The sequence below is a fragment of the Chaetodon trifascialis genome, chromosome 21 (genome assembly GCF_039877785.1).
Source record: "Chaetodon trifascialis isolate fChaTrf1 chromosome 21, fChaTrf1.hap1, whole genome shotgun sequence".
NCBI lineage: Eukaryota > Metazoa > Chordata > Actinopteri > Chaetodontiformes > Chaetodontidae > Chaetodon > Chaetodon trifascialis.
The window spans coordinates 6,193,099-6,330,153 of record NC_092076.1 but is presented as its reverse complement, the minus strand read 5'-3'; the positions used below and the strand labels follow the sequence as shown (position 1 = coordinate 6,330,153).

At 43.4% G+C, this 137,055-nt stretch overlaps 10 protein-coding genes and 1 non-coding gene across 16 annotated transcripts; 7 read left to right on the top strand and 4 right to left on the bottom strand.

The window, feature by feature from the left end:
- The first annotated feature begins 5,299 nt into the window (after window positions 1-5,299).
- fshr (follicle stimulating hormone receptor) lies at window positions 5,300-16,908 on the top strand. Its single transcript, XM_070989949.1, has 14 exons — window positions 5,300-5,505; window positions 7,573-7,644; window positions 8,606-8,680; window positions 8,932-9,006; window positions 9,099-9,173; window positions 10,372-10,446; window positions 10,853-10,933; window positions 12,241-12,309; window positions 12,406-12,480; window positions 13,080-13,265; window positions 13,862-14,082; window positions 14,746-14,927; window positions 15,056-15,247; window positions 16,372-16,908. The coding sequence occupies exons 1-14, from the start codon at window positions 5,300-5,302 to the stop codon at window positions 16,906-16,908; spliced, it is 2,121 nt and encodes a 706-aa protein (XP_070846050.1).
- Window positions 16,909-22,097: 5,189 nt separating this feature from the next.
- Window positions 22,098-34,401, top strand: fbxo11b (F-box protein 11b). Of its 3 annotated transcripts, none has more exons than XM_070990116.1 (22): window positions 22,098-22,421; window positions 23,644-23,807; window positions 24,018-24,078; window positions 24,320-24,464; window positions 24,566-24,695; window positions 26,062-26,145; window positions 26,322-26,454; window positions 26,610-26,716; window positions 27,095-27,206; window positions 28,915-29,021; window positions 29,119-29,256; window positions 29,346-29,563; window positions 29,787-29,967; window positions 30,336-30,458; window positions 30,751-30,836; window positions 30,976-31,052; window positions 31,127-31,270; window positions 31,416-31,526; window positions 31,620-31,727; window positions 31,837-31,945; window positions 32,706-32,804; window positions 32,924-34,401. In XM_070990116.1, exons 1-22 carry the CDS (start codon window positions 22,334-22,336, stop codon window positions 33,051-33,053), a joined length of 2,655 nt encoding a protein of 884 aa, XP_070846217.1. In that variant the 5' UTR covers window positions 22,098-22,333; the 3' UTR covers window positions 33,054-34,401. The 3 variants fall into 3 exon arrangements, with proteins under 3 accessions (XP_070846217.1, XP_070846216.1, XP_070846215.1); XM_070990115.1 differs by having other exon boundaries at window positions 24,018-24,099; window positions 24,323-24,464; XM_070990114.1 differs by having other exon boundaries at window positions 24,018-24,099.
- On the bottom strand, window positions 34,286-44,992 carry msh2 (mutS homolog 2 (E. coli)). Of its 2 annotated transcripts, XM_070990113.1 has the most exons (16): window positions 44,731-44,992; window positions 44,337-44,485; window positions 43,384-43,668; window positions 42,897-43,043; window positions 41,895-42,044; window positions 41,013-41,146; window positions 40,512-40,711; window positions 38,378-38,487; window positions 38,152-38,275; window positions 37,208-37,358; window positions 37,027-37,124; window positions 36,681-36,926; window positions 36,261-36,465; window positions 35,936-36,183; window positions 35,426-35,601; window positions 34,286-35,331 (listed from the first exon to the last, which is right to left on the bottom strand). In XM_070990113.1, exons 1-16 carry the CDS (start codon window positions 44,936-44,938, stop codon window positions 35,155-35,157), a joined length of 2,808 nt encoding a protein of 935 aa, XP_070846214.1. In that variant the 5' UTR covers window positions 44,939-44,992; the 3' UTR covers window positions 34,286-35,154. The 2 variants fall into 2 exon arrangements, with proteins under 2 accessions (XP_070846214.1, XP_070846213.1); XM_070990112.1 differs by having other exon boundaries at window positions 38,152-38,487; window positions 44,731-44,972.
- Window positions 44,993-47,734: 2,742 nt separating this feature from the next.
- On the top strand, window positions 47,735-51,142 carry gch2 (GTP cyclohydrolase 2). Its single transcript, XM_070990739.1, has 6 exons — window positions 47,735-48,086; window positions 48,663-48,772; window positions 49,009-49,064; window positions 49,605-49,636; window positions 49,762-49,846; window positions 50,677-51,142. The coding sequence occupies exons 1-6, from the start codon at window positions 47,795-47,797 to the stop codon at window positions 50,804-50,806; spliced, it is 705 nt and encodes a 234-aa protein (XP_070846840.1). The 5' UTR covers window positions 47,735-47,794; the 3' UTR covers window positions 50,807-51,142.
- A 1,484-nt stretch (window positions 51,143-52,626) lies between these two features.
- Window positions 52,627-55,573, bottom strand: cript (cysteine-rich PDZ-binding protein). The gene is made up of 5 exons (XM_070990718.1): window positions 55,443-55,573; window positions 55,198-55,263; window positions 54,973-55,027; window positions 54,612-54,715; window positions 52,627-53,118 (listed from the first exon to the last, which is right to left on the bottom strand). The coding sequence occupies exons 1-5, from the start codon at window positions 55,456-55,458 to the stop codon at window positions 53,054-53,056; spliced, it is 306 nt and encodes a 101-aa protein (XP_070846819.1). The 5' UTR covers window positions 55,459-55,573; the 3' UTR covers window positions 52,627-53,053.
- A 643-nt stretch (window positions 55,574-56,216) lies between these two features.
- On the top strand, window positions 56,217-59,698 carry pigf (phosphatidylinositol glycan anchor biosynthesis, class F). Its single transcript, XM_070990702.1, has 5 exons — window positions 56,217-56,588; window positions 57,282-57,373; window positions 57,783-57,899; window positions 58,033-58,141; window positions 59,372-59,698. The coding sequence occupies exons 1-5, from the start codon at window positions 56,361-56,363 to the stop codon at window positions 59,483-59,485; spliced, it is 660 nt and encodes a 219-aa protein (XP_070846803.1). The 5' UTR covers window positions 56,217-56,360; the 3' UTR covers window positions 59,486-59,698.
- A 7,680-nt stretch (window positions 59,699-67,378) lies between these two features.
- Window positions 67,379-73,499, bottom strand: cox7a2l (cytochrome c oxidase subunit 7A2 like). Its single transcript, XM_070990528.1, has 3 exons — window positions 73,347-73,499; window positions 69,088-69,222; window positions 67,379-67,748 (listed from the first exon to the last, which is right to left on the bottom strand). The coding sequence occupies exons 1-3, from the start codon at window positions 73,416-73,418 to the stop codon at window positions 67,608-67,610; spliced, it is 348 nt and encodes a 115-aa protein (XP_070846629.1). The 5' UTR covers window positions 73,419-73,499; the 3' UTR covers window positions 67,379-67,607.
- Window positions 73,500-75,217: 1,718 nt separating this feature from the next.
- kcng3 (potassium voltage-gated channel, subfamily G, member 3) lies at window positions 75,218-80,316 on the bottom strand. The gene is made up of 2 exons (XM_070990204.1): window positions 79,483-80,316; window positions 75,218-77,993 (listed from the first exon to the last, which is right to left on the bottom strand). Exons 1-2 carry the CDS (start codon window positions 80,106-80,108, stop codon window positions 77,348-77,350), a joined length of 1,272 nt encoding a protein of 423 aa, XP_070846305.1. The 5' UTR covers window positions 80,109-80,316; the 3' UTR covers window positions 75,218-77,347.
- A 577-nt stretch (window positions 80,317-80,893) lies between these two features.
- Window positions 80,894-106,169, top strand: mta3 (metastasis associated 1 family, member 3). Of its 2 annotated transcripts, none has more exons than XM_070990202.1 (19): window positions 80,894-81,185; window positions 83,215-83,282; window positions 84,422-84,515; window positions 87,649-87,775; window positions 87,909-87,972; window positions 88,567-88,684; window positions 89,286-89,388; window positions 90,124-90,223; window positions 90,758-90,946; window positions 92,154-92,228; window positions 93,673-93,731; window positions 93,885-94,003; window positions 94,585-94,742; window positions 96,085-96,307; window positions 98,123-98,215; window positions 98,376-98,537; window positions 99,100-99,131; window positions 99,230-99,348; window positions 104,526-106,169. In XM_070990202.1, exons 1-19 carry the CDS (start codon window positions 81,158-81,160, stop codon window positions 104,695-104,697), a joined length of 2,103 nt encoding a protein of 700 aa, XP_070846303.1. In that variant the 5' UTR covers window positions 80,894-81,157; the 3' UTR covers window positions 104,698-106,169. The 2 variants fall into 2 exon arrangements, with proteins under 2 accessions (XP_070846303.1, XP_070846304.1); XM_070990203.1 differs by having other exon boundaries at window positions 81,031-81,185; window positions 99,230-99,358.
- A 2,092-nt stretch (window positions 106,170-108,261) lies between these two features.
- On the top strand, window positions 108,262-108,355 carry trnai-uau (transfer RNA isoleucine (anticodon UAU)). The gene is made up of 2 exons: window positions 108,262-108,299; window positions 108,320-108,355. It is a non-coding gene; the product is annotated as a tRNA-Ile (tRNA).
- Window positions 108,356-113,245: 4,890 nt separating this feature from the next.
- On the top strand, window positions 113,246-136,549 carry ppm1bb (protein phosphatase, Mg2+/Mn2+ dependent, 1Bb). Of its 2 annotated transcripts, none has more exons than XM_070990237.1 (6): window positions 113,246-113,628; window positions 123,102-123,941; window positions 126,000-126,117; window positions 126,676-126,787; window positions 128,438-128,495; window positions 135,097-136,549. In XM_070990237.1, exons 2-6 carry the CDS (start codon window positions 123,114-123,116, stop codon window positions 135,124-135,126), a joined length of 1,146 nt encoding a protein of 381 aa, XP_070846338.1. In that variant the 5' UTR covers window positions 113,246-113,628; window positions 123,102-123,113; the 3' UTR covers window positions 135,127-136,549. The 2 variants fall into 2 exon arrangements, with proteins under 2 accessions (XP_070846338.1, XP_070846337.1); XM_070990236.1 differs by lacking the exon at window positions 135,097-136,549 and adding an exon at window positions 130,933-132,744.
- Window positions 136,550-137,055: the final 506 nt, after the last annotated feature.

The following is a 137,055-nucleotide window of genomic DNA, read 5'->3' as shown; positions in this document are numbered from 1 at the left end:
GCCTAGTTGATTAATCAACAGAAAAAGTTTGAGGATTGTCTTTAAGTAAGCGAACATGGGGATATTTCCTGGTTTTGTTTGTTTTCTGTGACAGTAAAGTGAATAAAGAGCTGTTCCACCAGCTTCTGTAACTAAAGACAGTCGGTCACTCAGCATTTAACTACACATTTCTGAAAAAAATTAAGCATCTGTCTGGACTTTGCTTTCCATATTCTAAGACAAATCAGCATCCAGCTGTGAAAAGAAATTGAAACCTTAAAGTTAAATGAGTTAAAGTACTTTGTGGCCCTGGGAAAAACACCATGAAAATTAACATTCACTGCTTGTATGTACCATAGATTGGATATAATGTATATTGTATAATAAAAACTAGAGGTTGTAACATAAATATAATTCCATATTTTTGTGCTGTCTTGGGTTTTATTGTAGTTTCAATTAGTTTAATCTGTCATTAGTTGCAGCCCTAGCTGGATATTTAACGGACAATCATGAGAGTGGTATCAATCTTCCCATCTAACTCTGAGTGCATTTCCCGAGATAGTCCTTTAACTATCTGCCTCTAACAAGCTGCACATTTCAGATTCCCCCACATTCATCTTATTCCCTTTCACCTCTTACTTATCAAAGTGAGGAATGCAGCACCTTTTCTTCCAAGTCCCGTTCCGTCTAACTGGGACAGTAAACACACATAAACACCCCCTCGCACACACCGAACAGGGCTTTGAAGTATGACTCAGTGCAGTGAACAGTACAACTCTCTGCAGAGTTGCTGTTTGCCGGATGAAAGATCCCTGAGACTGCAGAGTGGAGCTTGCATCCTCAGGTGAGAAGAGCTACAAGGACCCACTGTTTCAATAAACACCAAATCTAAATGTCTTGTTCTCTTGCTGTTTCTCTTTTCTTTTACTTGTCCTTTTTTTTTTTTGTCTTTCGCTGAACAGTCTGAACAAAAGGCTTGTGTTAGGCTGCAGCCATCTGCCGCTTTGCTGTCCTTGACCACAGCCAGCTAGCACAGAGATAAAGCTACAGCCCTGCTATATTTATGGGGTAAGCAAGAAACAACTCCAGTACTCACTGGTGGCTAAATAGTTACCTTGTGTTATAACATACACGTCTAACATGTACATTTAGAGAAAGCAAACTCACACCAGCAGCCATGTGAGGCTGTACTCTTCATCAGGCACCAGAAAATAAAACCCGGATGGAAGAAAACTGGAGGGAGATTTACTATTCTTAGATCCTTATTACTGGTGGAATGAAAAATGTGAAGCTTGGCCGGGGGGTGACACCAGATGAAAGGCCACGTTAACTAAATCAAAAGAGTTCATCATCGAGTGGTCATTTTAGGACGTCTCATAAATCAGGATTTTGAGCTGAATTTTCATGTTAGCGTGGCAGCGCCATCACACTTTAATCGACAGGATCTTAATGCGCTGGCGTGCATCTTTGAGCATTTTAGCATGCAAAATTATTAAGGTATCTAATGGCCATTGATAAATAAATTTAGCATGTTAACACGTTAGCATCTTTAAAGGGGAAGTGTGCCAAAGTTTGTTCACAGGTCTTTGGGAGTACGAATGCAAATGTGCTCTCAGAAATCTGACAAATTGACTCAAATTATGTCACGACAAGTTTGAAAATGAAAACAATTTGGGCTGTGAAGTCACTATGACACTGTGCTCACACCATATTGATACATGGATCACTTTATGCTACTGCCATAGTTATACTATACTTGGTGCTGTACATGGGGCCTACATACTGCTGCACTGGTTCCATCTGTTTCCTTACCTGGTTAGTTTCACTGCTAATAGTTTCTTGGCTGACTACTGCTTCACTGTAATTGTCGTGCATGCTGTGTGACAATAAAGAACTTGACTTGACTAGAAAGAAGGGAGCTTTCCTCTGTAGTCCACTCTTCATCTCTGCTTGAGATGAGTGGCTCGAGGCTGCATTAGCTGCTGCTAACATATACAGATGGATATTCTAATAACATTAACAATGGCTGTGGTCCATGAAAGTGCCCCACAAAGCCATCTCAATGATTGAAAATGCACAGTAGGATTGCCCTGGAACTTGACCACTGAAATGGAATGGATCCATCGTTAATGATATTTGCTACACCTGTGTTGGACAAGTCAAAGTATCTGCTGTGGAAACAGCATATTGACTTTTTCATTTTGGGCTTTTATTAGCTTGTTGAGCACAGAAGAGAGTGTCTAGTTGCATTCTCCAGAGTTAAAAACTTGTCAATATTTTCATGCACACCTCCCCTGCACAGGTGCACAACAATCAGCGAGAATGCAAGAATTTAATCTGCAAATTCATATCAGGTATCAGCACACACACACAAACACACACACACACACACACACACACAGAAATGCCATGGATCATCCTCTTCCTCAGCCCTGCATTTCCACTCCTTTGTGCACCTGCATTTGTCAGACTGTCTATTCTTCCCCTCTGTCTCTTTCTTGCCTTGTGTATAAGCAAAACTGTGGGAGAGAGAGAGAGAGAGAGAGTGTGGGTGGGTGGGTGTGTGTGGGTGGGTGTGTGGGTGTCTGTGTGTCTGTGTGTGTGTGGTCATGTCAGGAGCTCAAGGCTGCGTTTTTCTTGCTGCCTGCAATAAATCATAAAGAGCTGTTCCTCTACATGAACTTCCCACAGTGCAACACACACACAACAGTGTATCAATACCAGGGACAATGATACATGTGAAGAGGAGAAGCTGAAGATGCAAAAAGGAAAAAAAAATGTCCAAAAAAACATTGTTACATAAGTGTGTGTGTGTGTGTGTGTGTGTGTGTGTGTGTGTGTGTGTGTGTGTGTGTGTGTGTGTGTGTGTGTGTGTGTGTGTGTGTGCGTGTGTGCACAGGCGCGTGCATGTGAATGCAGAAGGAGCGTCCTTGCAAGCTGTCTGTCCTGCTGACATGTGGGGAGTGGAGTAGAAGGGAATATTATGTCCATCGCTATCAAACTGTGCTCATCTTTCAACACAAATATGAGAAGGAGACAAAACAGACTTAAGCCTGTTCTGCATAATGGTTTTTTTTATTAGTTTGACAAATTCAGTTTGAAGCTAAGAACAAGACAATCAGCCAGAAATAAATAACTGCCCGCTGTCTGTACTATTTACTCGGAAACTGTAAATAATGCAGACTCATGCAATGAAAAAACAAACAAACAGGCTCATATTAAAACTGAAATGAAACTTAGAAGCTATGAACCCTTGAAATATACCGTTGAATATGTTGATTATTTTCCTTTATCACCAATCAATGTGTTTTTTATTTAACTTTGAATAGTTGATTTCATTGTTCAATGCCGTCATTTTCCCAGTTTTTGGTCTTGGCATAAATTAGAACCATTTATCTGTAACAGTGGAGCAATTGTGTGGCTAGCTAGCGTAACTGTAGCACCAACCATTTCAGCTGGCTACCTCGCTAGCTAACTTTGCTCATAAAATAACACCAGCCAGTACAGGTACTGTTAATCGCATCATGTATATACATCCATCCATCCATCCATTATCTATACCGCCTATCCCTTTCGGGGTTGCGGGGGGCTGGAGCCTATCCCAGCTACAATGGGCGAGAGGCGGGGTACACCTTGAACCCGTCGCCAGCCGATTGCAGGGCCACATTCAAGGACAAACAAACATTCACACCTACGGACAATTTAGAGTCATCAATTAACCTAATGAGCATGTTTTTGGTCTGTGGGAGGAAGCCGGAGTACCCAGAGAGAACCCACGCATGCACGGGAAGAACATGCAAACTTCACACAGAAAGGCCCCGCCTGGCCTGGGGATCGAACCGGCAACCTTCTTGCTGTGAGGCACGCGCACTACCTGCTGCGCCACCGTGCAGCATCATGTATATACATAATACACATAATCACCCATATACTGCAGTACACATTACTGTAGGACAAACGCTCATATAACAGTAAAGTATTTCAGTTTGCAAGCTAAAGCTAACAAAGTTTGCTAGCTAACACCACCTGGTGGTTCACAGACACCACAGAAGGATCCCAACAGAAATATTTCTTGGGTTTTAATGTGTTATTTTTAATATTTTCTGGATGTAGTATGTGATTTAATGTCTCTTTACAGTGTCAAATAAACCAAAGTATCAAACTTCTAAGCAGTGACAGCGAGCTAGCTAACATTACTTAGAAGCTAGAACACAGCGTTAGCTTGTTAGCATTGCCAATTTGCCTAATAACTTTTTACTACAGTCTGTTAATTTATTAGTCAAATAATACAAATTCAGTTAACAAAAATGCTCTTGCCCAGCAGTAGGGGTAAACATGAATCTAGCCTGATTTTGAGGCTGGGACAACGAAAGAGAGGAAAAGTCCGATGAGCTGTGGCAGCAGTACCCGTCTGTTGACATTTCCTTTAGGGAGGAAGACCCATTCAAAAAAAGATCATCAGCCCGGTGAATAGTTGCATTATCCTCAGCCCTAACTGTGGAAATATGCTTATCATTACTAATTCCACATCAAACTGGAATTATTGATTGACAGTTGCCTCACCCGCCTCCCCAGTGGGGTCATGGATGAAAAAATTGTGTAGTCTGATCAAGACTGATTTCACTCTTGAATAATATATGTTAGGCATATAGATTTTTAACTTTATTTGCTATTCAACTTTCCAGCTTTTCCCTCATGACACTCGGCCATTTACGTGACAAACGAGGCGAGGTCTTGTGATGGATTGTTACAGTGAATGATTTTTCAAATCAGTTTTGAATAAGACATAAATACAGTCCACAAAGAGAGTCATGTTCAGATTGCATTCACATTTCATCCAGTATCATAGGCTTCAGTGATTTGGGATTTCTTGCTTGTGTGATTTGATCTGAAAGCAAGATTTTAAGGATCAAAGTGGAATTAAAAGTGGAACCAGATTTTTGAAGGAGAAACACACACACACACACACACACACACACACACACACTCGCACACACAAGCCAGAGACCTCCTACATCCACATACACCCATAAAGCTTTTCACACGCCCCCGTTATTCACCACTGCATGGCAGAAAGCACCAAAGCACATTTCTTCTCTCATCGACCTGGTGGTGAACCCAGAGAGGATAGACGGACAAAAACATTCAAATCCAGTGTGGAGTGCGGGCTCTGTTGGAAGGCCTGCATGCATGTAAACACAGACAGGAAAACAGAGACAAGATAAGTGTGAGAAGAGGCAAAAGAAGAAGAGAAACAAGGACATTTTAAAAGTGGAAATATCTAAAATACAACAATCTGGACCGTGGGCAGACCGCAGTGATGATGGTGGTGATTCTGATCATGTTAATGATTGTGATCATAAAGACGGCAGCAGCCTCGGTGCCTGGCTCTGAGATGGACATTAAACCTGGATCTGAGGCCAGCTCGCCCAATCAAACCATGTCCTTCTGCTACCTGCCCCTCTGCTACCTGCCCTTCTGGGTCACACATATTCCTTCCAACATCTCCACCGACACCCAATACCTGTGAGTACACACATACACGGCAATGCACACAAATATCTGCAAAGTTGCTGCAGTTTTTGTAGATGTTTGCATTTTGCTTGCTGATCAGCTGCACAGTTGTTTCACATCTCAGAGAAATCGTTTGGGAAGTCTAAGAATGCTAATAGGCTTCTGCAAGTCATTTGTGGTATCACAGTCAATGATAATGCTGCTTTGCTCTTAATTCATTCCTCTTCTACTTTTTGCAACTGCACAGAAAACCAGAGGATAAGCTCTTATGTAGCCTGTGAAATCCTGCTCAACCAATGCACGATGTTCGTCTCCTGTCTTCCTTTTCTATTATTATTATTTTATATATGTATTTATTTCAGTTCATTTGGGACATTAAAGGGCTTCACCATAAATTTAATATTGCAGCTCTATAAAATTAAGGGGCTTGCAAGAAACAGATTTTTGAAAAGAGTGACAAAATCGAAGGAGCAAGGTCCAGGATATCCCAACGTTTAGTTTGCACTATAGGTCAATGGTGGGGCGGCTGTGGCTCAGGTGTTAGAGCGGTCGTCTGCTAATCAGACGGTTGGTGGTTCGATTCCTGGCCTCAGCAGTCCACATTGCAAAGTATCCTTAGGCAAGATAGTGAACCCCAAAACTGCCCTGATCCAGCCCCATTGGTGTGTGAATTCATATGTATGTCGCCTTGGATAGAAGTGTTTGCCAAATGACTAATTGCAATTGTAGTCTCAAAAAAACATGGAAACCCACATTTCCCATAATGCATCGCCTCTTGACTGAATTTTGCAATGAACTTGCCAATTCTGGTTTTATTAAACATTCGTTTACTCAGGGAATGTATGCAAACAATGTTTGCTCATCTTCAGTGTCTCCCAATATAACTGCAGCTACCTACAGCCACCAAGTAGCCACAGGTTAAAGATGAAGAAGAAAAACGAACAAAAGTATTTTTTGCATTCAGCATTTCTCACAACACATTCTGCAAATGTGCTGAATGCATTTTCTTCCTTCATAAAACATTAACCTTTTTCTTATCCTTTAAAATATGCATTGTTTGCATCCATTTTTACAGGCTTGCAGTCTTCTTCCTCATTGCATTTGTGCATTATTGCCACCAACTAATGACCAAAACTGGCAGCTAGACAGTGTAATGTGGGGTAAATGCTAAAAGTTAGCATAACAGTAGCACAAACAGATGACTGTGGCAGTGTCGGGGAACTGACTCAGCGATGTCAGTTACACAGCTAGCTAAAGTTTGCCACCATTAGCTGAAATTAGCCACTCCAATTATACCAGCCATTCTTTATGCTAAGCTAAGTTGCAGGCTATAGCTTCACACAGGGCATACAAACATGTGTATCAAGCGACGCTGCAAGTGGTTTGGGTGTTTTTGACAGTGATACTGAGCTGGATGAGGCAAGAGGAGGCTAGTGCCACACGGAGTAAACACTGGCTTGTTGTTTTGGCCGTTGAAACGTTTTGAAGGAATCTCAAGGCCACACAGCGAGGAGGGGTGGGATGGTGGCAGTGGGGGTCAGCATTAAAGATTAGCATCACCTCAAGCATTTGTACAAACATGCACTTCGACATCCATGGCAACAGAGTGCAGATATACATCATCTTACTCACAAAGCATGCAAGCAAATGCAGTCGACACACACAGTGACAAGGGCGTACTCTATGGCAACAGTAGCAACTATTCCCAAGAGACGTACTGTGAGCTCCCAGGTGGCGATGTGTGTGTTCTCATCTGTTCCGCTCTGTTCGAAGGTCAAGGCTTAAGGGCAGTGGAGGTATGCAAGTATGCAGCGATGAATGAACATTTCAGATGCCATCTACAATGACCAGATGCAAAATCTGGACGTTCAGTGCACAAAACAGTTTGCTTCTTGCACAAAAACAAAATCCCTAACATGTGTCAATAGGCTAACTGGTCATGGCCTCACTGACCCTGCTGAACCCAGCACACAACAAAATCAGGCACTAATGATTTCTAAAGATTTCTCAACAGTAATTCTGTTATCAGTGTATCGCTGAGAGCTGATGAGATGTGAGCGGCTGCTTCTGTATCAACAGGATAGTTAACGAGACGCAGATCCGAACGATTCCCCAGGGCGCCCTCGACAGCCTGCAGCACCTCAGGAAAATGTAAGTGAATGTGTCTGTTGTTCTTGTTTGTACTCTGACGTGGAACATAATGAACTGAAGAGGTCAAAACACTTAAAATGCGAATGGATCATCCAAACAGAGAAGTGCGGAGGAGGGTGAAGAGTCTATGTTCAGACCTCATGGTCAAATTTCTCTTTAGATTTGGTGTTATTAAGGGAATTTGATGGTAATACAGTCTCATGTTTAGTTGAATTTAATAAAGCTGGAGTGTTAGAATTCTCCCCTACATTCATACAGTTTAAATTACATATAAAATCCTCCAAACTGATGGAAACAAGAGAGCTCAAAAGTATTGAATTATACTTGTGCTACAGGCTTGTATTTGTCTCTTATTGTGGGCTTTTGTGCATAGCAGCAACCCTGCAATAGATTAGATTTTTGTTTGCTCAAATTAAATTAGTCTTCACAGTAATTTGTAATTGGAAGTTTGGAATAATCTATCTTTATATAATATATATATATGTGTTTGTGTTTGTGTGTGTGTGTGTGTGTGTGTGTGTGTGTGTGTGTGTGTGTGTGTATTATAATTTATTAATAAAAATTGATTTTTCTGTGTTCCAAATGTCTTATTGAATGCTCCAGGAAGGAGAAGGAATTCTTTGCATACTTAGATCCAAAAAAAAAAAAAAAAAAAGTTAAAATTCAAGTCAAACTGCAAAATGTCCCTGCAGATAAAGGACATTGAAAAAGATATCAGGAAGCATGTTTTGACATCTTGATTGTTTTTGTATTGATCCTCATTTTACTTTTTGTGTTATGATGCATCTGTGGAGCTTCCTATAGTCCTTCCTTTAATTTGAAATCCTTATGTTGAACCTACTGTAAGTGTTCAGAACCTTCCTTTCTCTACATGTTGATGTTTTTGGCCTTCTTGCGCACAGATCTTCCCAAAATTGCTGTTTTACGATTAACAAGTGCTTCCCCACTACCCCAACCTTAGCACCATAAGGGAGAACGACATGCTGGAGAGTATTGATGCCTTTGCCTTCGCCAGGCACCCGCGGCTCACCAGCATGTGAGTATACAGCTGCCTAAAAAGCAGCGCTCATGACGTATTTCTACCCAACATGCCCATGTGTTTAGTCTTTGTTTTGGAACAAGAAGGGCTGCAAACTCTGAGAAAGCTCATCACCCAAACAGTTGTAGAGTAAGCTTTGCAGGCAGGTGGAGACAAAATATGTGAAAGAATAAGTGTGAATGAAATCTAACAGCTGAATTTTTCAATACATGTCATACTCTTCATTTATTCATTTGTGTTTCCCTCAGCGTCATCACTGAAAATGTTGCATTAGAGAGCATAGGAGCTTTTGCTTTCTCTGACCTCCCTGAACTCGTCGAGATGTGAGTATAACTGGCTATAGATGGCAGTGGTGAATCCCTGTGATTGTAAGTCAGTTGTATCAGTGAGTACATGATGTCTGTGTTTCTTTCAGAATCATAACAAATTCCAAAAACCTGAGACACATCCATCCGGATGCGTTCAAGAACATTGTGAAACTGCAGTATCTGTGAGTACTGCAGTGGGGAAGAAGGCTTTCCTCTGCAATTTGTGCTTTTCAAACTGATTGTCAGTCCAAAATAGGTCATGGGTGACAGGCCTACTTCTGACAGGGCCCCACACGACCAAAGACATCATTTTTTAATTAGCACGGATCCCCTGGAAGATAAATCAAGTGTCACATGAAAAAAGCTAACCATCATTTCAGCCTAGTTAAATGAATTTACTGCAAAATAACTCGAAAAGTCTCTGACTGTTTATAAAGAAAGTATATCACCAAAATGCCTTACTGACATTATCAGAACTTTTACTGTTATGTTTGTCTCCATGTGTGAGAACTGGGACACATACACAGAAGAGTTTATGGCAAAAAATTATTACTATTTAACTATTCAACTTGTAATCCAGGGCACCTCAACACAAGACCATTGTGTTTTGAATTAGATCCCTAATATTTCTGATTTCGATGATGTTTTAGGACACACTGATAAGAAAATCCTGTTAATTAGGAACAAATGTTTCAGTTTTGTTCCAAAATACGGTTTCATATGCAAAATATTGCTTTTTTTAAAAAATATATGTTCAGCTTCAAGCCATGCTAGCCATGCTAGTGTGGCCCTATGGATTGACAAGGTCCGTTGGTCTTTGGTCCAAAAACCAATAAAAACAAAAAATAAAGACATTCCCATCAGCCTTAGCTCTTCTTTGCGTTGTTCTTATATTAGCATGCTAACAGGCTAAACTGAGATGCTGAAAAGGAGGATGTTAGCACGCTGATGTTAGCATTTAGCTCAAACCAAAGCGCCACTGTGCCTGTAAGTGCAACCTCACAGAGCTGCTAGCGTTGCTGTAGACTCTTACTCTTGTTTTGAAATGATCACATTTCCAAATTGAATACCTGTTCTGTCTCAGCTCTGAATAATCAGTGTTTTACAGTGAAATGTTTTAGAGATACTGAACGTTGAACTTGTTACGTGTTTTTGCCCAGTCGTTTGGAACACGGAGCTCCTGAAGTGATTTATCTTTCAGCCACATGAGCTTCTCTCTGAATTTTCTTGGAAGCTCTTCCCTTGTTAATTTTTATCTCAGTCAACACGGATGAATGCTACATTGTCTGATTTTATCACTGTGACTCAGTCGTAGTGTCTGCTTTTCAGAGGTCACCTTGTGAAAGTAGTAACATTTGTTGCTTAATCTGCACATCACAGGACCGTCTCCAACACCGAGCTGAGAATTTTCCCAGACTTCACCAAGATCCAATCCACGGCCCAAGACTTTCTGCTGTAGGTCTCCACACAGTGCACAATATACTACAAATGTACGCTGAAACACACACCCACACACCACGATTCCCACATGCATCTGAGCATACAGGCTATTGTATGCACACACAAGAAGAAATCACACCATTAAACAAATAACGCTGCAGTTAAAACCTACGCACTGAGTGGTCCTTGCAGAACAGAGTACCTGGAATACAAACCACCTCGTCTCCAGCCTTTAAAGATCCATCCTCAAACTGCTCTCCCTTCTCATATTTATCAGCTTCAAAGGGGCTAATAGATTTGAAGGGGGTTGCAGCATGCATTCCTAATATTCTGCACCTCCATTCTTCTACTTGAAAGTCTACTTAAACTATTGACTTCTATTTGTTGTTTATCCTGTGTTTTTAATCTGCGTGCTGCCTAGTGACCTGGAAGAAAACAGCCACATAGAGAGAGTCCCCGCCAATGCTTTCAGAGGCCTCTGCACTCAAACTATCGGCAAGATGTAAGAGACTCATCACTTTTTTAGAAACATGCGCTCCACCCTCACACGGCTCCGAGTGGGCATTACATGTGCAATGATGAATGTTCCCTGAAATGCTCCCTGCCCTCTTTACTGAGTTCTGTCTTCTCCCACTTCTCTCCTTTCTGCATTTCTAACACACTTACTGCTTCACATCACCTCTTTATTTTTTACCATTGTTCCCATTTTAAGCAGTAGATCCTGCTGAAAATCCCCTTTCAGGTCTATACCATATGTAGGTCGACTGAATCGGGCTCAGCAATTCAGAGAGACATATTTTTATTTTGCTCATGAATGGATTTTGCCATTAATTCTTTTTCTTAAGCAAAAAAATCTGAAATTAAAAGAAATATTTTCAAATCTCTTATGATACTAAGATTACTGTAAATGTAACTGCAGCTCATATGACTAGTACTACTACTACTCCAATGTAAAGTTGACTGATCAACAATAATGGAAAGCAATCATTTGCACAAGTACAATTTGGATGTATCTGTACATTTTTTACTTTAATTCTTCTTTAATTGTACTCCACTGTATTTGAAAGAGAAATATACTGCATGTATACTGCATTTTTCTGATAGGTGACTACTTTAAAAATGAGTATTTCACATACAAACCATGTCATTAGCTTATTAAATATGATGCAGTTTTGTAGATTAAACCAACGAGCAGAACATAAAGTAGCTAAAACATAAGTAAAAATAACCCAATATTCTAACATATAGAATAACAAAACACTGACGTGTGGTTCTCCTGCATAATAATTTACCTTTAAAGATAACGTGCATTTGACGGCAAACACTTTTTTTTTTTTAATTTATTAAATTTTCCAAAATTTGTGTTAAATATGTAAATGACTACTTTCCAATTGCATTATTGCAAGATTTACTCAAAGCAAAAGTTACATATTTCAGAAAATTTGCTCATTCTAACTGTCAGGAAGCAGCGTAATTCCCAAAATGTCAAACTGTTCCTTTAAGTATCATTTTAATTGCAGGAAGTGTACTTATAAATAAGTACCTTTAAACTGTGTCACTACTCGAATGGAAATATGTCAGCCTACAGCTTCCCGAGGTCCAAAGCTGTCCAGCTAAAAAGCAGAAAAGGAAGAAAGAGGAGAAGAAGTTTTACATAACAATAAATACAGTTTAATTCATGTGTTTATACAGAGAAAGAAAGAACTGCACACACTAAAATTAGCTTTGATAGTTCAGATAAGTTTACTGTTGGGACTGTTCTGTGTTGCAGCCACATGACTGTAATTTGGCTTCCCTTTCTAATGACAGACGGCTCACCAGAAATGGCATCAAGGAGGTGGCAAGTGACGCCTTCAACGGCACAAAGATGCGCAGATTGTGAGTCACAGGCGGAGACACAATTGCAAACAGGAGATTTACCAGAAAAAATGAAAAGCTCACATATTTAATTCTCTTTTTCGTCCTCTCTCTCAGATTCCTAAGAGGCAACCAACAGCTTACTCACATCAATCCCAACGCCTTTGTGGGTTCCAGTGAGTTGGTGGTACTGTAAGCATGACATCCAACAGTAACTCATGCCTACATGATTCACCCTGCTCATCATCGCTTATTAAACTCAGGATGTAGGAGAGAGAAACAAGAAACAATGCGGCATGTGTGGGGAGGCTCAAAAAAAAAAAAAATGCTTGAAACTTGCCAAAATTAAGGTAAAAATAAACCGAAAGCAGGTGAAGTCATTAACACAAGAGAGATTTTTTTTTTTAACCTGTGTATTCCCCAAAGAAAGAGACACCTACAGTAATTCTATTGAAGCAGCAATCAGAGTGTTTTTCTTTTTCTTTTGGGCTATCATTGCTGTAATGTCTCTCCATTTCCTGGTAATCACTTGGCATTCAAACAGTGGCTCTCCCTGTGAAATTTCTGTTCAGGAAATTTGAGTTTTATTCAAGCAACACTGGAGTTTTTGCTGACTTGAAATTCTTCTCTTAATCCACAGGGTTTTTCCACAGAAAAATAAAAAACTGATCACTGGTTTAACGCCCATTACATAAAGCAAACAAAGAAGACATCTGTTAGAAATAGCATGAATTCTGGCATTAAAGTGACTCCTCTGTTAAATACCAAATAGTTTGTGTTTCTTTGGGCAGGGACGTTTCCCACACAGCCGTCAGCTCCCTGCCGGACTTCATCCTTGGTGGTCTCCAGAAGCTGATCGCAGAGTCCGCCTTCCATCTGAAGGAGCTTCCTCCCCTGCAGCTCTTCACCAAACTCCACCAGGCCAACCTGACATACTCGTCACACTGCTGCGCCTTCCAAAACATCAAACGGAACAGGTGTGTGTGCGCCATCATCAAAAGCTGAGCACTTTATCATCAAAGGGACAGATCGAAATTTTGTGAAAGATGCGCTTTCCTGCTGGGAGTTATACTACCACTGTCAGCTCTGTGTGCTAAATATGTAGAGACAGCTAGCTTAGCTTAGCATAAAGACAAGAAACAGGGGGAAACGGCTAGCCTGGCTCTGTCTGGCACTCACTATTTGTGACATTGTAGCTTGTTTGTTTTAAGTCTAAAGACAATCATTTGAAATTTGCTGACTTCCTTTTTCACTACCTGAAGTATCACCTGGTGTGTCGCCACTGACAGTCGACCAATAAAATGCACCGTGAATAAAATTACAGATTTCTCTGAGTTTCAACAGTCTTGGAAACATTTGAATGATGCGAGAAAACAACTCAGCAAAAAACACAGGCCGTTTTTAGACATTCTAATGCAAAAATGTGACATATTGTGCATTTCATTGACAAGTACACCACTTAAGAGGAATATAAATTATAGCAATGTTGTATTTTTACTATTAATATTTCAGTATGACTCCATTACTGTTTCATTAGTATGTATAAACTAACACTGTAGTTACTGTGTGCTAGATCGGGCTGGAACTCCCTGTGCTCCCACCCCAAGGCTCAGGATATCCATCACTTCTACAAGGACCACTGTTCCAACTCCACCTCCTTCACCTGCAGCCCGACCCCAGATGACTTTAACCCCTGTGAGGACATCATGTCCCCCGTCCCCCTGCGGGTCCTCATCTGGATCATCTCCATCCTCGCGCTGCTGGGGAACGCAGCCGTACTTCTGGTCCTGTTAGGTATGAAACAGCGTTTTTTGGCATTTAAACTGACCCATTCTGTGAGTACTTTGTATTCTTTTTGAGAATATATTTTGGGTTTTTGTTTGTGTTTTGCCTGTGCGCACGTTAGAAGTTAAGGTACTGCTTTCAGAGCTGGAAAGAGACAAACTACAACTAAAAACACTTAGTCAACTGTTTTACTTGATTAAAAAATTTCAGTACTTGCACTTTATTTCAGTATTTCCATTTTGTGAGACTTTAAACTTGTCTTCCACCACATTTAAGAAGCAAATGTACTCTTTGCTCCTTCTAATTACAGAGCTTTGTAGATAAAAAGTTTACTGATTCTAAATGAGATTAAGAAATAATTGAACTTCCTTCTTTTATTATTTCTTTCCTTCCCTCATCCTGTCCTACTTTCTCTCAACATTTGTTTCCTTCTGTTTTACTTTCTACTTTCCTTCCTCATGTTTATTCTTTCTTTCATCCACTTTACAGTTCTTTGCATTTGTCTTTATGTGCTCATTTCTTTCCTTATTTACTTCCATTTCTTTCCCAAAACTGGAATCAGAAAGTTTTCACATACCGACAAAACTAAGCTCTTTTGCGACAGAATATCAACATGAGGACCTTTTATTGTTTTCGGGTACCAAGACTTTCTGTTTTCTTTCTTTTTTTCAGGCAGCCGCTCCAAACTGACTGTCCCCCGTTTCCTCATGTGCCACCTGGCCTTTTCTGACCTCTGCATGGGCATCTACCTGGTAGTCATAGCAACTGTAGACATGCTCACTCATGGCCGGTACTACAATCACGCCTTGGACTGGCAGCTGGGCCTGGGCTGCAGGGCTGCGGGCTTCTTCACGGTGCGTGTGCATGCATGGAGTCCTCTGCAACATACAGAACATACGACAGCTGCACATAAATAACAGCACTCATAAATGTTCATGTTTGAATTGAAATGTATTGTAATAAATGTGTGTGTAAATTACAGGTGTTTGCCAGTGAGCTGTCAGTGTTCACGTTAACAGCGATCGCCATGGAGCGCTGGCACACCATCACACACGCTCTGCGGCTCGACCGTAAAATTCGCCTGAGACACGCGTGTATTGTCATGACAGCAGGGTGGATCTTCTCCTTCCTCGCCGCTTTGCTGCCCACAGTCGGGGTCAGCAGTTACGGCAAGGTGGGCGCCTCATTCTCATTCAGGTCCCCTGTGCTCTCAGTTTGGGGGAGCATTTTATTGTCTGCTCCCTTCACAATTTGCGTGGGTTCAGGCAGCTGTGGCTGCAAGATGGTGCATGAACTCAAACTCCACAACTGAAGCTTCCAAAATATGCAAAGATTCTGCAAAAGAACAATGGAAAGTTGTATACATGTCTGAGAGGATATTCAACCAATGGGGCTGCAAACAAGGATAATTTTCATTAGTGATTAATCTGCCAATTATTTTCTCAATTAGTTTGCTAATTGTTTGTGAGCAAAATATGGTCATAACAATTTTCTGCTTCATCAAATGTCTTCTTTTGTTGGACCGACAGACCAGAACTCAAAGATATTCAAGGAAAAGCAGCAAATTCCCACAATGGAGAACCTGGAACCATTAGACGTTTGTCATTTTGCTTGAAAAATTGCTTTTTCAATGAATAGATTATCAACATAGTTGGCAATTATTCCTGTCAGTAGACTAGTCAATTAATCAACTTACTCGTTTTGATTCAGCAAAAATTATTCAAACCCCCAACTGTAATGTATTTCTGAAACGATAATTCACAGATACGCTGGCTTTCTTTCTCTTCAGAAAGGCAGCTTGTGCTCCAAAACCAGTAACCGTTCTAAAGTTCCTACTCAAAGGTCCATTTTCCAGCTATCCTTATATGCTATTCTGCTAGGCATAGACAACTGGGAAAACAGCATGTGTAGCTTATATAATAGCTTCACTGGTCTTTTGTGTTCTGATTTCTTGTGGCCTTTATTTGACAGTGCGACAGTATCCTATTGAGAGACAGCAAACACACTTTTACTTTTGGAATCAAATATTGGTGATTACATGAAATTCATTTTTTATTTGCCGACCTTAAGCTGGTGGCTTAGTTTCTTTGTTTATCCAAATATAAAGCTACTTTCACATAGAGTAGGTGTCTGTTTTTGTAGCCTACTGGTCCATTATGAGCCTTTTCAGAGGCTTTAACTGGTGCAGAACTCTGCAGACTACCTTTTTTCGTCCAGGTAATGATGTGGAAATTCAGCACATTCAAGGCCGGTGAACGCTGTGTGATTTTTAAATGTCTGCATCTATTTGCGGTGCAGGTGAGTATCTGCCTGCCCATGGACGTGGAGTCTCTGGAGTCTCAGGTCTATGTGGTGTCTCTTCTCCTCCTCAACATCCTGGCCTTCTTCTGTGTGTGCGTCTGTTACCTCAGCATCTACCTGACAATCCGCAACCCAGCGTCAGCGCCGGCCCACGCCGACACCCGCGTGGCCAAACGCATGGCCGTCCTCATCTTCACCGACTTCGTCTGCATGGCTCCCATCTCCTTCTTTGCTGTCTCGGCCGCCCTCAAGCTCCCTCTTATCACTGTCTCAGACGCCAAACTGCTGCTGGTCCTCTTCTACCCAATCAACTCCTGCTCCAACCCCTTCCTGTACGCCTTCTTCACCCGTACCTTCAGACGGGATTTCTTTCTCCTTGCAGCTCGCTTCGGCCTGTTTAAGACCTGGGCGCAGATTTACCGGACAGAGAGTTCCTCCTGTCAGCAGCCGGCATGGATCTCTCCAAAGAGCAGCCTGGTGACGCTGTACTCCTTGGCCAATACATCAAGTCTAGATGGGCAACAAGAGTGCTGACTATCATTCAAACACAGATACAGACTTTTTGCTGCCCCATTTCTCTCACCAAATGAGTACAATTAAAAACACCTCTTATAATACAGCTTTGCTTAAAGGAGCAATATGTAAGAAATTTAATAGAAAACATTCAAAAAACGAGTGAAATTATCAACAAAATGTGTAGAAGTAACAGTCTGACGTTACGTCAAAGACGTCTATGTATTGTGTTGCAGCTACTGAAGTTAGCATGCTAACCAGCTAGCACCGGCTTGCACCTGAGCGAACTAGCTAATTAAGAGATTAAGATCAAGATTAAGGTTTCACTTAATTAATGCACACACATGCTACAGGGAGGAGACTGCACACACACCATGCTTTGTAAAATTATTTTCTCCGCATTTAACCCATCCTGGTAAGTCTTCCTCCGCGGCAGACCAGGAGCGGTGGGCTGCCAGCCAACGGTCGTGCCCGGGGATCAGTTCCTCTTTGGTCAGGTGGTGATCTTCTTGCATGTTTTTAGTGGGGTTTTTTTTATGGAGGATACCCCAGGTGAGCACAGGGGGAACATGTTGATGTGTTGTAGAGATACTGAACAGGCTGCTAAATCCTCGAAATGATGCTCCAACTCATCATTCTTATGCTCTGAATGCAAGCAAAGTTTGTTGGTTTTCATATATCTCCGACATGTTGCCATTATCTTTGGACATCAGCTGCTGACTCATCGGGCCTGATCTCAGACCTGCAATCCATGTGACCCATGTTTAAACTCTGCTGCACAGTATGCACAATGTGTATAGAAAACCAAGTAAAGACAGCTGCAGAACAAGTGCAGATACTTTGACCAAATCTAGGTCAAATAGCTGCCCCAGAAAATTCTTTGTGTTAGATTTAACTTGATTTGAATGCCAGATGGGTGGAGTTTACTGTATCACAACAACTGAGTTCAGAAGAAGAACTGATTTTTACTTTTGTGCATCGTGTTACATAATAAATGCCATCCATCTGTCCTCCCGAGATAATGAAACGAGCTGAAGCACTTTGAAACGGTTTAATAAAGATGTGACACTCGGCATGTCAGCACACACACATCGAGAACTCAACATTCACTTAACGTTCAACATTGTGATTGAATGATAATCATTAAGAGGCACCGCAGGGAGCTGCTGATTAATAATCTTCTCATACACTCTGTCTGCTGTAGCTCTCCATGCCTCCACATCCCTGTTGCCCTTCAATCTGCACACCTTTTTTAAAAAATGAAGGATGTGTAATTATCTTTGTATTATAATAATGTTTATTCTTTATTCAGATTCCTGGGGTCCACACAAAAACATCAACTCTAAAAAAGGCAACCACTTAAAATCACACAGTACCAACAGCACATGAAATAAGAAATAGCAGTAACCTGATGGCAACAGAAACAACAAACACTTCTTGTCTTTAATTTGATCCGTGGATTTCCAGATGACAACATGATGATTTCTGTAAATGAAAGAATTAAGTGCCACTTTTTATGTATCTATATCAGTGTGTTTTATCCAAAATATATCTTTGTGGTGATTTTCTTTCTCATATGATTTATAAAAGAGCTTATTACATCCTCTCTGTTTGCATAGACTTTGTATGGTGAATGAGTGAATGAGGCGTAGTGTTACGACTCTGGGCTGTATGAACATTTTCTCTGTATTTGTGTTCGATGTCTCTGTTCTTTAATCGCCTCTGTACATGAGACGTGGACGTCTCTCTCTCTGCTGCGAGTGTGTGATGGGCTGCAGGTGAGCTTTGGCTGATTGACTGAGTGAGTGTGCAGGTTGTTCCAGGGAGCCGACTGCTTCCAGCCTCCACGGAGGCTGCAGTTTAAAAGGTCGGCTTCCCCCACTTTCTGTGTGTAATGTAACAGATCTGCTAATTGATGTAACAGCCCATGATTGGTAGGGGTGGGTATCATTTTTGTTTGTTTCTCCTGTTTATGGATTAGGAGTTAGGTGAGTGATTTGTCTTTTTTGTTTTTTTTATTTGAGTAAGTTTAGGTTGCTCGACTTTAGTTCCCTTATGTTTGTCGTTTTGCTGTTGGCCCACACTGAAGCTAAAAGACTTAAATAAACCTTTAAAGGGCTTCAAAGTCTTTGTTGCTGGTGGTTTGTTTGGAAGCTGGGAAGAAGGGAGTCCCATTTTTCACTTTGCGCCAGAGTTTCCCCGAATGTGGGTCCTAACAGTTGTAACAAAAGGTAAAAACTCACATCAACACACACACAAAATTTTATCTCGTCTGTCCTTCAGAGCCTCCAAAGCTTTCAAGGACAAAGTGACCCTTCCAACCTCTGCTCTGTGTGCCGGGGAGGGCGGGTGGATCTGGGAGGGGGGACTGCACAGCTGCTCTTTCTGATTATTACAGGAGGAGGATGGAAGAAGAAAGCAACCCAGGGTTTCAAGGCTGCAGCTGCAAGAAGGAATCCAAGTCCATCTCATTGATATGGACACACTGCCTCCTGCATGCCAACGTTGAACATGTGCGTGCATTTATATTCTTTAACCACCAGGTGATGCTGCTGGTGCAGGATTTATTGTGATCTCTGCTGTGTTATGGAGGGTCTCAACAGCAATGGTTACTCAAGAACTGTGTGAAATAAGTATAAATCTGAGGTACTTCACTGGAGTATTTCAATTTTATGCAACTTAATACTTCTACTACACTGCATCTCAGAGGTAAATATTGTACTATTGTACTTTAGTTACTTTTCAGATCACATTTTTCATGCCTGTCCTGTGCAGGGAAAACCATGTATCTCCAAATTTGGTGATTTTGAACACCTTTGTGGGTGTTTTATAGAATATGATGAACTGCTGTGGATTAAACTACCCAACAGTATGAAAAGTAGGTAAAGTAACAGTAATATAAAAGTGATATTAATCCAAAAAACATCATATATTATTGTAAAAACACTGACAGAGATGATTTTTCTACATGATGAGTACATACGTTTACTTAAGTGAGGTTTTGAATGCAGGACTTTTGCTTGTAGTTGAGGGTATTAGTACATCTACTGGAGTAAAGGGTCTAAATATTTCTTCCAAAACTGCTCAGCAGACACTGTAACTTTTACTGCAGTTCAGCTTGAGGGAAAATGAATTTAGATATAAAATGTGGAAGTTCAATTTGATCAGAACAATAACAATAAAATGTGCTATTCTCTGTCTTCATAGCTTGTGGCATTCTGGGGCAAAACAGACATCAAACCATCGTTATGTCAAAAAAAAAAATAGATTGAACGCATAGTTGCATGCAAGACTACATCATTGTCTGCAACAAGGAATAATGTTATTTCAAGGAAAGGGCTGGCTTCAAGGTTAAACTGATGCAGTACTGATACAATAGCACATGTAGTGCTGATGATCTTTAAAGTCTCTATACAGAGCAGCACTGTGGAATAATGAGACATATTGGGGGGCTACAGCAAAAATAAAAGCCATTAATATACAGATTTGTTCCCAAGTTGTGCTGTTGTTGTCTAAATTGTATAATAATATAATATATTAAACCCAACAAAATTGCAGAACTTGTCAGATTAATCCGTTGTTGCAGCTCTTATCTTTGTATAGTGTACAGTTGGTGGCACAACCTCACAGTCTCAAGCACTGAAAGCAGAGTTGTTTTGCTCCTTTTTCAGAAAAAGCACACAAAGTAATAACATTCAGGGCATCTTGTTGACCTTAATTTGTTGCATGTCACACCTGTGTCACTCCCTATTTCCCCTCTCCATTAAAAAAAAAAAAAAAAAAAACTAGATCACATTAAAAAAAAGTAATAACATCCAACCAGCAGTGTTAAAACTGGCAGAACTGATTTGAGAACAGCCCTGCCTGAGGACGACTGTGTTGATATGGGTTGCAAAAGTCACACTGTTCATCAGACATTCAACTGTTTCTCCTGTATTTTTCCCTCACATATACACTGTCTGTTTACCTTGATCTTTTTCCCCAATCACTAAAAATGCAATCACTGCTTCTGCTGACTGCTGAAAGGTGTGGTGAGAGCTCTTACATGCAGATCTTTTCCAGATGCAATTTAACGAGAGAAAAGACAAAACTCAAACTCCAGATAACAACCTCAGTGTGCTGCTGTGTCTTTAAGTGCTTTGTGATCACAGCCTAATCGTTTGCAGCCAAACAATGCCCTCTGGTGGTCCAATTACATAAAATGATACTAATTGACCAGACGTGTTTGTCAAAGTGATACTCCACCCAAATCTGTAATTTAAGACTCAGAAGCTCACCTCCTGTAATCATGGGAAACAAAAGATTGTAGTTCAGTTTCAGCTTAGAGTCATGTGAGTTAAAATGCTTTCCAATGGTACTGCATATGGTTAGTTAGTTAATTATAATTGATTAATACATTGGTGAATTCTAAATGTTTAATTCTAAATTGATTCATTCAATTTGGCATTTAAAAACCCAATATAAAAAGGACAAAGAGACCATTACATTTCACAGTTAATTATTCTGTGTTTGAAATATTAAGTAATAGTGTAATTATTAAATTGAACCCGAGAATTAACTTTAAAAAGGCTTTTGAATTTGTTGTCCCAACACATCTGCCCCCACACCCCCGGTTCATGTGTCTGCTGTTTTTAGATTCACATTTACAGTTCACTTAAAGATTTTAAAGACTCAAAACGTTTCTTATTATAAACATTTCCTGCAACATAATCCCACACTATGCCACTAATTTGCTCAGTAAGGTCTAACACTTATATTTTCATTAAGATAATATCAATCATAAATAAAATAATGCATGACTAATTTCAATTAGAGCATCGACAATTATACAAATTCAAGGTTGTGCTCTTTGTTGATTATTAAATGGTATTGCTTGTTGAAATGCGTTTAACCTTAAAGACTATCCCTTGTCAATGTGGAACACTACAAAATGCACTAACATGTTCCCTTATGTACCTGTGACAATAGGGACTAAGGCTGCAAAATGTACATAATTTGGTGACTGTGGAGTCCATTGGTGCGCCCATGCATTGATCAAATCGCCGCTTGACCGATCCCGAACCCCAACAGAAAGGTTTGTCAAGCCGTCTGATACAAGGTTCCCAATTGGCCGCCGCAGGAGGAGACTCTAAAACGCAATATGTGATTGGTCGAACGGACACTCTGCTCTTTTTTTCTCGCGATTGTTTCCCGTGTGAGTTAATGGCTCCTCCTGCTACAGACTGAGACGGAGCTGGCACCGAGAAGCGATACGGGGGGAGCTGTAACACCACGGAGGAAAAAAAAAAAAACAGCGATTACACCCCAAATACCAGCGGGTTTTTGATCGCAGTTGTTTGGGTGTATCTGGGAAAAAGGCTGTCCGGGTGGTAGCTTGGGTCGAGGGCTAAATTTAGAAGCGGGCGGTCGAGGATAGCAGTCTATTTTTCAACAACCAACTCCCCAGATGAACTCCGTCAGAGCCACCAACAGGAGACCCAGGCGAGTGTCGAGGCCGCGCCCGGTGCAGCCCGAACGGAACAACGGGGATAGAGGTAAGTTAGGCCGCGGTCAGCTCATGATTTAAGACGGCGCCATGCCAGGCCTGAAGAGCCTCAACATAACCCTCGTTTTTTGCTAGCGGCCTGTTCTCCCCACCTCGGGGCGGCTAGTTCAGCAGGAAAACCCGAGGCTTCTTGCTCTGTGGCTTAGGCCAGGCCGCGCTTTGTTTGGCTTGAGTGATTGGGGCTAGCTAATACCGCTAGCTAGCTTACCAGGTTATGTGGATGTTGGGGGTTGTCTTCGCCTAACGTAATGCGTATGTAGCTAAACGGTCAACATTAATAGCTCTTATTCGGGTAACCTCAGCTGGAGGCAAAAGGATCGACTTCACCCCCTCTAACCACAATCTGCGTGTCTGTTCGGCCGTTGCATTCCCAGCTGTCACTACCGATTCTGAGGGTGTAAATCTGCGGTGTCTTTGGACTGCCATTTTTGGGGTGTAACGTTAACAAAAACATTAGCAGCGAATGGGGGCAATGCTAGCTAGCTGCCCCAGCTTCAAGAGGCCACACAGATCAGCTGTGATAGATGATACGGTGTGATTTGGATGAATTCACCGTGTCCATTTTCTGCGCTTGTGACTGTAGTTTAAAAGCTAACGCAGCGAGCAGATTGAACCCATGTCCTCTTCCTTGTTCGCGGCGCTTGCTAGCCGCGGCTCGATTTGTTTACACCGCGGATTTGCAAGCTACGCAGTTCAGTTTTAGCTATTAGCCACACGTTTGATTGACTTCATCTGCGGCCCTTCCTTTGACAGCGCCGCGAAAGATGAGTCTGATTCTGCTCATGGAGAACCTAGACAGAAATACACACTGCTCGATATCTGTAGGGACTGCCTAGACATGAAAGACTGGTAATGTGGCTGCAGGAGGTGCATCTGCCATTATCAATCACTAACCTTTGTCTGCCTTACCAACTATCACCCTGTCTGTTAGCCTGCGCAGTGTGAATGCTGCATGTGAGCTGAATGAATACCATTGTGTCATTAATGGTAAAGAGTGTCAGTGGTTTTAAGTGTGTGCTCTAAATGCTGAAGAAATTAAAGTTGTGCAATTGAGCAAATGAGAGATGATTGGGCTCTTCAAAGAAATAGCCTTTTTTTTTTGTTTTCTATTTCCTCTTTAATTGCCTTGCCTTCAGCTGCAGCTTTGTGCTTTGACGTGCCTGTTCAGAAAATTGTGTATGTATAGGAAATCTGTTTGCCTCTCTGTCCAGATGAGGAGGCTCCTGCAGCAGCTGCAGCAGAGATGGCTATTGAGGAGTCCGGCCCAGGAGCTCAGAACAGTCCCTACCAGCTTCGGCGCAAGACCCTGCTTCCCAAGAGAACCGCTGCTGCCTCTGCCACCGCCTCTGCCTGCCCCAGCAAGGGCCCAATGGAGGTTAGACCGAAGCATTTTTTTGTGTATTGACTGCAGTGTGCATGTCTACAGGCGTGAGTGTATGAATGTTTGCGAATGAGAGGGAATTGGTGATTGATCGTGTCCTCCTCTGAAGGAACAATGATTTTGTGACCGCAGTAAATTTTGCAGTTGATTACTTAGAGCTCAAATCTTGGCATGAAGTTGATATCCTGTTTCCCCTCTTTTCAGGGAGCTTCCACTTCATCAACAGAGGCCTTTGGCCATCGAGCCAAGCGGGCACGAGTGTCCGGTAAGAGCCACGACCTGCCAGGTGTGTGTTAAATCTCCGCAACTGGGGCAAGGAGAGTGTTAGGTTTTTGTTGTTGTTGTATTTCCTTTGAATCTTTATTGATTTTTCTGTGTGTGCTGGCAAATCTTATTATTTTACAATCCATTAAGTAGCATGACTCCATAGTTTGTGTTTGGGGCGAAATATGTGTTGCCGAAAGCTTACATTGTCAGTGTTTGTGTTTATATTTGTGTGTTTTTAGCAGCCCCAGCAGAGCAATATCTGCAGCAGAAGCTTCCAGATGAGGTTGTTTTGAAGATCTTCTCCTACCTACTGGAACAGGACCTCTGTCAGGCAGCTTGTGTTTGCAAAAGATTCAGCCAGCTTGCCAACGACCCCATCCTATGGTCAGTGCTGCTAAGGAGATGGAAACTTGCCTGTTCCTTTGTTGAACTGCATTAAAATTCAGACAACTGAAATTTGTTTTATGTGATATTTAATATTCTAGGAAGCGCCTATACATGGAGGTGTTTGAGTACACACGTCCCATGATGCACCCTGAGCCAGGCAGGTTCTACCAAGTCAGCCCCGAGGAGCATGAACACCCAAACCCCTGGAAGGAGAGCTTTCAACAGCTGGTAAGTCTGCCCTCTTAGTGTTCTGTTTGTTGCTTTATCGTAACCTCGGAAGTGCTTAAAACTTGGTGCAGTTCTCCAAAGTCATATATCGCTTAGCAATAAAATCCATGCAACTCATTAAAGCTAAAAGACTTAACACACACACACAGTCAATAGCAAAGCAAAGTCTGTATACTTATTTTTGAAATGTCACAATATGCACTGGGAAAGAGGGAAGCTGAGTCGTCATTTGAGTGCATAACATGGTCAAGTACCTGGGAAAATGTGCTTGGTTAAGCAACGGCAAGCAGATAAATGAAAAACAAGTGTTGACGACTTGAAGTGCTTTTACTTCAACACTTCGTTAACCTCGTGTCCTTATTTTCTGGAAACACCAACAAGCAACAAGCCGCTCCATCAGATTTTCTCAAGAGCTGTTCCTTAGCCTGCTCTCCTGCTTTGATTTTTTCTTAATTGTATACACTTTATTTCTCAGAGGTTCAGTATCTCAATGAACACTTTCAGTTCGTCCACAGACAGATCAGTTTCATGTGATCACAGTTGTGTTCTAAGGCTATGTCAACAATAGGATGTGTAAAACTCCTAACCGTGGAGTTGATCTCATTATCTAATTATGTCTGGGCTTTCTTCAGACTAAACATCTGTTATGTTCCTCAGGCTAATGGGAGGCAAACATGCTTGCTTTATGAATTGTAATGAAGTAAGAAAATTCGATGTGAAAATGAAACACTGATCGTATTTTGTTTTTGCAAAGATCGCTTGACTCTTCTGTTTTTGCGGGGGTCCCACTTTTAGTGGCTTGTAATTGTGAGGTCTAGAAATTAAAGAACGCAGTGTTTTGCTGTTACATCTATCACTGAAATCTTTGTGAAATTTTGTACCTCCACATATGTTGTCGTTCTGTGTTGGTTAGTTTGTGGGTTGCGTACATTCATGGATGCCACTGGTTTCTATCTTGGTGTTCTGGGCTTGCAGGATGGGGCAGGAACCAGAAAAACATATTTCAGCTGCACAAAATTAGATTAATATTTTCCAGACATTCCCCCCTTTGGTCCTGAGACTTGCTAGATCATCTTACCTTAAGTTAAGTGTTCACAAGCTTACATGTGCAGCGGGCTGCAAGCGGTCACAAGAACCACTGATGTACGCTTATTATGGCACTTTCATGACACCTTGTTGTGTAGTGCATTCTCTTTGCTCTGTGTTTTCTATTCAAAAACCTTATGTAAACACTTTTTCAAAACCTTTTTTTGCTTTATTGTGGGAAAATGCTAAGGTGACACCCGGGTTGTTTTAGGCACAGCACAAATATTTGATGTGATCACCAGCAGCCTGTTTTGACCTTGGTGTTTTCTTGTTGTTACAGTACAAAGGTGCTCATGTAAAACCAGGCTTCGCTGAGCATTTCTACAGTAACCCCGGCAGATACAAAGGCAGGGAGAACATGCTGGTAAGTCAGAACCTCGTAGCTAAAGAGAAGGCCTTCAGGATTTATTTCACTTGCTATAGTACTGATATATATGCAAAGCACAGCTAATGTAAATACTTGCGTGCTTTTCAACTGCCTCCTGATGAATTGTAGGAGTGTATATTCTGCCTGACAGTGTTTGTGCCTTTCCCCTGCAGTATTATGACACCATTGAGGATGCGCTGGGTGGAGTACAAGAGGCCCACTTTGACGGTCTAATCTTCGTCCACTCTGGCATCTATACAGACGAGTGGATTTATATAGAGTCCCCCATCACCATGATTGGTGCAGGTAAGCATGTTGCCATCACTGAAAAGTGCTTAAGACATTACTTTAATGCTTGTGCCGCATGCAATCAATATCTCTCTTCAGATGGGATACGCTCTCAGCGGTGTTGTGTCCATATGTATGAGGGTGTTAATGAGTTTCCGCTGCTTTACCCTCAGCTCCTGGTAAAGTAGCAGACAAGGTGGTGATAGAGAATACTAGAGACTCAACGTTTGTCTTCATGGAGGGCTCAGAGGATGCCTACGTGGGATACATGACCATCAAGGTAAACACAGATCTTACCCTTCCCTCCTTGGCGAATCTGCCATGTCCATAATTTGGAAAGTAAAAATTCCTACCAAATTAACTACCAAATTTTGGCTAACACTGAGCTCTCATGCGACTCGTCTTCTTCTTGAGCTGGACACAAACATGGGCTTTGTCGCGATGCTCATGGCTTCCTAACAAAATCTGGGGCCACTTGTTAGTCATTTGATGTTGTTTAAATAAAAGCTAGAATGCTGTTTTCAGCTACTACAAGTATTAGTGGCAATGATGCCTCCAGCAGGGAGAGTCCAGCGTGGATGTGGTGGGTGGAAAGAAGCTTGATGTGCTGACAGTGAGCGCAGCCACTGTCTGACCTCTGCTGCTCCTCTCTCCTCAGTTTAATCCCGATGATAAGTCAGCGCAGCACCATAACGCCCACCACTGTCTGGAGATCACCGTCAACTGCAGCCCCAACATCGACCACTGCATCATCCGCTCCACGTGCACAGGTACCGCACACGCTGACCGCTTGTTACGGGGGGTGACCACAATAATCTGAAACCTGTGCCTGTACGGTCTTAAAAAACATAACAGTTGAATGCGCCTGTGGACATATGCAGCGTTAGCGTCACCAAAAAGGCTATGTCTTTGGTCCAGTTTGTTGGACTGTCAGCAGGATTATGGACAAACTGCTAGCCAGATTTTCATGGAACTTGGTGGAAAGTTGGACCATGGGCCAAGGAGGAACCCATTATATTTTGGTGCAGATCCGAATCATGGGGCAGATATACAAATTCTGTTACACTTTCAGTAACAATGGAGATATGGAATTTGACGCAGGTGGAGAAAATGCTTTACATCTTAAAGTCCAGTAGATGGTAGTAAAGTTCAGTAGTAGAAATATGATGATGAACCAGTACGATTTTAATATTGCCACAACTGTAACGGCACAGTTTTCTCAAACTAAGGTGTGGCTGTGAAAACAACTAATTATATTCTCACTAACATGTAAATGTGAATTTTCTGCAGTGAACTCCACCAGAGACACAGAGGGAAAATGTTGAACGGTGTGAAGTTTGTGCTAGCAGATTTGATCATAGAGCAGTGGATTGGTGGAGGTCTTTGCTCTTCTAGTCTTGCAGGATTGTGCGCTTGTGTGTACTCCTGTGTAACAGTTTACAGCAAAGGTTTTCTATGGTTTGGAAGGCGAACGCTGTCCCTGATTTTGATTTATTACTTCATGATCGGTGTGTTCATTATGTCCCAGGATGAGAGACTAAATCTGTCATTTGGGTCTTGGACTCCAAACCATAAAGCCCCGGAGCTGTTTTTTGGCAACTGCTTTTATTATGACGGTTTGTTCTCTCTGATGGAAAACAGGTTGTTAATTTGCAGTGGGGAGAAATCTGGAAAAATCAGTGACTGCTTGCACAGTATAAGTGACACTCCCCCTCATAAGATAAGATCATGTATTGAAGCCTAGTCTTAGTCGGGGCCATGTGACCTGGTGTCATGAAATGTCACATCACAAGTAGCATCGATAACACGTATTTCTTGGGGTTATTTGAACTGTGTTGAATCTTCCATCTATAAAATACAACCTTTGATATTTTGTTTCGAGTATTGTGTTACAGTTTATGTGCATGTCACACAGAAATGCTACTTTTCTCTCTGATAAATACACGTTATTCAGTTATGTGCAGGGTTTGTACAAAATCTTGAAAGTTTGGAAAATGCTTAGTTTTAATCATTATTTTTTCAAATGAGGAATAAGCCTTGAAAAATGCTTGATTTTCGACATAATCTTTTACATATTATTATATAATATTTTGAATTAAATGATCCCGTTGTTGTCTTTGTTTCCTGGTGTCAAAAGCAGCAAGCATTAAAAAAAATCACGATCAAAGCAAAGTTAATATGAACAGCTGGTTAAATGAGCAAACTGACAATATGAATTGATTGCTGTGCGTGGAAAGGAGTTCTGAAAGTTCTTAGATGTGATGATAACAAACTGTACGGATGAAGTATTGTTTTTGATATTGATTTAAGTCGTCATAAAATATTGCATCTTATCAAATGTAAGGATGTGCTTGCCTTTGCTTTGTCCATGTCATTTAAGACCCTCCGGGGTTTTTTGACCATTGGTCATTTGATTTGAAGTGATCACCACTTGCAGCCGGACTGGAGTGTGACTCTTGTGTTTCCTTCTGTGTTTAGTGGGTTCAGCAGTGTGTGTGAGCGGTCAGGGAGCGTGTCCAACCATCAAACACTGCAACATCAGTGACTGTGAGAACGTTGGGCTGTACATTACAGACCATGCACAGGTAAGAATGACTTTTCCCCCTTGATAGTAACACTCATTGTTTGCCATAAATGCACAATAACACACTTCTGACTTCATGCCTTGTTGTTTGTTTTTAGGGCATTTATGAAGACAATGAAATCAGCAACAATGCGCTAGCAGGAATTTGGGTGAAAAACCACGGCAATCCCATCATTAGACGTAACCACATCCACCATGGACGAGATGTCGGAGTGTTCACCTTCGATCACGGCATGGTAAGTCCCCACCAGCTGCGTCACGTCACGCATTTGTGCCGGAAGACGCATCACAGACCACCTAACACGTCCTCCGCTCTGTGTTTCAGGGTTACTTTGAGAACTGCAACATCCATAGAAACCGTATAGCGGGCTTTGAGGTGAAGGCCTACGCCAACCCCACAGTGGTGCGCTGTGAGATCCACCACGGCCAAACAGGAGGCATCTACGTCCATGAGAAGGGGCGGGGGCAGTTTATAGAGAACAAAATCTATGCCAATAACTTCGCTGGTGTGTGGATCACGTCCAACAGTGACCCGACGATACGGTGAGGACACCACACGCAGGACAGGATTCGTAGTAAACCTATAGAGGGGTCCGGGCTTTTTGGGTCATGACTGGTTGTAAAATTACATTACAATGAAGGCGGCAAACCACGTAAAAGTCCACATGGCTGATATCGATATGGACCACTAAAAAGGACATGGTTGTTTCACTGTTAGCATCATAGCATCTGTTCCAAGACTCATCGTTTTTTCTTTCATTTCCAGGGGAAACGCTATATTCAATGGTAACCAAGGAGGGGTGTACATATTTGGAGATGGCCGGGGTTTGATAGAGAGTAACGACATCTATGGTAACGCCTTGGCTGGAATCCAGATCCGAACCAACAGCTGCCCCATTGTACGGCACAACAAGATCCACGACGGGCAGCATGGGGGCATCTATGTGGTAAATACACTCCTTGATTTACTTGAAATATCTGTAGGATATCTGGTTAAAATATAACTCGTTTCTATTAAGTACAGATCATTTTTCAGTTTCATGTAAAAGCTTAGACTCACAGATGTAGACTGTGGGTATGAGCCTGTCATTGGGCTGTTTCCAGAATCCCCATCACTTTGGGAACCAACAACATCAGTACGGACATAAACAAGCTAGCAGCTATTACCTTTTCCTTTGCTGGGATTCAGGCATTTTACTTGCAGGCCTCGCCTTCCCTCATGCATGTTTTCAGACGATTGTGACTGATTTAAAGAAATACGTACACATACCTCCCGTCGGGAACGTTTGACAGCTGATCCTGCTTCGTGTTTCAGCATGAGAAAGGCCAGGGCGTGATTGAGGAGAACGAGGTTTACAGCAACACACTGGCTGGAGTCTGGGTGACCACAGGCAGCACTCCTGTCCTCCGCAAGAACCGCATCCACAGCGGCAAACAGGTAAAATGAACAAGGTTCAACATCGTAAAGCCTAAAAAATCAGTTTAATTTCCTCCTTTAGTTCTGCTTCCCTGTGTCACTGTGACGACACCGTACCTCATCACATTTGATGATGTTCTTCTCTTATTTGGACACAAATCCTGCTCTGTATAATTATTTGACTCTGCTCCTCTATGTTTTCCTGTCACCTCTCTTCTTCTGTGGTGGCTCGTGAACCAGCTTAGAGGCACATTACTGTATGTATGTTGAATCTACAGAGTGATCATCCGTTGTTATTTCTTTCTTTCTTAAGGTTGGCGTGTATTTCTATGACAACGGGCATGGTGTGTTGGAAGACAATGACATCTACAATCACATGTACTCCGGTGTGCAAATAAGGTAACGGCTTCCCCCGTCCAACTGTTTAACCGCCCAACACACAAAATATGAGACACTTTGTTTAAAGCAGATGATTCTGAGTGAAAACAGTGAAACATCCTCCTCCTCTGCTCCAATAATTGCTGTTGAACTTTGACAGGACGGGGAGCAACCCAAAGATCAGGCGCAACAAGATCTGGGGAGGCCAGAATGGAGGGATTTTAGTCTACAACTCAGGTCTGTATTCCTCTCTCTGTTCGTCTCGTGCATGTGTGTACGTGGACGTCTAATCCGACTGTTTAACGTTACAGGGCTGGGCTTCATCGAGGACAACGAGATCTTTGACAACGCCATGGCCGGGGTGTGGATCAAGACGGACAGCAACCCCACACTGAGACGGAATAAGATTCATGACGGCAGAGACGGAGGCATCTGCATCTTCAACGGAGGCAGAGGTGCTTTAACACGTTCAAACAGCCTGTGATTGAACCTCTGGGTTTAGATTCACATACTAGCATCAGGGACTGTTTTTACCTTTTACTTCAGTGTAATTTTGGTTCTGTGCTTTATCTTTGACCGATGAAATGTTTTCCTCCGCAGGTCTGCTGGAGGAGAACGACATCTTCAGGAATGCTCAGGCCGGCGTGCTGATCAGCACCAACAGCCATCCAATACTCCGCAAGAACCGCATTTTTGACGGCTTCGCTGCAGGTTAGCTTTCCTTTTTGCATTCATAATCGACTCCCATGTGCGCATGTTTGCGGCATTTCCCCTCGTGGTGCTGATTCTCTGTTCGTTCTCCAGGTATTGAAATCACTAACCACGCCACAGCCACGCTGGAGGGCAACCAGATCTTCAACAACCGCTTCGGAGGCCTGTTTCTGGCGTCCGGCGTCAACGTCACCATGAAAGGTAACCGCTGCTGCTGCCGCTTTATGGGCAGGAAAGCTTTGCCCGGTTCGGGTACAAGCTGGTTGTACGTGCCTTCTAATGGCTCTCCCCTGTTTACTTCCTCTGTCAGATAACAAGATTCTGAATAACCAGGACGCCATTGAGAAGGCAGTGAGCAGAGGACAGTGTCTCTACAAGATCTCCAGCTACACCAGTTACCCCATGCACGACTTCTACAGGTAACCTGCGTCGGATAGAAGGTTCAGAATGATGTTGGTGCATGTCTGGAGGGCTGAAACGACACAGAATTCACCTTCAGCTCTTTTGATAGCTGACTTATTTAAGGTTGTTTTTAAAGCAATAATGACAAACATTACAGAGTTCCAATAGTGAGGATTTGTTGCTTTTCTTTTGTGTCAGTTAATGAAATGTTTAATTGCTTTTGGACTGTTAGTCAGACAAAACAAGAAATTTGAAGACATCACCTTACGCTTCAGGAAATTTCAGTTTCTTCTGTTGAATGAACAATTCTCTAAATAATCAAGAGAGCAATAAAAAAATGTTTACAAAAGTGTTAGTCTCAGCCCCACATTTAAGAAATGATTCATTTAAAGGACCAGTGTGTCGGATTTAGGGGCATCCATTATCAAACTGAATACAATATTCACATGAGTATGTTTTCGTTAGTGTATAAATACCTGAAAATAAGTGTTTTCATTACTTCAGAATGAGCTTTTATATCTGCAGGAGGAGCAGCAAACACTGGCTCTGGAGAGCACTTAAGGTGTTTTCACAACAACCTCCTACATGCCTGCAAAGGCAGGGGTGAGGAGAGGGGTGGTCAGTTGGTTGCAGTCTGCAGCTTCACCACTAGATGCCACTAAATCCAACATACTGGTCCTTTAAGAAAAGAGTAGTAATTGCCACAATGCATTTGTCTTTGTTTTACTTTCCCTCAACTTGCTCTGTAAATGAATCTGTTTGGTTTTGTTCCTCCAGGTGTCACACTTGTAATACAACAGATAGGAACGCCATCTGTGTAAACTGCATCAAGAAATGCCACCAAGGGCACGATGTAGAGTTTATACGGCACGATCGGTGAGACCCTTTACGCTGCTTTCTGACAACCAGCTCTGTCCATTTTTAATATTATTTAATTAATCGTTTTCTTCCACTTGTTTGAAGGCATTCATAATCCCTGATATCTGTTCCTGCAGGTTTTTCTGCGACTGCGGAGCGGGAACGTTGTCCAACCCGTGCACGCTGGCCGGAGAGCCCACACACGACACAGACACTCTGTATGACTCAGCGCCGCCCATCGAGTCCAACACGCTGCAACATAACTGAAGGCGTCCGGTCTAGTTAAACTCACATAAGCATACAAACACATTGCATTGCACACAGACACACGCACACATACACACACACACGCACGCGCAGTTACATACACACATCCACTTGCAGCCATAAGGACCCAGAGAGACTCTGCGATTGTGGCGCTCTCAGACGGGATCGAGGTGAAAGAGGCTGCAGAGGAAGCAGCTTCCTGCCCGCTGCAGTCAGACGCGCTGCAGCGGCGGCAGGCTCCACCGGAGAGAGCAGCGGAGCTGAGGGGAGACCGACAGAACGGCCACAAGAGATTCCACTCGAGTATTTCTTACTGCAGTCTGTAGACAAAGAGAAGACGGTGAGAGGAGGGCTCTGCGGAGGGGCTGTCAACGGCGGCCTGCGCCGCTTTGGCAGCGCGCGAAGATCCCCCGCCCGGCGTTCATCCTCGGCTCCCGGCCCACTTCTGCTTCTTCTTCTTTTTCTTCACAAGAACTGCTGTCAAAGAGACTTCCTGCTTCCTCGCAGCTGTCATCCCCATTGGCTGCCCGGGCAGTAGTAACCAGGCAACGGATGGGTGGATGTTGCTCTGTTGTGTGTGGATAAAAGAGCAAGATTGTGTGTGTGTGTGTGATGGAGCACTTGGGCTTTTTTGTTTGTTTGTGTTTTTTTTAAATATGTTCCGATCAATGGATTTTATTTCAATGCTTTCTCATGTAGTTTTGTATTTTCAAGCAAAAAGCTGACTGTATTTGAATGTCTTTTATTTTATTATATATTATTATAATTATAATTATTATTTTTCTTTGGTAAGCGTCCCTCCTCCCACCCCGACACAGAGGCAAACTGCAGAAGCTCCAACGTCCCAGTGGTGAAGTTCTTTCTGTGAAAGAGAATCTCATTTAACACTAAAAACCCTCTCCAGTATATTAGCTTAAATGGCAGGTGGAGGGGCTCCACAGTTGTATAAAGGTGTGTATGTGAGTGCGTAAATGTGTGTTGTGTACAGTGAAAGTTGCGTGTGTGTGTGTATATATGTTTCTAAGTTGATGCAGTCAGTGTTTCGTGGAGAGGGTTTCAACAGGAGGCGTCAGAGCTCCTTTGAACTGGAACTGAAGAGTCCGTCTGCAGTCCCCACCCCCGTCCTCCCCCCTTCTCTCCCCCGTGTATCGTGGTGACTGTGGCTCCTCATGCAGCCTGAATCGTATGCATGTACCATAACATCTAGACTTAATATATTGTGAAGTATTCAATAACCATTATGTAGATGCTAGTTGGAATTCAAAAAGGGGTATACTTTCTTAGAAAGACGAAAAAAGAAAACAGGAAACTGGCCATTTCTAAGAAAATAAAACTTTATTAGATCAGAGGTGTCTGTCTTTAAATTCCCTGGCTGCGATGAAATTCACCAAGAAACGACCTCCGTTTACCTCCGTCAGGTATTGCAAAGGATAAAAACTGCTGCTCTGCCCAAACAGACCTTTATCTGTGATGTTGCAGATTTACAGCATTCATATTTATGTACATGTGACCTTTGACAAAGCGAGGAGTCACTGATGGATTATTTTCAGTGATCACAGATGTTTGGATATCAAGTGAACTTCAGAGGAGACTTACTGGTGACCTTTACAGAATAACTGCAGGACATTAAACAGGTTTGAAGTGTCAAAAACTGCCTACGGGTCAACAGAAGTCATCAGCTAAGATGTAATCAACAGTTAAAGGTTGAGTCTGACACATTCAGAGTATTGAATGTGTTATTCAGAGTTATTTCCATCTGGTGGCTGCATATTCATGTAACTTCACTCTGTTCCTCAGGCTGAGACCAGTTAGTCATCCCTCAGGTCATTACCCAAAGCTCATGACTGCTGGTCAGAGGGCAAATGGTCATGAGGTCATAAACGGAGTTATGGTTTTCACGTGTTCATACGTGATTTATGGGACATGCTTGGCTGAGTTTTGGGGTGTGCATCATGAGCACAGTGTGTCAAATAACAAACTCGTAGTGCATCCAGAAATAATTCTTTATTGAAAAACTATACAAGAGCGTTAGTGTGGTTCCCTACAGTACATGAACCTTGACCTTTGCTGGTCGCGATGAACACATGAATGCGAGCGAAAATCAAGCTGTTTTTGCAGGAGCGCAGCGCGCAAGGATCTCTCTGATGTACCTGTTATTTTTGCCAACGAGCTCCTGCTTCATTCTCCTGAGCTCTGCCTTCACCTCTTCGTCACTCATGGTGGCCGCAGGAAGTGACTTCACCTTCTCCAGAAAGCCCTGGATCAGGTGCTCCCCCTCCTGAAGGACAAGCGGTACATCAGCGTTACTACTGCAGCCGTTCAGTAAAGAGTTGTATATTTCAGCATGAGGTCTGCAGAAAACTGGGCCCTACTTGTTTGTCCATCCGTCGTCTCTTGGCTTCGGGCTCTTCCTCCTTCTCCGGCTGCTCCCCTGCAGGTTCCTGGAACTCCTCCAGCTCATCCGCCTTCTCCTTCGCCATTGCAACCACCGCCGGTGGGAAGCAAGCTAGCTCGGCAACGTGGATCCCAAAACTCTGGTCACACACACCTGAACACAGTCGGGGGATGGGTCAGTTTGGACACTTGGTGACACTGACTGAATCACATTCATACTTATTACCCTTGTTCTGTGCATTTTCTATTTTTGGTTGAAATAACTAATTTTAACTATTGAATGTCACTAGTAGAGTGATACGAGGCAGCAGAGAGAGAGAGGCTGAGTGTTTTGCATTGAGCATGTACAAATTACTGCAGCTTAAATCTGATGTGCAAGGTAAAATTGTTGTTTTTGTCAATGGAGTCTGGTGGGCTGAGAGGCCGGTGCTCTAGTGCGACACGAAGTGGCAGTGGATGTAAAAAGAACCTTTAAAGAGTGTGCTGACCTGGTTTGACTCTGTACAGCATGGTGAGGGTGTTGTGGGAGGTCAGCGCCGTGACGTGCAGGTTGTGGACGGAGGGCTGCTGCGCCGCCAGCACCGTCAGCTCGTGGAAATGAGTGGCGAACAGGCAGAAGCAGCCAATCTTGGAGGCGATGTGTTCGCTGATGGCCCAGGCCAGACCGAAGCCGTCGTACGTGGACGTGCCTCTGCCGAGCTCGTCGATTATGATCAGCGAGTTCTCCGTGGCCGAGCTGGAGGGGCAGGCACGGACGATGAGAACAGGCTTGCGTGTCATCATAGTTAAGCACGAACAGGCGTTTGTTCTTACCGCAGAATGGCAGCTGTCTCCAGCATCTCAGACATAAAGGTGGACACTCCTTTGACCTGGCTGTCTCCTGCTCCCACCCTGGCCAGGACGCTGTCAATCACACTGAGCTCCGCCTTCTCGCACGGCACAAAGCAGCCGATCTGAGCCATCAGAGCGATGACACCCACCTGCCGGATAAACGTCGACTTGCCGCCCATATTTGGTCCTGCGGGCAAGAAGAGAGGAGAGCTGTATGAAGTGCATCGTGATGGTGAGGTACAACAGGAACTACAGAGACACAGACGAAAGTTTTTTAAACAGATTAGAGTTAATTTATTATTTATTTAAAGTTGGATGATGATAAGACCAAAGTCATTTCTTTAACTGTTAAATATCTTTAATTTTCTTATCAAAATAACTGAAGTCCAAGTGTTTTGGCACCTGTGATGATGTAGAAGCTCTTCTCTCCCTGGACGAAGGTGATGTCGTTGGGGATGAAGGCGGTGTCCGCGTCCGTCTCCATGCAGGGATGTCTGGCCTGCTGCAGCTCCATGCGCCTGCAGCCGTCCGCCACCAGGCGCGGTCGAACGTAAGGCACGGGAGCGGAGACGGACGCCACGGCAAAGCTCACCACCGCGTCCAGCTGCGCGATCACGTCGCTGAGCGTCTGGAGGGGATCCACGTAACCTGGTGGTTCAAAGCGATCAATGTAGATTAAATCAGTCATTAAAATGAGTTCCAGATGATGAGGAGATCATCAGTTTACTTCTGTCTGAAGATTCCTCACCTGAGGCGATGTTGATGATCTCTTTGACGATGGCGTTCTGGGCCTCCTCGTACTGCTCCCTGTTTTTGGTGTACTCCTCATTCAGAGAGCTCAGCTTGCTGCGGACACGTCGCGTGAAAAAGTGCATGAGAGAAAACACGGTGGGCTGACGCGGGGCTGATTTTGGGCGCGTGAGACCAACCTGTTCGTGAAGCGCACGCCATTCTTCTGGACATCCAGCGTGGTGAATTTCTTGTTGTTCCTCAGCGTCTTCTCCTCTTTGCAGGTGACCCTCAGGTAAAAACCCAGCATGGCGTTTGACTCCAGCTTGACCGTCTTGCCGGCATCCAGACCTGAAACACACCACGATGAGCTCAAACTGAATCTCAAACAACATTCAAGCATTTAAAGCAAACATTTATCTCCATCCGACCAACTTCTACCATTTATCCGGCTCTGATTCATGAGAAGTAAGCTGCTGGTTCGAGCCCTCCACTGGCTGTCTATTTCAGTCGGCATCTGCCTCGCCTTCTACCTCTTTTAGTGAGCACCATCGCTGCTTCCTGGGACAACTGTGATTAGCTTAAAGAAATACAAACAAACCCTCTACCAGATGGTGTTATGGGCTCAGCCGGAGCTTTCTCCAGCGCTGCCACAGCACTAAAACGCAGTGCGGAGGTCAGTCTGTCTATGCAAGACGAGGGTCGCTGTAGCAGCAAGCTACATAAAGTCTGGATTTCAAAGCTGCTCATACGGTTGAGTCCAGCGACCATGCGAAGGAAACTGATTTTGGTTTGTACTCATGAGTTCATTCTTCAGGTCATTTCCCAAAGCTCATGACTGCTGGTCATAAGGCAAAAGGTCACAAGGTCACGAATGGAGAGACGGTTAGATGAAATGATTTAAAAGTGATGTAAGATGCTTCGAAAACTAATTATCTTTGTTTTCATTTAGGTCAGATACTAAATATTAGAGTGGAAGAAGAATAATTTCTGGTTCATTGCAATTACTGTTAGAGCAGCATTGAAGTCCACTGACAAGCACGAGTTTCCAATGCATGTGGAAGTGTCAAACAGGCCACAAACCCTCCGCTCGTGACCCCCACAAACACAATTACTGCATTGTTTTTTTTGTCTGCTACAGCACCTAGCTCTCTGGCTGCGCTGCTCAGCACAGCCTGCATGCTCTTCTCCAGCACGTCCATCTTTTCTCTCAGCTCGGTCAACGCCGGATCAAACGACGCCTTCACCAGGAACTCGTGGTGATCGACCTGCACGTAACACGCAAGAAAAAAGACGTGTGAACACCACGTGAGATTGACAATATGCAAATATCCTGCACAGAACTGTAGTCTTAATTGTACAGCAAAGACCTGGTTCATGTCCAGAGTGGTTTCAATCATCTCCTGGTACTTAATGAAGTCAGTCTGCAGGTCCCTGAGAGGAGAGATGAACACCGCCTCCAGAAGAACCTGGTAGCTGCCTACAACACACACAAGTCAAAAAAAGACATATGAATGAATGTCCTGTATGCATGTAGGCTACTGATGCATATAATGCACGATCAGAGGGGTGAAAGGAGGCCCGTCACAACCAGAAAATCCAGGAACATCAAGCCTGGACTGTTAATGGACAAATCCAGGTGGGGTTTTTGTCGTATGATCATATTGTTCACGTGCTGCGATGCACGGGGGAAACCTCCAGCTGCAGCAGCATCTCAGCTTTGTGCTTTCAAACGTGAAAATATTTCAAAATATATTCATATTTTCAAAATCTAAAAAAAATATTTTCAAGTGAAATTAAAGCTTCAACTGCTTTGAAGAAGAAGATCATGTATGCAGGGCACAAAGAGCAAACAAAACTGATCATATTTGCTGTGACTTTTAATGTGGAACCAGCTGATGTGCCTAAACCTACAAAATAAAATAACTGAGGTGTAACTCACTCTTGCAGAGACTTCACACAACCAGTTGTGAGCAGCCTCATCATCATCAACACCACCATCTGCCATCGGACGCCTCGCCACAGAGAAGCAGCTCCAGTCAACGCAGAGGTTAGTGTGATTTATGTGTGCAGTAATCAAGTATAGCCAGGAATTAAGTCATTTTTAGCAGCCTGTGTCCTGATCACGTTTTTTGCCCCAGAGTCCGAGTCCTTTGATTTTGAGTATCTGCTGATACCGAGTCCCGATCTGATACTTAATAAAACATGAAACGAACTAAGAGCAAAGAATAAGATCCAGGATGTCCCTTATTTTTTTTATTTTTTTTTACCAATGACTCTTATATTAACATGTAACACTTATGCACAATTGTGCATGCATGCAGTGCAGTGTATTGTAAACTTCTATGAGGTAGCTTGAATTACAGTCTCAAGTCAGAACAGAACACAGTAATAAAATAAAATTTTCTTCACATTAGGAATAGTGCAACATTACGTAAGGGATAATGCCCGACGAGGTGTCCATTATCAGAAATGAAAGGACGACACGAAGGCGTGAACCATCCAACGCGAATGAATGGACTTCGCTTTCATTTCTGATAATGGACACCTCGAAGGGCATTATCCCGCTTATACCATGGTCACTTACGAAAGAAATAAATATAAGTTTTTCACAAGAAGCGGCTGAGTGGACTATTTAACATCTCCCGTTGTGACGTGTTGCCAGGTAAACGGCTCCGGCCGCAGAACCTGCAGCTCGGTCGGCCGCAGCTGTTATATTAGGCCTAATCAGTGGAGGGAAGCGAGATGATTGCTTCATTTCAGAGGGCAAGTGCACCTCTTACCACTTGTGTGAGTCCTCTACTGTCTTGCCGTTGTGATAAATAAACTGTGAAACAACGTATGTCAACGTTTGTTCTGAGTTTCTGTTGCCACGGTTACCAACTAGCGTTTGAGCCAGCGCAATAATTTAGAACAATCAGGATATTTGACCGGAACTTTTTTTATAGGTGTCCACAACACTTTTTAACGGACACCCTGCAGCCAATCAGAATCGAATATTCACCCAGACCATGGTATAAAGACTCAATAGTCTAGTATTAAAACAAATAGCTGCTTAACTGAAAATAGGTATCAAAATATCAAATGCAAACAAATGAGCAAATAAAAGTGACTTATCAAGTGGCCTAAGGCCAGTATTGTGCTTTTTGGAACTGCACTCCTAATTTGTATTCTCAGTGCAGTGTATTGAGGTGTTGTATCAAGTTTGTGGTGTTAAAAGCAGCTTTGTCATTCCCACCTCTCAAGATCCCGAGCTTCAAAAGAAACTGCTGCGTGCTGGGTGTAATGGCTTCCCTGATGTCACCACGAGCTTAATGCCGCCGAGAGATCACAGGAGTAAAGTCGTGTTTTCATGACTTCAGCGGCTCGCTGCTGATTCACAGGAATCTCAAACCTGTTAATCGTCTTTGGCCTCAGGTGCAAAAGTAGCACCTACACACCGCATCAAAAGTGTACCTAATAAACTGGCCCCTCAGCGTATTCGAAATATAGCTCTGTGCGCACCTGAGTATCTCTCCAAGGCCGTGGTGAGGGCAGGGATGTGGCTCACAGCTTGGTAGACCCGGTAGCAGTCCTGCATCGTCGCACTGTGACGGTGGAACTTCTTGGCCAGGCGGTGAAGATCAGGAAAGCGCCGCAGCAAGTCCTCCTGACAGGTCTGCCTGAGCTCAGAGTCGCACACGAGGCTCTCCACCATGTCCAGCCTACACGCACAAAACGCACGGTTCACTGTAGCACACTGTTATTTCAAACGACGGTGTGGACATTAGGGACGTCCCGGGCTTTGGCTGGTTAATTAGCAAGAGCTGACGCGACCTGCGGCTGGGGACGTTTTAAACAGAGAGCATGCCAGCTGCAGATGAAGTCCGTACACTGCTCTTTGCGAAAGCCAAAGAGGGGGAGGAAAGTGGAAGGGAGCACCGAGGAGAGCAGCGCTGCAACGCTCGCAGGAACAGATCTGTAATACATGACTCAAGCGTCTCAGAAATATCACCATTGTATTACCTCTCCTCTATTTTGGTTTTGTCCACAAGTGGTTGTTTGATCCACTGGTTGAGCAGTCGTTGACCCTGCGGCGTACGGCACTTGTTCAACAGACCGGCCAATGAATGAGCTCCACTGGTGTCATCAGGCGATCCCTGAGGATGCAGACACAACAGGGCGTTTCAAAGCCTTTAACGTGTTATGACGACGGATATCTCACTACTGCTGACGTCAACAGTAAAATTATGGGATGGGCGCAGTCTACAGGGAACTAAAGTACATATTGGCAGTTGTATTTACCTCCATTTAAATCTTGTTTAAATTGTACACATGCACGGGCATACAGTCCCAAAGGTAAACCTGTAAAACTACATTTGTAACAAATGCAAACCCCCCGAGTGTTTGCACACCGTCAGCATGTCAATGAAAGTGTTTGTTTTGACTCACAAACTCAGACTGTTATAATAAGTGTGAGTGAGAAAATTATGGAACTGATCATTGCAGAATTAAGACCTTTTGTTAAAGCGTAAGATCTGTTTCATTTAACCAGAAAAAGTTATTCGGTCACGCTCGCCGAAGCCACCAGACTCCATTCACAAAATCAGCAATTTTTCCATCGATGAACACACATCGTTCAACAAACCTTCAAACCACTTACATTTAAACATCTACACAGGCTTAAATGTCTTCAACACATTTTCCCGGTCAAGAAAAACAAGCAGTGCAGTGCTTCCTGTGCAGCCGCTCTGCAGTGCGAATATCAACTTTCACAATCGAACGTGTGGATTTTTCAATAATTCGAATATACATTTTAAAAAAGAGAGAAAGAGGTTTCCTCAGAGATTTGGGTGAAGTGACCCAAAGCTGCTATGGCTGCTTGAAGAAACTGTGGCCTCCACTGACCTGGAAGAGGTTAAGAGCCCTCACGGCGGCGTTGTCCAGCCTCATGTACTGACCCAGGTCCAGAGTGGTCAGACTGAAGGAGTTGAAGTTGGACTCGTCAGAGAGCAGCTCAAGGAAACGCACCACTGCAGCCAAGCACGACATAGCCACCTGTGAATGAAACCACATTCAGGCGTTTCAAATATTGAACTTCTCTACCATTCTACTCATTTTATGAACCCTTTTGTTGCAGCTTCTGTGTGTGTTTATGAGCAGTGAGCACTGTGCCAGACTCTATTTAAAACATGACTGTTTGAATGTCACGTTGCTCGTTAGTAATCAGTCATATGGAAACTTGGGAGGCAGTTTGGTCTTGTGTGCTCTGGTTAATTTGAGAATTTTGTAATAATTTTATCTAAATGAAATTCGACTGATTACAGTTGCTCCTTGTGTTCTTCAGCACTGTTTCAGAAGAAGGAAATGACCAGAGAAAAAAGGCGAACCAGCTTTTAAATTTTCTTTTGTGGGCTGTGTGGTAGATCTAATTTAGGCTAATGTGCAGAGAGGTTCATGAAAAATTTTGGAAAAATACTCTTTCACTTTCTCACTTAGGTCTCATTTAGACGCATTCACACCTGGAAGCTGCCCAGTGCGAAACAGACTCATCTGCTGGCCACTGAGCAGCTCCTATAGAGCTTATAGGTACCACTGCTTTTTGCTTACGTTGGCATTTAAGCGTTTAAGTGTCAGCAGAGAGACTTCAAAATGTTAAATTCGAGAATGGAATCTGGTTTGGTGATAGGCGCCAATTCGCAGCCGCTCCCAAATCACTGAGAAAGACTGTATCCTCTTTTCTAAGGTTTAAATTCCCCTCTTGGATCAGAACTTAGTACCGTTACTGTGTTCTCCTTGATGGTATCGTGTGTGACGGGAAGCTCTGGTGACTTCAGTGGAATTACTGCGTTTCTTACTCATCTCAGGTGATTGAATCCTGCATGTCAGAGAGCTCTGTGGTTTGTTCACCTGTTTGTCCAGCTCAGGTAACGTGTTGCTCGCCACAGTCTCTCCTCTCTTGGCCCTCAGCAGCCTGTTGAGATCCTGGACCATGTCCTTGCTGCTGAACTCCGCTCTTTTCCTGTCAGAGACCAGCATGCCGCCACGCTGCACCACCTTCACGAACACACAACAAGGTCTTGTGCATGAATGACTTGTCATGGAAAAAACAACAAGAAAATTTGACATTTGAAGACGTCTTTACTCAAACATTAGCTCTGATTAGCTTTCCCTTCTTTGTCTTTTCTGATCGTGAACTGACAAAATGTGAAAATTTCAGGTCTGGGAAATCATGACAAGCATTTTTCACTATTTTATAGACTAAACAATTAATCAACCAACCAAAAAATATTTTTGTGAGGTAAAAACACTGTAGGAGATGGTTACTGATTTCAAAAGGAACAGGACAATTATGCATGTTAAGAGTCCAACACAGCAGGTGTTTGTCCCCGCGTACCTCCCGTAGTTTTGTGCCATCCGCGCTGCCTTCCCCCTGAGCTAAGAGACACTCTTTGGGGCTGATTTGGACGAGCAGGGACTCCAGGTTGGAGAAGATCTCATTGTCCGGGAACTCACACACTCCCATGGTCCTCTGGGCCGCGTCCACGTAGCCGACCCCGACCACGCGCTGTCCGTCAGCTCCCGTAGCGAAACGCACGGCTACGACGCCGGCGCAGCCCTCGGCTCCGGTTCCACCGCCAAACAGAATCTCCTCGAACTGAGTCAAGTTCCCCGGAGAGGCCTGAGGGTTCAGATGATTGACAGAGAGATGATAACAAGCCTTTTTATTGGTTTATTTAGCTGATTCATTGCTAATGAAAATAAGTGTCAGCTCCAGCCGTGTTTTCATGTGTGAGGGGTTTTTGTCTGACGTGATGCTCTGGAGCGGCACAGCTCACTGTCCTGATCAATCTCAGTCTAATGACCTGTGAGCCTCGGAGAGTCTGTTGCGTAATACGCTTTCAATTCATTTGGGTGTTAATCCTGTTTGGAACTAAGAGGAAGTCTTGAAGGACAAACAGAAGGACAAACAACATGGTGTCTGCGAATCTGCAGGAAACTCGCCCCTCAGCTGCTGTGTAGGAATATTTAACTCTTTCTGTGCTGTGGCCTCATCTTCTGTCCTCCTCTTCCAACTTTTTCAACCGAAAGAGAAGCTGCTCACAATCTTCTTGCGAACAGCAACAGTAATACAGTATTGTTCCCAGCTTTGATTATGTTAGGATCCTTTGGGAAGAAGCTCATTTTAAAGCAGGAACTGTCGATATAATGCACAGTGAAACTCAGACGATTTCATGTCACACATTTTATATTTGTCTTATAACACTGTGGGACCGTGATGGACGTGTGTCTTTGTAGATCCATACTTACATCTAACCAATTCAAGCATACACTTGCTGAACACAGTACCTTGTACTCGAGCTTCCAGTCGTGCTCCTTGCTGCTCTTGCTGTGGTTCTTGTACACCTCCACTCTGTACTGCCTCACCAGCAGCAAGTCTTTCACAAAGGCCTCAAAGTTCAGCTTGCTCAGGACCACGCTCTCCAGCTTGCGACTCCCTGTAGACCAACATAGTCACATTTTAATAGGAACAACCTGTGAGCCTACATATCCTGCAAAGCTCCCACTGAAGCAACACACAGTGGCTGGCTTTAGCCATTAGCTGCAGCTAATGCATGCATGTGTAGCTAGATTAGCTTGTGGCTACATCTAAACCGCGGAGTAAATGCATCAACAACACGCAAATGAATTAACTTGCTAAACGGGAGACTAGGTACTTAGTTAGCTAGGCTATAGAGATCACCTGAGCCCAAGTATTTGATGACCCCATTCGTCTTGAACACTTCCTTCGCAGCGAATATGGCGTCTTTTCCGTGAACGGTGTAGTAGTCGTTACGGTCGAATATCCTGAAAGTGGTGTCCGGTTTCTCCGGCATGGAGAAAATGAAGTTTAGAAAGCCATGTTCGGCTGCACTGTCCATTGACAGGTTCTGTTTCGGCTGCACCGCCATGCTGGAATCTCCCGCCACCACTGTAGCCAAACAGGAAACTACATTCTTCTTCGTTGTGTTAATTGACGATTCGCAAACCAACGTAAACGATGTATACCGCCACCTAGTGTATCGGAGTGTTGGTTCGTTGTATTTCTCGGTTCTTGTTACACCACTGGTGTCTTCAGGTGATCCCTGGCCTGGAGGACATAATTCAAGCGTGTTTCAAAGCCCTTCAACCTTCAAAGGCATGCTATGATGATAGATATCTCTTTACTGCTGATGCCTGGGAAGAAAAAACAACCTCAACAACAAAAAATGCATTTTTGATGATTATCATTAGCACATATACACATTTACCAAGGACACTGTGACATGCACAGCAACATGAAGTGTGTCAGCAGGTGCAAAATAAAAGGCTCACTCTCAGGCTAGAACTTTGCATAGTTTTGTCTTATCACGAAAAACTAAAGAAAATATTTTGATTGTGCAATTCAGGGATTCATTTAAAACCTTGTCTTTTTATTTATAAGTTGCATTAACTGTGGTCATTTGATTTTTAAGGATTCATTTGGATTGGTCAGTTGGTTGTGCCACCGTGGCATCTCGACCGTTTATTCCCATCATTGTATCACCTCTCCTCGATTTTGTTTTTTCCATGAGTGGCTGTTTGATCCACTGGTCGATCAGACGGTGACCCTGCCACGTACAGCACCTGTTCAACAGACCAACCAATGAATGTGCCCCACGGGTGTCTTCAGGTGATCTCTGGAGGACATAATTCAAGCGTGTTTCAAAGCCCTTCAACCCTCATAGGCATGCTATGATGATAAATATCTCTTTACTGTTGCTGCCTGGGAAGAAAAAACAACCTCAACAACAAAAAATGCATTTTTGATGATTATCATTAGCACATCTGCAAAAGGACACCGTGACATCCACAGCAACATGAAGTGTGTTATGTAGAGCAGTAACCCCGGAAGAGTCTAGTAACCTTAGCTTTGAAATATTTTCATCATGAAACAGTGTGACACAGATCTCTGTGTCACAAATCTAGCAAAATATCCAATGATACTGTAAAAAAAATGCAGCCTTGAAACAACAGATGACCACCATAGATAATGAGTGTCTATCATCTCAAATATTCCCTCCAAACAACAATTAAAACATTACATAATGTGGTCTATTGAGACCAACTGCTGTTATTTTCTTACTAAACTTTGCGAGGGAAATGTGCTATTTGTGCATGCTTGGCATTAACTGTGGTCATCTGAATTTTAAAGATTAATTTGGATTGGTCAGCTGGGATCATTTGTGTGGCGTAGGCATCAACAGACACAGTACTATTGCACGGATGGGATGGATGTAGTGACTTTTATACTCGACAAGCAACAGCAAGAAAACATGCAAGCATGAATTGGTAGAAGAAGAGGAAGAACAAAAAGAAGAGTGAGCTTAGAGAGAGCATTTTGGAGTTAAATTTGTATTTTAGACTTTTTTATATTACATAAATAGTTTTATTTTAAGCACGATTTGAAATTTACAAAATTATATTTTGGAGCCGTCATTCGGGCAAGCCCAAAAAATACTCCTAATTTCACTGTACAATTAGTGGGTATTGTATGTTTAAAGAAAAGGCAAACAAAGTAAAACCCTTCTGCCAAAGGGAAAGTCTGAAGATACACAAAATGGCTTTGCTCTGTTGATTGAAGTGTAAAAAGCAAAGGTAGTCATATGCCATCATGTGAGAAGATGTGACAACTCTGCTCCATTAATATTCCAGGAATCTGCATGACTGATGTGCATGAATGTGTTTCTAGAACAGGAGATCACACTTTCTTCCTCCATTGTCAACTGAACATGCACATAAGAGAATACGTGAGGGTTTGGCTTATGTAAGGGTGGTGTGAGGAAGTGTGACACTGTGTGTTATTTACTCGGCCACCGTTTCATCCTTCTCCAGGAATTGTTGTTCTCGCTGCAAATGATCAGTCACTCAAATTATTCCACCGGTATCATGGGAAATTACATTTCACAGCCATCTGATCCTAAGACAGAAAGGTTTTAGGTCAAACTTTTTTCACCACCATTTTCTCTGACTGGGCCTTTTGTGTTTTTATGATACCTGAAGGCCACCGTAGGGTCTCAAGTAGTGCAAGGGGTATTCACTTGCAATATGCACCCTCACTGATAGATGCCACTAAATCCTACACATGTCCTTGGCTCAACAGTTTGATTTGCAGCATCACCGCTCTGTTTACGACACTGTTATGAGACCACCGCCTCTGCATTTCACTGGTATTTCACCTTTAGGTGGTTTCATACTAATATACATACAACTAGATTCATGCTACATGGAGGACTCTCAGTGGCTTTTAAATGAGGTTTCAAATGGTGGAGACTCCCCAGAACAGATGATGCCAAAACAATGTAGCATGAATACATTGAGATTTTTATTTACTGTTGGTTGCTTATGGGAGCTGGGAGTTAAAGGGCAACAAACAATTATGCCTGAGCTCCGCGTGGAGTCATGAGCTCCAGACTGATCTGTGTAGTTTCAGCGAAAGAAAGACCGGAACTAATATATGCGACAGGCGCTGGTGTGTGGATGGGATGCAGAAAAGCCGGTTGTATGCCCTACTTTTTTCGGCAAAGGGGCGGTGGGGGATGTCTGTGATGACATTTAACGCTGCTGACGAAATTATTGTTTGACGTCGGCGGCACTTTGACAAATGGAAACACTGTAGCGCACGTGGCAGCGGTTTTATAAACGCGGCGCGCACCGGGAACAGGAGAAGCCCACCAGAAACTGGGAAACTCGGCATCACCGCCTCTCTCGTCTCTTCTTCTCTTCTTCCAGTCTTGAAGCGCTCCGACATGAACGGCCACTGCAACGGCAAGATGAACGACACCGTGGAGGAGTTCCACTGCAACAACGGCCTCAGCGACCTCATCATAGACACCAGCAAGTCCGCCGTGCGCCGCAAGGGCGAGACGTCCCGCAAAGAAGCCGAGGACCATTCTCGCTTACCTGCGCTCGAGGTCGCCTACGCCAACATCCTCCGCGAGCTCGGGGAGGACACAGACCGGCAGGGGCTGCTGCGCACGCCGCTGCGCGCCGCCAAGGCCATGCAGTTCCTCACCAAGGGCTACCACGAGACCGTCGACGGTGAGTCAACAGGTGCCCGTCTGTGGGCTTTACACTGGGACATGCTCTTGTCATTAATGTGAGGGGCCACGGCCCCTCTCTCTGCTATAATAGTGAAAATCCACATGACCAGGACAATAGAAACCCCTGCAGACGGCCATGCATCCTGACGGAAACATACAGCCTTTGACGGTTGTGCGTCAACATGATGGTGATGTTTGCATGAGGTTGCATTAAGCTGTAAGCTGCTCCTCCAGGCAGCACTCCTTATAGACTTATAGGCTGCCAAACTACATCTGTAGTTAGGTTTTGGCAGGACTATTGGCTATAATAACATTCCCAAATCTGTTACATTACAGCAGCTGTAACAAAAAAAAAAAGAGTTTAGAGTCAATTAATCAATCAGTCAATCAAGAGAAAATAAGGGGGTAATTTTGGTAGTCGATTGATAGTTTAAGTTTTGGTTTTTTTTCCGACAAAATGCCAAAAGTTAAGTAGTTCCAGCCTCACAAATATGAACATTTCTTAGTTTTCCACGATCATACTGTGTGTTAAAAGTACTTTCTAACATGTGCATATGTGTGTTTGTGCCCAAAGACGTCTTAAACAATGCCATATTCGATGAAGACCACGAAGAGATGGTGATTGTAAAGGACATCGACATGTTTTCCCTGTGCGAACATCACCTAGTGCCCTTTTTTGGCAAGGTAAGTCTCGTGCGTGAACCAAAGGGGAAATGCACGTGAAGTGTTTCAGGGTTAAATGCAATCATTAAATCAATCTCACAAACAAACACCTGATATGCTGTTTTTGTGCAAGTTTGTGTATGTCGCCGCCCTTTGTTTCTGCTCGTGAGCTGGTCGAAGCACCCAGTCGATAACATTCACAATCCTTTGCTCTGATTATATGACCTCTGCTTTGACATGCTGCCTTCTCTCTCCAGGTTCACATTGGGTATATTCCCAACAAGAAAGTGGTGGGACTCAGCAAGCTAGCAAGGTAACGCACACGCATACACACATATCATACCCTCCTGCTGCCACTGTGGCTGTATGTTTCTGGTGTTAGTGCCGGGTGGATGAGTTCTTCTGTTATCTCAGTGCATTGACCTGGAGGCTTAAGTCTAAGCCCAGTGGCCACCATCTAGTCCTCTCACCAGGCACACTCACAGACACAAATCTAAACTCTATCCGCCCTCGAGCCGTGAGAAAATCCCTTCAGACCTGTGGGAATCAGCAGTTATTATCACTGCCTCTCTGTCTGTCTCCTTGTCTCCCTTTCCTAAAATATCACACCGTCTCTGAACATACAAACCCAGAATAACAGTAACAGAGTCACTGGGTTTTTAGACCAACTTGCTGCTGTTGAGTCTTGCACGGCAGATTCAGAGGGTTCGGTCGGGTGAATCATTCACAGATAAAGGGTCTGTAAAGTTGGATAGCCAGACGAGAGGCTAGGGGTCACGGACTGTGTTTATGAAAAGATCAATCTGATCTGTAATCAGTCTGCTCCACTGTGCTTCTGTTCTGGTTTCTGCAGGATTGTGGAGGTCTTCAGTCGGAGGCTTCAGGGTAAGCCACAAAAGAAATGAATGCAATATTGACAGGCTTTGCATGTGATTACCATTTTTCTTCCAGCTCATCTAAAAATTTGAATGCGGCCTGGTTTGTGTTTATCATGCTTTGTTTTCTTTCAGTTCAAGAGCGGCTGACCAAGCAGATTGCCACTGGAATATCAGAGGCTCTGCAGCCCAAAGGTGTAGCTGTGGTTATTGAAGCAAAGTGAGTATACACACGCGGTTCCCTAAAGCCATTCCCCAAACTGTCCTCGCTCAACCTGCACATCCTTAAAGTCTGCCACCACGAGGCCGTTCCAGTGAAAGTAAAGGATCTGTGTTGAAGACCTGCCTTTCCAAACTGCCTTCAGTCATTAGAAGGCTTTCTCTCTTCATGATTGGTTATTTTCCATTGTAATCGCTGCCTAGCAGGCTGTTGTCTTTCAGCAATTAACACATTTACCTCCCGACACTTTTTCCTTCCATCTCTCCACGTCTTCAGTTGGAAGGACTAAGATGCAGTTGAAAGACACGAGGGGAAAGACTTATGGTAGACTCTGCCTGCTAGCTTGGTCTGGTATGACCAGTTGCTTTCAGTTGCTAAATGTTAGCATAATGCTAGCAAACAAGCTAAATTATTAATAACATCATGAAGCATCGATGCAGCTGAACCAGAGATCTCGGATGTTATATTCCACGCATTTGTCTTCACTGTCCAAGTCTTGCGTCTACATTACCCACAGTGCAACTGGACTGCCAACAGTTTCATAAGAGAATCAGGTGCATCGTGCTTTTAGCTGTTAGCCTCAAGCAGAGCTGAGGAGGTTCTGGTTAGCTTGCTTCTTTCTAATTTAACACCTCCAGATTTTTTAAATTGTCAAACTTGTAGTCTTCAGCCGCATCCGACACCGACTTTTCACAACTTTGTTCATCTGTAAACTAGAAGACTTTGACCAGTCAAATTGATGGCGTTCCCCTTTCAATACATGTCCTAAGTTCAGAGACTTGCCTCAGAGCAGGAAGCTGCAAATCTGAGCTGTGTGTGTGTGTTTGCAGGCACATGTGTATGGTCATGCGTGGCGTCCAGAAGATGAACAGCTGCACAGTGACGAGCACCATGCTGGGAGTCTGCCTGGAGGACCCCAAAATTCGGGAGGAGTTCCTGACTCTTTCGCATCGCACCTAACAAATGTCATACACCACTCACTCCCGAGCCTCTGCACACAGCAGCACAGGGAAAGCTCTAGAGCGACAGTGGGTCCACATCTGACTTCCTGCCGCAGAAATCCATTATTTGAAATCACTGTGAACACAGCAGGAAGTAGAAGACTCACATTTTTGGTGCCTTTACGAGATATTTTACAGTCTTACGCAGCAATATTCTTGTTATACTGTATAAACCTGAGTGCAATGTCGTAACATGATAATACTGAAAATGTTTGTTTTTTTTCTGAGGAATTCATTGGTGCTTTCACACAAGTGATACCCTTACGCCTGTCCTTGCTTTATTACTATATTTAGAATCCACAGATGTTAATAATTTGTGTCATTTCTAAATCTACATTTATAAAGTCTTTGTAATATATTACATTTTAAAGATAAAAAGCTAATTATTTCTGTAGTCTAAAGAGTACAATGGATGATGTGCTGAAGAGATTTTTGGTTTTATCAGTGACCACTGTGTCATGTATTTTGAAGATCCTTTGCTGAAATAAAATGACAGAAACATTATGAGAGTTGTCAAGCTTACTTTGAGTATGTCAAGAAGAACGTTTCAGTGTGTTGTGTTCGTTTCATTAATGACATTATGCCAGACAATGATTGTGTTTCCTACTAATTCTAATTGATTTTAAAAATGTGGTGTGTTCATGCTGGAAAAGTGACGTGAGGTTTACCTAAATATGTTTACAGCCTGCTACAAAAACGTTTGTTTTTTTTGTTTTTTTTGTCTCTATAGCTAGTGAACGCAGGATTATTTTTACGTAACTCACTTAATTAAATTATGTTATGACTTAAACTAATGCATAATTATGGCTATGACTGCTCTGAGTGGCAGCTAGCTGCTAGGCTTCAGCCACCAGGCTTCATTCGGCCCTCAGTCAGGTGATGTTACGATGGGGGCAGCTGGAGCCACTGTAACTGTGAAAACTTTGACCTGCTGGTGGTCAAAGTCAAAAGAATTCATCCTGTGGTGATCACGAATGTGTGGATCAAAGCGGTAAACAGACCGGCTATGCTATGCCTAAAAAGTCAGTGTGCAGAGCAAATCTGTGTTCGTAGCACAAAACGGTAACGTGAACTGATCTCTATAAACTGGAGAAACAGTATGCGTATATATAGTACAATATGCACACTATGTGTATATAGTATAGACTTGGGACTATTTTAGTTGATCCTTGACATTATTTGTATTAGTCCAAGGGGACGTCATCCACGTCAATGGATGTGAGCATTGAGAGCTTGAGATTTGGCTGAGTTATTGTTAGATAAACAGTTGTTTGTTTTGTGCGCCGCTGCACGTGGCTGCTCCTCAGGCACAGTGGGGTATTATCCAATGTCCATGAACAGTTGTAGTTGTAGTCACTTGTAAGCAAAGTAGAAACAAACTGGCCTGAACGCCTTACTCATTTACTACGACCCAGTGATACTGACATGAGTACATTAGCTGGAGACTGGTTCTGCTTTAGCGCTGTGGTGCAACAGCATAAATCAATAATGATAGACAAAAGCATGTGTGTGCATATGTGGATGAGGGCCTGAGGGTGAGCAAGGCCTTTAAATATCAGCAGAGGACCCGTCATCAAACAACCTGTGAACTATAACCTCCGTCTCTGACAGCAGTGGGAAAGGGGGTCATAACGAACTGTGTGGCATACAGTTTCCAAACAAGATTATCTCAGGCTAACCCAATTATTACAGGACAAATGTGGGTTTGCTGTGCGCAACAGGCCAAAGCTGTATCCTTCATGGCCTGAGGCAGAGGTAAAAAATAATCCTGTCAAATGTCCTCGTATAGAATGATTTAATTCACTCAACAACAAAAAAAAATGCAACACTCGATATATTACATACAGAAATAGCAATTTTAAAAAGCAAAGAATTCAAGTCTAAGTACTGAATTTAAAATATACACAAAAAATCTAGAAGCCTCAACTTGAGAAAAAGGTGATAACATTGCGGTGTATTTATAGACAACAGTATTTCCCTGTTTATGGCCACTGTAATAGTTCCAGTGGCATTATTTGACATTATACAACAAGAGAGCAAAGCCACCTCCAAATCTCTCTCTGTCACAGAGGTGGGAAGGAGAACAGTAAAGACTTATTGCTGTCTATCACAGGACATGGTGGAAGAAATACTGAACATGTGACAAGATGACAAACATGCACCATCGGTCTCATCCTCGCGTTCGTGGAGCTGTTCTCTGATCCTGTCACACAGATGTCTGCTTGTAGTTCTTGGTGTCCAAAACCTTTTTTCCACACATCGCACAGATCCCTGGAGAGACAAAGAGGGATGACGGAAAGATAAATGCAATGAAAAAAGCATCAGTGCAGACAGAGAGGAGAGCAACGTCAGGAGCAGGTGTGCACGTCTTGTGTTATGTAGCATGCATGAGCGAATCCGGTGGACACAGAGCAACGTTAGCATTCATTTGGAGCTGTTCCCCAGTGCTCACTCTCATTTTAGCTCAATTTTTGCTCGTCACTAACTCCCGAGGGGAACATCTGACTCTGTCACTAAACGCTAGTCTTTAACTAGTCTGCTATTTTGCGCTGGGCAGGTAGCGGAAAACCTGTTGCCTGTTGACGGTGATGAGAGCGGGAAGACTGAACCACAGCAGAAGCTATGGCCCAGAAAAAAACAACAGAGCGAGTTAAAGGATGCCAGAAATCTCTGCAGAGCTGTGGGGAAATGCAGAAATGGTAATAATTCTCTGTGGGCTCGTCACTACAAACGACTGGAAACGGTGCTTGAAAGTTTGCTCAATACATTGTTGTTTTTCACACGTGACTTTCCTGTTTTAGTGCTAAAAAAACAAATCCTCCAGCTCTTTCAGTGGCACACATTCACTGTAAACAGCCCATTCTTCCCAATCCAAAACACACTCGGCCAGCTTTGCGATGTGAGGCAGTTTTGTGATGTCACGTTTGTTGAGCCTTCTGGTCATGGAGCCTTCACTCAATACACATGGATCTGCGCCTCACTTGTTTATTCTGTTTGTGTGTCCACTGCAGCTTTATCTGGCCTGGTTTTCTGCAGCTGACACTGGCCGCTTCAAGGTTCATCAAGATATGCTATGTCCACTTATTTGGATTTCAACACTCACTAGTTTACAGAAATGTTAGACAGTGAAGCCTGCTGGTGCCAGCAAACACACTTAACTCAAACAAACCTATAAAAGTAAAAATCTTAATCAGTATTGTCCCTGATGTTAGAGTTAGATCCATCCATCCATCCATTTTCTATACCCGACTATCCCTTTTCGGGGATGGGGGGGTGCTGGAGCCTATCCCAGCTGTCAACAGGCGAGAGGCGGGGTACACCCTGAGCCGGTCGCCAGTCGATTGCAGGGCAACATACAAAGACAGACAACCATGCACACTCACACTCACACCTAAGGACAATTTAGAGTCACCAATTAACCTAATGAGCATGTTTTCGGTCTGTGGGAGGAAGCCGGAGTGCCCGGAGACAACCAACGCATGCACGGGAAGAACATGCAAACTTCGCACAGAAAGGCCCCCGCCTGACCCGGGGATCGAACTGGCGACCTTTTTGCTGTGAGGCACGTGCACTACCTGCTGCACAACCGTGCATTCTCTCACAGTTTCTTTCATTTGTGCAAAAATCTCAAACATGATCGGGTTTTAACAATGAGTCCATGAGTCTTAACCATAGTGTTGTACAGGAAGAACGAGGGAAACTCACAACATTAAACGCATTAGGATTTCTGCTCAGTGTGTAGTCCAGTGTGAGCGACAGAATACCTTTCTTGTATGCACAGCCCTGACAGTAGTGTGATCCAGACTGATGAACCGAGCTCTTGCAGATCCTGCAGGTAGCAAAGCCCGTCTTGCTGTAGGGGTCAAACCTGAGAGGGAGATGCATTACAGATCCATCACTACAATGCACTAATGTTTTTGTTTGTTTGTTTGTTTTTTAGCCATACGTTAGAGGTCTAGAGAACAAATGAACATGCTAATATACATGCAATAATCAGAGGGGGTTGATAAAAACTTCTTTTCTGTGAGCTCCTGTAGATACAAACACCGGCAATGTTCGGGATGTTCCCTCACAAACAATCAAAGAACATTTTGATTTAAAGTTGGGCTTTAGTGAGCTACTCACCTGGCTTTCTTAGCAGTCAGAAACTTGTTTTCATTCAGCTTACGCCCACCGCCCTCTAGAGGAGAGAAGCAGAGTGAACTCTATGAAACATCATCATCTCAGTAACATGACATTATAATATGTTGTGGTTTTTTTATTCTAAAATCTGAACCCAACTACACATATGAGTTCAACTACGTTTTATGTTCAAAACAAATGCTCGCTGAATCGGAGTCCTCTGTTTACCTGTGGTATTCCGTGCTCCATCCTTCCAGGTGTCAGGTGTGATGACTTTGCCAAGCTTCTTCTCGCCTAAAACAGTAAGACGATATTAATAGAGAGAACAATAAACCAATTTAACGACGAGGGCAGAAGTGGCAACAGCTAGCGTTGACACGACGTTAGCTTTCGCAGTGTATCAAGCCTTCGCCAACAGTCCAAATGTAGGTGAGATTTGGGGATGGAAAACATCTGAACAGTGTGATACGTACACTTTTCACAAACCATATTTCCTTATGTTTGTCTAAACCAATGGTTTTCAACGGCTGGTCAAAATAAAACAACAAATAATGCTAAATCCTACTAGCTCAGTTAATCTTTCTAAACTTCCGGCTCGTTTCTTCCTCTCTCGTATTCGCAACAGATTGATTGGTCAAAGCTGTGTGAATCTCACCACTCATTGGCGGATGCTACTGTCCATCGCATGAAGATCCGGTAAAACTTTGCTGACTATCTGTGATTGGTTACAAAAAATACCCTTTAAAATCTGTCAAGATAACCACAGAATAATACTTCCTGCTTCCTGCAGTTTTTCTTCAAAATAGAACACTGTCACTCTGACACAGTTGAACTTGGTGTCTTTGAGAGAAAATTAAATATAGCACGTGTAGGCCAAACAACTGTGTACTAATGTGTAGCATAGCTAAGCAGAGACACTTTGAAGAACCCAGAAACTGATTTATTTAATTTTAGAGAATACATAGAATTATAATGGCAGTCTCACTCTCTGCACAGACACACAAACACTAAATCACAAAGACAGCTCATGCTAGCTTTAGCATGCATTTTATTTTACAATAAATTATATATGTGTGGTATGTATACCTAATAGATTTACACGGTGAAAGGTACTATAATTTATATTTAAATTAAATAATATTCTCTTGTTCGTTTTACTTCTGTTCAACTTGTAAATTGCGCTTTCATTTGCAAGGTACACCACGGGGCCTTTATTGTGAAGTCCTCGCGGAAGCCACTGTCACTCCATGTTTACGGAAGACGGGTCCAGAAAGTCACCTATGGACTCAACGGACTCCGTACATCCGTTACCAATTTAACATTTTAAAGTCTTTTATTGGGATTTTGTCCTTTCTCTTAGTTTGCTGTCGTAGTTAGAGACAGCCTTCACAATGTGGGACCATGAAATCAGAGCCATGGCGTCCACTCACGCCATCATCGCCGCCTCGGTGTTCATGGCGACCGTCCTACCTGCGGTGTTCGTGCCGGGCTTCTCGGTGTATGGCACTCACCTGCTGTGGCTCTACTCGGCGTCCGGGGCGGTCACCGCGGTCAGTGTCGCCGTCTTCTGGCTGCTCGGCATTACACCGCCCACCAAGAAGCACACACTGGGATACAAGGTGCTAACCTCCATTCATCGAGACTGGTGTGCTAGTGGTAGCTAAGGGCTGAGTGAGGCTGAAAACTGTTTACAACTTTTAACACTTTAAAGTAAAAGTACAGAAGTATTAGCAGGAAAAGTACTTGTTACATAAAAAGTTAAACTACTCACTACAATAAAAAGGACCCTGCGACTGATACACACTGATACTGCGTAAGTAACATTAGCATTTTAATGTTGTAGCTAGTTGAGCTTTAGCTAACTGCTAATTTTAACTGCTTTAAACCCAGTTGGCTAGTTTAGCCAGTGGTTCAGGCCCCCTCCTAAGGGTCCCAGAGCAAGAGTAAAATAAAGTGGAATATAAGAAAGATACACAGGTGAATAAAGGTACATGCACTGCAAACTATGAGTAAGTGCACTCAATTTGAATGTAATAAAAGGCAGTGAGTAGGGTTGCGAACTAACTTACGGAAAATTTTGAAAGAGAATTTAAGCTCAGGAATTTCAGAAAATTTGCACAATTTCAATTAAAAATAGTTCAAGATGGAAAATGGCAATTGTGCCAACATACTTCAGCAGGGACTTTGCCCTGTACCTGTTAATTCCCATCAAAAGTTTCCACCTTGAATATTCCTGGAATTTTGCAACCCTATCAGTGGCAAACAGAAAAGTTTTTACTCTTTTTTTAAAACATGTTTTGTTTTTTCCGCAGCTGTCGAGGTTGTTTCGTTCCTGTCTGTACTTCTTCCTGTCCTGCCTGTTTTTCCACACTGTGGTGGTCCTGTATGGAGCGCCGCTGATCGAGTGAGTAGCTAATGAAGCTCATGTCCTGTACCTGTATGTGTGTACAATAGAGAGATATGCAACAGAGGAAAAAAAAAAAATACAGGAAGAGTAGGGATGGGAACTGAGGAGATTTTAATGATACCAGTGCCATTACCACTTCTGCTTATTGGTCTGAGTGTTTATTAGGTCCCTTATTGATTCCTGATCAATTTTAGTCGAGCAGACCAAGAGCTAGCTGTAGCAACAGTCTGCCTTTCATCATCTAAAGAGGATCATTTAGTCTCTGTGTGTTTCATACCCTGTAATTACTCACTGCTAACAGTTGCTGCTTTCTTTACTTCACTGCATTGATGCAGGTTCTGCCTCCACAAGACGTTTGCGTCACTAAAACTGTGCTCTGACCTCTAATTTGTCATGTGTGCTTCAGATCGGCCTTAGAGACGTTCTCCCTGGCTGTGCTGCTCACCTCTCTGACCACGCTGAGGTGCCTCTGTGTCCTCGGCCCCAACGTCCAGGCCTGGATACGAGTGTTCAGTCGGCATGGGTGAGCCTAAAATCAGCATTTCCTCCTCCCCTGCTCCCTGCTTTTCTCCCATATGTTTCCAGTGCTTATGATATGTTGTGTCTGTTAGCTTAATACGCTGACTGTCCTTGCTTTGCTCTGTCTCTGGCTCTAGAGCTATGTCTGTGTGGGACACCTGTCTTCAGATTACTGTGGCCTGCACAGTGGTAGGAGCCTGGGTCGGAGCCTTCCCTATCCCTCTGGACTGGGACAGGCCTTGGCAGGTCAGCACACTCTGAACATCCTCTCATAAACTGTCGGGAAGTCACGTTTGTATTCGTATCCTAAACCTCCCACCTGCTCGCGAGTAGTTGGCGAGATTAGAATAATCAGTGCCCCTAAAACTGCCAATATCAGGCAGCTGTTTGGGGCCAACTTCTTATTTTTGAATTCAATTCAATTTCAATTTTATTTGTATAGCGCCAAATCACAACAGAAGTTGTCTCAGGACACTTTCCATATAGAGCTGGTACAGACCAAGCTCTTTTATCTACAAAGAAACCAACAATTGAAGGAGCAGTGTGGAGGATTTAGTGGAATCTAGAGGTGAGGTTACAGCTTGCAACCAGCTGAATACCCCTCGCCTCGTCCTCCCCGACTTGCAATAAACACAGAAAATGGTCTCTAGAGCCCGTGTTTGTTTTGTCCCTTCTGGGCTACTGTAGAAAGATGGTTGACGCTGTGGAAGAGAGACATAAAGAGCTCACTCTAAGACATTTAAACTCAGGAGTGTAGGTCAGATGAGCACAGTCCGTTCTGTGTTATGGTCGTTTATAACAGTGGCTGTCAACCGGCGGTTCAGGACCCCTCAAAGGAGTCTGAGGATACACCTGAGTGCTCTTCAGATAATTAACAGGAGAGAAAAGCAGGAAAAGATTTATGTCAGACAGACTTTTTAGTTTTTTGCTTGTGACAAGAAAACCTCTTCAGGCCTCTAAAATTAGTCCCCAATATTGAGTTTCTGCAACTGGTTCACAACCTTTAACAGTATTTCTCTTAATTACTGAGCAGTCGTCCCAACAGCTCCTCCACAGTTTCCTCTGTGAACAAGAAGTCAGCTGTTTCCATTCATCATAAAACCATATTGAGTACGACGTCCACAAGGATGAAATTATAATTCAGCGCAGCAACCGTTAAATCTGCCTCTTTCTTTAATTAATTCAGTATATTCAAATGGAAAAGGAAAAGATTAAAATTGTAATTGCAAAGTCAGTTCTCTGCAAAACGACTGGAGGAAAATGCAGATTAAAGGAACGCTTCGGTAATAGCAGCATAACTCTAAATGACACTGCTGCTGTATTTTTCTCCTTTATAAGTTCCTCTTGAAATTAACTGAACACTACAAGTGCAGACATGCTTGTGGGGGAAATAAAGGGATGCATCAGTGCAGCGTCGGGGTGTTTTATGACACTTTGTGGCCGTGAACACAAACCCACTCGTCTCGCCTCCTTTAGGTTTGGCCTGTTTCCTGCAGTCTGGGCGCTATGATTGGTTTCCTGACCGGGCTTGTCGCCGCTCCTGCGTGGATCCACTACCATCGCAAGCAGCTCACGTACAAGTGCAAGTGATGGACGGACTTACGTTGGCGTGAATGTGACCACGAGGGTGTTTTCCTGCTGTTTTCCTTTGACTTCTCACTGATTATTTATTGGGGACGTTCGCTCCGTTTTGCTACCTGTAGAAAAGATGATTTTTACTTTATGAGCGACGTTATTTTGTACGCACAGACGCTGAATACGTTCCTGAAGACTTTTGACATGAATAAAGCATTACCTCTTTCATAGTGCGCACTTTTTTGATTTAAAGGTTAGGAGGTAAGAACTGCTCCTCAGCATCAGTGATTTGTTTTTGAAGCTTGAATCAAAAAATGCTCAAACCTGTAGGTGGTGCTAGTGGATCACCTCCTGTGTGTGTGTGTGTGTGTGTGTGTGTGTGTGTGTGTGTGTGTGTGTGTGTGTGTGTGTGTGTCTATGTGAAGGTGCCAACACTTTTAATGAAGAGAAGAACGAAGCCTCACACTCAGTTGCACTCGGTATAAGGTAATCAGTATTATCGTTGGGCGGTCGTTTACTGAAGTTAGAAAGTTAAGACAGTGTAAACTTAGTGCAGTGTGCTTCCAGTCTGGCACACACACACACACACACACACACACACACACACACACACACACACACACACACACACACACACACACACACACACACACACACACTGATGCTGTTCTGCACCTGAAGCTCACTGCTGATGAATACTGTTCCTTTTTAAACAACCATTAATCTTGTTCCAACTCCGTTCCAGCGCCCTCCTCCCTCTGCCGCTCTCATTCTCATTCCACCTTTTCACATCCTCAGGCGGCCATATTGATTCACTTTCATTTTAGGGACATTCATTTTCCTCCTTTCATGCCGCCCACATCCCCTGTTCTCCCTCGCAGCCACTAACTACTGTGAAACTAACATTTTCCGCATCGCAGTGTCCAATTGCAAAGAAAATTAGGGATTTTTTGACAACTTCAGTAAGAAAAAGATTTGATTTCAGCGATCTTCGCTGCGTGAAATTTGGAGTTAGTGTACTGTAGTTGGACTGGTGTACAGTTTCAGCACAGAGCCAAGGGGCAGAGCTCTCCATTCGCCCTGTGTTTGAACTCTTATATAAGGTTGTTGCTGGGGAAAGGCTGAGAGAAACAGCCTGAAGGAAAAAGTGAAAAGAGGGAAAAACACATTTTTTAAAAGAACATACAGAGAGAGGCAACGACAAAGCCTTTTAAGTGCCCTACATACACTTACAGCACCAATCAGCACACCTTTTTCATGCCTTAATCTCTCCCACCGTCCCTTATGAAATTCACTCTGACCTCACACTGTTACCTTCTTTACTCTCCGTGCTTTTTTCTTCTGTTTTCCACCTGGGCTCTGGTAACGCTTTGCCTGTGGAGAGCACAGGAAGTGGCGAGCAGGGCTCTTGGAGAACTAAAGAGTACGATCTCACCCTCCAAGTCAAGCGGTGTGAATGTATGGGAGAGCTAAGATGAGTCATACACGTCACCGCAGTTGGACATGTCGCACTTAATTTTCGTCTTTTTTTCCTCTCCCTTGAGGTGCTCTCATTGTGCATGTGATCTACTTTGGGCGCAGAAACGTGGACGGCATCGCTTTGTTCATGCGTTCAATTCCACTTGTGGTTTGTTTCATCTGAGAGACAAGCAGAAGGCCATTCGCTCATGCGCTCGCACAAGCTACAGCTTCACAAATTGCTCTCCTCATTCAATCTCAGAGAACTTTATTTATTCATTATTTGTTCTCAGGCTATGCTATTGTCGCAGGGCTTTGTGAGGAGAGGTAATTTGTCACTCCCCGCCGCTCCTCTCGCCCCAGCCTTTCCTGCAAGGCGGTGTTCGCTCTTATGTTTCTGCATTGCTTCTCTGAGCAGAGAGAAACAAACAGGAGTTGTATACTGTGAATTAAGATGCATCTTCTGCTCTCACCCAAAACATACCTGCCTTGATCAATATTTTTTAAGGGTAGCTCAGTGCTGCTGCGAGCACTGAGAATAAGCACCCACCTCTGCAGCTTTTACAGCCTGCAAATTAAACTTCAGATTCAGTTTCACAGCTCTTATTAACTCTGTTTCCAGCTGCAGCCGGCAGCTATTTTCAGCATGCAAGTTGTGATTGACCCCTGTGCGCTAACAGCCCTGCACCAAACGGCACACTGACAAAGCTAGCAAATGTAGGTTCATCATGGGGCAAGTTAACAGGCCAGATATTTTTCTCAAGAGTTGATGGACTCCAAACCACAGCAAAAAACAGTGAGTTAGTCATCCCGTGGCCAGAAACAAGATGCTAATGTTGCTCTGGGGTTAGCTTGCTAATTTTCACCCCTTTTCTGTTGCATTGCGGATCAGGATGTTGCCTGATATCAGACAGAACTGTCAACTTGACATTTTCCAGTTTCCATTTCATTAAAAATAGGCAGTTAGTAAATGTTAGCATGCTAACGTGCTAAGCTAAGCTAGTGAACATGGCAAATATTATGAGAATGTTACTGAACTGTCACTGTGACTTTGCTAGCATTTAGCTCAAAGCACAGCTGTCAAATTAGAAAAAAAAAATAGCCTATAACCCAAAACACAGCAGAAATAAAGAGAAAATAAAACAAGAATTTATAAAATACTGAGAGAAAAACAAAATCCTAGCTCCCATAGAAAAATCAATATCGTCCCTTCTTCCCTTTCACGTTTATGACTTGCTGGAGGAAATATTTACGTGATATTACACAGTCTTGATTTGGAGCAACTTTTACTAACTCAAACTGATTTGGAGGAGGTGAGGAGGCACTCCAGTCCCTCCGAGTAAATCATTACTACTGCAGTCATTAAATACCCGACAGCCTCTTAAAATATAAAGCTGTGGACAGAATACCAACTGCAGACCTGAGACTTTCACAGCATCACAGAAAATCTTCATCCAGAGTTGTTGGTGATATACCTTTTTCTACTTTAAATGTTAAGATTGTGCCAAACAATCCTCACATTGCAGAATTTTCTGCCTTTAACCTCATTAATTTTTTTTCTTCTGGTAAGTCACACCTATTCTCCATCCTCTCATGCTCTCATCTGCCCCCTAGTGGCCAAAAAGCAGTTCATGCAGCTTTAAAATTTAAGGAGAAACACTAAATATTTGCATCTTCGTGTACAGCTAGGGAAAGTATAATATTGGTTTATTTTAGGTAATTATTTTATTTTATTATTATTATTTATTCTATTATTTTGAAGGCAGTAAGCATATAACTTGATGCCTTTTGGTTCCTCAGAGGTTTTATCAATAAAGACACTAATAAAAAGGCTGAAAGCGGCAGTTGGATTGTGTCGTATTTACACAAAAAACATGTCTGCCCTTATAACAATTCCATATGATAATAATCGAACAGTTATCACATGAAAAATTGTACCTCAGTGCACGACGTGAACACCTTCCTCGTGCACACATCTGGTTCTGCTGAGGGGAGCGAGGGGAGCTCTAAGAGGGATTACATTTTCAATTTTCTTTCAATAAGTCACACCTATCTTCCACAACCTTCTTCTCAAGCTCTCATGCTCCCCCTTCTCACACCTTCCTTTGTTTTGTCACTCCTTTCCCCCCACTTTCTTGTATTCCTGCTCCCCCCGGTGTGGGCTTCATTAACAGTTGGAGTGCTGTGTTATTGAGTGGTAAACATGTTATTGCAGAGCCCTCATGTCTCTTCTGTCACGTCTACGAGCGACAACAAAAGGATCCATTGTTGCCGAGGGGCGCTCAAGTGGGCTGTCATGACGCAAGAGGGATGGGAAAGACAGAGGGGTGGAATTAAGGGGATGCTGAAGTATTCCTCGATGCAAAGCAGGTACAAGGATTATTATCAAAACAAGATTTTAGGTGTATCTCATGACAAGTTAATATGTGCATATGATGATTATCTCGCTCTGAGAAAGGCTCCAGTGGGACGACAGTGACTCAATAAATGAGACAAGTAGTTATGAAGGGAAAGACTGTCCTTGTTGAACCAAATGGTCAGTAAAACTGGTTTCTGTGCACCCAATTAAGCACCTTAAACTCAAGGGGGTCGCTTTGACTCTCCAGAGGACAGCTTCTTAGATATGTTACACAGTGGTTCCCAATCTGGAGGTCAGGACTTTTCAAGGGGTCACAAAATATATCACAAGGGTCACGAGATTTTATCCAAGCTAGCCGTGTGGTTCTAGGGATGGTATTGTCTGTCTGTTGGTCGGTTAGTCCAACACTTTGATCCTCAACAGCTTTTGGATGGATTGCTGTGAATTTCTGTGACGTTCATGCTGTAATCCCCAGAGGATCAACCCCAATGACTTTGGCCACCCCTTGACTTTTTAGTGAGTGCTATCAGCAGATTGACATTTGTGGTTTTGAGTGAAATGTCTCCACAACTTTTGGGATGGATCTCAATAGAGGAAAACTGCTCTTTTGTTGTGAAACACTAGATACCGTCGCCTCTTCTGTCCTCTACGAACGATTTAAATGAAATCATCTCAGAAGGGAACATCACTCTGGTTAAAGTGCTTGTAGTTCATGGACACATTCAAGCTGCGACACGAGGGTCACTAGCAAAGGTTGCTGTCGTTTAAAGGATCAAAAGCCAACGCTGATTTACAGCATCTTTTATGCTCAGTCTTGCCTGATGCCAGCACTGAAATAAAAACGGGGCGATTAATTCGAAAAGTTGGCCACACTTGTCCCTGAGCCATGTTTCCATGGTAACAATCAATTACATCTACTCACAACACATTAAAGAGGAAAACCTGGCACCATTGCGCCTGTGAATGTTGTGGAATATGCAAGCAGCAGGTCAACATAGCTCATTCCTCTGCTGTTCATTCAGCCATCACTCATATGTTTTCCTTCAGCAAGGCGAGTTTCATTGGCTCAGACCTGGAACGCCCCTGTATGTGAGGTCCGTCCTGATGTTTTCAAATAAAACACTCTTCAAATTAGGACCTGTGTCTTTACTGTTTTTATTAACTGTACTCATTATTTCCCCTTGAAGGTCAAATTATTCATCGGTGCTATGATCAATTATCCATCACATGGTTTTCCTCAGGGTGTCAAGTATTGATGCCATGACAAAGGGAGGTCCAGAGCTGAGTCATATTGATAAATTAAGGTGCCATGTTTTAATAAATAAAACTCCATTCATTTAAAAACTTCAAATCTGAAGAAAGACAATGTCAGAGGAAAGCCTGCACTGCAGTTCGGAAATATTTGGACAGACACGTTGTGTTGGCTTTGTACTGGATTTGAAATGAGACTAAGTTGAAGTTCTGGCTTTCAGCTTTAAAATGAGGGAGCTCAGACGCTGAAAAACGCAGGAACTTGTATAAGCTACACTGGCAGTGTGGCTCTCAGGATGGCGGCGTTGCACCAACGTATTGGTGTGAAACTTATTAAACTTTGTACAGACATTCATGGTTCCCGGAAGATAAATCCCAATTACTCTGGTGATCCTCTGACTTTTTATGTAGCGCTACAGCAGGTTTCCATTTAGTTTGGCTCCAGACGATCGCTGTCTCCACACCATAAACTGTAATGACCTTGGTGACCCACTCACTTCTCCTCCACCGCCATCATCAGGTCAAAATATCAGTTTGTCTCATACTTTGGTTTATGACCAAATATCTGCCAAACTAATCACATTCTCATCAGCGTCAGCCGCACTTCGTGTTTTGTGATCATTCGCAAATGTTACCATGCTAAGCTAACATGGTGAACATGCAAAACATGAGCTGCTTAACATCAGTATGCTAGCAGTGGCACCGTGAGCGGCACAAGCCAACACAAATAAAGTCGTCACATCTAACATTTGCATCACTCTGTATCCTCTCTGGTGATGCTCTGCCTGGCTTGCACAGCAGCCATCTTCACTTTTTTTTTAGCCTTTAGCCCGTTCAGCAGTGAAACGTATTGAGGTCGGGGGCCTGACCTAGATACTCTCGACTGTCTGGCCATAAATAAAAGCTCACTGATTGCCTCGCCTGTGTCTGGGATTGCTGTCCTGCTGCACTGGCCTCAAATTAAAAGCACTGAAAGTACTACAGTGCCCGACACGTCCACGCTGTGCACTACCCACGTGTGTTCTACTTGATGATTACAAGTGGTTGAGCTCTCCGTGAAAACAGCGCCAATCAGTTAAATCAGCGATGGCCACCTCGTGTGAGCGTTTATCTGCCGAGCATCATGTGACGCTGCCCCATCACTGCACGGCCAACACAGAGACACAGCAAGTGCAAGGTTTAAGCATGCCACACACACCGAATCAATGGACCAAGGTCGTCTCGATATGTGGTGAAGGCATTAAGCAGCCTGATGTACTATTAGTGGTGATAATGGCTCGCATCTTTAATCACCTTTCAGTTACATATAAGCCTTGAAAAAAAAAAAAGGTGAGTTACAGTTTACATCCATGTCTGCAGACTCATATATTACATGTAGTGAAGACTTTAACAAAAGGTATTAAGTGTATTTTTTGGTCAAAATGGACGTTCTCACTATATTGACATGTATGTGAGAAATATACTGTCTTCACTTCGACACTGTTTTTCCACAGGAGGACAGAGGACTGATGGAGAGCTTAGTAAAGAAGTTAAACAAACTGGGGACAGTGAACCTAATTTGGTCATTACATTCATTCACGCAGATAAGATTAAAGAAAACAAACATCTATTATCATAACTATACAACAGAATACAAAACTCCATACATGGAGAGAATCAGGCCTGGAGATATGTGAGGATGTTTGGGATGACACAGGGAAAAGATCCGCTAACAGGACCGACTCATGGTCCTCTTGGAAGAACATAATATGATATTTCGTGACTCTAAAATCTGAAATTTATATACAAGGATTTTCATGGCCAACATGACTTTTTTTGGCTTGACTTTGAAAGTAATAATTTATAATAGAGATTGCTTGCTGTTTTGTTACACTTATGTCACATCCTTTAATTCAATGAACTGTAGGGAAAAGTTAACACATACCTCGAGAATAAAATATGATCAATGTGTGAAATACTTGGGGGAAAAGTAGCGTTTTTGAAAGTAACTAAGCACATTTTCTGTTACTTCATACTTCTACTTCATTACATTTCAGAGGCAAATATTGTACCTTTTACTCCACCACATTTATTTGACTTTATTTTAGTTACTAGTTACTTTGCAGATTACAACACATAGATTACGTTGTACTGTTACAGGTTAAGATATCATATATATTTCTTCTGAAATGGGCCAGTCTGCACGATGTGTACTTCTACTTTTGGCACTTTAAGTTTATTTTGATGCTAATGCTTCTGTACTTTTGCTGAAGTGATTTAAAGTGTGATGTCGCTACTTTTTCTCTCTGTGCCTGCAAATATCAGTAAGAATAAAGCGACAGAAACCCATGCATGTCTAAGCAAGAGAGAAAATTCAGAGACTAAAATCATCATCGTCAGTGTGTCAGCAGCTTGACGTGGGGCTGCCAACATGTCGCTCTGAAACAACCTCCCTCCGAACTCGGCGTGAAGCATCTGACATCGCACCAGGGCCCACACATATAAATACTGTATGAGACAGTACTTAAGCCAAGTGAGCAGCAGCTATGTTCCAGACGGGGTGTCTCCATCATGCTTGCTCTCTCTCTCTCTCTCTTGCACACACATGCTCATCAGCGCTCTACCACAAGCCTGTGGAAAGCTGTGAGCATAAAAAAACCTTTACATCTCCGCTTCTATTTCAGCATCTGCGGCAGCCGAGAGACGTGGCGTCGCTCTCCGCCTTATAGACGGTTTCATGCCTGACGCCCGTGCATCTGTCGGCCGACTGGCAATAACGACCCCTCGGCTACAACGGGTGCTATTTCGGTGACATGTAAATGGAAAGTTGAAGAAAAAGGAAAAAGACTTGAAGTCAGAGCATCTTTTAACCTTTGTTTCCCCTTAAAATTTATTAACTTAGACATCTTTTGACAAAGAAGACAGACATTATTTTGTTATGATTGGTGTGATGTTCTGACAGCCATTTCTCATCTAAGAGTCCCAGGAGGTGGCGCGTCGAGGGCAGATGGAGACTGGGAATGTTGGGTCCATGAATTTCAGCGGCGATGTGTCCGAGGTGCGAGAGAGAGATCCCGGGTTTCGTGCTGGTCACTTATTGCTGGGCTGGGATGCGATGTAAAGAGCCACCAGACAGTAGAGAGCGCCTCCTACAGTGAGAGCCATGGTGGTGCGGTACAGTAGCCTGTCGGGAACGCCGCGCTTCAGATGAACGGGGAGACCGTCTGACGTCTGAGGGAAGCAGGAGGGGCAGGGGAAAGTGGGCGGAAAACGTGAAAAATACAAAAGCGAAGTTGTATCAGAGCGTGCAGAGTATTCAGACAGACAGGCCTCAACATTGAGAGTTACTTGGATCAGGACGCCATGTTCCTGTCACTAATTATCCACCTTTTTTCCCCTTCATAGCACAATGAAAAAAATGTCCAGTGCTGAACCAGTACTGCATGTTTCCAAATCTCATTTCCCTCAGTGATAAAAGAAATCGCTCATTCAACAACATCAGCAGAATGAAAAACTGACCTTGAACATTTTGAATGGAAACTAAAATGACAGTTTAATTATACGAAAAAGGTTGTTTCCCGTGTGCAATTTTCTCTGGAAGGCCAGAGTTTCTCCACATGTCTGCCTGCCTGCCTGCCTGCCTGCCTGCCTGCCTTCCTGCCTGCCTGCCTGCCTGCCTGCCAGCCTGCCTGCCTGCCTGCCTGCCTGCCTGCCTGCCTGTCTGCCTGCCTGTCTGTCTCTCTCTCTCTCTTGCTGCCTGCCTGCCTGCCTGCTTGTCTGCCTGTCTGCCTGTCTGATTACGTTGTACTGTTATAGGTTAAGATATCATATATATTTCTTCTTTTGCTGAAGTGATTTAAAATGTGATGTCGCTACTTTTGCTCTCTGTGCCTGCAAATATCAGTAAGAATAAAGCGACAGAAACCCATGCATGTCCAGGCAAGAGAGAAGTCTGCCTGCCTGCCTGCCTGCCTGCCCGCCTGCCTGCCCGTCTGTCTGTCTGTCTGTCTGTCTGTCTGTCTGTCTGTCTGTCTGTCTGCCTCTCTTGCTGGCTGCCTGCCTGCCTGCCTGCCTGCCTGCCTGTCTGTCTCTCTTGCTGCCTGTCTGTCTCTCTTGCTGCCTGTCTGTCTCTCTTGCTGCCTGCCTGCCTGCCTGCCTGCCTGTCTGTCTGTCTGTCTGTCTGTCTGGATGGACGACCTTGGCTTTAATAAAAGAAATTGTTATTCAAGTTAGAACATTGCAGCAGTCGGTTCTGTCATTTTCATTTGTGCGAGTGATTGCTCTGCCCAACTTCAGGGTCTCTTATCATTTCCCTCACCGCCTTCTGTGTGATCAACACTGCGGGTGGAAGCAGGAGGCCATTAACAACAGGGTGAAATAAACACCAGCCGTCACCTAAAACGAATAAATCTTCGGCGCTTTGACTGCTGAAGTCTGGGCCCATCAGACGGACAGCTCAGCGGGTCACGAACAGCTGATTCGCTGTGAAGGCTGTGTGTGTGTCAGGTGGGGAATCGCCTTCATGTCGCAGCTAAGACTGACACCTATTTCAGTCCTTGTTCTTCATTACCTGGAAAACCCTCTGGAAATCAGGAACCCTGTTTGTTCCCATGTACTCCACCGACGACCCCGCCTCTGACGCCAGCTTGGTGGGTGTGGCAAACGTCATGGTCGGGGACTCCGCTGGCACACCTGGCCTCAACCCCTGAACAGAAACGAGGAAGTGGTCACAATGAGGCGCAATTCAGTGAAAGGAATTACGTCTTTGAGAGGAACAGAGTCATGAGATGTGATCTTTCCAAGGGTTACCGCAAGGATGTACAGGCTACATTTAGCTCCACTCCACAATTCTACTCAACGTCATTAACACACATTAACAAAATTTACTGAGCTGATCACGAAAAAAGTTTTTACAGAGACCTTAGCCGACTTATTTCCTCCAGCTTGATACAGTGCAGCCCCTCCTCCATCCAATCTTCAAATTTAGGAGGTGGCAAAAGAAACTTTTGTCATGTCCCACAGAAATTCTCATCGTACGGAATGCCAAGCATTTTGCAGTGTTTCAGATATTTTAGTCCAATACTCAGATGATTGGGGACCGGTCCAGAGCATGTGTCATAAACTGGCAATTTGGCAAATATCTGTCTGTGATTGGACAGAGGAGACAGTCACTGTTCCAGGACATTCTGCGCCTCAAGAATACACTGATAATTCAAAATGAAAACAGTTAACAACAATGGATTTTGTCACTCCTCTTACTGTTATCTGTCTTACTTTTGAGGGATGATTGGAACTACAGTTACCATGATGCTTTGGGGATGCAAATAGGAACTATATCGAAGTTCTTGTTAGTGATGTGTTCATGGATGCAATAACAACTATGTCTGGATGACTCTGATGCTGGAGAAATCTTAAAACTGTGATGATTCTCAGACAAGTTCTGACTGAATGATTTCCGAGTGGATTCATGAACATATATTCACAACGGACATCTGAAGGGGTTTTAAAGTATTTTAATTGCCTCCATGAGTTGTGTGCGTCCCACCCACTGCTGCTGCGACTGCTAACTAAGAACTGATTTCCCTGACATTTAAGAAGAAGTTTGAACACAGACTAGTCGACTAGTTTAAAAGTAAGAAAAGCGTCAACATGCCATAAGCTGCAGTTCCCTGAATGGCCACTTGAGGCTGGCTCCAAAAGTGCGTCACACCCCAAAGACCCCCATATTAAAATGCTAAAATTTACAGTAGAGATAAACGTTTACAGGCTGGAAAAACATTTTTGGACTAACAGCTAATTTGAGCTCAACGCTGCTGCAGAAACAAGCGATTTCATGAGTGCTGCAACCATCTCACCTCACGAGTTACGCTTCCAGGTGTGAGACTGTTAATGTGCCTGCTTAGATTATTAAAGAACACCTGAAGCAGCAGTTCAGCACTACAGACTACAGCGTACGACCATCACGGCTTACTGCTGACTCAAGCTGTTCGATGTTATATCATTAAGGAACTTTCTGAGCTCCTGTCTAATGCAGCCTGACCTTTAAACACACTTTACATTATTTTCAGGCACACTTTGTTCCTAGAAAAGAAACTGATCATTTGATAATTGCCCATTACTTTTAACTGGTGTATCATAGCTATTTAGCCGTGTGAGTCTTGGGAAATTATCGCTGACATTAATGCTGCTGTTCTCCTTTTCAGACAGTTAATAGTGTAAGTAAATAAAGCAGAGGTACACTGTGGTGTTAATGAAGTACAAGTGTGCCTGCTTCATATCCTCTCACGTGGAAGGAGCTTCTCACCCACCTTGAGTCTGAAAACGATTGGGAGACCCATTACCTTGTTAAGAGTGTGTGGAGGCAGAGAGTGTGGGAGCGGGGAAATTAAATGTGACACATGAAGATGCAGAGGCACTGACAGCAGATTATTTTTACTTGCCATTTAAGAGAAGGCTCGACTAGAAGTGTTCATAGCAGGAGCTCATCTTTGTGCATTATGCATGAAATGCAGAGACGATTCACCTTTCATTTTTTAGCTTCTCCTATAGGATGGATTATATCCGCAGGATGCAGAGGAATAAAAATGCTGCATTCAGGTGTCTGGTGGGGGTTCCCTCACCCTTAACTTGCACAGGTTAGGTAAAGTGGAAGTTATGCTGCCTGATGGTGTGATGTGGTCTTTCTGACACTACAGGTATCTGCAGAGGAACCAAATGGTGACACATTCAAAAACATACTGACTGCAAAAATGCAATTTTTCGGGGGAGAAGCTGCTCACAACGACGGTGTGGCAAGCGACAGATCTCTTTCTTAAATATTTATCTGCCATCTATCGTGCTCAATTACAGAGCTTGTGGCATTTTTGATAACTTGAGGAGGACAAGCGCTGCACCTCAGACTACTCTGTGACCCATCAGATTCTGTGACTGCACCGTGCATGCAGAGAAATCACAGATGTAATGACTCCATAGAACTGGATTCACTGGACCCATCCACGCTATGGTTAATATACATTTGGCAAATAAAAAAGAAAGAATCTTACATGTGATTTTATATTCTGTGTTGCACCACAAGGCTGCAGATACAGATTATCCTCACACCGCAAACAGTGGCCTGCTGCAATATATTAGTGTATTATTTATGTGGAATTCATCTGATAAATGTGCTGCTTCACATCAGCACCACAGGCTGTGCAGGCAGCCGTCTCTCTTCACTTCAGGGTAACATAAAGCGTTCAGGATGATTACATGAATCTTGCATTTACATCGTTAAATCTGCAGGAGATTTATGGAATATTGTGTAAAAGTTTTAAAGGAAAGAATGAAAGGAAAGACATCAGGTTTCCTCAGAGGACCAAAGTTCAGCCCGCATGTGGTTTTGTTTCATCTTTAGTTGAGTCCAAAGTGAACGAACACGACACCAGATCACGGGACCTGAACCGGCTCAGACCTGAGGAGGCCTGGAGTCACACTCGTTTCTCTGAGGGTGAAAGTTTTTGAAAATTGTCTTTTTTACACATGTAGAGACTGAATCCAATTTTTTAAAAAAACGTTCTGTAATGTGTTTGCGGCACCTGTAAGCTTTAGAAACATGAAATAAAACTTCATCACAGCATCTCTACCACCTGCTGCTGTTTGATTACCAGCGGACAGAGATTAAATGTCATACCTGACACGTCATATGTTCCCTGCGCTCCATTTAATTGGATTTACCCCCCTTGGTGATACATAATAAGCAGCACTGTCAACTGAAATGCAACCACTGCTTTACATGTCTGAAGAGTGTTGATGTGATGTTGTCTACAAGGAAATTTTTCTCAGGTAAATAAGATGAAATAGCTTAAATCAAGAAATTAAATGTCTGTTATTTGTCTGACAAGATATATCTTCTCACCAGGCAGTTTTTATGGCTGAGCATTTCACTTGTTTTCAGCTTTTTTTGCCCTTAATTATCTCAATAAGATATTATTTTATTTCTGATTCTGAGTCACATAATGCTGAAACTAGAACTTTTACAATTATCAAGCTGTTTGATCAACACAGACAAGAACAAAACTGCTTTGTCCAAGTCAGAATTTCTTTCTAGCCAGATAAATGCATTGAAATACAGATTAAATGCAGTTTTACCCTCTGAAATTTAGTGGAGTGGAAGTATGAAGAAGCATGAAAGGGAAATACTTGAGTAAATTACATACAGAGCAGCTCAGATTCAGTCTTAAGTACTTTAGACACATTTCACCAAAGACAATAAGCTTGAAGGCAGCCAAACCCGCCACCATAACAGAATAACAAGGACAAAGGAGCAGTAATAAAGGTCACATCTGGCAGATGCCATATGAAGCCACTAAATTTCAAAATTGGCTGTAAAGTCACATGAAGGCCAGATCTACACATCGGAAATAACCTTTCAGAATAAAGGTTAAGTAAAGGTTCCGCGATAAAAAAAAAGAGGGGGGGGGGGGGCATTTTCAAAGAGAGAAAGGAAAGAAAGGCCACTGCGTTTTTACGGCTTGCATGAAGATCTTCAAACGTTAACAGTACTTTATGAAAACTACAGCTGACTTTCTGGGAAGATGGCTGAAACGCTGATCTACCGTATGATGAGACAGGACGCTACTTTTAATGAGCGCCATTTGTTAACCGAGAAACCAAGAAAACAACATCAATCGTGCATTGTAAACTGCACTGGAGACATTTAAATCTCTTCAAGCAAAGCCCTGGTAGCTACAGAACAGGCTGTAATGGTTCGTTATCCAACGCAGTGGTATGAAGGTCACCGTCGGCGGTTCCCGGTCGGTCTCTCACCGACACACCGCGTCTTGCTCTCACCTGAGGGTTGTAGGCAGCCGTAGGAGCAGATCCCGTCAGTTTCTGGGTAATCCCGCTGAATTTGTAGTACATTTTTACTGATGAAGGACGGGGAAAGGTGTCACCCACAACAAAATCACCGGGTTAAGGGTCTTCCGGTTCCGCCCGTCGAGGGAAAGTGACGTGGCGTTCGGCTGGCTCAACGCTGCCTGTGCAAAATTCAAGTTGAGTGGACAGAGGGTGTATGGAAGTATTTCTGATTAGTTTACTGATCATAAAACTTTAAAATCATAGAAATAATAGAGACCAGTTAGTTTATAATAGTCATAATAATGTTAACTGATGTTCAACTTTCATATCTTTTAAGGACAATGTAAACACACTTTGCAGTTGTAAATTACATTTTTCCTGAAAGCTATGCAGTGGAGATTAAGTTCATATTTCAGCCCTGAACAGTATCTGCAGGTCTTCCCGCTCAGGCTGCATACAGCCTCAAAAAGCTCAATCTCAATAGTACAATAGAATGACACGTTATATGAATGTATAGACCAACATGTACAGAATGTATGGATTTATATGAATGTATAGTTGCTTTCATGACAAATAAGAACATTCATAATTCCTAATCCAGAATCACTTGTGTGCTGTCGTGCTTTGTCATGCAGCAAATTGTGCTGAATGGCATTGTCGCGCATCCACCAATTTAAGTCCAGACTGAAATACCTCTGCATCTAGAAGATGGAGTTCTATGAAATTTGGTACAAATATTTATGGTCTCCAGAGGCTGAACCCTCCTGACTCTGGTGATCTCCTGACTTTCCTCTAGCGCCACCAGCAGATCAAAGTTTACACTTGTCCAATATGTTGATTCCTGCAGAACTAATGATGTACCATCACTCTCAACTGGACCTCGTGTTAGCATGCGAGTTAGCACGCTAACACACCCAAGACAGTGAAAATGCTAAACATACCTGCTAAACATCAGTGTGTTAGCATTGGTATTGTTAGCATGCTTAAGTAAGGATTTAGCTCAAAGCATGGCTGTGCTTAAGTATACGACATAGCATGGCAGGTGGACTAATTAGTCCATTTGGGTTCAACAATAAAGCATTCACATATACATGCTAACATGAATAGAATAGAATTGACCCAGCTGAACACCAATTGGAGATTTTGCAGAGATGTGTTAGACTGTGCACTCCAACACCATCAACAAAACACCAAATGAGGGAATATCTTGAAGAAGAATGATCCTTCCAGCAGAGTTGCAGAGAATTTATGGCAAGAAACACAAACGCTGTTCTGGGAAACACCTTCCTAAGACACTTTGTTAGTTTTTCCTTTAATTTGTCACCCGTGTGTCTATTCCTCTTTACCATATGTGTCCATAACACTAAATGAGCTGACTAAGACTCGAAACACAAGCTTTCATAGCTCACTGACAGATGTGCAACATGCACATGTGAAAGGTTTGAATGGTGAGAACAGCGCAGCAGCCCTTTGGGATCCAGAGTCAATTTTTCCTTTACAACAGTACTTTGTGAACTCGACCTCAGCACAGTGTCGACAGTGTGAATCTGATGAGTGCAGTGAATGCCCTTGCCAGCGGGCTCAGGTGTTCCTCACCCTGAACATTTTGTTCCATTGCACGCAGGATGCTTAGAGGTGTAAATCAAGACTTACGAAGCTCCATCTGCCAAACATGCTTTATCCATTCAGCGCATCTCTGGGTCAAGCTGTGCACATTCATTGGTTTATCTCAGGTCAGGAGTAAGTGATGTGAAAATCTGAGATCAATATTCCAACACTGTGAAAGCAGAAGATGGAGTCACTTATATTTTTTATGGTACAGTTTGATTTGTAAGAAGGAACTGCACATTCAAAGACATTTTGCTCTGAGTAATTTTATTATAAAAGCTAACACACTGATCACATTAATTACAACTCCATAGTCTACTGATGAAAAAGTTTTAAGTGATGGTTTCAATCAGGCCTGGCCAAAATTCACAGGGCTATAAGCTATTCCACATGAGCTGAAAATTATGTGTGGTAGGAGAGGTGACAAAATATTCTCTTTTATTTTTGTGACTTTTATACTGCTTAAAAAGCACATTGATAACACAGCAACAAGGCTACTGAGATATGTACTGTCTACAACACTAAACTCACAGAAGGCTGCGAAGTTTATGAAGAAATAACAAATGACTTTAAATTCAAGGACAGACAGAGTGAACAGACTGATTGTTTAATTTCCTTTGCAACAGAAGAGCAAAGGCTTGATGTGTGTGTGTGTGTGTGTGTGTGTGTGTGTGTGTGTGTGTGTGTGTGTGTGTGTGTGTGCGTGTGTGCATGTGCATGTAAAAAGAGGATGGTTGATGGCAACAGGAGGAAGAGGAGAGGAGATGCAGAGAAAGACTGTTGTGTGGGAGAGGTGTTGACTTGTTTGTTTGGATCATGTGTCTCTTCAAGAAATCATATCATCTTGGCAAACCGTGGACAAGGCAGACATGTTTGAATCATGCATGAATGTCAGAAGCATCATCTATGACATCCTCTGCTGCTCTTTTTCCCCCCACTCTCCCTTTTTGTTTGTTTGTTTGTTTGTTTGTTTCGGGAATTTCAACAAATCCTGTGATATCATCTTACAAATAATGGCAGAACAAAAATGCAGCACACCAGCCAGGAGGAGTGTGTGGATGTGTCTGTTTTCATGTGCACACAAATCAACCCTTGTGATTGACATGCTGGAGGATGAGGTTGCCTTGGCGACACAGAAATACAAAATGCCTTACATTCACTCGCTAATGGAGAAGCAATACTCGCTCCGTCTATTCATTCTTTGTACTCGTGCCTGCTTCGCATTCTGCCATCTCTAGCATTTTTGTCCCATAATCTTTTATCCTCCGTTTCACGCTCCATCTGCCCTGTCATATCTGTCCCCCCTTTATTTGTCTACCACCTTGTGGTCCTCGCTGACCTGCCTCCATATTTCATTATGCTTGGCTTAAGCCCCTCCTGCACACAGAGCCCTCTGTGGACGCCTTTTCCATCACTTTGCACCCACTTGTTCGCTCCTTTTCTATGTTTCACAGGTTTAACAGAATGCATCTAGGTCACACATCAATCTTGTGTAACTTGTACCATCTGGGTGCAAAGCTTTGACAAAGTGAAAGGCTGACAGCCAGACAAACACACACACAGCAGGCGCGCGCACACACACGAACACAGCATTCAATGCAGCCTACAAAAAAGCAGCCATCTCTGCCAATGTTGTAACCATGGGAATACAGTGTAAACAGCAGCCACCGTCAAAACTGGATTGACTGTGCCTGCATGTGTTTAATGAAAAATTGTTTCTGTATTTCTCTTCTTCTGCCCGTGTTGAGCATACTGGGTGCAGACAATGACCGAAGATCATCAGCACAACAGGCAGGAACTAAAGAGGCCAAATAAATCAGGTGCAGCTCTGGCAGGAAACAGGGCTGAGTACAAAGTTGATCATTATTTCACAATGGGATCAGCAGGTTTCTGTGTGATGTACAACCTCGATTCAAAAAAGATGGGACGCTGTGTAAAACATAAATAAAACAGCATGTTGAAATGAGCAATAGAAGTCACTACCAAGGCCTGTGTGACCTCATCAACTTCACTGATTTTTGTGAATATTTGCTTTTTCTGAATTTGACGCACGTTTCAAACAAGTTGGGACAGGAGCAACTAAAGACTGGGAAAGATGTGGAACGCTCCAAAAACACCTGTTTGGATCATTCCACAGGTAAACAGGTTCATTGGTAACAGGTGATAGTATCATGATTGGGGCTCAGTCGGGATGGAGCGAGGTGTGATTGTATAAAAGATGTTACTACGCATGTTTGGGAACACTTCGTGTAACTGTTTTTCGTTTGTTTGTAAATGACTGCATTCTGTTTTTATGTCCGTTTTACACCGAGTCACAGCTTCTTCTTTTTATTTTTTTGGAATCGCGGTTGCAGACATGGCCAGATGTGTTTTGGTAGAAATGCTCACTGAAGTATCTCCGATGACAGGCTGCGTGCGTATCTGGCAGAGCGGAGTTTGAGTTCGTGGTAGCACTGCACGAAGCTGTGGTAGATGAATGTGATGGGCAGCGCCAAGAGAACGATGCCGCTCACCACGCACATCCCCCCGAGCACCCGCCCCCCAATTGTCACAGGGTACACATCCCCGTACCCGACCGTCGTCATGGAAATGATGACCCACCAGGCGGCGGCCGGGATGCTGGCGTAATCCGGGTTTTGCGCTCCCAGGTCCAGGCCATGCTCCAGCAGCTGGGCCAGAGCGCTGTATATTGCCATGGCGACGCAGACAAACACCATCAGCATGACCATCTCCCGGTAGCAGCGCGTGAGCGTCAGCCCCAGCGTCTGCAAGCCCAGGAAGTGTCGGGCCAGCTTCATGAGCCAGAACACTCGCATCATCCTCAGCACCCGCAGTATCACCCCAGCAACCCCGAGCCCGGCACCCGGCATCCCCGCCCGGGCCAGCGCCATGGTGACATAGTAGGGGGTGATGGCGATCACGTCGATGATGTTGAGCGGCCGGCGGAGGAAGTCCCACTTGTTCCGAGCCACCAGAAAGCGCACTATACACTCTGCTGTAAACCAGCCAATGCACACGGCCTCCACTATCCTAGAGAGGAGAGAGGAGGAAGAATGAGCTCAACAGACTGTAAACAGGAAATGGCAGAGGAGCTACACAGAGATACAGATGATATTGCTTGACAATCAGTAAATACGAGGGAGGAGGAAGAAGAGCAAGGGTGATATAAATGATGGGAAATAAGGAAGCATCTGACGCAATTCAGGGTCGAGACAAGTAAACAAAGACAGGCGGAGAGAAGAGCGCAGAGGGAGGGATTGAAAACCTCCAAAGAGCGAGTGTGACACAGACAAGCACCCGATTACCCCATTGATTAGTCCAGCAAAGGCAGTCAAATTGAATCAGAGTGAGGTGGTGCTTGTATTTGAAGCATTGAGGCATACCAAATGCTGCGCAGCCTCAGGATAACTGCACCAGCACAATCAGACTTAACCAAATCACAGGGCAGCGGTGAAAACTGTATCGTCCACTGGCATGAAACTAAATTGAAATCATTCTGACCCCGAGTATAAACTAGCCCACACTTCTGGTTGATTACCTAACCATTGTAACTGATCCAAAACCATGTCCAGCCTGAGTGAACATCACCTTATATAGAGAAAGGCCGCCTCGGGCTTCTTAGAGAGGACAGGCTGCGTGTGGCCAAAATAACGCGCAAACAATGGCGCACTTTTTCATCATGCGTCCAGAAAATGGAGCCAGACGCTGACCTAAATAGAAGGTGGTTCCTGCAAGTGGCTCAGTTCCTTTTTGTTTGCTGACACTAATCCATCAGTACACCTTCTTCTTTCAACTCATTATCCGCTGGGATATAATGAATCTGGCATTTATCTGATATGTTTGTCCTCCTTGTGTACAATGTAAACCACCCAAGCCAATAAAGATATTCAGATGAACTGAAGAGGAGGGGGAGAGACTCAGGAGGAAGACAGACGGGCTTCCGGGGTAATAATTAAAACTACTCTTTTTGTAGATAATATGGATTGGTTATTGATTGACTTCGTTGGGAGCTTGTCTAACATGTGAGGATTCTGTTTAAAGTACTGCCTGAAACTCGTCGCTGTGCCGTATTGACGTCAAATGACTAAACACAAAGTCCCTTCAGTGCTGTGTTCGTTTAAGTTTTACATGTGTTTGTTCAAAATAATTGTTGGTTTTTTATTTTTTTTATTGTAAAAACCAACCGACACCATCATATCAGCACTCAAAAAGCTGGGATATGACATATGCCTGCATGCATAACCTTCTGGGTAATAAATGGGAAGTGCGCAATGAGTTCAACCGCTGCCTTGAACGCCAGCAGGTATTCTCTGTGAGTGTCTGTGAGTGTGTTTATGCATTTATAAAGTGTTTATCATGACAGAAACGTATCCTTCACATGATTGGGCTCATCACATGAAGTCTGTGCCGACTTTTACGCACCAGATTTTAGAGCACATGTCTCATTTGTAAGGCGCCTAAAATTTAGCAGCATCCTGAAGAAGGGGTCCCTTCTGATTGACCCTGGACTGTCGCCTACCTGTGCTCCTCCACAGTATTTCTCTTGGCCGTATCCCAGTCCGGCAGGGTGCTAGCACACAGCATGACCATAGAAACGATCACAAAGATCACGGACACTGAAGCCAAGAGCTGTGCCCCAAGCGAAGAGTTGGGCTCCTCGAAAGCTTTGCGCATCTTCTCGAGCCATTTGGCGCGACCGGTGAGCGCAGTCCGTTGCACCGACTCGCCCGGACTCTGTGGCTCATCCCCCGAAATTCTGAGGTCCTCCTCCGACAGACTGTCCAGTCCGATCTCGGACATCCTGTCGTCCAGGCGTTTCTGGCAACAGGAGTCCAGGTGCGCGCTCTCCAGTCCCCAGTAGAGCATCTCTGTGTAAAAAGACAGCTCACACACTCCGGGGACAAAGCGGAGTTTACCGGAGCGCACATACAACATGATGAACACGAAAGCCTGAGCGTGGCGGTCGAAGAAAAACTCATTCCGGTCCCGGTCGTAGTCGTCGCACAGTTCAAGAACCTCTTTCTCTGTTGCGCAGGCATGCAGGCGGCTGACGCGCCGGAGAGGGAAATCCCTGATCACCTCACGGGTGAAGGCGTACCGGGTTCCCCCTACGTTGAGCACGCAGATGCTCTTCCCGAACTTCATCTTGTCAACCTGTAACCTGACTAAACCTCCTCGTCAGCGTCCATTCCCCCTTCCATAACAGGAGTTTGGGCACTTGTGGGGGGGCACAGTCTCCCCTGTCCCCCGGGGTGTGGTTGGCTCTGAGTGGAGGTGGCCCTGCGCTGAGCTCCGCGGCTGATGGAAACTATTCCCTCTATCCCTCACTCCTCTTCTTCTCCCTCTGTAGCTTGTAGAGGAGACTCTCCACCCCAGTCAAGGGGGAGCCAATCCCATCAATGATGTCACATGCGCGCGCACGGACACACGCACGGAAAGAGAAAACTCATACAGAGAAACGCGTAATTTGACACACTTTTAAGTAGCTGGAGATCTCCATAGGTATAAAGAACTACAGATATTTTTTAGGGGTGTAGGGCATCTTACAGTTTATTCTCCTCCATGAAAAATACTGAAACACAGTCAGAATTATCAACAAACATGAACAAAATCATTGGGATTTGCGCACAACACTTGTTCATCCGTAAGACTTAAATATAAATTTGGGTAAGTTTATATGATATCGTATTCTGATTATGATGAGCTGTTCAGCACGTGTAATGACTGATGGCTGATTTTTATTTAAAAGTTTTATTATGTTTGTGCGGTAACTTGCTGAATATACATTACAGTTAAGGTTGCGTTTGGAATAAATTATGCACACATTGCGTTATTTCCAAATATTCTACCGTAAGTTTAAAAGGTAATGGTGTGTATGTGCGTGTGCGCGCGCATGGGCCCGTGTGTGCGCGTGCGCGGGCCCCCTCTCTACGTCACCAGTCAGTGCTTTTTCGGGTTGATCCGACTTCTTTTGGCTGCCGTGAGTTCACTGTATTGTAAAGGGAACCGTGAATCCGAGGAGGAGGGGGGGGTTGATTTGCCAAAAAATCTCCCGATTGGGCACACGGCCGGAGTCTCGACGATCACTATTTATCGCACCTTATATCTTTTAAGAAACTGGGTTTTATTGTTTTTATTAATTTATTCTATTCCTCTTAGTTTATGGTTTACGTTAACACTCCGGGAGGGCAGAAATGGCGGCCAACATGTACCGGGTCGGAGGTATGTATGTCAATGTGGATCTTTTTATCAAGCAGGAGCCCTTCCAGTTTTGCATCCCCTGGGCATTATGGAGCGTTATTGTGGTTAGTTTGCATCTAATAGTGAGATACGGCTGTGCTACGATAACAGAGATGCATTAAGTTGGAGCAGGAAGGTGAGAATTTCTAAATATTTGGGATTCAAAATGGGTCAGGCCTCGCGTCTGTCGTGGCCACAGCAGCTAGCCGCCAGCTTGCTAAATAGCTAGCTTACAATGTAAACATTTTTCAATTGTTGGCACCTTTGTTGGGCTCTGGTTTTCGGATAAATAGACCTGGGATACGGGAGACTGATACCCAGTGGAACCTCTCGACTAGACATGTGTTTGAAAGGTTATTAAAATGTTACCACGGGTAGTCTGAGGCTGCCTTTGTATTTGCCTCTTCTGGCATGCAGCCATTAGTACGAGTCCTTATTTAGCTAACGTTAGCACCAGCAATGGCTTCACTGATTACCATAATTGCAGCTGTGGCGCTCCTTTTACAGTATTTGAGCAATGAGTTTAACAGTCTTGGTAACATTAGACACCGAGTATTGCCACATTGTCCGCCTACTTTAACCTCCAGCGCGATTAATTACCAAATTGGCTTCACTTGCTAGCTAGCTTGTTAGCAGTCCAGTGGAATTCACCATCAAATTATAGTCTCGATTCATGGCGTCGTTGCGTCAGGTTGGTTTAAACCTCGCACCTCTATTCACACGTACTCGGGTTTCAGATCTACCGTGGATGAGCTGAAATGGCACAGATGCTTCACATGTTACAAACATAAACAATAAGCATCTTTGCTCAGGTGATATTTCTGGCAGCAGTTTGTCACTATCGGTTTCGTTCCAGTATGCTAGCTCGTTGTCCATATGGTCAAATCAGCCGCAGCTCTGCTTCCTTAAAGTGCTTTTAGCAAACTCCATGACCTATAATGTAAAACTTGTTGATGCAGTCAAGTTCTTTGTGAAATAAAGAGCAAATCTGTTCTGAAATGTTGCTTCTCACTTGTAGTGGCTAGTTCAAGTCTGTGCAGCACTGACAGTCGAACGTGAAGGATGTTGATGTTAGGCCTGAAATTTATTGTTTTACGGTCGTAAAACTGTGGGGATGAATCCAGAGGCAGACAACAGAACTGTACACACTGACTGAATGCAACTGAATGTCACCCCCTGAAGGCTCTGGCACATTTAGGTCTTTTCTTAGTATGTGTTTGGAAATAATAATTACAATATTTCATGCAGCACTTGAAAGCAGCATTTTTCTCTGGGCTGAAGTTTGCAGACTTGCAGTGTATTCTGCCCGCCAGAGTTGAATCAGTCTGGATTTCTGGCTCTTCAGCCGAGGTGAAGTCATGTTTGTGCTGAATTTGTTGATGAGCAGTGGAAACTTCTGACTTACATCTCTGTCCTCAACTCCTTATCTCACAAAGTCATAACAGTGTGGTAGCTGTCTCGCGGCCTATGCAAATCTTTCAGTATACATATGATTTCCTTTGCCTTGACCTGTTTGATATTTTCTGTGCTGCTTACTCATCACAATTACCCAGATATACATGCCTCAAGTGTTAGTAGTGAACCATTGGTTGCACAGTGGTATATGTAATAAATGAGGGAGAACTCAACAGTATGTCACTCAGCCAGATTCCTGTTCCCCAACTTAGTTTTGGTGAGTTGGGAATGAGATGGTGGTTTCAGTATACATATGTAAATGTATGCACATTCCAAGGTGCATCTATGCATTTTAATGCCATCGAATGCAACAAATTCTGCATTTAGGAAGACTATATAACTGAGTTTTCGTTGACACTGTCACATCACCGTTGACAACCTCAACAAGAACCATAGTTCATATCTGAGATTGTGATTTGTGTAAAGGTGTAATTTATGACTGAGCTTCTGTACTGGATTGCATTTGATTTTATAGATCTATCCAATAAGGTGGCTGCTCAGCCCCGCAGGCTAATGCAGCATTACAGTGATCAGCGTGTGTTTTCTGTGTCTGCAGATTATGTATTCTTTGAGAACTCCTCCAGCAACCCTTACCTGATCCGCCGGATAGAAGAACTCAACAAGGTAATGTGGTGTTTGCGTGTCATTTTTGCGTGTGTTTATTCCTTCTCATGCCCGAGGGTGAATAGCTAGAATTCCTGTCTGTTTCTGCCCCGGCCCCCCCCCTCGTTATAATGCCGTGTTTGTGCATAATGTGACTTAAAGTGTTTGCAATATATGACGGCGCATGACAGGTGTTCCATGGTCTCCTAACTGCCGTCGATATCAAGGGACACACCTGTCGAAGTGTATGCGTGGGCGGGAAGATTTTTGTAATGAATATTGCAGGTTGCCGGATAGCTTTGGACCAAAGATCAGTTTATACCAGCTTTGAAAAGCAACGTGATCTCATGTTTTTCTGCTGATATTTGATCAGTTGAAGACTAGCCTGCTTAAACTTGTTCCCTGGGAGTGTGTCCGTTAAGAACAGACCAAAACTAACATGGACTTTTGTTTAAATTCCACACAAGCATCTTTAACATGCCCTTTTCTGTGCAGAGATATTGATATAAATTCATGAAATTATCGAATGTTGTGGGTGGGGAAAATGTCTGATCAGGTCAGCATGCGCCTGAAAAAACATATTGAGGCTGTACAGTATAAAATAGAGACTCGAGACGTTGTGATTATCTTAAGTGATAAAGACGGTGGACAGAATAACAGGAACTCCCAGCTGCATGATGCAATGTAAAACAGTTGTCATGCAACAGATGCTGCCTCTGTGTTGAGGCTGAAAGAGAATAACTGATGAAATTTGATTGATATTTTTTCATAGTCCTATTGATGGGTGTGTTGCAGTGTATTGCAATATATCATGAGGTGTTCCTTTTATTTTGTCCATGTCTTACCTACAACCTCCTTTAAAAAGCGGCAGGAGTTGGAGCTAGTTTCCTCAAACCTCATACCCCCACATCCATTCACTCTTCATCAGTCACAGCATTTAATAGCAGCTGAGTCTTTAAGCCTGTCGGCCTAATTATGCAGCGAGACAGTCAATCAATCATTTGATCAAAGCGCTGTTGCTGCCCTGGTCAGCCTGTCATAGCAGCGTAGCTTGACGAGCGCATAAAGGAGCCAGGTCTCCTGGGAAATTAGAGGTTTGTGCGGGGAGGTGTTGCCAGCTCTTTCAGTCAGCCTGAATCCCTGCGCTCTCTCTGTTTCAGACGGCCAGTGGGAACGTGGAGGCCAAGGTGGTTTGTTTCTACAGAAGAAGAGACATCTCCCACAGCCTCATTCAGCTCGCAGACAAACATGCAAGTGAGTAGTAACTCCTGTCAACACACTCAGACTTACAACTTTCTGTTTGGGTGTCTCTTTCGTGAATGAAAGTTTAAGTTGCTGTGAAGGTATTCAGTGTCGTTAGAGACGATACAGCGTCTCCAGGATATGTGTATTAATATACACCAAACTCAGATAAAGCACAGAAATGATCAGTACTTGATTAGTCCATCAGCGGATACATTTTTGGCAACAATTTGCATTATCGACCCCGTCTTTTGAGTCACCTTTCAATCAAAAATGCACAACATTTGTTGGTTATAGCCTTACATGTTTGAGACAATTTTCTGACGTTCTGCCGATCAAACAGTTGATGATTCCAGAAAATAATCTGCATATGTATAGAATGGACGTTACAGTGCCGGTGTGTCAGGTGCATTTATATTTTCAGCCATTGTCAGTAAGGAGAAATGTTTATTATGGGCTTTCTGCTGCATGTCAGTCAAGCAGACATTTCCTGCTGTGTTTCCACTTAGCACGTCCTTTGCACATTGTAACGTGTACTGTCAATATGTTACTTCTTTCATGTCGACAATAGCTCCAGAGTGCGACCATTTAGCCTATAAATAGTTCCTCCAGTGCTATTGATATCTGTATATCACATTTATTTCTCAATTCCTTATTAGAGAGGACTGAAGTGTGAATGTGGCTGTTATGAGGAGAAGGGAGGAAGGAAGGAAGGAAGGAAGGAAAGGAAGGTGTTGTTATCACAACAACACCTGTTCTGTGTGGGAAGCCTTCTACCTGTTTCCAGGGATGTTTCACTCTGCCCTGTTAGAATAAAACAAATTATTGATCATTTTCTCCTCCGCCAAAGCAAACCCACAACTTTGAGGAGGATGATTGAGATGAGGAGTCAGCAGCGGGAGACCCAGTGAAAATTTTACATGACTGAGACTCAGCACCGACAGGAAAGACAGGAGTGTGTTGTGTGGCTGCGTACTAATCTCTCTGCGTGGTCAGTGTTTGTGGGAAAACCAGTTTTGCTGATTTGTCCAGACTTGGTAAACACGAAGCGACCTTAAGCTCAGAAACATAAACCATACAGTATGCAGGGACATATGCATTCATCACAGCACAGTGCCAAGTCTGCGAGCTGTTTGGAGTCAGTCATTTCCCAGCTGGTCAGCAGAAGACAGCAGAAACAATGAAAGTTAACACTGCCTACCACATTGAAAACTAAAAGAATTCACACTCAGATTAGTTCAGGGGGGAAACAAAAGGCTAGAAAACACAATGTGCAGAGTTTGTGACGTCTGTACTAAGTTGAGCGAGCGATAGTGCGAGTTTTGTTGGAGCCCTGTCTGCAAGATTTGCATTCATTTTGTCTGTTATGCTGATTAGCGATTGCAGCCCAAACAACAGCCGAGGGCTGGACAGTAGCTCTGCAGGAGCACAAAGAGGTCAGAACCAAATCCATAAAACACACATTTTCCATCCTGCTCTCGCTGTTATCAAGCTCTGCAGCGGGTTTAGTTTTATTTGAGTATCTCCCCAACAAAATGGAGGTAAATAGAGTTTTGTTTGTGGCACTTCAAGCATCCAGAAATTCAACAGAGCCCATTCCTGCCGTTCAATACATTTACTCATCCACTAACATAGTCCTGAAAAATGCCAGCATCTTGCTGCGAAGGCCTACAAATTAGCAGCCTCGCTAACCTCCGTGACAAATGCGAGGTAGACTTCCTGTAGTTGCCTTCCAGTGGTTTGCTGATGGGAAGCTTTCAGTTTGAAACGGCAGAAGAAGAGCGAGAGAAAAAAAGACTTTCAGTTTCCATTAGCTGTCTTTACACAGCAAATACGGCTCTGATGTATCAAAGGAGAGCAGATCAGAAAATGGCGAAGCTGCCTGTCTGTTGGATGAAAGAAAGAGCAGCAACATAATGAAGGAGAGGAGCTCCACAATGGAGACAGTTTGCTACATTAAAACCTGAAGAGAAGCTTTGTACTAATGGTGAACTAACCAGACGTTGCTTAGCTGAGTGGACTGTCAGTGGGTCAGTATACTTCACCGAAGAGCCTGTCAGATGTTTTCATCACATCTATCTGTTTGTCGTTACTCCCTTTTGTACAATTCATCGGGGTTTAGCTCTGACAGTGGAAACGCACACGGTCAGGCCGCTCTGCAGCTCGGGGGTCGGGGTCAAGCGGAAGCAGTTCACGTGGCGTGTGCGACCACGTTCCAAGCAGCCGCGCTGGAAGGCGGTGGCCATAGAAAGGGAGGAGGTGTGGTTTAAATGTGCGCATCACGGCGCACATTTCCAGGCGGACTCTGCGCTCGTCGTTCGCATGAAAAATGAAACAGTTGTGAAGAAAGATCTGGAGAGAGAAGTTCAAACCTTGGCTCCTTTCTCACCAACGCACAGCTGGCCAATCGCAGTGTGAAGTGGGTGTGAGATTGTCGGTTTGGGAAAGTCACGGAAAGGTGTGTGTGTGCGGGGGAAGTTTCGAAGCTATTAGACCCTCTGACGCTTCTGAAGAACCACACTGGCAGCTTGAAGTGTGATCATATATATATCAGGACAGTGGAAATGGGGGATCTGGAGCTCTGTAGGATTTTCTAGCACTGGTGTGAGGCTGTACTGGTGCCAGTACGAGCTCGTGAAAACAACTGTCGATAGTCGCCAAAGGCAGATGACATGTATTTGCCTAAGTATGTGCCTGCACTGTGTAACAGTGATTCAAGATGTTTACCTGCTGCTTGGCATTATGTGCTGACTCAGCAGCAGCAAGCTAATCCAGTATTTATGGATGGACGCTGTCTCCTTAAAATTAAATTTCTAGTAATCGTCCCTGAGCAGGATGGCTCGTGCGTCTTTCACGGATGGCGGCAATAGTTTGTGAATGCAAAGCCCTCGAGGGTCATTTTACCAGCCTGTTTCATATCTGCAGACAGTGCAGTCTTGTATGAAATCTTGGAGATAAATGGATGAATTACCATTTGGGACTTTGATAATCTGTTGGTCTGTGATTTATCTATCACAGTGAAGCCACTGTTGATGTTTTGTGCGTCGTTTGTCTTCAGCTTGCCTCAGCATCCCTTCAGGATGCCATTTTTAACATCATTAATGCGTTTTCCGGAGTAATTTTCCCCCGTGTGTGCCTCCCGCAGAGGAGTTGGAAGAGGAGAAGGAGAGCCCGACAGAGACAGAGCTAACAGAAAAACAGAAACACCAGCTTCGCCACAGAGAGCTCTTCCTCTCCCGGCAGTATGAGAGTCTACCTGCAACACACATCAGGTACCGCACACACACCTCATCGTCTGCAGGCAGTGCCCATGGATGGTCACTCACCCAGCCATGAACAGACAAATTGAGCCCGGCTCACTTCCTGTCGGTGTTTTACATGGCGCTTGTTCTCTCTCCCTGTTAGGGGGAAGTGCAGTGTCGCACTATTGAATGAGACTGAAGCTGTTCTTTCATACCTTGACAAAGAGGTGAGTCAGAGAAAAAAAAACTGCATTTGTCACCTGTTGCTGGTTTTGTCACAGCAGGTCTAGTCATACTTCACAAGCTTTTTCATGTGTCACATGTCAACTGAGAGAAAGGTCCAGGGATGCAAGCAGCAATTACTCTGCTCGTCGATCAGTCAGACAATTCTTTTATTCATTTATCTTTTTATCCATGAAATGTAGGAAAAATGTGCTGCATAATTGTGTAACACTCAAGATGATGGTGTCAGAGTACTCCTCCTTTCCACCTCAAGACTAAAACTGTGAAGTTTATTGTCACGTAAGATAAATTTTACTTAAAGAATGACATCAAATCGTTAAAATAGTTGCATATCGTCATGTCAGTTCACTGATAAATTGACTGTTTCAACTCAAGAAAAGACAGAATTTTCATTTGCAGCATTTCTTCTTCTAATTTCTTCTTATCTCAGGGATCACAGGTTCACCAGCAGAGTGTCTTTGAAATCTTTTTAGTTTCACTTTGTGAATACCAAGAAAAATTGGAAAATAAATCAGGTGTATTTGCCGAGGAGTAACCGAGTTTAGCATTAGAGGTGCTGATTGCTGTGTTTTCTTCAGGACACGTTCTTCTACTCGCTGGTGTACGACCCAACACAGAAGACCCTTTTGGCCGACAAAGGAGAGATCAGAGTGGGACCACGCTTTCAGGCAGACGTACCTGAGATGCTACAAGAGGGTCAGCACACGCGTGTTTCACTCAGTGGTTTTGTTGTTGACATCTGTGCATGAACATGTATTTTTTCATCTCTAGCTTCACTATCTGTGCCTTCGTCTTCCTCTACAGCAGCCTTTTGTTCGAGGTTTAGCCAAAGATAAAGCATGTGATTGACGCTCTCTGTTTGATATGAGCAGTGACTTGATGAGCCTGTTTCACACACGCAGCTCCAATGTTTCTGTAAATCTTCCATGTGAGGATCAAGTATTAATGGTAACTTGAGGCAATATTCCTCAAATGTTGACTTATGAAAGTCTCTTTTGTTTTCTTGCCAATCTAGACAAAAGCGGAAAAATATCTATATGTGCTCATGAGAGACTTTAGGGTTTTAATTTTGTGGCCTGCAAGCGTCTCATTTGAATTTGTCATTAAAACCATGTCTATAATTGGACAGACTTGCTCTCTGTCCAGTACGATCACATAGTAAGTGGACGTTTTCAGAAAGCGTGTGCAGAGTTTAAACAATTCGCAGACAAGCCAACGCGGCGATCTCACGAGTCGATCATCGTGGTTCCAGCGTCTCCCGTGGTGTGTAAGCTGTCGTCTCTGTGCGTCCCCGCAGGTGAGGCAGATGACAGGGACCAGTCCAAGTTGGAGGAGAAGCTGTGGGATCCAGAGTGTCCACTCACCAACAAACAGATAGACCAATTCCTAGTGGTGGCACGGTAAGACCTTTGACCTCTGATGACCACCTGACCACATATATAGTCTGTATATTAATGTGCACATATTCACCCTCTTAGCAGCATGTTGGCTCTTTCTTAGCCTTTATAAGGTATTTATTAAATATATCCTCTGCAACTACTCAAAATAATAATTAACTAATTGAACAGATTGTTTTAAGGGTTAAAACCTTCACTTCTGTGACACACTGTGTGTGTGTGTGTGTGTGTGTGTGTGTGTGTGTGTGTGTGTGTGTGTGTGTGTGTGTGTGTGTGTGTGTGTGTGTGTGTGTGTGTGTGTGTGTGTGTGTGTGTGTGTTAACAAAAATATGTCGACAAAAGCACTAAATGCACATTGTTGTTGTTTGAGCTCCAAAGTAGAGCTTGTTGTTTTCATGTTTGTAAATTTATGAGTTTATCGCAGTTTATTTTCCTATAAAAGATGGATGAGAAACTGCATTAAAAATGAATAATGGAAAGATTTGTGTTTAAATCAAAAATTTCAAAATGACTATTTATTGCGTTTGATTCATAATTGGCTCGTTGGCGCCACTCACACTCTGTTACTGGACGTTTGTTGTGTGTGTGGTTGTTTTTCTGTAAAAAGCAATCAGCAGAAAAACAACAACCCCGACTTTCAGATGGATAATTATGCTGCAGTGAAGTGACACATAAATCTTACTGTGTTTTTTTGGTATATATTTTCTGTGCGGTTGTTTACATTGTGTGTGTTTTCAGGGCGGTTGGGACCTTCGCTCGAGCGCTTGACTGCAGCAGTTCAGTCAGACAGCCGAGCTTACACATGAGCGCAGCTGCAGCCTCACGAGATATCACACTGGTGAGCCGAGCACACACTCACCCTGCAGCACCTGATCGTGACTTCAATGATTATAACATTGACGTTCGAATTGTACATCAAAGCTCAGATGGTGCACTGCTTCTCTCTCTCCCTCCCGTGTCTGTTTATTTTCTTTAAACCCAGTCTTTCTGCACAGTTGCAGATAAAGATTAAGCTGCACTAATCTTAGTAGTATCATAATATTTGTGGAATTAGATTGCAGTGGTGGCTGCGTACGATTGTCTTCAACTCGTGTGATCCAATTTCCAATAAGTCCGGAGCGTTATAATGTACCAAAGTTAAAGTTATTGAAACTTTTTCCAAAATTCCCATCCTGTTCTGCTTCAGTCCACATTTGTCGCACACGAAGGGAGGCGCGCAGCTGCATTAACAAGGCGGTAGTAAGCCTAAAGGCGTGATTATTATTTCATTATTTTATGCTGCTTGCATGCATTTCTGTCGTATATTCATGATATTTCAAGACATTTGGTACAACCCTAACTTTGATGCCCTCTGTGTGCCCCTGTCGTGCAGTTCCATGCGATGGACACGCTTCATCGTCACAACTACGACCTGTCCAGCGCGCTGAGCGTACTGGTCCCAGCGGGCGGCCCGGTGCTCTGCAGGGATGAGATGGAGGAGTGGAGCGCTTCGGAAGCCGCCATGTTCGAGGAGGCTCTAGAGAAATACGGCAAAGACTTCAACGACATCCGACAAGACTTTGTAAGTGTGTGTTTAGAAATGCTCTCGCACTCCGGCTCGTGCGGCGTCGCGTCAGTCAGGATTAGTGGGATGCGGTCTGCAGCAGCGCGTTGCCTCAGGTGGCTTTGAATAAATGTGATGCTGGATACAGTTATGTTTGATGTAGTCATTTTAAGTTCAGGTGTGTTATTAACTTTATATTTTTCATTGTTGTCAGCCGTGATTCTCAGTCAGCCCTGAATGTGGCTCATCTTTTTTCCTGAGCTTCCTGTCAGAATAATGAGGTTTGTCTCCCCTCATGAGGAGATGAAAAACATGATGCCTTTCGGTTTGTTCTCAGTTGAGGAATTCAACATCTGAGGGTGTTCAGAGTTGGTTGTTTCACGCTTAAAGGTGGAGTGATTCATTCTGGATTCATTCTAGCAGACCACGTGAACATCCGCAGTCACTCAGTTCCAGGATGACTTAGCTTTAATGGAGAACTGCAGCTGTGTTCAGGTTGAATTCATATGTTAAAATATGCTTCATGTCGGGGAATAATGTTATTAAAATGTTCTCAGGTCACCCCTCCAGCATAATTCACGTCCCAGCTGTCTGTCTGTTCGTGTATGTCAGCTTAAAACCAGCTCTGTTTGTGTGTGGAGCAGTATTTTAGTAGAAAATGCGGCTTTTTTTGAAAGTTGTTTAGCATACTGATGGATGATGGAGAAGTCGGATTATGCTGCAGGCGTCATTTGAGAAGTTTCTATGGATGTTTTGATGCTTCCTCCTCCCCAGTGAAAACTTGGGAATCCTTTGTCCTCTGCATGAATTCAAAATGACCACACACACTGCGCTGCGAAGGACAGAAGTACCAATTTTAGCAGCTGTCTTTCAAGCCAGCAGGGAGTGACTTTTTGATTCTGCTGAACTTTTGTTCCCACCTTCTCATCTGCCTCTCCTGTACAATAAAGGCAGGACATGGGTGTATGCAGTGGCACCAGGTGCTCATGAATACTTATTAAATGTGTGAATCACTGTGTGTGTCTCTGTGAGAGTGTGTGTTTTCGTCTGGGACCAAAGCCGGTAGCTTTCAGCTTCTTTGGTCACGATGCGTCTCGCTCATGAATATGCATGACGGCTTTCGCACCCAGATGGCAAGAACATGAGATATTAATATCATTCATTTGCTCTGTGTGTCTCTCTCTCCCCTTCTCTCCACACTTCTTCATTCTTTCCTCTTATAAAGCTGCCATGGAAGTCTCTGACTAGTATCATAGAGTACTACTACATGTGGAAGACCACAGACAGATATGTGCAACAGGTGAGACTAATTCACTATTTTCAAAACAGGAAAAATATGTGTTTTTCAGTGATTCCTGCATTTGTGCTGGAACGGACTGAAAGTTTTCTTGTAAACAAAGTTTTTGCTCACATTCAGTGTTTCATAGAGCTCATAGAAGAAGAAGCAAAACAAAACCTCCATGTTTCTAAGTTTGTAATATCCATCTTTTACCTCATCAGCGTCAGATTTTTGTAGATATCGGCTTATTCTGAATTTAATGCAGCAACGTGTTTCCGACAAGTTGTGACAGGAGCAACTAAAGGCTGGGAAAGATGTGGAACGCTCCAAAAACACCTGTTTGGATCATTCCACAGGTAAACAGGTTCATTGGTAACAGGTGATAGTAACATGATTGGGTATGAAAAGGGCATCCTGGAAAGGCTCAGTCATTCACAAGCGAAGATGGAGCGAGGCTCACCGCTCTGTGAACACATGATTGGATGAAGGCTGTTACTGCATGGACTCAGAAACACTTTGTGAAACCGTTGTCTGTAAACACGGTTCGTTTGTAATTGATTGGATTCTGTTTTTATTTACATTTTACGCTTCTGTTTTGGAATCACTCGTAATATTTTTTGTCCTGCCTTTAGGTCTGAGTGTAAGTTACATATTGTAGTCTGTACTGTACTGTAGTCTCGTCCTCCATACTTTGGTGTACATTTATGACCTGCTGCGTTGCAGATGGGTACTCCTGTGATTTAGTATTGCACTTCCTTAAAGTTACAGGGCTCTTGAGAGACAGTTTAAAAAAATGATGCAGCAGAATCTGAGAAATCTGGAGTTTTAGTCTGTAATATGATTCAGACTTTAAAAAAGTTTGAATCCTACATTTCCCACAATGCCACTCAACCACAGGTTCCATTAGAACTTCGCTGCCTGTGAAATGTCCTCATTTCTGAAATTCCAGGCACGCCCCTGTTTGTAATGCAGCTTCTCTGTTAAAAATGGGTCATTTGACATGATCGGGGTTCAGAAGGCTCTGTCCCTGCAGAGCCGGAGAAGACGATAACCAGCAGGACTCGCCAGGACGAAGACACTTATGCTTTGTAAAATAGGCGGAGGAGACAGATCACTGAAGTGAAGTGATTTTAGGATACAGGAAAAGCTTTAAAAGATGTGAAATGCACAGAGCTCTTAGAGAAGAGAATCAGCCAAGTACACAGTAACATGAATGTGGATCGTTTTCACGGTGAAGGGCTTTTCAGCTGTATAGACGAGTGGAAGGTGTAAAGAAGATGGAAAACACCACATTGAAAATGGCACGTTCAGTGATCATCATTGTAATCCTGCAGTCCTATTTTAAGGCTGCCTATCAGAGTTAATTCTGAAAGGTGTCAAACTGTCTCAGAGGATTTTTATGGAAGACGACCGTTGCTGTCTTTTGTTGTTAATGAATCAATCCATTGTGTTTCTCTCTGAGCAGAAGAGACTGAAGGCAGCAGAGGCAGAGAGCAAACTGAAGCAGGTTTATATCCCCACATAGTAAGTCCTCCCATTACTGCACCTGTGGCTGCAAGATGATCGTTGTTTTATGCATAATTGATGTGTTTTGATTGAAAGCGCTGCACAAAGCAGCTGCAGTCGCTCTTAAATCTCTCTCAGAAGTTAAACCTCTTCTTTTCATCTCTCTGACAGTAACAAGCCCAACCCCAACCAGATCTCAATGACCAATGGCAAGATGGCGACCGTGAATGGAGCGGGCCCAGGGGCCTACCATGCAGCAGGCGGGGGCAGAGCCTGCGAGAGCTGCTATAGTGAGTTTGTGTTCGCTGCTTATTTATCTTGACAGCGGTAACTAATCCAGTGATCAATATCTGCCTTGGCTCAGTTTCTTAAGGACATGTTTTTAGCTACTATGCTATGAAGGCTAACAAGTTTGTCCCAAAGCCCAAAATATGTAATTTATAACAATATAACACAGAGAAAAGTGCAAATTGTCTCATTTAAGAAGCTTCCAACAAAGAATAAAAGCCTTATAATGGTGACCTGCAGAAAGCTTTTATTATGAAGCGGTGACAGGAAGTGTTATGTCTATATCAGTGGAAACTGAACTGCACCCGTTAAATCTGTGAGTGGAGCAAAATTTGTCATAATGTATGACAGCGAGTCACAGAAGTTTTTGGCATCCTGTCCACAAAAACAATTGTGCAGAGAGAGTTTGTGCAGTTGTTTAAGCAGACATGCAGCGAGACTCGGTCTGATGTATGGACGTTGATTAAATCATTGAGGAAGAGAGCGGAGACGGTGGAAAAGAGGTCAATATGCTAAGTGTCTTTGGACCAGTTTCCCCCAGTGATGCTTCTAACCGTCATTAATGCATTTCGTACATTAACAGCCATGCAGTCGGCCCAGTGGTACTCATGGGGGCCTCCAAACATGCAGTGCCGCCTGTGCGTCTCCTGCTGGATGTACTGGAAGAAGTACGGAGGCCTGAAGATGCCAAGCAGAGCGGAGGGCCCAGAGGAGAGGACCTCCCCCAGTCCAGCAAGCAACGTAAGCCCAGTCAGCAGGCACACGAGTGAAACGTTTAAGGTCGCCTGACCTCATGGTCCCGAAGGATTACAGAAAAATACATTTCTAAGCACATTGATCCACACAGCTGCAGCTCTGCAGACCAGAGCCATCAGCATCAATTATTCAGTGAGCGCGAAACATCTCATATTGTATCTTGCATATTAGCTGCTAATAGATTCACACGCTTGGATCCGTGTGTGGGGAAAAATGACCAGTTAAGAGACTTTGTTTGTCTGTCTGCAGCTGGCAGTGGGATGCAAAGTTTACCTGTATTTCATCGTAAGTGGCATTAAAAGGCCACATAGCTGCCGCATTGTAGTTTACCCTTTTTCTACCCTGTTTCTGTGCTAAATAAGCCTCTGTCACACGATGAGATTTTGATATTATTGCAGCAGAAGAAGCTGTAATTAATAATTTAAATGATGGTTCTGTTTAATTGAAGTATCCCAGTAAAGTGTGAGCCAGCCAGCCTGCATGCACAGCACCGGAGCCCTGGAACTGGCTGACCTACATCTAAAACCGCAGCCATTTTTAAAGTTAATAGCTGCACCTTTGCTTTTCCTGCCATGAAAAAAGGTCTTTTCAGCATCTGTTCCACAATCGACTGCCAGTTAAATGACGCAACACAACAGCCCTGCAATGTATCCATCCTCAGTGAAGGCTATAATCATTTATTTAAACTTCAGTTGAACATTTGGAGGCTTTAGTAGACGTCATTGACATGAACATGGTGGACAAAGTAGTTATTGATAAAGTTCAACAACACCACAACCAACCTGTTTTTTTAGCATTCCAGTGACGTTAGCGTGCTTTCACGTTAAAATACATCGTGATGTAGTGACTACTGGAAAGGAAAAGAGCCTGAAAGTGTGCGGCAAACATCAGTTTTTTAAGCTCCTGAAAACTTTCTTTCAAAACAATCCAAGTTAAAAATGAAGCAAAAACATCCTTTGTTGTTATTTATTACTCAGCTAATCGGCCTCATCGGGACTGTGTGGGTGTAGTTTGTGGCAGCGCAAACAAACAACCTCATGCACTGTCATTACATTTGTGATTCAGATGTCGTTAAATGCTGATTGGTACACGGAAGCACATGACGTCACCTTTTTATAGCTGAGCCCCGCCCACTTAAAACCATTGAGAACAGCGTAGACAAAAACTCAAATGAAGAAATCTGTCAGACAGAATAACCAAAACTGCTCCAACGTTGGCAGAAAATGGTGTGCTGCTGTAGGGTTGTGTCTTTGATGTTAAGAAACACGTTGCTGTCATCGATGCGGCCGTACTCACTGGCTCGCCCTCTGTCCTCCTTCGTTCCCAGGAGCCTCGCTCACGGAGTCACGGCCCTCGCCAGGCCAACCACATGGTGCCGATGCGAAACAGCGGCAGCCCCAAGTCCTCCATGAAGACCAAGCAGGCTTTCCTGCTGCAGGCCACCCGCCTCACCAAGCTGGCCCGGCACATGTGCCGTGACATCATCAGGCTGCGCCGCGCTGCGCGCCGACCCTTTGTCCCCATTAACTGTGGGGCCATAAAGGCAGAGTGTAAGAGCTCTTTCAATTCCTCCTAACTTCTGCCACATGGACACACACACCTGCAGAGAAAACACAACACGCAGACACACACGAACACACACACACACTCACCCACCACCCTTCCTCACCCTGACTGCCCCACCATCAGCCCCCATCTCTGCCCCGCGTCTGTCTCTCTTTCTGTTTTTATTATTATTGTTATTATTATTTTGGTTTTTGTATTCTCCCACCCCCTGTTTCCAATAAAGACTGCCTGTCCTCATAACTATGAGTTTTGATCATCTTTTCATTCGTGTTTTTTGTTTTTTTTGTTTTTATTCTTTTGTCTGTTGTGGTTGGTAGACTCTGTGAACTGAAAGCCATTGTTGAACTTACAAAGATTTATTGGTTAAACAGGGCGATTCTACACAAGCACGCCTGCGCACACACACTCACACACACACACGACTGATTCTGCTCCTGTCATTAACAAGTAGTCTGTAAAAGGATCCGGTAGAACTCATATTCTAGTCTGAGCCGTATATTTGCTGAAGTTAGACGTAGAGAAAATGTATTTTACTAAGAGAAGCTCTATTTTGCACAGCGCCCCCCCCCCCCCCCCAAGCACAGGCCTGCCCCCCCCGTGCTGTCACGCCGTAGATGTTTGTTGTAAACACTGAACCTCGCCTTCAGTGTGCTTGCCATCACATTTTTCCACATTTTTTGTTCCTGTTTTGCGCGCGCACTTTCATGCTGTTAATCATGTGTGTTTCTGTGAGTGTATTAGACAAAATGAATTGTGTTTTGGTTGCTAATGAGCTTTAGAGTGATTTGGACTGATGAAACTTGAAAGAAGGGAGGCTGAAGCTGAAGTAAGGACCTTGTTTGTCTGGTACAAAGCATAACTAGCTGCTCTTGACTTCTCTGCTGCTGGCTGCATCTCCCACTGTAGATCAGGCTTTCCCATAAGGAGTCATCAGGTGGACCACGTCCCCTTGGACGGTCCCCCTCCTGTGTTCAGATCATGCAATATTCATACGAATCCATCATGTTGCCTCTTATAAATCCTGTGGACAGGATTTGCCATTCAGAGCCATTTCTCCCCTCCACTTTGCCTCCTCGTCCTTCATTTTCTAACAGCTGTTGCAATATTCTCATCTTCTACCTCTTTTTTGCTCTTTTCTTTCATCACTGTGTGAGTGTGAGAGTAGACCTCAAATAAAGTCACACCTGAAAGCATCTCTTCCGAGTCCTTGTGCTTCATGTGTCCCGTGTTATCTGTCCATCAACTCCACCACACTGAGAGGAACCATAAAGGCACGCCCCCCCCACCCCAACCCTCCCCTCCTCCCCAGCATGGACTCATCCTTCAGTGCCTGCTGTCATAATACCTTCATATATCAATGTATGTGTGTTTACAGTGTTACTTTTGTTTGTGTGTGCATGTAAGCATGTACTTACATCTCTGTATGTGCACGTGGAAGACGTTGCTCTTTAGTGGACATGCCATCCCTCAAAGTAAGTCACCGCATTAACACCTCAGAGCTCACTTGCGTTGACTCCTGCATCCTGTGCTGAGGATTTACATTCATTTTTAAACATGGAAGTAGGTTTTCATCGACACAAGACGTCCTTGTTCGCGTCATAATCAGGTTATCTTTCACCAACGGGACTGATTTTATACTTAACATGCTGACTTGTTTTTTAACTTGCATGATTCAGCAGAAATGTTAAGCAGTATTTAGTATTCCTGGTCAGTGTTTCAGCAGGTAGGGGGAGATCATGCAGTCTGAGGGATACTGCACTGGATTATAAAATGTCTGTGTGTGTGTGTGTTTGATTTAGACATGTTAAGGGTGTCCGAAGGGCAGGGAACTCGCCTCCCCAAAACCAGAGCCATCCAAAGGAGCACTCTGACCAGTGTTCTGCAGTTTCTAGGTAAATCAACACGTAATAAGCTCTTAAATGTGACTTTAATCGAACTCCTGTTGCTCCATTGTACCGAAAAACAGCCTCAAATCAAAGGAGGATGAGTAGAGATGCTTCATGTGGTCGATAGGAGTCAGTTGATGCAGCTCCAGTGTGGTGTCTCTTCCAGAGTCCCGTCCGGCAGCCCACGCCCCTCGCTCCCACCGCACCCCAGGCCTGCAGACGCCTCCCCCGCGGCGCCTCCTCTCCTCTCTCCCACACGGCCCCCACGGCATGCTGGGAAAACGCAGCTACCATCACCACAGCAGGGCTGAGCCAGACAGACGTTCAGGTACACACACAGACAGATTTCTTTAAAAAGCAGCTCGACTAATTCCATAAAGCTTATTAAGACGTGTTTTGTTACTTAACCATGGCTAGAAGCAGAAAGTCATCACCTGTATTACATCTGTTCAACCCCCCACCCCGGAAAAAATTGGAAAATGCATCCCATCTTGCTTTTAAATAAGTTACTTCTGATGTGAATGAACCTTGGGGACCAAACAGTGTTGATATTGTACTTGTCATCCTTTTGCTTGCTAAAATCAAATTAGTGGAAATACACCCGGAGTGATAACCTTTTCTGCCATTTCTTATCTAAACTAGCTCGTTGGAGAGAATGACAACTAATTCTAATGAAAACGAATCAGCAGATGGGGGTCATTTGGATAATTTGGATGATTCAACTTCAGTCTGACACTTTGTTTTTTATTGGTAACTTCACTATTTTTACTGACATTGAAACACAGTCATTTCTTGCACCACTTGTAACTAGGAAAAGTCAAACTAATCAATACTAATCACAGGTGACAGATACCCTCATGTGCACTTTGCATCTTCTCCTGTTTTTGCAGAGAACCCAGGTATAACAGGTGGACCCCTCCTGGTAGGTGACTTACATAATTTTTCCCTTTTTTTAACAAATCCTGTACATCTGCATCACTGCTTATTGTAATAAAATGATATCTAATTGTCTTTCTGCAGCATAACGGCCGCAACAGCAGCAGTGGAAACACCCGTGGAGGAGTCATGATCCGCAAGAGACGCCCCAACTGGATTGATGCCCCTGATGACAGCTTCTTCCTCGTGACCCGGGAGACCAGGTAAGCAAAGGTGACCCTTTTCTGACCTCCGATTGGCTGACTGTGTGTGTGGATGTGTATTACATTGTGGGGACAAAATGTAAGACCCCGTAACATAAATCATTAAATATTAGGGTGAAAACTTGGGTTACTGTTAGGGTAAGTCAATATAATGTCCCCAGAAGCGTGTGTGTGTATATATACCTGTATTACTCATATTGTGGAGTCTGTTTTCAGAGTCACATTGCTGGGACCTGCTTTCCTTATGGGGACAAAATGCAAATCCCCATAATGTAAATCATTAAATCTTATAGTAAAGACTTCTGGCTAAAGTTAGGATTAGGTTAAGGCTAAGCTTAAGGTTAGGGTTTGGAAAGTATTGGTTGAAATTAATGCAAGTCTATGTAATGTCCCCACAAGTGGTGAAAACCTCACGTGTACGCGAAGGGAAAGCAAGTGGTGCCGTGAAACGAGCAGCGACAGCAGATAAGAGTTGAGCTGAGACAGAAAAAGACATTTCAGTTTATTTTTGTCCTGTGGTGACCTCAGACAGCTGTGTGGTGCGCACACACACACGCACACACAAAGAGGTACAACACAATACATATGCAGCTAAATTCACACAAAGCCACTGAGTCGAAGCAGAGAAGCAGCCTGGGAAGCTTGCATGTAAAACGTGTCTGCTTCCATCACTAATACAGCAAAAAAAGCACCAGTTGGGCCTGTTGCTTGAGTGAATGTAGGGTTTAGAGGGAGCTTAAAGGTATGTTAGATCGGTTATTAGAGAATGGTGTCGCTGGAGTGGATTCATGACGGCGCAGCTTGAAACTCTCTGCACGGCCTAATGATCAATCAAGATTATCTATTCTCTCACAGTTATCTTAAAAGCAATGCAGCCAGACAAAAAAACAAGTATATTTGTGTGGACTTTGACAAAGTAACCAGTGACCTGTAATAAAATCCCAGTGAGATCTTGAAATATCTGATTAAGACAATTAAGGACAAAAACGCTCGAAACAAGTGAAATGTTCAGACGTTAAAACGTCCTGATACGAGGGTGTACAGACAAACAACAAGCATGTGTTACTTTGATTGAAGATATTTCATCTTAGATTTTACTTTTTGCAGCGTGTCACATCAACTTTTGGGCATAAAATCTATTATCATTTTGATGGAGTACCCACAAAACTAAGACTTTCCCATTGGTCTCAGGTGTACTTCCTGTTTAGTGATAATTAGCAAATGTTAGCTAACACGCTCACTAAAAATTAATAGAATGAACATTATTAACAATAAACCTTAATGTCAACATGTTAGCACTGTGAGTGTGCTAGCATTTAGCTTAATGCACAGCATTGCCCAAGTACGCTCTGACAGCTGCCAGCACAGCTTTAGACTCTTAGTCTTGTTAAATGTGCCATTTGCAGAGATATTATATTCCTTTCAAGACTTAAGCTGAATCAAATTGTGGGCAGAAATGTACCACTTGATGATGCATTCAGTTGATGCTGAAATAAAACTGATGAGCTCCTCCACAAATAGCTCTTCACAGAATGTGAAGCCTCAGCATCCTCCACTGCTCTGCTTCCCACTGACTGATACAGGCTGATATGGATTTTTTTTTTCCTGCCTTGTAAACAAATAGCTTGCCTGAGACCACAGTCCAGGTATCATATTTTAAAAAAAACAACATCTAAATGTCTCAAGAACCCCAAACTGCAGATTTCATGGTGTGTGTCACTTTGAATGAACTGTTGAATAAACATTCATTTATGTTTTGCACCTAAAAAAATCAGTTTCTTTCTATTTTTCCTCACACATACACAGACTCACACTCTCTCACACACTCATATGCACATAATGAGTCAATGTTTGCCTGTCCATATGTGAGAGAGAAAGATGTTCTTCCATTAAGCCTGTGTCTAAATGAGCCATGGCACCCAGCCCTCACAGCCGCCCTCCGACCGTCAGGGCTAAAATTAGAGCAGCTAACTGGTGCAGATGGACCAGCGAGGAGCCAGGCACTGCTGGGGCTTGAGTGGAAATATCATTACCACATTAACCATGGATGCACTCGTATGGATCACTCACTTAGCACCGGGATCATGATGGCTGTGTGTTTGTGTTTGAGAGAGACGGCATGGTTCTGAATACCGTTCCCTGTGTTAGATTATCCTGCCACTGGCTCTCCTTGTAGAGACTTTCCTGAATAAAAGACATTAATAGATCTGCTCTGAAAGGCTGCTGCAAATGAGAAATGATCGGAAGTTTCATTTTTTCCCCCTTCTCCGTCTCTTTATCCCACTCTTTCTCTCTCTCAGTGTGATGAAGAACGCAGTGCGCCACAGAGCAGAGCAAAGGATTGAGAGATCACTCCCACTTATTCGAGGAGGCAAGAGAGACAAATAGAGGCAGATTAACACGTTACTCAGCGTAGGTTACGCAGGGCGTTGCAGAGTGTCATTAACCTGATGATGAAGCTGATGAAAAGTCAACAAATTATCATGATGCTGCCACAATCCTGTGGAGGAAAATGAATCTGTGTGTAATTTTATGGCAGTCCATCAAATACCCGTCGAGACCGTTCACTCTGAACCAGAAATGTCAGCTGACTCAGCAGATGAGTTAAGTTATTAGGATTCATCCTCTGTGAACCATGAATGTCTCAGTCAGTGCATTAGATTTTGACTGTTTGTAGAACATTTCATGGCTATCCATGTAATAATTAACCGTGAATGTGAACCCCATGAAACACAAGAGGCAAAGTCAGAGGATTAAAGGTTATTAGACAACTCTGACCTACTGCTGACGTAAGAGGCAAAGTCTTAAGGATTCATCCGCAGGAAAACATGAATATTTGGAGAAGATGTCAAGGCTATCCTTCCAGTGAGTGCTTCACATAAAGAAAGACAGAAAAACATATAAAACAAGTATAAAAAATTCATGCAAAATAAGACGGAGAATAAAACTCTACTATAATAATAGTAAAAATCAGATAGAAAAAGGATGAAAATGAAACCTCTCAGATTTATTTTGTGGGCACTGAAATAAAGTGCCTAACTGTATAAACAGTAGAACTGTCATATAGTATTATATTGGTCACAGCAGACATTTTTCTGCAGTACTGGTACTTTTGATACTTGCAGTACATTTTGCTGATAATACTTTTAGTGAGGTAGGATTTTGTGTGCAGGCTGTTTACTTGTAATGAAGTATTTTTACAAAGGAGAATCTGTGCTTTTACTGAAGTACAGTTGGATTTGGACAGGTAAACAACAGGACAGAGAATCAGAAGTGGGAAATCTTATGAAACAGAATGAAAGTGAAAGCGAAATGTAAATGAGACAGGTTGGTATGTTTGAGCGAGGTTTAAATGTTTGCTCGCCTCCTCCTGATGACCAGCTGAACAGACAAACAGCAGAGCTTTAGATAATGTGCCACCAGAGCTGAGTCTGTTCTGTTCACCTCTCTCTCTGAGCAATAATCCGTGTCTCATGCTGTGTAACAAGCAATCTCAAGGCCCGTTGTGCTTGAAGGATGTGTGCAGACGCTTGGCCGGTGCATGCACTCGCAGACACATTTACGGTGCTCGGGTCCGCGGTGCACAATCATCATGAGTGCTCTATCACTCATTTTATCAACAGCGGGGATCTGGATGGGTTTTCCGTTTCACAATACAAGACAGACATCCTCTGTGCTGCTGAGAGAATGAGAGCATTTTAGGAGGACTTTGCTGTGCATTAAATTTCAGAGTGTTTGTCTTGACGGCCTAAAGGGAACCTTGAGCAATCACCCAGACGTTGTGGTTATGCATCTCGCCTTTGTCTCTGAATGAATTCCATTAGTGTCGTGTCCATCGTGGTCGTGGCTTTAGTGTTTTTGGTCACTGTGGGCTGTTAAAAGACACTTCCTGTCATAGCACAAAGCCCATTGCAGTCTGCCATTTAGCACATCTCCTTAATGATCCTGCAGATACCCCTCTCTTACCTCACAACAGATATAAGTAACTCTATTGCTCTTGCTCGATAAACTTTGCACTCTGAAACTGAACTTTTCTGCTCGCCTTAAATTTCTCTCTTTATTAGTTTCTTCATCTTATGTCTTGAATGTGTCTGTTATTGCTGGTGAAGCTTTACACCTGATGTGATCATCTATAGGCGACATTGCTCACAACAGAATAATTTTTACAAACACACAATCAAGTGGTTGACCGCCCAAATCCATTAGCAAGTATCATTGTTAAACTACAGGTAAACTAAGGGTATACATGTCAAATAAGCTCATCACATTGTTGTCTCACAACAGCCCAAACACCCTTTTTACAGTGAAACTGTCACACTTCTCTTGTGTGACCCATAAAAAAGTTAAAATAAAGGTTAAATAAAGTACATGAAAAATTAAGCAATCAAATTTAAAAGCCTGGATTTCCCAAATCACAGACAAGCAGTTAAAATCCACCTTTGGAAATATATTATTTCCTTCACTGCTGAAAGTTAGAACATTTATACCACTCTTATGCTCAATGTGAAGCTACTGCCAGCTAACCTAGCTTAGCACAAAGACTGGAAACAGGGGGAAACAGCTAGCCTGACTCTGCCGAAAGGTAACACAACCTGCTCCCAGCACCTCTAAATATAATAAATAAACAAATTGTATAGAATCTGTACAAAAACTGGAGAGCAAAAATGTCCATTTTTATATTAACCAAAGACCAAATTACTTTGTGTGATGTGGTCACCTGTTCAGTTAACAAACTCTACATATTTAGATGCCTCAAGTCTTCATCAGCCTTGTTTACAGACAGGCCAGGCAGCCAATAAATCTACTGTGCACCTCCTGCTCGGCACCAAATAGCCGATAGACAAAGTTAGCAACTAGCTAGTGGACATAAGAGAGTGTTTAGAGTTAGTGGAGACCAAAACAGAGCTAAAACAGAGCTAAAGGAGTGTGCATATTGGTGACCACAGTCATGTCTCCAAAGGAATGATAATACTTTGAATCTGTGCTGGTTTAGAAGTTCATCCTCGACCTTGGAAATGGTAATTGGGCAAACTGATGAGATCACTTTGTCTACTACTTGACTGTCATTAGTACTAACTACTGCTTCCAAGGTCAAGACTGGATTTTTTACTGATATTATCTTTGCATCAGTGTATCTTCTTCTGCACTTATGTCCTGTCTTATCTCCACCCCTGCAGGAGGGCCAGACGGCTGCTGTCCCGCTCCCAGCTGAGGCACGCTTGCCGGCAGCCCTGCGAGCAGATCACCCTGCGCAGGGTCTCCCAGGGCCCGCCGCAGGGGCTCGTCCTCGCCCCTCCGCACCCTCACCCCAGCCTGAGGATGCGAGGCCCCATCGTCATCCACGACTGATTGGACCCTCGGACCTCCACACCCCTCCTTCATATACACTAACAAATTCTCACCTCCCGTTCTCTCATGAAATCCTCGAACCCTCCTTTGCTTTTAGTCCTGAAAATACGGTTATAATCCTTGGCAACAAGCTAACTGACAACAGAAGGATGTGATGCAATAGAAACATACACCTGACCTGACTGCGAGTGCTGCTTGTCTTTAATCCCCTGGGAATGTGTTTGTATGTGTACATACTGTGTTTGGGTGGATGTAAGTGTGGCAGGGAGTGTGTGAGTGTGAGTGTGAGTGTGTGTGTGTGTGTGCGTGCGTGCGTGCGTGCGTGCGTGCGTGCGTGCGTGCGTGCGTGCGTGCGTGCGTGAGATCATGCCAACAACACGCGAGGGGACGTTGACGTGTGCTGTTCTTGGTTTTTATGGATGGACATAACGACGGAACTTTGTGTGACCTTTGTGTTGATGGTGAATTGTTGTGAAGTTTTAGTATAAAGTTATTTTGGGAAGGGGCTTGGGTGGGGGCATGGGGCTGGATGGGATGGGATGGGATGGGAGGGGGTGGGGGGGTGGGATTGCATTTGTGGCGACTGAGGTTCTTTTAACATCGGAGAAGAGGCAAATGTCCCAACGCTGACGCTGAAAACAAAATGCACTACACGAAGACTGAACCAGCGGCGTTTTTAAAGAAACGGCCGCTTTAAAGTGTGTTCTACCTGCAGTTTCTCACACTCCTCTTGAAGTTTAGATCAATAAGCTGGAGCCGGTGTTGAAGAATGATAACCTGGAGGCATTATTATACACACCATCTATAACTCTATCCAAAAAGCTGTCAGTTATTCATGACGAATCTGCAGGAAAGTGTAACAAGGCAAAGAAACAAAGAGCCAGCCTGCATCAGACAGCATATGCCTCCCTCATGAACCAGTGTATAATATGTTGTATATCTCATTACAGCACTGTAAATCTACTCATCCTATTTCTATGGCCGACTGTACCTACCTAGCCCTAACATGGGTACTAAAGCACTTCCTTTGCAGCAGAAAAGGGCATGAATCTGTCATATTTTCCTCAAGGCTGGGACACACCTGCAACGTTTTGAAGCAAAAAGATGAGCGACTTTGCCGGCAGCTGTTTGCTGACATGTATTTTCTTCTTTAAACCCAAACGGTCAAGTTTCCCCCGTTTCCAGACCTCTCTCTCTTCTTCTCTCCCCGCTGCGTGACAAAGTTGCCAGGGGGCATTGCCTCAGAAGGTTGCCAGGTGAAGCCCATCCAGCCTTCAGGTGTGTTTGATTATGAGTTTTAAAAAAACTGGCATCGCCGCCGCATGTCTTTGAGGTGAGAGCCTCCGCTGGCCGATTGGGTCACATGATTTCTTCTCTTTCATTAAGAATGTTTATGTTAGTGTTTCCTGTATGTCATGTGTTGAATTATGAATATGCTGAGAATAATAATAATAAAAAGAAAAACAACAACACAATGCTGGATTATTGTGTCCGCTCTCCGTGAGTCATTTGGTGGTGTTGTATTATGAGAGCCTGCCTTGTCTCCCAGCCACCTACTCTGTCTCTCTGTCTGTCTTTGTGTTGCTCTTGAGGGGGAGTGTAATAGATGATACACACTGTGGCCTGAGCGCGGATGTTGTAAAAAACCCTCAGAAAATATGCCAATTTGACACAGTGATGAGGAACGAGGAGAGCTCTCAGAACATAAATCATGCTCTTGGAAGCTTACAGCCCGCCTTGAGGTTCTTCACTGTGTGTGTGTGTTTTTTCGTGTGTGTGTGTGTGTGTGTGTGTTGACACATGGCCTATTATGTTCAGAAAGGTTTTTCGTTTTCCTGCTTACCCTCCCATCGTAGCTTTACAGCTGTCGTTATCTGTCACCGTCACCACTCATTTGGCGCCTGTCAGTCATTCATCGTCAGAATGGACAAAGAAAGCACAGACAAAAGACACATGTCCAAATGAAGAGAAGCTCTCAGCAGGGCCAGCGAGATATACATGGCAAGCTAATGTAATGCTAACTGGATGCTAACAAAACTTTGGCTAATCATGCATAATGAGCAGTAACCTGCCAGTATCCCATAAAATGAAAAGTTAACTTACCTTTGCATTGGACTGCATACTCTGACATTTCCTGTTTTGAACTTTATGCTGTGTATAGTGTGTGTATATACGCCTACGGCAAACAGCCAGCAGATGGCGCTCTCATATATGTATTGTTATAATACGTATTTCACATATGAATATGGTCAAACGTGTTCAATCAACGTCTTCAAATAGTTGCTGCAATAACTTCCATTTTCGGAAATGTCTATTCACTGGTGACCATCATCCCCCTTTTAAATATCTTTTCAACTGAAAAATGCACACAGGGCAGAATTTAGCTTGAACCTAACGTGGTAATTGGATTTGTCTTTCAAATATAGGAGCACTGCAGGGGATTAGAAAAAAAAAAAAAAAAGCATCAGCGGATTTAACATGTTCATCTGTAGCAGCTGCACGTGACCCAAAACCCGAGCACTTTCAGACTGTACTCGCACCGTAGTGGCCAAAAGTATGTGGACACCTATACATTGCACCCATTTATGATTCTTGACCATGTCATTTCAAAACTGTAGGCATAAACTGCTGCTATGTACAAGTTTTGGAACCTGGCTGCAGGGATTTGCTCCCATTCAGCCACAACACCATCAGCGAGGTCAGACACTGATGTTGGGCCAGGCTCCCAATGGTGTTGGATGGGGTTGAGGTCTCAGAAAAACATTACTTTATGGATCTGATTCTTTAGACAAGGGTTCAGTGCTGAAACAGGACAGTATTTGCTGCCACAAAGCTGAAAGCACACTCACTCTCCTTAACCCAAACCATGAAAAAAAGCCCATATCACAGATGTGTCCGCATACTTTTGGCCATATAATGTACTGAGCTCATCCAGAACACAGCAGCACTTGCAGGAATCTGCTGCCTTCAGGTTGTCAGACATATTCAAATTATGACGCAGTGTCGTTCAAACAAGTCTAAATTTTATGAAGCACTCAGTGTGTTTATGTTTCCTTAGCAAAGTATGAAAGCTGCTTTTTGTTTGACGCCTTGATGAGCATTTCAGCCACCATATTTATTTATAAATCAATTTATGTATCTGTGTGTTGTGTTTTGCAATTTGTTACTTGCGCAAACAAGGATCGAGAGACAAAAAAAGGCTACAGCATGAGGAGATGTCAAGTATATAAGTTACACTACTACTAATTTCCTTCTAAAATACTTTAAGTGGTCAACAGGAAATTATTTTCGGTTTCCCGAACAAGAAAACGCTAAAAACCACGTCATAATTCCTAATCGTTGGAAGTCGGAGCTTTGTGAGAGGTCTTGAACGCAGCACGTAAATCGGCTCTCGGTCAGCGGTTTGGCTCCAATGTCTCGGGAGCTTCTCATCCAGCATGCATTACTTCTAACCACACCGATTCACAACAAAAGATAGTCAAAACAGAAGACGTCTTTCCTCCACGCGCACTTCTTCTTCTTCTTTTCTTTCTTAAACTCATTTCCTGCCGCTTCACCGCCGAAGCTCCAGTGGCGCAATCGGTTAGCGCGCGGTACTTATATGACAGTATGCAGCAGAGCAATGCCGAGGTTGTGAGTTCGAGCCTCACCTGGAGCAGAGTTTTTAGACTAACCCTCACGTGGTGACGGCAGGTAAACCCCGAGTAAGAGGGGGGGACTTCCTGTACGGCGCCGTAATGACGCAATCCAGAAATCCCCCTCCGTAACAGCGGTGGTATATTCAGGTGCAACTCTAAATACGCATTCACACCAGAAATAAACGCAGGTGAATAAACTCATGTCAACAGGTGTTCCGATATTAAATGACTGAAGAATCTGGATCTCAACTTCACCTACAAATTATAGAATTAAAACGTGATTGTGTCCATGTAAGAGAAGGCTTTTACATCAAACATATCCAGGAAAAAGGACATCTACATCTTTTCCTACATTGCATACACTAAAAAATATTTTGGGTTAGTTTCGTTACTTTTTGATTTATTTATTGACGCATTAAGCCAACAACACACGGAGGAGTGTCCTTAGTTTTAAGAGATGGACAGAAATGTTTTCTTCAGAACTTCCCCAAACATAAGGCAAACATTTTTTGTATAACTCAAAGTGCTTGACGTAAGAATTAAAAGAGCACAACACAATAGAAAGAGAATAGACTTCTAACTTCAATTTAATTCAATAGCTGCCACGTCAAAAGCCGAATAATTTGGCAGAAGGATCAAGAGAAAAATGTGAAAGTCAGCTGAAATCCGTCATCAAACACTTGTGACAACAGCACAGTCAAGGTATTCCGGATTTTTCATTCAAGACAAGATGAAAGCAAACACAGCAAAGCGAGACTTTTGTCATATGCAAGCTGTTTAATGAAGATAGAGGTGTATGTAAGGTGGCTCCCCCTGCCGGTCAACAGGTGGAACTGCGAAGCTGTTGTGAAACCAGCATTTCACCACTAGAGGGCGATGTAACTCCACCAGTCAGGGCCAGAGCTTCTGTGGCTCTCAATGTTTCTGTCTTCCTTCCTTTCGTTGTTTCTTTTCTTTTTTTTTTAAACTGTTTTGCTTTCAACCCAAAGCCAGTCTTTGAACATTTATATTCCCAAATCTATTTTGTAACATTAATCCAGCCATTCAGAAAATTTTATCTTCACTCTTCAAACAACATGTGCATCCTGCTCAGTGCGTCTTAACATCTGTGTTACTGAAGAGCATCAGCCGTCACTGTTCTCATGTTGCATCTGTGTCTGCATCCTTGTATGTGTGGGTGCTTTGTGTGAATGCTTGTGTGTAGGTCTGTCACTTTAAGCCCTTCAAAGCTGGGAATGAACAAGCAGAAGATTGCTGTAATGACGTGACCCAGATGTCCCGGGTGCAGATCCTCAGGCTGAAAATGAGAGTGCAGATCAGGGCCTTGTACCTCCCGTCACCCCTGCGCTCCCTCCTCCCTCCCTCTGTCTCTCTATCTGGCCCGGGACACAATCGCAGAGTACTTAGCAGCGGGGAATATGTGTGCATGTATGCATGTTGTTGCATGCGTGCATATCATTTGAGGGAATGCGTGCATGTGTTGTTGGCATCTGTATGTGTGTTTATGTGTGTGCTTAAGCTCATTCAGATGCATGTAAGGGATCAGATTTAGGAGTGTTTGCCACTTAGTTCTTGGTGCTCCGGATTAGATGTAACAGTTTTTTAATTTACTCTCCTTAGCTGCCTCCATAAGATGCTAAAGCCTGGCATTGCCCCACCAGAGAACCCCCTCACACCCTACCCCAAAACACCTCCTCCTCCTCCTTCTTCTCCCCCCTCCTCACCCATCTCCTGATGTGACCAGGTGGCTGAACAATCACACACCACCCTGACAGTAGGCTCAGCCGGCCACTTTGCTCAATGAGAAGCTCCTCAATTGGAGTGGGATATGTGTGTGTGTGTGTGTGTGTGTGTGTGTGTGTGTGTGTGTGTGTGTGTGTGTGTGTGTGAGGGATTGAGGGGAAAGGGGACAAAAGACGGAGAGTTTAATATTTGGGATAAGCTGTGATTGAACATCCTGATCAGAGCAGAATGATCAAATTCTGCCAGTGATAATCCCCCATCTTGGAAAATTAAATACCACTCTGCTCTCTCTCTTCTGCTCACACACACACACACACACACACACACACACACACACACACACACACACACACACACACACACACACACACACACACACACACACACACACACACACACACACACGGGGTCTTAATCTGACCTGTGTCTCATAACCCCGGTTGGTTCCTTGGGGAACTGTTCTGATATCTGATGAGTTTTTCATTAATAAGACACAAGTCTAATCCTGAGGGAGAAGCACAAAATGACAACGGATAAGCCCTGCTTTCCCCTCACACACACACACACACACACACACACACACACACACACACACACACACACACACACACACACACACACACACCATGACTCTGATCCACTGATACACTATCTAACTAAGCATCTTTATACACACACGTATACTCATGTTTATGCTTTAATCTCCCCACCCCAGTCTTATTTGCTGCAGCCTACATTTTATTGCTTGTTCAAATGTCTAAAACATCGTCTTTATTTATCCTCTGGCAGTTCAAGACTGGGTCCAGGCTTCCCACAAATCTACCTCTTTATATTTTCATGTGTGTGATCTTCTAAATAAGCCCTTATACTACAGAGAAAAGGGTTGAGTTTGCTTGAAAAGAACCCATTTTTAACGACACCTTCAATGTTTCTCAACTTGGAAACACCCTGGTGGTGTCACAGTCCTCTAGCTTCATGTTACAACCACCAGTTTTTGATTAGTTCAACTCTTTTTCTGAGCAATGATGCTTTTTCTGGCAGTGTGGCCTAACAGATGGCTCAAAATACTACAACACCCATGAGCCTCGGCCAACTCTGCCGTAGAGAAGAAGCCAGGCAGAGCTGTGAACAGAGCGGTTGGATCTCCTTTTTGCAGTTGTGGAGAAAATAAAAATGTGCTCAGAATACATAATTTATTTCCTGTAAGAGGCTGTTTGTATTGTTAATTTTCTCTTCGCTGCATGCAACAGAACTTCAAAGCTTGCACCTTTAACCTTTCATCAAAAACAATATTTTCTAGTTGCTGAAATCTCTCCTTCACTTCCTGACTGCATTCTGATATTGGAGAAAAGAAAAACGTCTACCTGGCGATTTGGAGGGTTTTTGCTCTGATCATGAACTGCAGCATCCCTGGTTTGAGTCCAGGACATTTGTTGCATTTCATCCCCACCAAAACAGCTTAAAAAAAAGCCAGCTATTAGATTATTTGAAAATGAGAAAATGTTTTTTTTTTTAACAAATGAGACTCATATCTCTCACGGTGAGATGTCTTGTGGGGAACCACCAGACCTGCTGCGGCTCTTTGACCCATTTTGCAATTTGACATCTTTCATTTCAACGAAAAGCTAACTTATTCTTTCCTGATTCCTCTTCAAAGCAGGTAGTCTGCTGTATTGGGTCCAGTGCATTGCATTTATGAATGGTTTCAGACTGAACACTGTGCAGCCTCTTGTGGGAACTACATTATCCTGCTCAGTGGCCCCAGGGCTAAGCAAGCTGTTCTGAACCCTTCTGATCCTCCCATTCTCTGTTTATATGTGGAGTTTTCTATGACACAATACTACCTGTTGACTCCTCTGTGGCTCTGAGGAAAGTTCATCACTGTGCCTGTTGGTAATCAGGCCTTGGGTAAAGTGTCAGGTTGTGTTTATCGCAGATATGTGTGGCGGGATTGAGCTTGAAGTGTGTCCTTCCTCTATTGGCTTTAACTGCACCACCTAACTAGATTCTGTCCTGAAACCGGAGTTCCTTTTTAAAAAGGTTAGCATTAAAGAGCGTGGGAGTAATAATCACCATCACCTATGACATTCCTCAGCTCGAGGTATGATCGGTGTGATTTCCTTTGATATATGCAGAAAAAAACATGTGTCACATAATAATAAATCAGGGGTCAATGGTCAGGTGTAGCAGCTTGTTCCAAACAAGGTGTAGGTGTGTGTTGAGAATCAGATAAGGAGTGAAAATATCCTATAAAGAAGACATTTTTGTGCACTACAGTCAGAACTACATGTGAGGACAACATGTGATTTTGTCTGTTACCATTTCAGGTCTCTCTCCCAGAAAGCAAGGTGCATTTTTAGAGACGCTTATTTTAAGGAACAGGTGTTATTTCATGAAATAAACAAAGGTTTCAGGTTTAGCTGATTGAAACTATTACAGGTCAGTCAATCACACATAAGCAGACAGAATTAGCTTGTGCTGGGCTTTGACAGTACAGATGATCTTTCAGTTTCACCACATCCTTGTCATCACAGTTTCTATCTGATTAGATTTCTTTCCCCGTGAGGAGATTTTCATCATGTTTGGTTTCATTTTCAAAAATATACCTGTCTACACAAAATATAGGCTAAATGTGAGTGGGGAAAACTTAAAAGGTATGTATTAATTCTTAAATTATCAGAATTTCAAGTGATTTTTAGGAAAATGGAACAATTCTTCTGTTCTTTCAATGGAGCCCAATCAAAGCTGTACTTGATCTGGGTTGCGCTTGTTATTCTCTCCGGGACATTAGCTGCCGTATATGTGACAACTTCCAAAGTTATAAAGGATAAGGGTAATCAAATATTTGAACTGTACCACCTTTCATTTTATTTATATTTAGAGTCTTTTCTGCCAGTTTGCAGTCAATCGCCTCCTGTCGCAAGGTTGAAAGTTAATATTTCAAAACTGACTCCGCCTATCCAGACTAGCTTCGGCGTACGCCAAAACTAGTTACGAGTGTATTGTAACAGATCCTTTGCGTCACAGAACTTCAGTCATTGACCAATGAAAATGTAGCTTTGGACAGGGGCAGCGCTAATTGACAGAGCAAGCAGCCAATTAACTGACGTTTCGCCTTGACTTTATAACCAATCACCGACCTTATGCCAAAAATAACACCTCCTCTTGTTCAGCACCCAAAGTCGAAGGATAGCGCTGGCCTTTCAATTGAAGAAAGTGCTAGATTTGTCAGTGTTGTATAATATAACCAATTCTCAGTGTCCATATTTGTTTAGGAACGATCGGAATTGTCTTCGGTTAATGTGAGAGACAGAACTGGCGTCAAACATGCGTAAAAATCAACGCTGTCCAAGCAGGGAACCACCGAGAAAGGAATTATCGCCGCTCTTCTGAGGCCAATCTCGATTATTTTTGTCAAATAAGGAAACATAACATAGCTAGCTAGCTAACGTTAGCTCCGTAGATAGCTAGGTTACCGACATATCTTCACACAAAAGCAGAATCCAGGACATAATCAAGATTGGATCTACATTCACAGGAGCAGGAAAACGTAAGTAGCATGCTAGCATGTACGCTAACGTCATTAGCTTGAGTTTGACAAGCTGGGGAAATGCGCTGGCTCTAACGACAGCTAACTGTTAAGTTAACATTAGCAAGCCAGCTAACATTAGCTCATGTCAACACACTAGCACACTAGGCCTTTCCGTGGAGGGACCAGTGTTAAGGGGAATGGAGTTCAGCATGTGATCAGTGGATAGGTATTTAACACAGAAACGCATTTCCAAAAACAGCCAGTTGGTTAATGCAACATAAATTGTGCTGTGGAATAGCGTTAGCGTGCAAACAGATGAGTGCCAAAATAAAACCTGATCCATCATCTGAAGTTTAAAAGTAACTCGGCTACCGCCAACGATGGTAAAGCAATTCTGAATGAAGCAAATTTAAGGTAATACTAATGTTAACAGTCCAACACGTTGGCCTCCAGTGCTTATTCTGGTCCCAGGCGAGCTAATCTAGCATGATATTGGCTACACTAGCTATAACTAGCTAATGACAGCTTAGCGGACTTTGTCATATGGGTGTCAGTGGTTAGCTATGTGACGTTAGCTTGGCACTGTGATGGTATTTCTAACGATATAACAACATATGTAAACAAGCACATAGCCACAAACTGCCGTAGGTCCTGTTAATTTCAGTTAATTTAAAAAGTAGCTTGGTAGCATTATTAATGTTCAGAGTTATCCATCAACATGTGTCAAACAAAAATTCATGCAGTGCTAGTCGGGTAGCTAAGTTACTCTATGCTCTGTTGTGTATGCGGTGACCTTAGTGGATAATTATAACTGCAAGCACACGTTTTTACGTCTGGTATCTTTGTTGAAGCCCGTGAAATCAGTCACCACACATGAAACGTAATCTCAGTAGATAACACTTAATGTTAGTTACAAACTGGCGAAGTGTTTTAACTAGTCATGTTTCACTGCTTTTCCCAACACTTCCCCCAGTCTCTTCTGCTCATTATTTACCTAGAATATATAACATTTTCTGATATATATATATATAGGTGTATAACAATATATAGCGTAACTGTTTTAATATATTACTCATTGGGTATTTTGGAACTGAATAAACATGATAACAAAATACTGAAATGCAAACTAAGAATATCTAAGCTAATAATTAGGTACAGTTGTTGTGGTTTAAATTGTGTTCATTGTTTTAGTTGTTAATTGGTCGAACAGGATGACAGTTGTCAAGTTCAAGTTTGTGCTTCGAGCATCATTGGATTGATGGTGCAGCACAGCCAGCTGCTTGTACTGGTATGCTTATTTCTTTGTGATATTTTCTACATATTGTACATAGGCCCAGAGCAGCTGTGTCAGATGTACAGGAATTGCCTTGATCCTAAATGTGGGCCGGGTTTGTAACTTTGACTTTACTTTAGACATACACCTGTGCAGGCCTACATGAGCACATGTCATCTGCTGTAACTTATGAGACTGTGACTGAAAAATGCCATAAGTAATGATAATGAACGTGGGTTTCTAAGAGCCATTGCTGTTGTTTTTTATGTTTCGAGAGAAATCAGCGTCAGTGTGACGGCCTTTGTAGATATCTTCATGAACCTTGCATACTGCTCTCTCCATAGATAATTTAGGAAATTGTTAATGATTTGTCTCTGTCTATTGCAGTAGGATTTTCTGGAAGTTTTCAGGCAACCACAGTTTATTCTTAGATTGACTCACTCCAAAACAAGAGTCTCCCCTCGACTGTCAAAATGAAAAAAAATGACAGGTTTCCTTATTCATGAGCAGGCACTCTGTCAGCAATACAAAGAGCACTGGTCCAACTACTGATACACGTTTCCAGATTGCATGCAAAAAAAAAATAAAAAAAATAATAGAGTATTCGCTAAGAGCTTATGTTGAACGAGAAGCTCTTGACTTCCCATGTAAGAAGGCCCAAATGTTTGTGCAAACTAGTTTTTCTCTTTTTTGTATTACCCTTTCAGTTTGGGACCTTAATGTGATCTGAGATGATTGAGCCATTCTGAATTATCCTCTGTATTACAGAGATTTGTCATCTAAGATGAGGCTTATGGTGAATTCACATGTCATCATTAATTTTGTATTGTGCAGAGTTGAAATTTTGCCAGGCAGCCACCCTACTCACCTTCTCCAGTATATCAGATTGCGATAAGATGCACAGGTGACCGGTATATGACATCACTTGGTGTTGGGCTTGTGCCTTGCTAGCTAGATACGTGAGGAGTTCAATAGCTGATAATCTTATCTGAGTCAGCAGTCAGTGTGTAAAGACTGAGGAGGAGATGAAACACAGTGTCAGTGAGAGAGTGAGACAGTCAACAAGCTTATTTTAGAGTTTGACAAGATCTGAAAGACCTTGACTGAGCTCTGAAGGAACTGTAGGCGTCATAAGTTGCTTTAAAAAATACAGGAGCCAACATTGGTTGTCCATAATAGGAAAAAAAAATTGCACTGGTTTGAAAATTATCACTGTGAGAAGTGTTTCACAATTATTAGTGGAGTAAATCAGTTGAACTGTAGCTTTCTCATTTACTTGCTTAGATTGCTCACTTGAGGCAAGAAGTAAATGTCATCAACATGCGGGCAGCTGAGTAGCACTGAGCCATACAGATATGTTTCTGTGTGTGTGTGTGTGTGTGTGTGTGTTGATTTCATCAGTGAAATCATCTTGGAATATAAGATCTTTGGTATCCCACATAATCTTTATTTCAGTTTGTAAGTCACTCATTAAGGAAATTGCTTCCAGGACTGTTGTTCAGCTGGTTTTCTTCTTGTTTTCTTCTCCACATTCAGACAGCACAGGACCTTTTGTTACAAACAGTTCGATTGTCTTTAGAGCTGAAACAATTAGTCGATTAACTGATTAGTCAATCAACGGAAAGTTAATTTGCAACAATTTGGATTAATCACTACAGTTGCTCAACTGAGATTTTTCAAACCTGAATCAAATATGACCTTTTGCTGCTTTTTTGTGTTTTGTATCATTTTAGAATGAACATCTTTGGTTTTGATGTTTTGGACGGACAGAACAAGGCATTTCTAATTTCTTCACTACCTCAGATTTTGAGAGTCACACTTAGTTGTAAATTGCAGAGATTCGCCACCATTCGCCCAGCTTTGAAAATGTCAGTAAACCTGTCAAGTGGCAATTTTTATCCATGAGCCTTTTTTGTTTTAGAGTTGTTGTCATCTCAGAGTCATGAAGTGAAAACCTTGATGGTCAAAGGAGAGCCAAGTGATACCTGAGTGATTTCCATTGACTGGTGTGATTCAGGAGTTGCATGGCCGACCTTGGAAGCACTTTGCAGCAGATTAGTGCACAAAGGGGAGATGAAGAAATGGAGGGTCAATAAAAGGTATTGAAGTGCTGCATGCATCTTTCAGGCATATGGATAAATCTCTTTGTTGCTTGAGTTTGAGAGTTTTGCCATCCTCAGCCACACTGGTAGGTCGGTTTATCTTCTACCATGTAGATTAAGCACATTTAAACGTCATTCAAAATGCTAGATTTCATTTAAATAACACGTCTGCAGCAGTCCATTATTAAGAAATGTGTTGCTCTTGTTCATGCTGGCGTCAGTGTCGCACAGTGAAAAGTGACGTGGAGGAGTCCATTCTGATTTCTGGAGGGGTGGCAGAGGACTAATAACCTGATGGATGAACCACTGTGGCCTCAGCCCTAATAAAAAGACAGATTTAGATGTGCAACACTAATGAATTTCAGGTGTACAGTTAGATATATTTGGAAGGTATGGCTTTGGAAGTCATTACTGTCACACAGGGAACCAATTACACAACATGGCCTGTGTCCCAGTTCAGGGTTGCCTGCTTCAAAGTCTGTATTTCAAGACTGAATACGTTGTAAGAGTTCGATGAGGCTGTCCCATTCCAGAGGCTTGTCCAAATGTGGCTGTGAAATGTGACCTGGTGTCGTCCTCGCACACTACCCTTCACCCTCGGTTGGTTGGTGTAATGGTGCATTCAAGTGGTCCTCTTCACCTCGTGAATGTGGGGAAATATCACATAGTCATGTTGTGTTTATTGGGTATTCCCTTAAGGTGGTCATCAGTCGTCCATCACATGGGTTGGACCAATGAAAATGCCACAGCAAAGTGTAAACGCTGGAAAGCATAAGTAATTTTATGGATATTTGGCACATTGTTTGCCAGTTGTCTGTCACATGTTCAGGTGAAATTATACAACTCTAGTGTTGGAACTTTGAACAATTGTGAGCCAACAAGTGGACAAGACCTTCGAACGCTTCATTAATTTGTTTGTCAGGTTTGTGAATTTCGAGAGGAAATGCAGGTTCATCAAGACTTTGAGGTCTTGAGGCTCGTGGCTGTTTTTGTGTCTTGAAAGTTCATGTTGTGGGATCATTCATGTCCTGTGTGCTTCCTCTGACTTTGTATTATTCCCATGTAGGTGTTTGGTGTGAAGGACCATTGTGCCAAGTCTATGAGCCTGAGTTTGTTGCCAGCCTGGTATTCACACTGAATGGCCATTTCATCACCACTCTATTATTCAGACTGACTTTGCTGTCTTGTTAGCCATTTTCCGTGGAGGATGGACTCTGTTTTGCCCGTACCAGTCACTAGTGACAGATTTGTCCAGCCACTCTGACATTATAGACGAATCCTGCGGCTGATTTATCTGTTGCGTTTTAAGTGCCGCCGCCTTAATGGAAGTGAACGCATTTATACTGAGAGGCGAAGCAGAGATGTTTGAGTTAATCATGATCTGCAGTCGCCCCCTCTGACGGATGAATTTGGTCTGAATAAATGTGGATGTAATTTAAAGGACTAGTCTTGAGATTGGTTAAGACACAAAGCCATAGGGAAAAGATAACGTTAAAATACTGCTTCTGTCTGACCTCCACAGTTGTGGTGGTGGCTCACTGTTAGCCCCATGTAACTGCATTCATTGGTTGCTCCTTTGTTAATAATGGAGATTTAGCAAAGTGAAATTGTTTTCATGACTTTTAATTTCCATTTTCCCCCTAAGTCTCAGTTTGTTGTTATAGAAACTGATGAAAGAATGAAAAGACGTGCAAAGTTTTGTATATTCTAACCTTTATTTTAATAGAAATTGATGAATATATTTTTAAGATTTGGCCAGTTCACCATGATCTGCTGAACACGTCTTGATAAAAGTGCTTAAAAAGTGAAATCTTTCACAGACTGTGCTGTACGAAGGTATACAAAAGAGAATTTGTCTGTAGTCAGGCAACACAAAGTTAGGAAAGTTTACAGAGGATTGCAGTCAAAACTGAGATTACAATTTGTTTCTGTGAAGACGATGTAGTGTTTAAATAAGTGATAAATTACAGCAAGATGTCCAGACAGGAAGAAAGTTTAATTGCCTAAGAAACCAAGGGGAAGGCTAAGTTTAATTAAGCTGAGACAAATTATTGAGGCAATCAAGAAGATTAATTAAACACCATGCCTGCCTGACCTAGGTTACAGATTATTAGCAGAAAGTAGCAGGCTGGCTAACATTTGCAAGAAGGCTAGTTAAGTTAGCTAAATTATGATCTGCGGTTAGTCCTGCTCCCACCCTCAGTCAGATATTTTCTCAAGTCTCTACTTAAATGTCACAGTGCACAGGAAACACAAGATTAAAGTACCAAGCAACTAATAACTGTTGACCCAACATAGGGAAAAATAGATGGTCTAGCTAACATGTAAGCTAATAAAGCTAACTCTTATAGCTGGCTAATCATTTTTGTACCAGGTGTCATCATGAGCTTGTCTGATATGCACGATAAAGCAGTTGTGTTCTTGTTTAAGATTTATCAGCTTGGTCTTGTTACCCACTTCATTGCCCTTTTACAAGGGCTCTTGTTTTCTTTGTTGTTTTCTCCACTGCGGTTCATGAAAGCAGCACTAAGCCAATTTGAAATTCCCCAAAATTTGAGATGCAGGTGTCAACTCAATGGTCTGGAAGTTCCCAGGAAAAGTCTTGAAATGTCTTCAATGACATTATCCAAACACACATCCTCTGTTGCAGACATTCTAACCCTCAGACTGAAATTAAATCAAAATCAAGTAAATAACATCCCAAGCTATCCCCAATAATCAGATCGTCTGGAGAGCCAGGAATGAACCTACAGGGTGACTCCCAGCATATTAAGACGTATGTAGTGATGTGTGTACAAGGATAGCGCTGGAAGCTGTGCCTTTACCTCGCTTCCAGGATAGCATTAAATGTTTTGTGCGAGTGTGCCTGCTCTCACAGCAGCAATCATCTTCTCTGCAGCATTATGTAATCCCCGACCTTCCACTTCCCTCTTCGCAGCCACTGGTTTTTGGCAGACATGTGCGTCTTAGCATGAGGGGGCGTTGGTTTCGACCTGTGGTTGCAGCACGGGTGACAGCAGTTTTGAGGAGGTTAAGTGGCTGAGAGTTCCTGGTTTCAGTCTGATGTCTCAGTGGAGATATTTTGTAGCATTGTGTGTGTGTGTGTGTGTGTGTGTGTGTGTGTGTGTGTGTGTGTGTGTGTGTGTGTGTGTGTGTGTGTGTGTGTGTGTGTGTGTGTGTGTGTGTGTGTGTGTGTGTGTGAGCAGTCTATTGTATCATTGTCAGCCAGAGAAATCTCATCGTATCTGCATGTGTTCTCGCAGTCTGCACGTCTCCTTTCAGGGTCTGGCTGCTGCGACTGCTTTAATGGATGGATGATGCAACTCCCCTTTCCTCTCTCTACCAGGCGTGTGTGTGTGTGTGTGTGTGTGTGTGTGTGTGTGTGTGTGTGTGTGTGTGTGTGTGTGTGTGTGTGTGTGTGTGTGTGTGTGTGTGTGTGTGTGTGTGTGTGTGTGTGTGTGTGTGTGTGTGTGTGTGTGTGTGTGTGTGTTTTAGAGCGAGTGAGAGACCTAGAGAGGGGGATGTCGCTGAATGAAGCTTAGCCTGGATGTTTGCCCTGCAGGGTGGGTGGTTGCTAGGCACTGGCAGTGTGTTTGTTTTATTTTTAGAGAATAACTGCTGGTGAACATAACAGATTTCTCTTTCTCCCACACGCATATGTGAACAAGCTTTCTTACCATACATGAACATATAGGCTACTTCTGAGTGGCAGTCGCTGGTGGCGAGAGCTTGATGGAGGGAGTTCTGTTGATACAGTCATGCAGCAGCAAAGCAATAGAAATGTGAATGGCGTAGCCCACTGCCCCACCCTGGACATGAAATCTACACCGGCCTGGTGTATTTATAGAGCTTCTTTTTCACACACATAGACTATGACACTGCACACATGCGCAGAGCAGACAGATACACGTTCCTCTGAAACCAGCTGTAGTCACTCCTTGCATGTACCAGCCTTTTTTGGGCGCTCATGTGGGAGGCAATGCTGAGCGAGAAATCAATATGTTGGAAAAAAGATGCGCTCAGGGCGCTTTCGATTTTTATCGCTTTTTATTGATTTCAAGATCTCATGAGCGCTACGCCAGCCAAGCGGTACATAATGTAAGTAGCTCCATACTGCAGCAGTTGCTGACATTTAGGTCAGAATTGATTGGTGTGATGGGAAAGTATGGCGCAGGTCAGAAATGCCAGAGGTGTGGTGTAAGGCAGTGGAGCATTTGAAGACTGTGGCCAGGGTAAGGACCAGGGGGGTACTGCTAATGTCTTCAGGTACATTACCAACAAAAATGTCTGACATAATGACCAAAATAATATAACATTTTTAACAGAAAAGCATAACTCTAGCCACTCCAAGTGCCTTTTCATTTGTTATTGTTGAATCAGGTAGAAATATACTAATTTCACTCTGCAACCAAATCCTTTCCGTCTATCTATGGGAAGGTTTCTCTCCCGTTTACCCCTCTGAGAATGATCACAGAACAGCTTTAGTTATTGCAGGATGAAACAGTCCTTTATGGCCATCTCCATTAGCTCTGTTAGCTTGTAGCATGCTATCATTGACTCCCAGTACCTTTAATGGACCCAAACAACACTCATATTGACTTTAGAAAGGAACGTCCTCCAACGAGCCACCATAGGCTGGTGCCACGATAACTTTCAAGATCAGTAAAATCCATCCTCATGATTAATAATAAAATTGATGATTGATTAGTTATCAATTTGTCGCGTTCTGTTTATTTTATGCCACTATTGTAGTATCATCTTAACAATAGTTCAAAACATATACACCCTGTGAAGAAGAGGAGACATTTATTGGCACTGTTGGAGCATGTAAATACAAGAATTTGTTTGTTTTATTGTAAAGTTTATTTCCCAACTAATCCAGCCTTATTTGGTGCACAGCAAGATGACACCATTTACAGAGCACCAGTCACACCTCAAACCGTGGGGAACAAGGTGGAAATAGTGATCGAAATATGACAGTTTTGTTAGTTTCTTTTTCATGTTCATACAAGTGAATGGAAACGATTCAAAGGATGATGCAAAATGTACAAGATCAGGAGATTGTGTGATAACTGTGGCAGGCCTGCACATTATTGTAATTTGTTATCCCATCAGTACCTGAACCAGCACAGCTCCTTGAGTTGTTTGCACGCAGTCTGTTGACACTCAGAACGCTGACGAACAAAACAAAGACGCCGTCTGTCTGCCTGCCTGAGTGCGTCTGCATCCACCTCGAGCCTTTGATTGTGGTTCATGGTGAGAGAGAGCGCGTGGTGGTCAGAGCGGACGTTAAATGGAAGTTTAAGTAGAGGCAAAGACCGAAAGCTAACCCTCAAAGACACGTTTCTTTCCCATTCAGCTCTTGGCAGGTGAGCATTTCAGGCCCTGCTGATTCATTATCACGCTCGATGTTCTGCCAGCTAGTTAACTAACAGTATTGGTTGCCTTGTGTTCTGAGTGAGAGAGGCTCTGTGTGCTCAAAGAAGCTTTACAGCTGCAGCGTAATCCTCATCTCTGTGGTTCCTCCTCTGCTATCTTTGTCTCGTTGTCAGGATCTCTGGCTCTCACCATCCATTGAGTAATTAAAAGCACTCTGTAATCACAGTATGAAGTGACCTACTGAACCACTGACACCAAAAACTGGTGGTTTACTCAGGGATTTATGGGACCAGTGATATTACTATAGACAATAGAATATTATGTAATCTGACAAACGTTGTTCATTTTGCTTCACTCACATTTGTTGTGTTTTAAACGTTGTATTGAAAGATTACCAACAAAAGCTTATAATGAGAAAAGTGAAAGTAAGAGATTGTCCTGATTGTTTGTCATTTCAGTGTATGTTAAAGCTAGAAAGCATATGTTAATAAGTTGGCAGTGTTATTGTCACGCCTCCCTCCTTCCTTCTCTGAGGTCTTAACTTCAGTTACAGTGACTGAAGGTAAGAACAGTAACAATGAAGAGCAAAGAGGGATCGACCAAAACTGAGTTCCTTGATTGCCCTCCTCATGAACTTGTTTTTCACTCGATGAGGGACAGATTATCTTCTTTGTCCTTGCTGCTGATGGTGTAACGGTTCCATTTCTTTGTGTCCTTCTTCTCTTTCCTTGATTCAGCTGTAGGCAGTGATGGGTGCATTCCTGGACAAGCCGAAGACGGAGAAGCATAGTGCGCATGGTGAAGGTAATGGACTGCGCTACGGCCTGAGCTCCATGCAGGGCTGGCGGGTGGAGATGGAGGACGCTCACACAGCTGTGGTGGGCCTCCCCCACGGACTCGCCGACTGGTCCTTCTTTGCTGTCTACGATGGCCACGCGGGCTCCCGGGTGGCCAACTACTGCTCCGGCCACTTGCTGGAACACATCTTGTCAGGAGGGGCCGACTTCAGTTCAGGACCCTGCTCCGTGGAAGGCGTGAAAGATGGAATCCGCTCGGGCTTCCTGAACATTGACGAGTACATGCGCAGCTTCTCGGACCTGCGGCAGGGCCTGGACCGCAGCGGATCAACGGCCGTGTGCGTGTTGCTCAGCCCGACCCACCTCTACTTCATTAACTGCGGCGACTCGCGGGCCGTGCTGAGTCGAGACACCAAGGTGGGCTTCTCCACACAGGACCACAAGCCCTGCAACCCCCGCGAAAAGGAGCGCATCCAGAACGCTGGCGGCTCGGTCATGATCCAGAGGGTAAACGGCTCCCTGGCTGTGTCCCGGGCCCTGGGGGACTACGACTACAAATGTGTGGATGGTAAGGGCCCCACGGAGCAGCTGGTGAGCCCCGAGCCCGAGGTGTGCGTGTTGGAGCGGGCGGCCGAAGACGAGTTCGTGGTGCTGGCGTGCGATGGAATCTGGGATGTCATGTCCAATGAGGAGCTGTGTGAGTTTGTCCGCTCACGACTCCTCGTGTGTGACGACCTGGAGAAAGTCTGTAACTCAGTGGTGGACACCTGTCTGCATAAGGTGAGCTTTTTTTTTTTTTTTTTTTTTTGACTCCACTTATGATGATCATTAGAGTTGAAAGTGTGCACGTAGTTACCTGCTTTTCAGCTTGTCTTTGGTCATTTTATTGCTTTGAAACATAAATTTAATCTGAAAATTCAGACTTGAATGCATAAGATAAATCTCAACTTGTCAAACGTGGTTACTGCAGCAGAAATGGTTAGTTAAAACGGTTCAGTCTTTGCTTTAAATGGTGCATCGATGCGGGTCGTAAGGAGAGTTTTACCTCTCATTCTTAGAATTGAAAAACAACAGAAGCCGCCCGCGTTTTTCTTTTGAAGCGTATGACATAAATACACAAAATATCATCGAATATACAGAAATAAATTATGCATAAATACTGCGATGTAACGCAAACGATGTAATGTTTATTTAATAAAACTTAACATCTCACAGCGAGAGATCAGATAAATCAGACGTTGAATAATTCATCATTGCTTTCAATTCTGTCCCGGCCCGTCGGCCCTCTCAGCTGCCGATCCACCAAAAAGCAAGACTCGCTCTTTGCCTCGGCTGAAACTGTCCACCGATGAACGTCTTGGACTTCTGCCTTCAACGTATCACTTATTTTGTGTCTAGACTACTCGAGGAACCAGCGAGTGCACCGCAGCTTAGTTATTTTTACCTTCCTGGACGGGTTATCTCAAATAACAGCCACACGCTGTCGTAAATCTGCTCTGCTGCCGCTCCCTTTTGTGATGTATGCGACACTCTACGCTTACAGAAAGTTACCCTGACCACATTGACTTTTACAAGGTAATGACAAGGTGACTGTCCATTGGTTTAAAGTCAGACCTCTACCATGTCTGTAACTGTGTGTCCTATAAACGCCAGTTAATAATGTCCAGTGTTCAGGCCTCCAGCGAGAGCTTGTGCCAGTCTCTTTGTATGATGCAGCAAGTAAATACACTCCATGAAGGTTTCAGAGCTGCAGCAATCTAAACAGTCTCTGTTGACATTTTGATAATTGATTAATTGCCTTTTTCAAGCAGAAATGCCAATTATTTGCTGATTCTAGCTGTTCAGTTAGGACTTCCTGCTTTTCTTTCTCTTATAAATCAAAGATGTGGACGGTTGGTCTTACCAAACCAGGCATGTGAAGAAGTCATCTTGTGCTTTTGGAAGAAGTATTGTATTAAGATTTAATAGACCAAACAATTAATCTGTTAACAGAAGGAATTCTCTTCCTAAAATTGACTGACAGCATCTTGTCGAAAATGGCTTATGACAACTGGGTTGTTTTTCCAACGTTTCTCTATATTGGAGAAAAGCTGTTTATCGAAACTCATCCTTCTTTTCCAATCTCAGCAACATCACAAGAAAAGGCCAAATTTATCAAAAGGTGCCCTGTGGAGTTTTCTTGCAAACCAACAAACATGTTTAATACCTTTCCTACCTCGTAAAAGACACGAGATGATTTTGTTGTGCATTTTTAGACCTGCGTTGTTTACACCCAGCCAAGAAATGCAAAGAAATTCATGTACAGAAATGTAGTGTAGTGACAAATCATTTTTCTACCATAAAATATCCTGCTCAGTGTGTTTCTTGATGGCAGTTGTTTAAAAATGTTAATTCATGGTGTGGGCTGTGTAAAGAAAATTTGTATTGGCTGACATACCATTCTCAGATTCAGTAAGGCCACAGTTCCTAACCGTTGTGGCTGGAGCTACTGTCACTCAGTACTTATACCATCTGAAATCTTGTGCACTGGAAAGCTTTGACGATGAAGAGCAGCTGTAGCTGCAAGTTTTTCCCTTTAATGCTTGTAATCAGTGTTTATTTGGCTCTTGCTTTTGTAAAGTAGTGTTAAAAATACTGACTGCTGGCCTCGAATTTATATTGACACAGGAAGCTCTGAATTTATTTTAAACAAGAACTTTATGGCTGCATTGCTGGCGAGTGGTTTGCCCTGTACAAGAGTCCCTGTTCAGTTAACAACTGCAAAATCTACCTTATGCACTACATAGATTACATCTGCCTCTTTCTTTGCTCTGTCTCTGCCTGTCCTCGTTCCTGCAGGGGAGCAGGGACAACATGAGTGTGGTGCTGGTGTGTTTACCTGGAGCTCCCAAGGTCTCAGAGGAGGCTGTGAAGAAAGAAGAGGAATTGGATAAATACCTGGAGACGCGTGTTGAGGGTCAGCGCACGCAACACGTGTACACGTTCACATACACAGACAGTTACATTTATCTACTTAGTCTTGGTAATGGACCATTAATCTTTTTTTTTGTGAAACAAAATCCTGTATCTTCCTAATTTACATCAAGCATTTAAACCGCGCTGTGCCTGAAACGTTTGGTAGATTTTTCTAAGCATGTAACTGTTAGTGGGAGCTAAATGCCCACACTGTTCTTCGGGCTCAGCCGTCTTTCGATGCCTCTTTCAAAAATGTGTTTTTAAAAAGGTTAAGTGAAACAAGTGGCCACATACTGTGCTCGGTTTCTGTGGACATAACCAGGACAAAATAAACATTCTTTAGGTAGTACAAATATTTGAAATCAGTCTGCTGCACAGTGCTGCTGCAAATGGCAAGCGGTGGTGTATCTGATTTTTCCGCACTGCTATGGGTGATTTCTCAGCTTCTGCAGAGGCAGGTGGTGGTTTAACACCGAAATCACGGTGTGTAATGTACTATGTCCTCAGCATACAACATAACCGCTCACAAAGCTGTTGTCCTCTCGGTGTTTGTGTGCAGAGCTGCTGGGAAACTGTGGGGAGGCTGGAGTCCCTGACCTGGTGTCTGTCCTGAGGAGCATTGCCACAGAGAACATCCCCAACCTTCCACCTGGAGGAGGCCTGGCCAGCAAGTAAATATACAGCCTGGAACAACGCTGAAGCGCGTTTTACACACATAGAAGAGACTGTAAAATATTGTCCACTATCCACATACATCGTTTTTTGTGGATAATTTACCACCAGAATGTTGCATAATTTAATATGTTGATCCCTAACTTCACAAGTCGCTAGTTATAATAACTTTATTTGCAAAGCACTTTCAAGAACATAATTGTGTAAAAAGGACATCAGATATATATAACAGCTGTAATAAATGTTATTTTCATTATCGATTAATTTGCCAATCATAGTTTCTAAAAAACGTCAGAAAATTGTGAAAAATGCCAGATAAAACCCCCCGTTGCCCAAGGTGATGGATTAATAGTCCAAAGGTCAAAGATACTCAGTTTACAATCAGATATGACAAAGAAAAGCAGCTGAGACACCGCAAACTGAGATTTTTTTGTCAATTGCTGTTTGCTTGAAAAATGGCTAAAATGGTAAATCGGTTGTCAGAATTATTGCAGATTCGTTTTCTGTCAATCAAGTTTTTTGTTGAGCTCTACAGATTAATTAGATAAAACAATAAATAAGATAAAACATGTACAATATTGTCCAGGAGATAGACGGCCATACAAGCCTCTTAAAAGGGTGTGTTTTAAGATGGCCTTTAAAAGAAAATACCAGAACTACGCAGTCTATGAATGTGAGTCTTGTGCTGTTTTAGCTGCCTGTCAGATTACACACAGATGGGGAGGACAGAGCAATGGTAACAACTTTTTTTTTTTTTAGATAAAGTGCGAACTGGTGAGGCAATATGTGACAGGCGATGGGTTTGTCCACCGTCTGAAGGCTCTCGATACGTTCATCACCATCACTGACACCTGACCCTCACTCATCAGTTCAGCTTGTAGCCTGAAGTTTTGTTTTATGACAGCTGTGGTAACTCCATGATCAGAATCCACATAATATATCAATTTTTTCCTCACACAGACTTTGTGAGCTAGTGTTTGCCCTGATAACCCCATCATTAGAAGAATTGAGAGAAACCCAGCAGCCAATAAGACATGAGTATTTCCACAAATACTCCTGTAAACCCTCTCTGATTGGTTACATCTCCATAAGCTCCGATCCGGCAACGCCCATGCATCCAGCTGAAGCAGTTAGTTGATTAATCAATGACTTGATCAACCAATAAAAGCAATTTTTCAAGCCAAGATCGCAAAAATTCTCGTCCCAACTTCTTAAACGTGAGAATTTCCTGCTTTCCTTTATCTTAAATTCTGGTGGACAGAATATCTTTGTGTTTCATCTGACTGAAAAGGCAATTAAAGATGTCAACTTGGGCCCTGATTGGCATTTTTTACAGTTTTCTCATGTTTCATTAAAGAAAGAAAGAAAGAAAGAAATGCACTCCAACATGGACAACACAGATGCACTTCAAAACTTACAAACATGTAGATAACACTCCTCCAAACACTTAAACCACCACGCGCATTCGTTAAGAGTTTCTGTAGTCTCTTTATGCACGAATAGCAGACTCTTAAGTATCGACTCGGTTGCTTTCGTACCTCCATTAAAATGTTAATCAATATACATTTGCAGAGGATGAAGCGGGACTGTTTGCAGTGGGTGGGGAGTTGTTGTCTTCTCTAAGCAGCGAGCTGTGTGTGTGTTTACAGACGGAGCGTGATCGAGGCCGTGTACAACAAGCTGAACCCTCACAGAGAAGAGGAAGGGGTGAGTTGATCACCCTCTAAACCCCTCACCTCTCCAACCTTTCAACCCCCCCCCCTCCATCCCCAACATGACCCCTTAAACGCACACCAGCCCAGACAAGGACACTCGTGTGCATGCGCGCGTGTGTGTGTCACGTATGTGTTTACAGTCACATTGTGGAGACTTGCCTGCCTTATGGGGACAAAACACAAGTCCCCATAATGTGAATCATTAAATTTTAGGGTTAAGACTTGGGTTGAGGTTAGGTTTAGGTTACGGTTATGGTTAAGCAAGTAGTGGTTATGGTTGTGGCTACAGTAAACCTCTAGGAAATGAATGCAAGTCTATGCAATGTCCCCAAAAATTATGGTAACTCGACTGTGTGTGTGTGCGCGTTAGAGAATGAGAGAGAATTAAGTGTGGAAGAAGGTGGAGGGTAGACTTGACAGAATAACCTTGGCAGGCTCAATGAAACTCAATTGACTGCATTCCACGTTGAAAACATCGAAGTCAGTAGCGGCCCATTTCAATTATGTGTTTCTCGCTGAAGTGGGATATACACTAAGACCTCCACAAAGCTCTTCATGACTTAACTGACCTGAGCTAACAGTTTGATAGAACTAAAGCACCTGAATAGATCAGGAGCCTTTCATCTGAAACCTGTTGAATATACCAACCAGAATATTTTAGTTGTGTACAGTAAAAAGGGCTTTTAAAGATCCTCTCCAAATACTGCTCAGGCTCCATCTCCTCCTCCCCCCTTATTGTAAAATCAGGATCTCTGAACAGAGAAACTGGCCTCCTTCAGGAGATGAGTGTGCAAACAGACTTCTGGTTTCAAACCCTGCACACACGGCGTTCTGCACAAACAAAGTGAAGGGACTGGAAGAAAAACTTCTTTTTGACTGCAGGGTGACTTTAAAGATAAACATATTGTTCGCAGTGCTGACAGTGTACTGAAAATGTAGTGGAAATAGCAAGTTAAACTAACCTCTGCGGCTGGAAATCACTCCAGCAGCTTCGTCAAGGCTGTTTTCCATTCTTCTTCTGTCTTGTGTGGCGCAATTAGGTGAAAAGTCAACCAATGGGATCACATCATTCTACTTAATTTCAGCTTCACCATGAAAATGACTCATGCGAACTGGGCAGGAAAAGGCAGGTCGCACTCACAATCATGCCGTTGTCATTCAGGGAAGCTTTCTAAATGTGTTTTGTAGTCATGCTTGAATTAGTGCCCTTTAACTGAGGGTTAATTTGGTGAGTCTAAACTATGACGAAATATGTTTGTCAGCAAAGTTTTTTTTTTTTTTCACATGACTACGATGAGACAGCACCAGTCATAAAACACTAACTGTGACTGTATCAACATGCAATATTCACTGAATGTTAAAGCCAGAGTGGGCAATGTATCGCGACTGCAGTCAGGAAATCAAATTTCATTCAGCCAGAATGAAATGATTAGATGGCCTACCTGCCTGTCTGCTCACTGTCTTCCACAGGGCTAGGCGGACATATTGCTAAAGCTATAGCGAGCTAGTCTTACAAGTAAGGCAGAGAACGTGCAGCCAGAATTTCCCAATGCTAACATGCTAGCTTGACAGCTGTTAGAACTAACAATAGCCGTGTTTGCATTCATTTTGATAATGGCGTGGATAGGTGTTTTATTACATGTGAATGAGACATGAGGTAGTTGGACAGGGTTAGCGATGACAGCGTCGCGCTCCAGTACGAACCGGCAGGCTCGGGTTCAACAGTTAACCCGGTACTGCAAAGCACACACAGCACTGAGCAGTAACTTGAGATGAACATTTCAGATGCTTTGCATAGCACAAGAAAATATGTTGAGATGAGCTTAAAAATCACCTGATTGTAGATACAAAGTTTCATGTAACTTCCTGGACAATATAAATCCACTTGAGAGCACTTGAAAAATACAGCTTTGCAGCCTCAAATCAAATTTCAACTTCAGAATCGCGGCTTATCAGTTTATATAATATTCGTATTACGGTAGCTTAGAGGAATAGCTGTCAAGGCCATGGGAACTTTACAAATGTTATTCTAAAGAAAAGATCAGTGTCAGGTTTTAAACCGCGTGAGAGTGAGTGTGATGGTGGAGGTGTGTGTGTGTTTCTCTGAGGGGCACATGAGTGTATTTGTCATGTTCACGTCAATGGAGTCTTGACTCGCAGGCTCTTTTCTCTGGGCTGCGTGGGTGCTGACCCCCTCCCCCTCCTCCCTTTCCCCTCCCTCTCCCTCTGTTACACCATACAGCGAATATCACAAAGGGTTGTTGGTCACAGGGTCAGAAGTAGCGTTTGCATGGGCCTGTTCGACTGGTGCAAGAATGTCTCTCTGACATCGTCACGCTAGTGTGTGGTAAACATTTGTGCGCTGTTTGATGTGTGTGTTTGACCATGGAGCGTGCCTGCAGAGTCTGACCCCTGGCGTGTCACCTCAGGCCTGTGCAGGGGGAGAGGAGGAGGAGAGTGAGGAGGGAGGTGGCAGCGCGGCGGCTCATCTGCTGGAGGCTCTGCGGCAGTTCCGCCTGCACCACCGGGGGCAGTACCGCACGGTGCTGGAGGAGTCCCTGGCCGCCTACCACCTGCGGGGGGAGAGCGCTGCCAAGGGAGCAGGGGAGGGCAGGAGGACACACGATGATGACAGCTACGGCCAGGAGCAGCCCGCCTCCCCTCCCTCTCCCCCCTCGCCCCCGCCCTCACCCGCCACTGCAGAGCCGGAGGCCAGCCAAGATGCGCCCGCCCCTGAGTCCGATCCCTCCTCTGACTGAGCACCCCGCCCGCATAACCAACCCACCCATCTGACCCCAGAGCTGTAGACAGATATACTACGACTGCTCCGCCTCTGTCTTTCATCACAGAACTTGAGCGGACACATCGGCCACTTCCTGTCAATAGCCACCGCTATCATGAATGTGTTAATAATGCAGTAGAAATAAAAATGGCCGCTCTGTCTGTTCAAGTTCTGTCTCCGAGCCACATAGGTCTTTCTTTTTTGTGTGTGTTTCCCCCTGTCCTCTTGACCGCCTTGGCTTGGATCCCCAAATTTGCCTGCCACTTTTACAACCCGATCAGAGTCTGACATTTATAATCGAAAATAATCAGTAACAAATTATTAACACACGCAGAAGTGGCCGGTGAAGCAAAAATGAACCTTGCACTCCATGGCCTACATATACCAGTAATGGCTTCTGGCTGATTCCCCACTCCAACCCCCCCCTCCCTCTCCAGCCTCACCCCCCAGCCTCACCCACACTCCTCCTTACAGTGGACGAACTGACAAAGAAAAGGAGAGGAGACCCTCTGAAGCGCAGCTGTGTTCAACACACTGCACTGTCTCCAGGCCAACTCCATCTACAGACTCAGAACACACTCTGTTGTGTATATGTATGTGTGTGTGTGCGCGTGTGTCTGCATGAGTTTGAGTGACTGACCAAGAGACCAACCATCACTCCTGAAATTTGTGCTTTTGGTGGCGGGTGAGTGTTCGCCCATTTATCAGCATGTTCGGCCATGGCAGGTTGTTCAAAGCGGTCTGGGTTTTGAAAAAGTGTGCAGTTTCTGAACTCAGAGGGACACTTGTGTAGATGGGCTGGTGGGTGTGTGTTTGTAGCTTCACTTCATTAAAATCATCCCCTCACCACATACAGTATACCCTGTTCCTCATCACCACGTGTTAGCACGCTGCCTCAGTCACCCACAAAGACGTTGAAGTCTGCTCCTGTCTTTTCTTTTTATTCACCGTGATCTAGATGTGTCAGTAAACATACTGGTACCAGGTGAGCAAAGGGGCCATCAAATTAACATTTTTAATATAGAATGAGATGCTAGCGACCCTTTAAGGCCGTATTGCTCATTACACTCCAGACATTACTGGATGGATGAAGGGTTCAATAATCAAGGCGTTAATCCAGTGTGTTTTTTTCTTGGTTCATCAGTAGCAGCTCAAATCAAACAGTTAGACCTGCTTGGGACTGTCTCATCTGCTGCATGGGAGACAGTCCTGGGTGGTGCCATAGAAAAGTTGAGGGAGGTGGCTGTGCACTGCACTTTAAGGGAAGTGTGGTCATTAACCAGACATAGATGTGCCAGAACCTGCAGTTAGTCTTCACTGTTGAAATCTTGTCTTCTTGTAGACCCAGAAAGTGTCAGATAAAGCATAAATCTCACCTTTGTGTCACTGTGAAGCACCAGTGGGTGTTTTCTGCCCTCTGGCCTCAGGGGGGCAGTAATGAGAGCAGTATGGCTCCACACTGAGGTGAAGAAGACACTGCTCTAGAAGAGCTACTTGGACAAGTGTCACAAGCACAGTGTGCTTTTATCAAACACTATGTTTTGCTTTTATCAGAGAAAAGGACGTGGTTGGTTTAGCAAATGTGCGTCTGGTTAACTGCTCCGCCTTTGCTGAAGTGCAGCTGCTTCCTGGAGCTTTTTTATCAAGCCATCAGGGAGGGAGTCCTGAACAGAGCGACTGTTGGTATCTAATGTTCGCATGGTAAAATGCCTTCATGCGTGTTAACAACTACCTGATTTTAAATGCTTGATAACACTGACTGTTTTGAGCTGAATGCTAATGTCATCACTGGTAATATGCTAGCATTAGCATTCCTCTCAAATCATCACCCCTGAGTTTAAGCGCAGCTGTTTGACAAAGTACATCTCAGACAGATGAAAGTCGAGCTTTAGGTGACGATATGGCCTTTCTTTTAGCGACACCCTCTGGCTAACACGTACATGCCAAACATCTTAACATGCCTACAGTTGTTAACACACAAGTTAACATCTAACGTTTAACCATTTGGAGGTCTTCATCAAATCAGCTTGCTTAGAGTAGCATTCATTATGTTAACATGCTAGCATGCTACGTTGCCTTCATGTGTTAGATAGCTGTGGCTGGCAGCTATCCTGCCATTAGTTTGGTGGATATTCTGTCATGAGCTGAAGAGAAAAGCAGTGGAAAAGTTGATCTGATGATGGCACTAATGGAGGAGTCAGATGTTTCTTCCGCATATCAATCCATCCAGTACTTGTTGAAGTATTTAACTCAGAAGTGTTACTTGAAAGCAGAATGTGTTGCACCTTGATAAAAGCCCACATGCAGAATATTTCATTCCTGAGAGGTCATGGCTGTTGAAAACAACTCATCTGAAACTCGCTTTATTGTGAAAGTTGGATGAACCAGCAGTCTTTGAGAACAGGTAGAGGGAGGTTATTGTACGTCTGTAATGCCCGGTACCAAGTGACCATGGTAATGCCTGCATGCACTTATCTTTTCAACATAAGGCACTTAACTATCAGAGGGGGTGTGTTAACTATCAGAGGGGGTGTGTTAACTATCAGAGGGGGTGTGTATGTATGTGTGTTTGCGTGTGTATGAGTTGTATTTGTATGTGATTACGTTGGGCCAAATCAATCCACGCAGTTATTGACAAATGAACAAATAAAAATGATTTGAGGTATGATGCTATGATTTGTGTCCAGTGTATGATTATCTGTCACCGTTGTCTGACTCACAGCTGTGTTTGTTGTCCTTTTGTCCTGTCCTGAAGCAGAAAAAGTAATATTTCCCCATTCAAAGTCAGTTGTATATCAGGAAAAATCATAGAAATCCCCGACACAGCCCGAGGTAATAAGAAGGCATTTGACACAGGGCCGTTCCTCGTATTCCCTCATGTGCTGTATCTTTCTGTGTAGGCTGTGAAGTTTTTTGGGAACAGCTCAAACAGATAAATCCTCACCTTCCTCATCCTCCTCCTTAGCCTTGACTCTGCTTTCATCTCATCTCTTTCATCTCAGCTGCTTAAAGGTGCAATATCTAAGAATGTTAATAAAAATTACCAACAGAATGTGAAGAAGAAGCTGTTGATGTTGTCAAACACGTCTGTGTCATGTTGATGTCTGCTGACGTTAGCATGCTAACCAGCTAGCCACGGCCTGTCCTGTCTTTCTTACTACCATTTTCCTTATTAAATAGATAAATTCAGCACATTCTAAATTAATTTCTCTCCTTAACCAAGTCAAGATGAGTTTAATTGTCATCGTAAAACATACTCTATTCTAAGTCGAAACAAAATCAAACTCTTGGTTCTGTCTTTTCACTGTTCCACCAGCTCTGGTTTGTTTTAAATTCCCCCTTAATTTCTCCAGTCTGATGTGAAAATGTTCAGGTTCAGGTGATCTGTTGCCTCCCGTTTGTTTGGAGTAACCTTCGACAGGTGGCCGGGTCAAACACCTCGCACCTTTTGAAGACATTTTGGTCCATTGTCTCCTTTAAAACAACGGCGGCTCTCGGGTTTGAAAGCTAAAGATAAGGGAGGGGAGCTCTGTAGCTTGTAGGGACTCCGTCCCCTCATTTCTCCCCCTGCTTTGCAGTCTGACAGTTGGCCTCGTGATTCTCCGCAAGGTGAGTCATCAGAGGTCTGGGTTCTGGTTGAGCGGGGGAGCCTCGCTGTCTTTGGCCATTATCCGTCCAGTTCGAGAAGATAAAAGAGGGCAGCCAGGTTCAAAATTTGACATCATTCACGGCATCAGGAGCAGCGTTTTAACTGAAAGACACAAAGCTAACATACGCTTCTCTCCATCTCTTTTTCTTTTCACTCACCCAGAGTGCCGGCGAGCTGGAAGACCCCTGGTAGCCGTGGTAACGACCCCCGTCTCCTCCTGGTGATCGGTGCGTCCGCCCGAAGGAGGAGTGTCTCTCCATTGCGCCATGTCTTTCTCCACTAAAAGAGGACATGTGGTGTGTGTTGGAGTGCGTGAGTGTGCGTATGTTGGTTGTGCATGTGTGTGTGTTTGCAGCAGCGGGACAAAGACGACAACGACAACTACACGCACACACACACACACACACACACACACACACACACACACGCATACTGCTTTAAACCTGGAGGAAAGCAAAATCACTTTTCAGAAATGACGAGATTTTATGAACTGAAGCGTTGTGATGGTAGAGATGATTTTTACCATTGAGGTGTTTTTTTTTTGTTTTGTTTTTTTGTTCTTTTCTTGAATGTTGACTTTGAACACCTGACTTCAAAATGACATGAGGACCTATAGTGTGCGTGTTTTTGTGTGTGTGTGTGCGAGAGAGTTTGTGTGTGAGAGTGTTTCGAGGAGGGCCAAGAGAAGACAGACGGTGGATAAAGACTTTGTATGTAATTCTTCTTCTCCTGGACTTTTTTTTTTTTTGTGCTCCTGGGTCTGATAATTGCCTAACACCTTTGCTTCTCCCTTCTTAAAAGACACACACACACACACACACACACACACACACACACACACACACACACACACACACACACCAATCCATGAACACCCCCCCACCCCACCCCTCACTTCCACCTGTGCACGTATGTGATGTGCCACCTTCGAGGGCACTGCATGAGGACTTTGGTTCAACATGTACAGCTACGTGGTTTGCTAGTCGACCCGGATGGACAGCCATTGGTTGAGACTGACTGAACCCGAAGGACCTCTGCACTCTGATTGGCTCCTGCCGTGTGAGAAGTGGAAATGAATTTGATTTTTTTTTTTTTTTTTTCTTGATACTTTTAGGAGGTTGACGATGATAATCATGATGGGGAAATGGGAGGTGATCTTGTTCACTGAAGAGCCAAGTGCAAGTTGGGACTCATGGAGGCAGGGTGGTGGGTCGGTTCGGGGGGTGGGGGGTGGGGGGGGCTGTTGTATCACTGGTTGGACTTCCTGTAGGAGGTGGATTAGGGCAGGAGGGTTGTGGGCCAAACAGGCTTTCCAACCTCCCTCCCCACCATCATGGTTGGAAGTACACATGACGGCGGACCGTCCTGACAGTGGAAAGTTTTTTCTTTGTTTTTTTTTTTTTTTTTTTTTTTTTTTTAATGTTGTCCATGAGGTTACTAGCTGCTCGCTATGTAGAGTGAGTGAACTCCCTGTTTTAACCCTGTTCCTGGTTCTCAGACTGCATTGGTAATGTTTGTATTGCTGTTGTTTGATTGCACTCACATTTGATTACAGAAAGCGTCTATATATGAAATAAAATACCTGCCAAGGATCCAGTGGTGGCCGCGTATTTTAATGAGAGAGGTTTCACAAATCTTTATTTGAACGGGGACAACGAACAAAAAACATTTGCCTGATTTAAAGCAAGGAGAGATGTAAGGTGCCGGGTTTTCAGCAAACTGCTGTTTTCCCCACACAGGGAGGCAGGCCAATGAATTAATGTGAAATAAGAGTACAAAATACTGAGAGTCGAGACAACTAAAGAAGAAAATCACCTCCACATCCCAAAATCTAAACCTGAGCCCTACCCGACCCCGTCTCTCTAATTCACAGCAAGCTTCCTGTGAGAATATAGTTTGTAGACGTTCTGAGCTCTGTTGGTCATGTTATTCGTGGGCGTTTGTGAACGTCTGTGGTTTCGTGTAGGCGGTCAGTATCCGCTGAAGTCTAGACCACATTCTCCATTTTCAGGGCCCTCAATCATGACATGACATCACAGGTTAAAGCAGCCATCTTTGGGCTTAACTCTGGTTTTCTGCTGTCACAAAGCTGACTCACTTAGCTGTAAACATGCTGTAAAC

Excerpts from the sequence above, each read along its gene's own strand:
- fshr (XM_070989949.1), top strand. The coding sequence starts at position 5,300 with ATGATGGTGGTGATTCTGATCATGTTAATGATTGTGATCATAAAGACG. Across the intron at positions 8,681-8,931 it reads CACCCGCGGCTCACCAGCAT|CGTCATCACTGAAAATGTTG; the intron begins GTGAGTATACAG and ends TGTTTCCCTCAG. Across the intron at positions 14,928-15,055 it reads GGGCTGCGGGCTTCTTCACG|GTGTTTGCCAGTGAGCTGTC; the intron begins GTGCGTGTGCAT and ends TGTAAATTACAG.
- fbxo11b (XM_070990114.1), top strand. The coding sequence starts at position 22,334 with ATGAACTCCGTCAGAGCCACCAACAGGAGACCCAGGCGAGTGTCGAGG. Across the intron at positions 26,146-26,321 it reads AAGGCAGGGAGAACATGCTG|TATTATGACACCATTGAGGA; the intron begins GTAAGTCAGAAC and ends TTTCCCCTGCAG. Across the intron at positions 29,022-29,118 it reads ACATTACAGACCATGCACAG|GGCATTTATGAAGACAATGA; the intron begins GTAAGAATGACT and ends GTTTGTTTTTAG.
- msh2 (XM_070990112.1), bottom strand. The coding sequence starts at position 44,938 with ATGGCGGTGCAGCCGAAACAGAACCTGTCAATGGACAGTGCAGCCGAA. Across the intron at positions 43,044-43,383 it reads ATGGCACAAAACTACGGGAG|GTGGTGCAGCGTGGCGGCAT; the intron begins GTACGCGGGGAC and ends GTGTTCGTGAAG. Across the intron at positions 35,602-35,935 it reads GCTGTACAGAGTCAAACCAG|GTGTGTGTGACCAGAGTTTT; the intron begins GTCAGCACACTC and ends GACTGTGTTCAG.
- gch2 (XM_070990739.1), top strand. The coding sequence starts at position 47,795 with ATGAACGGCCACTGCAACGGCAAGATGAACGACACCGTGGAGGAGTTC. Across the intron at positions 48,087-48,662 it reads CTACCACGAGACCGTCGACG|ACGTCTTAAACAATGCCATA; the intron begins GTGAGTCAACAG and ends TTGTGCCCAAAG. Across the intron at positions 49,637-49,761 it reads CTTCAGTCGGAGGCTTCAGG|TTCAAGAGCGGCTGACCAAG; the intron begins GTAAGCCACAAA and ends GTTTTCTTTCAG.
- cript (XM_070990718.1), bottom strand. Across the intron at positions 55,028-55,197 it reads TGGAGCACGGAATACCACAG|AGGGCGGTGGGCGTAAGCTG; the intron begins GTAAACAGAGGA and ends TCTCTCCTCTAG. Across the intron at positions 53,119-54,611 it reads GGGCTGTGCATACAAGAAAG|GGATCTGTGCGATGTGTGGA; the intron begins GTATTCTGTCGC and ends TTGTCTCTCCAG.
- pigf (XM_070990702.1), top strand. The coding sequence starts at position 56,361 with ATGTGGGACCATGAAATCAGAGCCATGGCGTCCACTCACGCCATCATC. Across the intron at positions 56,589-57,281 it reads AGCACACACTGGGATACAAG|CTGTCGAGGTTGTTTCGTTC; the intron begins GTGCTAACCTCC and ends TTTTTTCCGCAG. Across the intron at positions 57,374-57,782 it reads TATGGAGCGCCGCTGATCGA|ATCGGCCTTAGAGACGTTCT; the intron begins GTGAGTAGCTAA and ends TGTGTGCTTCAG.
- cox7a2l (XM_070990528.1), bottom strand. The coding sequence starts at position 73,418 with ATGTACTACAAATTCAGCGGGATTACCCAGAAACTGACGGGATCTGCT. Across the intron at positions 69,223-73,346 it reads CGGCTGCCTACAACCCTCAG|GGGTTGAGGCCAGGTGTGCC; the intron begins GTGAGAGCAAGA and ends GTTTCTGTTCAG. Across the intron at positions 67,749-69,087 it reads ATTTCCAGAGGGTTTTCCAG|ACGTCAGACGGTCTCCCCGT; the intron begins GTAATGAAGAAC and ends TGCTTCCCTCAG.
- kcng3 (XM_070990204.1), bottom strand. The coding sequence starts at position 80,108 with ATGAAGTTCGGGAAGAGCATCTGCGTGCTCAACGTAGGGGGAACCCGG. Across the intron at positions 77,994-79,482 it reads AATACTGTGGAGGAGCACAG|GATAGTGGAGGCCGTGTGCA; the intron begins GTAGGCGACAGT and ends TCTCCTCTCTAG.
- mta3 (XM_070990202.1), top strand. The coding sequence starts at position 81,158 with ATGGCGGCCAACATGTACCGGGTCGGAG. Across the intron at positions 87,973-88,566 it reads TTTCATACCTTGACAAAGAG|GACACGTTCTTCTACTCGCT; the intron begins GTGAGTCAGAGA and ends TGTTTTCTTCAG. Across the intron at positions 92,229-93,672 it reads CAGACAGATATGTGCAACAG|AAGAGACTGAAGGCAGCAGA; the intron begins GTGAGACTAATT and ends CTCTCTGAGCAG.
- ppm1bb (XM_070990236.1), top strand. The coding sequence starts at position 123,114 with ATGGGTGCATTCCTGGACAAGCCGAAGACGGAGAAGCATAGTGCGCAT. Across the intron at positions 126,118-126,675 it reads CCTGGAGACGCGTGTTGAGG|AGCTGCTGGGAAACTGTGGG; the intron begins GTCAGCGCACGC and ends GTTTGTGTGCAG. Across the intron at positions 128,496-130,932 it reads CTCACAGAGAAGAGGAAGGG|GCCTGTGCAGGGGGAGAGGA; the intron begins GTGAGTTGATCA and ends GTGTCACCTCAG.